Source organism: Anabrus simplex, chromosome 2 (genome assembly GCF_040414725.1).
Source record: "Anabrus simplex isolate iqAnaSimp1 chromosome 2, ASM4041472v1, whole genome shotgun sequence".
Taxonomy (NCBI): domain Eukaryota; kingdom Metazoa; phylum Arthropoda; class Insecta; order Orthoptera; family Tettigoniidae; genus Anabrus; species Anabrus simplex.
Genome location: NC_090266.1, coordinates 1127819560 through 1127963738, shown reverse-complemented (window position 1 = coordinate 1127963738; position 144179 = coordinate 1127819560).

Sequence of the window (144179 nt, the reverse complement as noted above, 5' to 3'; positions counted from 1 at the left end):
AACGCCGCCAGACACAGGGCTTCCTTTTAGTTCAAAGGACGAAAATCATACTACAGATGGAGTTGTTATCTCTATCATAGCCAGTATTTACTCATGGCCAGTTATATGTTGCAACGTCTCCAGTGCGTTCGTTCAAAAGGTAATCTCAATGTTGTATGTAAAGAAATGCACTAAAAAGCATCTAATGCAATGGATACGTGATTCATTTCTTATCATTTACAGAAAACTATCAAAAGTTATTTCTTTCATTACAAATATGCTGATTACCACGAGGCCATTTTATTAACTTCCTAGAATTCTGATGGTGTCAGTCTATTAACAGTAATGGTATTACCTCCCAATAACAACGTTTACGGGTTTCGGAGACGCCAAGGTGCCGAAGGTTTGTCCCGCAGCTTGGCGTAATGGAGGAACTTCAAACATCACCGGACTGAAGCGGGATTGAACCAGCGAACTTGAGCTCCGAATCTCGGGAAACCACCTTCAGGACTACCGTTTGAGTCGCTCAACCCAGTATGTTTGTCCCATCCTGTGTATATTTTCCGTGTTTTCTATTTTTAACGTAATTCGAGGTATGTGAAGATTCGATGCAGCAAGTCGTCCTGTGGTTTCCTTAAACTCTTATGTCTTATAGCGGTACCTGGTCGAGGTGGTAAAGGCGTGCACGGTTCACCAGGAAGGACGTGGGTTCTATTCCCCGCTAGGAAGTCGAAGAATTAAATAAACAAGATTTCCACTTTGGTGTATATGGCTCTGAGGCTCACTCAGATTACACCAAAATTGAGTACCAGTTTCATTCCTTGGGGTAAAGGTGGCCGGGCGTATAGGTAACAATTCTACCTCACCAATGCCGAGGTTACGGATATTGGAAGCCTTTACCTTCCACCCTTCCAAGGACCGTCATTGGTTGTATGGAGATTGCCTTGCTTTGCCTATCTTATTATTTAGTTTAGAGAACAGATTATGTTTGACACAAGTAAATGTTCTTCATGTATTCTATTCTTTTTACAGTTTGCTTTTCGTCGCACTGACACAGATAGGTTCTTTGGTAACGATGGGATAGGAAAGGGCTAGGAGTAGGAAGAAACGGACCGTGGCCTTGATTTAGGTACAGCCCCAGCATTTACCTGGCGTGAAAACTGGAAAACACTGAAAACCATCTTGGGGCTGCCGACAGTGGAGTTCGAACCAAGTATCTCCCGAATGCTGGCTGACAGCTACCTGACCTAAACGACGAAGCCACTCGCTCGTTACCAAAAAGTCGATAAGGAAATGAATTGCTTCTAACCAGTCACTCTCAGTTTTGGACTTCTAAGTCCTATCACGTTACTTGATTGTGTTCCTTAAAACTAATGAAATGAAAATCCACAACCTGTTTCCCAGTCATTCACCGGGTCAGGGATGGAATGAATGAAGCTCCCATCTAGCGGTGAGGGTAGGAAATGTGCCGACTGCCGAAGACTGTCGCACTCCTCTGGGCCAATGATTAATGATTGACAGAGGAGATGAAATGTTAATGGATAGTGTTGCTGGAATGAAGGATGACAGGGAAAACCGGAGTACCCGGAGGAAAACCTCTCACGCCTCCGCTTTGTCCAGCACAAATCTCACATGGAGTGACAGGGATTTGAACCACGATATCCAGCGGTGAGAAGCCGTCGCGCTGCCGCCTGAGCCACGGAGGCTCTCTCCTTAAGACTAATAACAATCATAATCTCAGCAATTGGGTCTATCCTTAAATATGACTACAGTAGATTATTTGGTTTTAAGGAAGCCCAGTAACTCCAAGAGGCTTACTAAGCAAATGAGGAGTGTGACAGCTTGACGATGTTCTCCTTGCTGGGCAAGAAAGTGCAATATCTGCATCAGTGACCCTCCGCAGCCACTGTCCATGCCATAAATGCTGTTTCACATCAACATATTTTCTTCTAAATCGTTGTAATGTTATTGGCATTACGTCCCACTAACTACTTTTCGGTTTTAGAAGATGCCGAATTGCCGGAATTTGGTCCCTCAGGAGTTCATTTACATGCCAGTAAATCTACTGACACGAGGCTGATGTATTTAAGCACCTTCAAATACCACAGGACTGAGCCAGGTTCGAGCTTGCCAAGTTGGGGTCAGAAGGCCAGCGCTACAACCGTCTGAGGCACTCAGCCCGGTTTCTAGTTCTTTAACGTCACATCGACTCAGGGAAGCGCTACGACTGGGAAAGAAGCGTTTGGTTCATTAATTACTGAATTAATTAATTAAGGTACATTTGCCAGTAAAAACACTGGAAAACCATCTTCCGGACTGTCAATAGTGTAGCTCGAACCCACCATCTGCAGATTTCAAGCCAACAGCTATATAGATGATGATCATGATGATGACGATTTTTAAAGAGCATAACATCTAGGTGATCATCTCCAACAGCTACAAAGGCAGAACCACGCAGTCAACCGCTGAGGATTTGCAGCACCACCCATACTTCTTCAGCTAGCATGTTCCTGTCTCTTAAGCAGAGGCTTTGTGTTCGATTCCTGACAAGTTCAAGGTGTTTTATCCTGGACAGAGGGACGAAACCGTGTTCATATGTTCTGATTTGTTCAACAAAGGACCAAGTCTCATATGAGAGGCAGCTGTCAAGTAAACCAAGTAATACGACCGAGTAAGTCAGCACTCAGACCAACCGTCAGGATAGGTGACGGCCATCTTGGCAGACCAAAAAATGCCCTGAATGAGCGTATTCTGTACACTAGAGGGAGGAAATAGTGCAATATTACAGCCAAAAATGAGAGACGCTAATAGAAAAAAAGGTTTATCCTGCTCTAGTCTGTGCCATGATACGGATGAACAGTGTCATATTCATGTAGCAGCTAACGTGTATTATGTATAGGATTGCCCCCATAGACCATAAACCAACAAGTGTAATTACGTTAATAAGATATATCAGTGTTAAGCAGATGTCCTATATAAATTAGGGAGATAATAGTACGAAGAATCCATGTCCCTCACTCAGCAAAGAAATAAAATCTTGCCTTGCTAATGTTTAAGGGAAGTTCCCTCAGTGAAATGGCAATATAGAGTACTCTCTTTCGTCTGAGAGGACGTCGCATCGATCCCATTATGATGGTGACATCGTCGTATATTGTTCTGCGATGCGCGAAGCCATCTACGGAGGTAGATATAAAGCTCATTCCTCTGATTAAATGTAGTAAGTTATAAATATAAGCATTTCATTGTAAATACTGTCCTGGAGTAAACAGGGCTTTGTTTTATAGAGTTTGAGAGCTTTGGTGTATTCTTCACGTGAAAATATTCATCCCCAAGAGGTTGAGGCTATTAATATAACAAATGCGGCCAAAGGGACTAAGGGAATAGTTCTTGATCCATCAAACAGTCATACCACTGTCACGTTTAAATGTACACCCTTTAAATTGAACGTCGTAATCCTATATGTGATGAAGTCAATGAACTCCGAGTTTAATATGACAAGATTTGTGGTCCTTAAGGTGTTTGTAACTTAAGACGACGTCATAACAACTCGTTATAAATATACCTGGCAGTCGTTTAGGTTTAACTTGGTATATTGTGGTCATTGCTTCCAAGCAGATATTCCTTATACGTCATATTTCTCTTGTTATTACATTCCCTCGTATACAAATTCACGTCGCAAACAGGTAATTTTAAATACCTTGGGGCTAGATAATTATGGAGTTCTGTTTATGTTGTCTCTCAGCTGGATAATCTCGTTTCTGCTTCTACATGTCTCCTTTCGGATATATCCCTCTCAAGGGTATAATCTCTCGCTCGGGGTCATTGAGAATCCTTTACTTTCCATTACACCAGAAACGTCCATAACCTACACTTCCTGACAAAAATAGTTAAGCACCCATAGGGAGTGGTCCAATATTATCCCATTTCGGTATACATGCGTACCATTCATGTGTGAGTAAGTGATTAGATTTACAAAGATGTGTAATGTACTGCCACGTTAATATAAATAATAAAATAATAAAAAATAAATGATATGTCGAACGCTATAAGAAATATTAAGTTCAACCTTACAACACAGTGTCTACGCCAGTGAAAACTCTCTACTCCTCAACCGCAAAAATGTAGAACAATCATTATCGGTTGTCAGAAATTATTAAACATCATGTATAAGAATTATGCTATTCCTCCGATGACTTTAAATGCCACCGTAATCCCGTTCAGTACGGAAGTGAAGAACCTAAGTATGACTCTGATTAAAACTCTTCATTGGTCTGCGCACGTAAAATATACAGTACATGTAAAAAGATGTACGCGACGCTACACCCACTGAAACGATATAATAACATTTTCCCACAAGACGTAAAGATAAAACTTCTCCGATACTACAATACGTGACAACTGCGACATTGTCCTCGTTGATGCGACCTTTGAACAAACTGTCAAACTTCAACAAGCATTGAATTCTGGTCTTCGATTGGTTTTAACTTGAGTTATGATGTTCACATAACCCCTAGCTACACATTTCTTTCCTGGCTGAAACCCGAGAGGTGACAGAAATTCCACATACTTACGTTCATATATCGAACTCAGAAGGAAAACCTAACCAAATACATTTCTTCAAAATTCCATTTATTATTCTCATTCCATAATTATAACACAAGATATGGCACTTCCCTCGCTATTCCCGTCAACCACTCTTCAGTGTATAATAGATCCTTCGTTGTGGCTGGGTCACGACTGTGGAATTCACTCCCAGCTGCTGTCAGGAACTCTAACTCAATATTTAAGACTGCATGTAGAGATTATTTGTTGAATACCGCTGATTGCTTCGTGTGATTGTTTCTTTTTTATGGTGACGTATGATATGTTGTGTGATTGTGGTAATCATTATTATATTGTAAATGTACATAATATTTAGCTCCTTACTGATGTACATAGATCACTTTTCCATTTACTTTATTATGTATTGTGTTCTCTTTATGCATTGCTCATATTACTGTTTTATTATGACTTTGCCTCTTTCATTTTACATTTATGCTCCGGATTTCTTTTATTTTATTTTATTTGTTTAACGTTGCTTTCTTTGTTCATTATATGTTGTCCAAATCTGTAATTATTAGCTTATCTTTGATTTTATAATCGAATAGTACATTTCATTTATATCCGTATTATCTGTAAATTATGTGGTTAACTGTAAGAGAAGGCCACTAGCCATAAATTCGCCAGTGCTTAAATAAATAAATAAATAAATAAATAAATAAATAAATAAATAAATAAATAAATAAATAAATAAAATAATGTGTATAATGTCCACCAGAGTGCATTTGTGAAGGCACCGTCCTGTTGATGTGTTGATGATAAGTTGTTACCAGTCAACTGCTCTGAGTCAGACAGTAAAGCAAGACGTGCAGAGAGGACTATATACAGTACGAAGCACCGCGATGCCTCGCGGACGCGTTAGACAGCCTATCTACCAAGTGACAGCATTTGACAGAGGCCGCATTGTGGGACTGCATGAGGCTGGTTGGTCGTACCGTGCAATTGCCTGGGTGTATGGGCCATTCAGTTGTCACAGTGGCCCGATGTTGGACTCAACGGGTACATGAGGGCACCCAATCACGTCGTGCAGTTTCTGGTCGACCAAGAAACATCACCCCGAGGAAGGGCCATTGTATGGTGCGCCAAGCATTGCGGGATCCCATAACTTCGGCACCCGCCATCCGCGCACAAGTATTGGAGACTACAACAACCTGTGAGTTTCAGCACAGTGTCTCGACGAATCGCATCCGCCGAACTGGGGTTCTAGCGATCCATGTGTCGGTTGCCAGTGACACCAGAACACTAACGCCTGCTTTTGGAGTGCCTTGCGTGGGAGGCATGGACAGAGGACGACTGGCATCGCATCATCTTCAGCGATGAGCCCCGCTTCTCCGTAACCTCCGATGAGCATCTGGCGGCATAGAGGGCTGAGGGCAGGTCTTGCCCATATAGTGGAAAGACACACAAGCGTATTCCCTGGAATCATGGTGTGGGGAGCCATAGGATATGCGTTCAGGTCACCTCTAATAGTGCTTCGGCAGACTTTGACGGCATAGCGATACGTCACAGACATTCTGTGTCCGCACTTTCTACTCCTTACGGCACAACACACTGGGACAGAGATTTAACAAGATAATGCACGTCCACACACAGCACGTGTGTCTATGTACTGCCTAGAGCAGTTGCAATTCAGCTAGCGAGGTGAACGGACGTAGTGCTGAACGTGCGGGAAGTACAGGAGTGCGCGAACATGGGAGTTACAATCGAACAATACAGATGTGCTATAGGCAGATGGCAGGCCCGAAGGAGGGTGAAGTCGTTACAAACGGTGAAAAACGATCTCAACATCACTTATACAGTAGTGTCATTAGTGGTGGTGATGGTACTATTAGTGATTGGCGGAGTGGAGATGAATCCCGGCCCTGGACTGACATGGGAAGATATTGAGAAGATCAAAGAGGCCATGCAAGAATGCCATGCAGAAAAGACCAAAGAAATGTTACTGGAACAGAAAAATGAATTCAAAGACTTGAAATCATTTATACAAACAGAACTGAAGGATATTAAAGAGAGTGTATCACAAAATAAAAATGAAATATGTGGTATGAAGACGAAAACACTGGAGCTAGAAGAAAAATTAAGGAAACTCGAGAAAAAAGAAAAAACACGGTCGAAAGAAGATAGGAAGAAAAACAAAATAATCTACGGATTGGCAGAACCAGTAAGAGAGAACTTTAATGACTTGATAGATAGAATACTTTCTCTAATCAGAGAGAGTTTGAAAATAGAGTGCAACGAGAGTGATATTGATAACGCCTTTAGATTAGGAAGAAATATGGGGAAAAGACCAGTAAAAGTCTGCATGGTATCTGGTTTGAAGGCTCGAAAAATTTTGGAAAACACGAAAAACCTGAAAGGCACGAAGATATGGATCAAGAAAGATCTCGACAAGGAAGAAATGGAGAACGTACCAACACTACGTTTCCATCAAGGAAAAGCTAGACCTTCGGGACTAAAAGCCTTTATACGTGGAAACAGACTCATAATATCGGCCGATTCGTGGAGCAGGACATGGACAGTTGGTCAGCTCCGTGGGCTAGGATATTGCCCTGATTCGTCAGCTAAGCGGAACAACAGCAGTCCAGTGAGTGACGCCAGCACTCCTGAGTCAACAGGTACGTGTGCAAACCTACCAAGCAGGGACAATGAACTGGATGTTGTGACGACAGAAACAAGACATCACCAACCCAGGAGATCAACCCAAGAAGAAGAAGTGGTCCAGAGGAAGCAAGACACCGCAGGGAGAAAAGAAGAAAATAAACGTAAGCCAGCGTTAAATTTAAAGGACATATGGGCAAAGAAAGGATTGACAAGGTCTGAGGAAGCTAGAGGGTTAGAGGAGGAAATAATTAGCTCCCCAAGTGGATCTATTATACAATTAGAAAAAGCCCGAATAACGAGAAGCAAGGCCCTGGTAGCATCAGATATACCTATGAACAAATAACTAGACTGGGTAGTGGGATTAATCAACATAGAGGGTATATTAAGTAAACTGGGAAATGATGAATTTATAGATTTAATGAGAGAGAGTGAGATTATTGGGATAGTAGAGACATGGTTGCCGCCTAGCAAAAATGTGAAAATACCGGGATCCAAGGTCTGGAGTAAAACAAAATACAAAAGGAGTCCGAAAGGGCGTCACCCAAGAGGGATAACAGTTATCGTAAAAGACGAAATATGCAAGCAAGTGGAGATATGGGAATCAGGATGTGAGGAAATGATTTGGGTCAAACCGAGCTCGATAGCTGCAGTCGCTTAAGTGCGGCCAGTATCCAGTATTCGGGAGATAGTAGGTTCGAACCCCACTGTCGGCAGCCCTGAAAATGGTTTTCCGTGGTTTCCCATTTTCACACCAGGCAAATGCTGGGGCTGTGCCTTAATTAAGGCCACGGCCGCTTCCTTCCCACACCTAGCCCTTCCCTGTCCCATCGTCGCCATAAGACCTATCTGTGTCGGTGCGACGTAAAGCAACTAGCAAAAAAAAAAAAAAAAAGATTTGTGTCAAAACTAAAAAAGGAAATCTAAAGGGGAGAGATATGTTTATTGGTTTTGGTTACAATCACCCATCAGGGTCCCCGTTTGAGAAGAAAAACTTCTTTGAAGAGCTCGTTGATGCAGTAAATCAGATAAAATTTGTAAATGAAGAAGCAGGAATAATTATAATGGCTGATTTCAACGCAATGGTTGGCTTAAATAATCCATTATATGATAAAGAAATCGGGGAAATATTAATAGAAAGAAGGAGAAGCAAAGACAAAGAGTGTAATAAAAATGGAGATAAATTATTAGAAATATGTGCGATAGAGGAATTGTACATCTTAAATGGGGGATGGCCGGGAGATGAATTAGGCAACCTAACATATATAGGGGAGTCAGGAGGGAGTGTTATAGACCTAGTGTTGGCATCTAGAGAGGCTTTAACTCTTATTAAAGAAATCCAGGTAAAAAATTGGACAGCGTCCCATCATTTCCCAGTTGTTATTCGGCTACCGAGAGAGGAAGATAGTAAAGTAGACAAACAATTCTTTAACTAAGAACAGAGAAAATTAGTAAGATACAGGTGGAGTGAGGAAAAGAGAGAACAATTTAGAAATTACTACAGGGGTAAAACCTTTGAAATTCTGAGAATAGGCATGGAGCATATGATAGAGGAAATCAACATAGATGAAGCAATAAGAATGCTTAAAAGATCAATAGAAGTAGCTGGTAAAAAAAATGGTTGTGAGTAAGAGTAGACAATATAAAAGAAATGTATGGTATACAGAGGAGTGTAAAGAGAAAAAAAATCAAGTGATCAAGGCTTTAAAAATGTATAGAAATGAGGGATCTCAGGTTTTACGAGAAGATTTTTGTAAACAGAGGAAGGAATACAAAGATTTAATAAGCGACAGGAAAAGGAAATGGCAGGACAAAGAGTCAAAAATATTACTTAAGTACTGTAACGAAAATGAAACGAAGAAAGTATGGAACAAAATTAGCACAATATGTAAAGGTTATAAAAGCTGTGATCAAGTAAACATATCCAATGAGGAATGGTTAACGTATTTCAAGGGTTTATTAGGGGGTAATGACACATGGGAAGAGAACAAAAACGAAATTGGTATACTGAGACATGTGGAGTTTACGCTGCCTATACTAGACGATATAATAACCACAGACGAAGTACTAGATGTAATGAAAAAAGGGAAGGGCGGAAAATCAGGTGCTGCTAATGGAATTACATATGAATTCTGGAAAGAGATAGGTAATAACGGCCAGATGCTTGAAATAATAACTAAAATATTCAACAAAATATTTGAGGGAAGAAAAATTCCAAGATCTTGGCAGGAAGGAGTAATTTGCCCTATCTACAAAAGAAAGGGAGAAAGATCGAATACAAACAACTATAGGGGGATTACATTGTTGGACTCACTAAGTAAGATCTACACTGGGATTTTAGCTAAAGGAATTATGAAATGGGCAGAAGATTACTCTATTCTCTCGGTATACCAATCAGGATTCAGGAAAAGAATGAGAACTACAGACAATATATTTATAATCAAAACATTAATGGACAAGTACATAAGAAAGAAAGGTGGTAGATTATACATTGCAGCAATAGACCTACAAAAAGCTTTTGATTCAGTTAGCAGACGGGCGGTCGTTGTGAAGCTGGCTGGAATCGGAATGTCAATTAAAATGATTAAAGCCATAGAAGAATTATATGCCGAAGTGATATGTTCAATTAAAGTTAAAGAAGATTTAATGATAGGCAAGATCCACTCGAACTTTGGACTGAAGCAGGGATGTAAACTATCACCAGTACTGTTTTTGCTTTTTATTAATGATGTAAAAGAATGCCTAGGGAAGGAGGATAGGACTAGCCCTTGCTTATACAATAAAGAGATCCCCGGCCTAGTATTCGCAGACGACATCCTGCTGCTCTCACTAACAACAGTCGGTATGCAAAGAAACCTTAAAAAATGGTAGAATACTGTTCTGCATGGAATTTGAAAATAAATACCAAGAAAACAAAAGTAATGGTTTGTAAAAGAGGAAATAAATTAAAAAGAAATGAAAGGCGATGGTGGTTAGATGGTGTTGAATTAGAAGTTGTAAATAAATTAGAATATCTAGGAATGATACTAACAGCGAATGGGTTGTGGAAGGAACAGATACGCCATGCAAAAATAAAAGGTTTGGCCGCCCTATCAAGTATAAAGGCTTTAGAAAAGAAGATGCCTAATTTAGAATACAAGCTACATAAAAATGTTTTCAATGCTCTTGTGGTATCAAAAGCACTGTATGGTGTTGAAATATGGGGTATAGAAGTTGACAAAAAAGAACTAGATGTCATAAGTAACAAATTCTGTAAAATAATAATGGGTCTAGGAGAATGTTCAGCAAATAGTGGAGTGAGAACTATATGTGGAGATATCAGCATCCAAGCAGACATAAGTAAGAAAATAGTAAAATATTGGTTAAGATTAAAAAGGGGAGAGGGGAGGGAAATATTAAACCTAGCTTACCAGCACCAGATGAGACACTTGGATGAGGATTATTGGTTATCGAAAGTAAAAAGTGTGCTAGACAAAATAGGAATGGGGCTATATTGGGATATGGAGATGAACGGTAAAGAAAACAGCTTCATTAAAAAATTAACGATTAGAGTGAAGGACATAGAGAGACAGATGATTAGGGCAGAATGTGAAACTAAAAGGACACTAGTAGAATTTTGTGGAATTATCCAAAACATGTCAATAAGAAAAAAAAAGAATCCCAAATAGGGAACTAAGAGGTGTGTTGTGGTGGCTTTTGGGTTTATACAAAAATAAGGGACTAAGCGAGAACCATAACGTAAATCATTGTTTATTTTGTGACGACATAATGGGAGAAGCCCATTTACTGAGAACATGTAAGGGAACGGATGCACTGAGAACCAAATACCTTGGAGATGAATATAAATAAAAAGTAGAAAGAGAGAAAGAATTTTATACAATAACCAAATTGTTAAATAAAGAATGGATCACCCCAGGAAAACTAGCTAAATTTTTCTGTATTCTAAGAAACATGTGGAAGAAAGAAATTAAAATGAGATTAGCAATAACTGAAAGTAATACCAGTGTTAGTAAATGATAGTAAATGTAATGTAGATGAGCATGAGGTTAGACAAGTAATTTGTAACTATAAGTATTATTAGAGGAATGAGAGGTAGTATGGAAATAGAAAAATGTAATAAGCAAAACATGATGACAATGTAAGTTACAAGCGCAGCAGAGAGGTAATATGATGACTGTACAACAAGAGATCTCGGAAATAGCAGATGTGTATGAGTTAATAAGAACGATATTTTGTAACCACATACGTATATAATACAACTTTATAGAACATTATAGAGTTTAAGTCGCTAAGAAGTAAGGGCGAAAATAGTTATAAGTTTAGCATTATGTTTCTCTTATAGTTGTTCAGTGTTCCTTCATACATCAGGTATTGTATATTTCTAATTAGTAGACTTAGTTCATTAATATGTTAGCAGTAATGTGTTCCTTACAATGAGGTTATTTGCTGTTTGTTAGCCTGTTTTTATTTTGCTTTGGGATTCTTAGTTTGTTTTGGCTGCTGTAGTATAGTAGAGTTGGGAGAGGAGGAGATAGGCCTAACCTATCTCAAGCCTAGTGTTGACTCAGTACTTCTGCACGTGTAGATTAGAGTAAGGTGTGAACAGTATTAAACCAGAGGAAACAAGTTGTCAATCAGTCAGCGAAATATGAGCCGAGTTATGGATTCCGTCTCGGCAGTGGAATACAGGCGAGACAGCCTACATGTTGAGCTAGGTCGTCCGCACACATGTGGGCTGTCACACGAAGGAGTGGTGAGGAAACAATATTGACAACTTAAGGGGTCTACGAGGTTTAGATTTCGGAGCCTCGTGAGACGGGTCTGGTCGTGACATCCCTGGGAAGGGTGGTAGGAGTTCCTCACCAGGGGGGATGTCGTGACTAGACAGATTTAGGTTAGATGTAGTATATATTTAATGTAAATTTGTCATTTTGATTCTAACTTTTCTTTTAATGTTATAACGTAATAAATAAAAATTCGTTCAATTAGTAAGATAAGGTAGGGAAGATACATGTTGTCCTAGACTATATAATATTGTTAATGTCTAGGACAAAATAATTCAAAATCAGTATAGTAACACCCAATAATTGTAAGAGGGTATTGTAAGTCATATATCATAATTCAAGGAATTGCAATAAACGAAAGTTCTCTCCCCAGCTCCAGGCGATCCGGAATTGGGAGACGGGAGTATTCTATTCTATTCTATTCTATTCTACTGCCTAGAGCATGTTGAGGTCCTCCCGTGGCCAGCAAGCTCCCCAGACATTGAACACGTTGGGAGGACATTGGAAGAGGACTCCGATCCATTACAAACCTGAGGGATCTGGAGGGGCAGTTGCAACAAATGTGAGCGAGCTAGCCTCAGGAGAGAATGTAAAGGCTTTTTGACACCGTTCCGAACCGCATAAGGGCATGCATTGCGGCCAGGAAGGGTGGGACACCCTACTGAGCTAGCGCCAGAATTCCACCTATAACTGTCAACGGCCTTGTCTCTTTCATCCCATATTGTAATCAGTTCAATAAATGCACAAGGGCTTTTAGGATTTGTAGTTTCATTCGCCTTGAACCACTCCTTCTGGGTGCTTAACATTCGTCTCAGACAATATATAAGGGGATGGTTATTATGCGACAGCCTCTCAACAGAGGTAGACCTAAGGATTCAGCATTCCTACAATAATGATAAGTACAGTAACAATATACCCAACTATACGAGAAATTAAATCTACGGAGGCTGTATTTTATTCAAATTCTGATTGGCCCTAAAGAAAAGACACATTGACATTACAAAATTATTTTATCACTAAACATTATCTAGATTCGTACTTATTTTTCCACATAATCGACAAAACTATTTAGGAATTTGTCGTATCATGACTCCAGCTTTCGATGAGCTCTGCAAAGAAGTCTGCCACCAGTTAGGTAATGTGCATGTCGCCAGCCTCCTGAAGTTCTTCCTTTGTACGCCACAAATTGAGTTTTACGATCAGTGAATTTTCTACAGCAATCCCAGACATTTCATTTTCATTGTACGCAATTTTTGTGGCTCAACACTTAGGACACTGGAAAGTTTGTTCACGTTCGGTATCAACAATGTTGACTGACGATCATAAATCTCAGCGAATGGCGTCAGTCGTAATGTTTATCAGGTGTTACCATAGTGAGGGGAAGAGTTTTTAAAGTCTATCGTTACTGACGGTGAAACTTGGGTCCTGTATGACACTGCAAAAACCAAAGAACAGTCTAAGCAGAAAATGCATCTTCTTCTCCAAACAAGCCAAAAAGATCTAAACTGGCACCAAGCAACAGGAAAACAATTTCTACAGATTTTTGCGACCATAGCTGTGTTTTGTTGGTGGACTTTATGGAGCAGGAGGCTGTCCAGACGCATATTGCCTCACTGGCAGCAGACTTCTTTTGCAGAATTTTTCACAACAAATGCCAAAATCATTTTGGCGATTAAGTGGAAACGTAAGTATAAAACTACTAATCTCTTAAAGATAAAATCATTTTGTTTTGTCAGTGTGTCACTTCTTTATAATTGGCTTTAGGTCGCACAGAAACAGATAGGTCTTACGGTGACGATGGGATAGTAAATGGATAGGAGTGGGAAGGAAGCGGCCATGGCCTTAATTAAGGCACAGTCCCAGCATTTGCCTTGTGTGAAAATGGGAAACCACGGAATACTATCTTCGAGACTGCCGACAGCGGGTTTCGAACCTTCTATCTCCCGAATACTGGATACTGGCCGCACTTAAGCGACTGCAGCTATCGATCTCGGTTTGCCACTTTTTATAGGCTATCGGAGGTTGAAAAACAAAGCCGCCTTCGTATGTAGTCACAGGGTCATTTCACATTTGAGTGAACACTCCAATCTGACATTACCTCTTAAGGAAGGCATTGATGACGTCGCCCTGAGTCATGTAGGTAGTCCGTAGTCGTGGTGAAACTTCTCGACTGACCTGGGAATAATAAGTTACCTCGTGCGCCAATTTCGATTACACATAGGCTATACTTCCCAAGTTGTTCTTCTCCTTGGAATGTGGATTGTATCATACACGGGTTGTTTTAAAGCGTTTAGTTTCGTAAATGGGAAGAGTGATAGAGGCAAATATTTTGAAAGTAGGCACCGTAGGTCTGCGGTGTTCAGTTTCAGAGCTACACGGACTTAAAAATTTTAAGATCGGCTGGCGAACTTATAAGTGCTCGAGAGCATACGTTCTACACTATTTGCTTTTAGTTTACATCTCATCTGCAGACAATGAAAGCCATCAAACGTACAGTACCTCAGAGCAGGTGTAGGCACCAAAACCTAATAAGCGCAGGCCTATGATTCCCATGCCCACAATACTTGTAGGGCCTACTTATACTTTCTAACAGTTATTTCCATTTACGAGATTTTACGTACCCTGTATTTCCTTCATTCCACTGATCACGTGATCATTCTAATCTTTAAGAAAAATATAGTGTACTAGCAAGATACCCGTGCTTCGCTACGGTATTATACTGGAATTTATATTTGAACGCTTAACTTTTTACATATAATCCGCCGAAATTCGCGATCTGACTCGTCTTCTGAGAAAATCCGCCAAAATTCGCGATTTGACTCGTTTTTCGAAAGATTACGGTGAAGTTCCTCCCATTTTTCAATCTTTCTTTCCAACAATCAATTTCGTAATCCCGGGCTAGGTCCAGGTATTCCACCCGGCCAGTTGGGTCCCTAAATCTTTGCCATCTTTTCCTGTAAGCATTTTTAATATGGATCAAATCCTTGAGGAGATCCGGCGTGGTGTCGCCTTGGGTGACTTGGCGGCACTGAACCCGCTGTCGGACTGCATTCTTAGTCATTTTCCGGCCAGGACACCTTTCCAGCGCGGTCCGCACATTTTGACGACGGTCCAGAACATCATTATTATTATTAGGGTGGATGATATTAGTTGAATTTAGGTTATTATTATTATTATTATTATTATTATTATTATTATTATTATTATTATTATTATTATTATCTGTGGTGTAGTGGTTAGCGTGATTAGCTGCCACCCCCGGAGGCCCGGGTTCGATTCCCGGCTCTGCCACGAAATTTGAAAAGTGGTACGAGGGCTGGAACGGGGTCCACTCAGGCTCGGGAGGTCAACTGAGTAGAGGTGGGTTCGATTCCCACCTCAGCCATCCTCGAAGTGGTTTTCCGTGGTTTCCCACTTCTCCTCCAGGCGAATGCCGGGATGGTACCTAACTTAAGGCCACGGCCGCTTCCTTCCCTCTTCCTTGCCTATCCCTTCCAATCTTCCCATCCCTCCACAAGGCCCCTGTTCATCATAGCAGGTGAGGCCGCCTGGGCGAGGTACTGGTCATACTCCCCAGTTGTATCCCCGACCAAGAGTCTGAAGCTCCAGGACACTGCCCATGAGGCGGTAGAGGTGGGATCCCTCGCTCAGTCCGAGGGAAAACCGAACCTGGAGGGTAAACAGATGATGATGATGATGATTATTATTATTATTATTATTATTATTATTATTATTATTATTATTATTATTATTAATATTATTGTTATTGATGTTCTGGACCCCACAGTAAGAAGCAAGACCGCTACTTGGCGGTAAATTACATCTGCTGCCATTATCATTGCTGACAATGTGACCAGCACCATTGTCGCACGTAGGCAAGTGCGCGGGATTTTGGCGACACGAATTATATACTCCCGTGCATTATTGAGCTTATAATACAAGTGAACAACTGCATGGTCATTATCATTCCTATCGTTTATTTCAAATGTGTTTAAATTTTTATTTATACTCCAGGAGTACCTACTGTAATCTAACTTTAAGTTCTCCAAAGGAAGTGAATGCTCTTGAAAACGAACCCAGGAAAGATTAAAAATGATCGGTTTATGATCAGAATAAGTACATTATGAACAGTAAAATCAATTGGTCTCAACTCCTTTTTCACCTCACTGCCGTTAAATTGATTCCTCCCCCCCCCCCCAAAAAAAAAATAAAAAAATAAAAAGGCGTGTTTCTTTATGTTTGAAGGAGATTACAAATACCAATATTCACGTCTGTTACCTTCAGTCTTGAGATATTAGTATTCCCATAAAAAGAAGTCACTTTTTTCACATACTTTCACACTCCTCCTCCTCCTCCTCCCCCCTCCTACCGGCAAAAGAATACTTGTTTCTTTAATAGTAAAGGATCTTGTAAATACCAATTATCATGACTCCAACATCTTCAGTTTTTGTGATCTGTGTTTTCATACAAGGAAATCAACTCCTTTTCATCCCCAACCCAAGATGATTTCCCCCCAAAACGCGTGTTTCTTTGTTTTTAAAGGAGATCCAAATACCAGTTTTCACGTTTGTAACTACTTTAGTTTTTATTAGATGTAAGTATACTCACACAATTAATTCAATTAACTCTTCCATTATTTCACACACCCCCCTTTCGTTGGATTTTCCGAGAATACGTGTTTCTTTACTTTTAAATCAGATTCCAAATACCAATTTTCACGTCTGCAAAATCTTTCATTTATGAGATAATTATAACTTCATACAAATAATTCAACTAATTTTTCAATCCCCCCTTAAGTTGATTTCCGAAAAAAATACGTTTTTCTTTATTTTTAAAGGAGATTCCCAATACCAAATTTCATGTCTGTAACATCTTCAGTTTTGAGATATCAGTATCCTAATTAAAAGAATTCAAACCCATTTTCAGTCACATTTTCCGCCCACCAACCCAAGTGTTTTTTCCGAAAAAAATATAATGTTTCCTTACCTTTAATAGAGATAAAAATACCATTTTCACTTCTGTAAAATATTATGTTTTTGAGATATACTGTGGAAATGATCATTTTAAAATTTCACCCCCTTTCTAGTTCGCCTTAAGTGAAGTTCCCCCCCCCCCCAAAAAAAAACCAATCACCTATGTTTCCTTATTTTTACAGGAGATTCGAAACACAAATTATTGCGGCGTCTGGAACATTTTACGTTTCGGAGATATACTGCAGGTATAGTATTTCTAAAAATTCACCCCAAATTGTCACTCCTGTTTAACCACATTAATTGGATATTATAAAAACAAAAAAATTCGTGTTACTTTGTTTTTAAAGGAGATCCCAATATCAATTTTATGTCTGTAATATCTTCAGTTTGTGAGATATAAGTATCCTCATTAAAGGCATTCAAACGCTTTTTCACCCTCTTTCACCCCTCCTTTTGGGAATTTCCGAAAACAAAAAATACCTGTTTCTAAATGCCAATTTTTACATCTGTAAACTTTGAATGTTTTGAGATATAGATACACTAATTTTAAAAATTCGCCCCCTTTTCATCCCCCATTAATTTGATTTTCCTAAAACAAAAAAATACGTACTTTTATATACCATATACCAATTTTGAGGCCTGTAATATCTTCAGTCTCTGAGATATATGTATCCACATTAAATTCATTCAACCCCTTTTTCACCCCTCCTATTGGATTCTCCGGAAACAAAAAAAATACGTGTTTCTGTATTTTTAAAAGAGATTCTAAATACCAAATTTATATCTGTAAAATCTGTAAAGTTTTGAGGTATAGATACACACATTTTAAAAATTTACCCCCTTTTCACCCCCTTAATTGGATTAGAAAAAACCAAAAAAGAAGCGTTTCGTTATTTTTAAAGGAGATACCAAATACCAAATTTCAGATCTGTAATATCTTCGGTTTCGGAGATATATATCCTCATTAAAGGCATTCCACCCATTTTTCATCCTTTTTTACCCCTCCTATTGGGATTTTCCGAAAACGTAAAAATACGTGTTTCTTTATTTTCAAAGGAGATTCTAAATACCAATTTTTACATCTGTAAACTTTAAAAGTTTTGAGATACAGATACACTCATTTTTAAATTTCACCCCCTTTTTCACCCCCTTAGCGACGGAATATCCAAAAATCCTCTCTTAGCAAACAACTACATGTTAATATGAATGTATCCTCAAAATTTGATTTGTTTATGTCCAGTAGTTTTGGCTCGGCGATGATGAATCAGTCAGTCAGTCAGGACAAGTTCTTTTATATATATAGACTAGCAATTACTCGCGGCTTCGCTCGCGTGGATTTCTTAATTTGATCAAAGTAATTGTTCCTCGGCAAAAAATGAAATGGCGTATGGCTTTTAGTGCCGGGAGTGTCCGAGGACAAGTTCGGCTCGCCAGATGCCGGTCTTTTGAATTGACTCCCGTAGGCGACCTACGCGTCATGATGAGGATGAAATGATGATGAAGACGACAAATACACCCAGCCCCCGTGTCAGCGAAATTAACCAATTATGGTTAAAATTCCCGACCCCGCCGGGAATCGAACCCGGGACTCCTGTGGCCAAAGGCCAGCACGCTAACCATTTAGCCATGAAGCTGGACTGTTCCTCGGCATTGTACTAAGACATTATCTAAAAATTCCTAAAGTATAAAAACTCACCAAAAAAACTGAGTTTCATTTACCCTAGAAATTATTTTTAAACCATGTGTGTGGTATTACCTTTTGCGGCTAAGACGACCACGCGACATAGAACTGTGCATGTGAGAAACAGTCTTCTCTCAAGTCGAAGAAACAAATACATGTTTCCATACTTTCAAAGGAGATTCCAAATACCTATTCCCACATCTGTAACATCTCAGGTTTTTAGATATACATAAGTATCCCCATAAAAAGAATTCAACCCCTTGATCAGTGCTTCCCCACCCCCACCACCACCACCCACCCCCATCTAAGTGTATGTTACAAAAACAAAATTACATGTTTCTTTAGCTATACAGGAGATTCCAAATACCAATTTTCACGTGTGTAGCATCTTCAGTTTTTATGATATAAGTATCCTCATAAAAAAATAATTCACCTACTTTTCACTTCTTTTCACCTCCCGCTAAGTGCCTACTCCGAATAAAATGGTGCATGTTAATGTATTTTCAAAGGACTTTCCAAATATCAAGTTTCTTGTCTCTAACGTGTTAAGTTTTTGACATATAATGTAGATATACCGGTACTAATTTACTAATTCACCCGCTTTTCCAATTCTTTCAGCCCCTTAACTGGATTTTCCGAAAACAAAAAAAATACGTGTTCCTTTATTTTCAAAAGAGATTCCAAAGACCAGTTTTTACGTTTGTTAACTTTCACGTTTTTGAGATATAGATATCCTCATTTTAAAAATTCATCCCCTATTCCACCCTTTAGCGACGGAATATCAAAAAATCCTCCCTTAGCGAGAACCTACATGCTAATTTGAATGTATCCCCAATATTTCATTTCTTTATGTCCAGTAGTTTTGGCCCGGCGATGATGAGTCAGTCAGTCAGTCAGTCAGTCAGTCAGTCAGTCAGTCAGTCAGTCAGTCAGTCAGGACAAGTTGTTATTATTATATATATATATAGATTATAAAGCTTCATACTCTTCACGTTACTTCTGTCAATCGATATCACTCAGTTCAGAGCAAGTATGAACAATGATGTTGTTTGTCTAATACCCGTTCGATTGCCGTATGTTTCGAGATACACCACGGCATCAGAATTTTGTCCCATAGGAGTTCTTTGCCGAACGCCAGAAACACAGAGCTGTATCCTTTTGTTGCCAAACTCCGAAAATTAAAAAAAAAAGTACAGAAATTCAAAGTATACAGTATTCTTTATCGTAAACCGCACAGTACTAATATTCACTCAAAGTACTAAAATTCAATAGAATGAGTGTAATAATAGGAAGTAGCAATAATATCAAACAGGAATACTTTACTGAAACATTTTACCAGAAGTAAGAAAATGCAACATAAACACTTAGCCCTTTCTCCACCTGTTGGACCAGAAAGCAGCCACTTCCTAAAATGTCTAAACTCTCCCACGACAGTCTGTACTTTTTTCTCTTTATGAATGTTTCAACAGAACGTTTAAAAAAAATTATTTTCTGTGTCGAACGACCTGCTTTATTTTTGGAGTCGGATGCTTAGCGCAACTGAACTTATTTAATATTCAAAATAAACGCCAAAGAAAAGAATATACACCTAATTAAAGTATAGTACGCTAACTAACAAGAAATCTTGAAGCACTGCACTCTCACGCAACACAATGTTATTCATAAGCTTGACGAAATCACGTTATCCGTAAGATGTACAACTAGACGCTGAAGTGTTACATGTTCGATGTTGCACTACACTTCTCACTGGTTAATAAACGATTGGCGGGGATCGGTGTGGGCTGATTCAAGTGTACGACTAGGAGATTAACAGTTCATAATGTTTGGTGTAGGGTAAACCCGGCCGCAGTGTACGACAGAAAAATCCTACATTTGAGACTATTCAGGCGCTTCATTGGTTCATCTGAAACCAGCTCAAAGGTGAATCACAATATTCAAAGCTTGGGAGTCCCCTGGAGAAAGGGAGGCCACGTCATACATGTCCAGGAATGAGGTATGTTCAAACAACAGAAAAAATAATTTTGCTTACAAAATCTGAACATTTCCAATAATGAAAAATGTTCATTTTAAAATTTTGTAGAACCGTATATAACGCGTGCGGTTTGACATTCTAGCCGTACACTGTACGTATAGGGTTGAAAACCGTAAATATACGGTTCAAAGCGTACGGCTGGCGACGCTGGCTGTCTCATTTAAACACCCTCTGATTCCAACGACCTCAGTCGGTTTCGAACTCACAATCTTCGAACAGCGACAACCGACTGCACCACAGAGACTGACATAACACAATATGTAACAGTAGGGGTTCTGTATGGAAGATTTACTGAAATGAAGTGACTAATGAAAATCGTTCCATTAGCTGGTACTCTAATTTGGGTGAGTGATCAGAACTTGTAGTAAGGTATTGACGCTGTGTGCAATGTGAAGCCGGCTGCCCACCCCTCAACCACACCCGGTGAGGCTGCACCGCAGTAGCCACCACACTCACGGTTCAATGATGAACAACACACCGAGCCATTATTTACAACAATTAAGACCAGCATGACCATTGATACTCAAAAGAGCCTGTTCGCACTGAAACGTTCCTTTTCATCGCTTACAATTTTAACTGTCTCTCATAGGCTATTTTACTAATTCTATTAAAACGTCCCTTGTTTTATTAAACTGATTCGTCGATAGCTGTGCGTGAAAACATATAGGTACCTAACACACGAGATATAGCCTCCGTGGCTCAGGTGGCAGCGCGTCGGTCTCTCACCGCTGGGTTGCGTGGTTTGAATCCCGGTCACTTGATGTGAGAATTGTGCTGGACAAAGCGGAGGCGGGACAGGTTTTTTCCGGGTACTCCGGTTTTCCCTGTAATCTTTCATTCCAGAAACACTCTCCACTATCATTTAATTTCATCTGTCAGACATTAATCATTGCCCCAGAGGAGTGCGACGGGCTTCGACAGCCGGCACAATTCCTATCCTCGCCGCAAGATTGGGGCTACATTCATTACATCCCTGACCCGGTCACTGACTGGAAAACAGGTTGTGGGTCTGCATTTCAACACACGAGATCTCCACAGGAGGTTTGATCTTTCATAAATTCAGGGAAAGTCACGTGCACAAGATGGGATAAGAAGAGAAGCAGGAAAATCTCCCAGAATAGGTAAGGCAAGAGTGTATTCTGTCCGACGACAGGTCCGAACCTCCGCCTGAGCCGGAGTTTACGTGCGGAAGTGTGGCCAGTTCCTTTCCGCTCTTCCATTCCCTTACCCCCCACCAACAGTACGTGGCAACCCATCCAAACTTTGACCACGCCCGATGTTGCTTAACTTCGGAGGTCTCACGGGATCCGGTGTTTCAACACGGCTGCAGCCGTTGGCTCTCCCAGAATAGGCCTAAATTTTGGCCTTTTATCGCTCCTTAAAGTTGTTTATTCGCAGTTACCCCCCTTCAATCTACACGAATACTGGGGTAGTTGCTAATATTCGGGCTGCAAGCGCTTCCTTTACTATTTTAGTCCAGTTATATTTGATACTCATACGCAAATGTGGATAATACTCAACACAGGGTGTCTCACAAAACTCCTCACGCAGTTAGTGCACGGATACAAGAATCACGTTGCCGTATATTCAGGGACATATGCCTAATATTTAATGCACTGCCAGTTAATCTGGTATTTCTCTTGTTCTGAGTCTGCTGCTAGAATTACGCTTGAGTTGATACACCGTACAGAGCCCGCTTCCAGATAAATGATCATTTCATAGTGTTCATTCCGCACTGCAAAGAGTAATTCGGTTTAGATTTCTCGTCTGCGCGATGACTGTTAGTAGTGTGTATCTGTGTTAATTAGTTTGCTGTATCTACAAGTTAACACAAATAATGCTATTGTAAGTTTATTACTAATAACTTCCGGAATAACTATTGCGACATTTCTTCTTTTTCTCCTTTGTTCTCTTTCTGGCCTTTACACATTTCCACCTGGTCATCACTTTGTATACATACAATCCATTTTTAAGGCCCAATGTTTTTCCTGACCCCAACAATATGTTGTACACTATTACGCATTTCTGTGGTGGTTTAGCGAGCTCGATAGCTGCAGTCGCCTAAGTGTGGACAGTATCCAGTAATCGGGAGATAGTGGGTTCGAATACCACTGTCGGCAGCCCAGAAGATGGTTTTCCGTGGTTTCCCATTTTCACACCAGGCAAATGTTGGGGCTGTACCTTAATTAAGGCCACGGCCGTTTCCTTCCCACTCCTAGACCTCTCCTATCCCATCTTCGCCATAAGACTTATCTGTGTCGGCGCGACGTAAAACAAATAACAAGAATGTGGTGGTTTGTGGTGTGACGTGTTGTATGTAAACGAAGATGTGTGTTATAACAAACAAAAATACCCAGCGTCCGAGCTAGAGGAATTAACCAGTCAAAGTTAAAATCCCAGCACCGGTCAGGAATCGAACCCGGTGCCCACTGAACATAAGGGCACTATGCTGACCATTCAGCATTCAGCCGGATCACTTCTGTAGGATTTTCTCTCTGAAAATGTAAAACAATTTAATACTTTAGAAGCGACTTAGAAATGAAATCTCTCCAGAAAACCGATTTCACTGGCATGGTAGGGAAGCCGTTGTTCGTCAATTACCGAGATAGCGAGGTCGAACTTTACTACCGTTGGAGATATTTCAGAGGGCTTAAATAATACAAATACTTCTGGTAATCTCCAGCACGTTACGAAACTCCTGCAGAATAAAATTCTAACACACTGAGGTACCGTATAGCCATTGAGGGGGCGTTAAATAGAAACAGACTTTTCTATTTTCGTCGCAACGACACAGATAGGTCTACTGGCAACGATGAGACAAGAGTAGGAAGGGGGCGACCGTGGTCTTCATTAAGATACAGCCCCAGAATTTTCCTGGTGCGAAAATGGGAAAATGGGTTCGAACCCACTACCTCCAGAATGCAAGCTGATAGCTGGGTACACAGACCGCGCAGCCACTTGCTCGGTAAAACAGACTATTAAATTACTGTAATAATCATTCTGGAAAATCTTGGAACGCAGACTGTAATATGAGATCTAAAATTGCAAACGTCCATATTACGTACTAGTGGTAAGAATTAAGTATGAAAATAGCTATGTTTTTCTTGTGGTTTTACATGGCACTGACACTCGAAGGCTTCCTTGATCTGAATATGGGGTAACAACGGAGGAAACCATCTTCAGGCCTGCCAATGGTGGAATTCAAACGCACAAACTAACGGCTACGTACGAGTAGCCAGTTCACTAAATTGAAAAGTGACGACTTCACGATAGAATTTACGTTTACAATTTTATTAGTGTCGACTTCAACGACTGAATCCCAGAACAGGAATTTTCCATGTCACATATCCGTTACTAGTACTACACTTCGAGAGACATTTTTGTACGACATTCTTCTGTAATATAGGTAGTCCTTTAACTGATAATCCTTGTACTTAGAGATATAGTGTGTGATAGTACATATATCAAATCCTCGCGCTGTATTCAAAAATAATGATATTATTTTCATTATTCGTATTTTTATCATCATTATTATTTCATTTGTATGTTTATTCTTAATATTTTAACCTGAGAGGTCTCCATATGTGGTATGAGTAATTTGTTTTATAGAAACTCATTGGAAAACAGTGCTATTTACAACTCGGAAACTTGATGACGTTATTGGTGTTATTGTCGTGGGATCCGGAAGTGGTAGAGGACGTTGTCTTGGAATGAAAAGAGGATCTTCTACTCGTGATTGGATAGCCAACATCCTTCTAGACGTATCATGAAAGAGTAGAGGGAAGCTGAGATCTATATAGGCATGTGTGTAAACAGCGGAGGAATGGACTTCAAACTTTGGTAGGAAGAGTAGATGTAACTTTGGTGGAACGTGGTCGTAGAATGTTTATGGAATGTGAAGCGTGGTACTAACCTACAACTCTGGAGTGCTTAGGCACTTGGTATTGTATCACTTGCGGTGGCTTGGTGAAAGTAATGGGGTACTGTATAACTCAGAATTTTTAGAATTTATGTTTTGGAACGACAAGCGTGTGTTGCTCAAGTGAATGTATCTTTAAACCAAGCGTTAGAACCAGTGAACACGGTATTATAAACGTACTGTATCTGTATGATAAGACAAGTGCCAATAATGAGAATATGCAAATTGTGTCGATACACAGAGACCATGAAAGGCATTCATCCACATATATATGCTTCGTAATGAACTTTCATCGGGCTGACTGCAAATGGCAGGTTGGTCATCGCTTTTGCTTTCCCACTCTTTTTGTTGTTGTCGATAAGTGTGTAAATATGGAGTCCTCCAGCGGTATTTTGTGACTGTATTTTATGAATATTTTGGTATGTTGATGGGGTGCGCATGCACAGACATTATTCAGAATCTTCTTCTTTTCCTACCGCTGTTCCCACACCTGTGGTTCAGCGAGTGTGAACTGCGTCGCAAACGTGAATTTGGCCCTGTTTTACGGCTGGATTCCCTTCCTGTCGCCATCCATATATGGAGGGATGCAATCACTACTGCGTGTTTCTGTGATGGTTGGTAGTGTGGCATGTTGTCTGAATATGACGAGGAGGGTGTTGACGAGAGTGGGACAAATACACCCAGTCCGCGAGCCAGAAAAATTAATCTGAAGCGATTAAATTCCCCGACCCGGCCGCGAATCGAACGCGGGGCCCTCTGAACCGACGGCCACTACGCTGACCATTCGGACAACGAGTCGGACCACAGACATTATTCAGAATATAGCTGGTTATTTTAGAATCAGTGGAGTTATTGATGAAACTAGGTGCAGTTCCTACCTATTTAGTCGTTTTCAGAAGGTTAGGTAAGGTCTGAAGTGGATGTACTCTTACGCAGCTTTATGTACACGCCCTGGGAGAGAGAATTATCATGCTTTATCAACATTCAAGGGATTCTTTCTGGTGAACTGTGGCGCTCATACTACGGGTATTTCGATTAATTATTTGTATTAATTTATTTTATTTCAATTATTTTCGTTATTTCAATTTATATTCATATATTTTAAATTGGATTTCAATTGACGCCCAAGCGTGAGGTGATTATTTTATTTCATTCATATTTGAATATTTTAATCATATTGCAATGGTTATTAATTATTATCATTGTTATATTAATTACAAGTGCATAAGTATACTTCATACTGTTCTGCAGTGTCAAGACTGTCTTTACATGGCCTGATATGGAAAATGTTCATACTTTTATTGATGTCTGCAATTTCGTGTCCTTTGGTTTGTAAATTGAAGGCAAATGCATAAATTACCTTATGTTTATGTGACTTGATGTATTCTGGGTACCTTGGTTTCAATATGGCCTAACGACACTCCCGAGAAAAAGGAATAATTATATTGAATATGGCCCTTTAAAACGCCATTTAACCTACTCAGATCATTTTCTTCCATTAAGCTTTCTTAAATTCAAATATCTTGTGCTTCAAATCAAAGCTACAGCTTCAGGCATAACAAGGAGCGCACTACCGACTTCATCAATCAGCCTTAAATGTTGTCTGTCAAAGGGCGATCTGTTTTCATCTGTTTGAACTTTTATCACACGTTGATTACAGAGAATTTTCTTGTTCGATAAATTATCGGATCTTGGTGACTAGTCTTTTCAATGAGGACTAATAGAAATTTAGATGGAAGCGTTGTAAGTTGTCCCAAAATAAAAGCGTTATCTCGGTACTTGACATAAAATGCACGGCTCTCAGTCAAAATAGATGCAAGGATTTGTTTGAAGGAACGTTATTACATCATTCTAAGGCATTTTTGTGGCTATTTCAAGTATTGTAAAATCTTATATACAAAAAACAACAATTTTAAATCGGGTGGGGGGGGGGGCATCTTATAAAGGTTGCCGGTGTGCGTAACAACCCCCACCCCCTCTCGACCAGATATTTCCCTCAATTCCCGTTTAGAGCCTTCACTCAAAAATGTTTGGAGATGACGTCTTGTTTTGTACGTCTTCATGATCATTCATGTTTTCAGGAAATTCGCAAACCAACGGAGAGAATAGAGAATTTTGGCTTGTGATAGAGTTGTGGCCTAATTTTCTACTGAGAAGAGTTTATCACGATCTCTAACATGGGTACCATCGTACTTAATAAAGTTACTGTTTTTACGTCCCACTAACAACTCCTTGACTGTGTTCATAGACGCCAATGTGCCGGAGTATTGTTCCGCAGGAGTTCTTTAACATGCCTGTGAATCTACCGGAATGAGTCTGACGTATCTGAGTACCTTCAAATACCACCGCACTGAGCCGCGATCGAACTTAGCAAGTTGGGGTGAGAAGACCAACGCCTCATTTGTCTGAACCACTCAGCTTGGCCCAACGTACTTAAGGAAAGGACTAAAATACACAGTTCAAAAAATAGGGGAACATGTTTTTGAACGTATGCCATGCTCCACAAAACAATACCTCACACCCAGGTATATTACCAACTAAACATTTATTCTTTACCGTTGAAGTATACGAAAGAACATCGATTGGATTCGCGTTCATATTCAGAAAACAAGCGGAAATGTCCAATTAGGGGCAAAAACAAAGCGATAGCAGTCCTCCAGAGTGGATTTTTATCACATTTGGAGAGCTTCAGAATGGTGTATGTCCTCCACGAGCATTTATCACAGCTTGGCACCAATGTGGCATGCTCCGTGTAAGTCGACGGTAGTCAAGTGGCGGTATCACGTCCCATTCTTCAATGAAAGCCTATTCGAGGTCTTGGAGAGTCTGTGGTGGAACAGGAGGCCCACGAACACTTCTCTCAAGCCTATCCCACACATGATCGATGGGATTAACGTCGGGACTCACTTCTAGCCATTCCATCCCTGAAATGTCCAGTTCTCGCAAGACAGCTATGGTGATGCGCGCTACATGAGCCCTCGCATTGTCATGCATGAGTACGAATTCAGGGCCAACACCGTATGTAGCAACCAACACATGCTGTAGCAGTATCGGTTCTATGTATCCCGCAGCGGTAAGATTATCACGGACGACGAAAAGATCTGTACGGCCATCAATACTGATGCCATCCCACACCATTACAGAACCTTGACCGAATCGGTCACTTTCCTGGGCAACATTTGGAATGTACTTCTCACCACGGTGTCTACAACAGGTTGAAGTCCATCACGCTGTATCAGGGGAAATCTGGACTCGTCTGTGAACAACACAGGTCTCCATTGGCGAAGTTGCATGTTGACGTGGGTACGGGCAAACAGAAGGCGAGCTTCGCGATGTTGCTGCGTTAAACGGGTCACTCGAACAGGACGTCTGGGTCGTAAGCAACTTCTCTTAACCTGTTCCTTACTGTCTGGTCAGACACCGTGACTCCAGTGACCCTCCTGAGGTCTTGTTGCAGTTCTCTGTCAGTTGCTGAACGACGCTTCAACGCACAGATGGTCAGATAACGGTCATCCTGCTGGGTTGTCATGCGTCCACCACCTTGTCCAACCCTACTTGTGAATTGTATAATTGTAGCGATCCAACAAGCGTTGAATAACTGACGGAGAGATATTGAGATCCACAGCAATACGATGAAAAATCCACCCTTCCTGGATCTAAGTGACGGCCCTTGTGACTTGAACCTCATTAAGATGTCTCATGAGTTGCGCTGGTTTACGTACAACATGCTCAAATGACCGCAGTAGTCTGTGTACCTCAGAACGCCACACGGACGCATCGCTATTCACTTTGTTTTGAGGAGTCACCTGACAGTTTAAAGCATGGCTACGCCTACAGATGGAGTATTACTTCGATTTGACATACTATGAGTAGCTATGGTCGTATGATGTACGACCACTGGAACACCATCTACCAAATTAATGTTCACATACCAGACGTTCCAAAATATTTTCCCCTATTTTTTTAACTGTGCAGTTGGGAAAGAGTTTTTCAACTAGGTATTTGTTGGAAGTGGATGTGTATACTTCATTATACGCCATGTGCAATGAACTAACGTCTTTCCATCTGTAACTTTTTAATATCAACCTTAAACTTGCCTGCTGCGCCGGATAGGACAATTAATGCACTGCGGTGGGTTCAGGTAAATTTCTGTCTTATTGTCTGTTACAACATCACGGGAAAATGGCCAAGTGGAGTTTTATGAACCTTGGCACCTATATTTAGGGTTTGGGCGAGTATAATTTTAGCTAATATGTATGTAACTCAAACTCTTTTACAGGAAATTTGTCCATTAAAAAATGTATTTAGACTATTATTGACACAATCTTTTTATACCTACCTTTCTTTGATATAGTGAAAACTGGGGAATATCAGTGGCAGAAGTGTGAAGTTCAAGAACCGAAAAATAATTTTATAGAGAGTCATTCTTACCACGCGTTTTACGTACATTCGCCTTTATTCTTTTTAATATTAGCTGATACTTGGATTTATACCGGAATTTTGAGATCCGGGTGGAAGGGAAGGAGATCAGAAAGGAAGGACTGAACACAAAGGAAACTTAATACGTTAGTATGTCCTTTGCTAACATCACCGTGCTACATTTGACACCAAATCTCCGACAAATCGGGCATTTTGGAAAGACGTTAAGCACATACAGTGGGATTAATGACTAGAAGTGTTTTGTAGTCACAAGATGGGAATATTACTACTCAGCTGAAAAATATCACGAGCCAACTAATCCAGCCACTGTAAATATCAGATAAGTACCGAAAAACTAGTAGATGTCTGTAACAGAGACTATTTATGCTGGAATGTGGATTTCATTTTGTGAAAATTACATCAAAGGTGAATTTATCCCTGATAATAATGGCGTGTGACCTCCGGAGAGGCCTGGTGCAGGTCTTTCGAGCTGACGCCGTATAGACGATCTGCGCGTCTATGAGGATGGGGCCCTACCTACGATGATTCTAATGATGAAGACGGCACACACACCCAGACCCCGAACCATTGGAATTAATCAATCAAGATTAAAATCCCCGACCCGGCCGGGAATTGAACCCGGGACCCTCTGTACCAAAGGCCAGCACGCTAACCATTTAGCCACGGAGCCGAACTATTTATCGCTAACACTGCATTATTTGCCGGTACCTTTATATGTGGCGTCACGATTCCTCTAAGCGGTGATTGATGTATACAACGTATTTAGATAGACAGATATATAGATAAATAAGCAGATACATACATAGATACGTAAACAGATAGGTATCTGGTGAGATGATGTAACCAAGGCCGCCTACCGTCAGGCGTCATATTTTTATTTACTTCGCGATATTGATATTTCAGCACTTCGACAATTACTGCACTCTTTGAAACGGAAACGCACTACAACACGTTTCCTTTCAGCTACACAGAACGTCACAGAAACCACTTTACGTGAAAATTTACGGCATTATAGGAATAAGCACCGCCTACATGATAATTTCTAAATGACGATTCTGTCAAGATCTACAAGTGTTAACGAAAAAACTTTTACGTATCTGAAATAATTTAGGCACAGTTCTGTGTAGAATGGTCGGCGAATATATAATCCTGAACTTGGTAGGTGACTGACGCGTCAAAGACTGGTACAACAGCAAGGTTTTAATAATAACAACGTGCACACACGGAACGGGCGATAGAACGTTTGCATTCAGAGCTGAAGGTGGCGGATTAACCCGGCTCAAACACTTCAGCCTTGAGACAATAGATTTACCGGCACGAAACGTCCTCCTGCGGGACAACATTCCGGCGCCTCGGTGACTCCGAAATCTGTTAGAAATTAGCTACTTGGACGTAAAACTAATGATTATTATCAACAGCTTAGTAATGTCGTGCTTCAAAAAATTTGAGCTGTAAAATAGAAGCGATTCCTAACACTGTGCTCTTTTAGATTGAATGTGCATGATTTTTTCCCCCTATTTGAAATCGTAAGTTCATCGAGCAAGTAGCCGCGCGGTCTGGGTTGCTGTCAGCTTGTATTCGGGTGATAGTGATTTTGAATTCCATCTTCGACAGCCCTGAAGGTGGTTTTCCGTGGTTTCCCCATTTTCACACAAGACAAATGCTGGAGCTGTACCATATGAAAGGCCACGGACGATTCCTTCCCACTCCTTGCCTTCTGATATCCTATCCTCACCATAGTACATATCTGTGTCGGTACGACGTAAATCAAATTGTTAAAAAATTATTATAATAAGTTCGAGATACAAGTACAAAATCCTCTGTGCATCACCACAATTTCAAACCACAAGCCACCACTGAAGTAGGCCTATATAGAAACATGAGATGGGACGTCTAAATGTTGAGATTTTAATGCCAGTTAAGTTCTGCTCCTGATGTCATGTAATGCTCTCTCGACACCCTGAGGTCCTTTCGTCAGTTAAAATATCTTGCCTCTGCTTGCTTTGTCATGTAAACCAGTTACGTTCTGCCCCTGATGTCATTTAATGTGTTCTCGACTCCCTGAGGTCCTTCCGTCAGTTAAACTCTCTTGCCTCTGCTTGTTTTATCGTGTAAAACGAGAGAAGTGGTTATACCTTACGGATCTGTTGCTCTAAGCTAGTACTTGAGGTATCTTGGATTCGAACCCCTTCCCTGTTGGCATACAAGGTTTATCTCACCAAGTATGTCAGAGATTTACCTTAAGACTCTGATCGTTGTCATTGCAACTCTATCCCTAGTTGTCTCTTACAAATTATTGTTTAATTCTAAAATCAAATACGCTGTTATCTCTGTGAAAATAATATACAGAATTAAGCATTTCGCCCTGCATTGTACAGATCAAAATACTAGATTTCTACTCATTTTCTACTAAACCATTGGGCATAATAATTAGGCGAACGGACATGATTAATTCTGAATATTGGTTAAGGTTTCCAGCGTATCAAATTGTTAAAACTTGATCTTCTAGCTCTACACTCGATAAACTCCAAACTTTCTGCCTGTTGAATTTGAACAAAATGTAACTGTAGGCTGCCAATCATCGCATCTGCTAGAATCAAGTAGGGAGTTGACACTGATGATACAGAGAAAGGAGTTTTAACATTCCATTACCAATATAATGCCCTGTATCTATAGCGGCAAGTTTCCGTGCTCCGGACCATATGTTACACATTCAAAATTGAGAATAACAACATTACACAATCTAAGTCGTGAAATTGACGTCAAATGTTATGAAGGGGGAAGTCATTCCACTCATCACAGTAATCAGGAAATTCTCTAGAGGTCTATTGTTTTAAATACTTGAGGTCTGGGTAAGCTTATAATATTATAATGTTTAATACTCCAACATCAGTAGTTCCAACTCTAATGTTCCTTACAGTTAAGAAGATGCTATAGATAAGTTAAGCTAAAGGTACCGGCAAAAACAAAAACAGCGAAGTTTTCTACGTGACAGCTACGTAGGGCCTTGGAATGGAATGTGCCTAAAGAACCAGGCAGACCTCTACTGTTATGTATCCTTTAAATACACATTTAAATAAATACGTAATTAATGTTAATTTATACAGAGCGGTTAGCTCACACTTGGGCCGGAACAACGCATACATTCAAAGCGGTAGCTACTGGAGTTTCCCGCGGCAAGGAATTTTATTGAAGCTCGCCCGTGAAGGTCGCAGTCCCTGTCGGTTACTAACTCGTAAGGTTCTTAGAATTTCTTTTGGTGATACGCTTTATCGGGCAGTGCGTGTAGGAAATAAATTTTAGGTGAATTTCCAGGCAGGGAGACTGTTAGGCTTCTTGTTAAGAAACTAAGAGCACCGCGATCGCTACGTGCTAAAATTCCTAAGCCGAAACGAAGAGCTCGGACGGAGCAAAATAATTGACGAAATCGGTGCATCGTTTGTACACTCTCGAAATAAATCTGTAAGATGTGTTGTGCAAGAAATCGATATTTCAAAAGACTCGGTCCATACGGCTACCGAATTTCTTAAGTCGAGACCTTATCGAGTGAATATCGCGCATCAGTTACGACCCCATGACGATGTAACATGAACTAATTCCTGTAGTAGAGTTGTATGAAGCATTGCTGACGGCATTGTTCGACCACATTTTTTTTTTTATGAGGCACGGTTTCATTTGCATGGCCACGTAGGTTCACAGAACAATAAATGCGGGAGCACAGACAATCCCCGATTAATTCGTGAAGTTCCATTACATGACTGAAAATTAGGCGTATGATGTTTTTTTTTACAAGTTAGTGTTACCTCGCACTAACCCAGATAAGTTCTTATGGCGACAATGGGACGGAAAAGGGCTAAGAGTAGGAAGAAAGTGGCCTGGCCTTAATTAAGGTGCAGTTTCAGCATTTGCCTGCGGTGGAAATGGGAATGCACGGAAAACGATCTTCATGGCTGCCGACAGTGGGGTTCAAACCTACTATCTCCCGAATACTGGACACTGACCGCACTTAAGCGACTGCAGCTCTCGAGCTCAGTACCGTGTACTTTAACTGCGAGGTGAGTAACAGGGTGATATCTCTTAATGATGCAGTAAATGGGCACAGATACCGTACAAACATGCTCGTGCCTTTTTATGTGGTCAAATGATGATAGAAACGACGAACATTTCCAACAAGATTATGCCACAGCCCATACTGCCGATGATTCATTACACGCAATGAAATGTGCTCTTAGTGACAGAGAAATTTCTGAAAGGATTGCGGCCAACTCGTTCACTCGATATTAACGCATATCACTTCTATGTGCCACTGAAAACCTTGACAATGATTTTACAACTCAGCCTGCGTAAGATGTTTTGTTTTCTGGTTTAAAGCATAAAAATCTTTACAGGCTGTAACAGTAAGGTACTGTCGAACTACAGGGCACATTCCTGACAGGTAGGTGGAAGAAAATATGCGATGGCACTGGGTCCGGAAACGCTTTACTTCCATGTTATAACTCATTGTCTATATGGTCCATGGACAGAACTTACCAGCATACCACATAAAACGCTTCCTTACACAAAATGTTGAAAATCACCCCGTTAGCACTGATACGTGCATCAACCCGCCCACTTATTGGATCCTTGATGTGCTGTTTTATCCATGGAGTACTGCGTATGGTCTCTTACGTCTGGTTAAGATGCAATTCTTGGGGTCCCCTGTCAGTGTTTTTTGATTCTTTTATCCGAAGATAATGTTGATATGTGACTCACTTCATTACCTTAGTAGACGTAGCATCAGCTGTTTAGTGGTCATGACGGACTTGTTAAGCACGTAAGTAGTGTTCAGACTTGTTCGCGGTAAGGAGCAGTGGAAGTGTACACAAATGCGGATTTGGTAAATGCCCGTTATTATCATACGGTGATGGCCGTGCTGCTCAACGTTTGTACCAGGAGAGGTTTCCAGAACGAAGGTTCTCCGACAGGAAGACATTTGAAGCAATTGGTGGTCGTTCCCCACTTGTCCCTGGGAGAGGCCTAGAAGAACGAGGACACCGCAACTGGAGGAGGCAATTCTTCTAGTGTCATCGTAAGACAATTAGCTGCAACAAGTAATGTTGACCACATGACTGTATGGCGAGTATTACACGAGAACCTGCTGCATCCATACCACTTATAGCGTGAGCAGGCTCTGTCGGCAGAGCATGGGTACACTTTTGCGAATGGTTTATTTAACAGTGTATCAACCCTGATTTTGGTGCAACTGTGGTGTTCACGGATGTTGCATTGTTTCAACGTGGTCCGGTTGTTAATTTTCACAATCAGCATAGATTGGGCTGACGCGAATCCCCGCGCAACTGTTGAAGTATTGCACCCATCGGATGAGTCTGATTGGCAACATTTTAATAATTGTATTTGTTAATAAATAGTAATAGCCAGCGTTCTTAAACAAAGGGACAGCATTGGAAATTTCTGGTAGCTAGCTCGTGAGAATGAAGCCTTGATAGGAACCCACGCTTCTTTCTCTGCTAAAAATAAATTATTGGGACACCTGTTATTACATCATCTTTTGGAACTGCGTAGTTAGAGTGGAAAAGTACTGGCAGGAGTGACTGAGATGGAGAATCATGGTTATAGATACCCAAATCCCCTTATTTTGGAATGAACTCGTCCATATAGATGAACAGCGGAGTATGTGCTCCAATCAGATTGCTGCATTTAAATAATTTCAAAATTAGCGCGACCAAATGACATGTGGCTTGTAATTAATCCCTGTCAGTATTTAAGGAAGATTATATTAAGAGGAGATGTCAGTAATTATTATAGTAATTCTGAACTAACTTATTGGTTTGTGGCAAATGGATTGGAATATTGTGTATCCAGATGTTTGTTATCACCGGCAGTGGGAACCCCTTGCCAGCGTGGAGAGTGGTTTACCAGCGCGGCAGAAGATATAGTCCAACTAACGCCTACTGTATTGTAAAAGAAATTACGAACAATTTAAGAATCACGATGCATCATGGTAGTAACAGAATTGATGCAATTTGTGTGTACAAAGCATTTCATGTTTTTGGTAACTTTGTCTTGGAGCTACCCAGCATTCCTTTGGTTGGGATTTTTAGTGGCAAGAATTAGTGTTCCTACGCCGATTAGTGCGCCAACATCCCCGAGTAGTGGCTTCTCACGGGTCAGTCATCACCAAGAGTCCTGTGGCGGTCAGACGTGTCTTAACTTTGCTCCGTATTCAAGTACAAAGGTACAGAATTGTGTGTATTTATTACTACAGTGGAGGTGGAAATACGCTTTATAAACAGTAGTTGGGCTGTTAAGGTATTTAAAACCACCCAAGTGAGTGGAGTATTAAATTGACAGATTTTACGAGTGTTCAGTCTATGCAGGGCGAAGACGAAACTTTTAATTATGCAGTAGTTGCATCTTAGGTGACGCAGTTAGAGTGTGTAGCCCGCAGAGCAACCCAAACAGTTTAAAATATATGTGTAAGCCGTAAATGGTGGAGAACAATTAGCCTGCTACCGCGGAGCTGTTAGTATGTTTGAAACATTTGAGCGGAGGAAATACTCTCCCTCTCTATAAGTATTTAGGTCGAGTGGGGGTGGACACTTTCTCCCGCAGCTGGGGCTTTACAAAGGAAACCGTTGAGCCCGTGCAAGACTTCGCTTCGTGAGAAGCAGCAGTGTGTTAAAGCAGAGTACGTAAAATCCGGCCTAAGTTCCAAAATATCCGAGTACTGCGTATGTGTGTATATATGTATTACAGTGTAATGTCTAGTTTTAAAACAAGTTGTCGTGTTTAATATTATGGGTAGGAAATAAACGTGCGCAAAGTGTCAAGCGAGAGTGGAAAGTAGTAATATAAGCCAATGCCGGATACAGCAAGAATGGTCAATGATATTAACATGTTGGTCATGAATCTGTAAGACAACATGGCTGCCTTTAGTCCTGGTGATCCCGAAATGGCATCAATGTGAGTACACAATCTCATGTTTGATTTAAAAATCTAAAGGTTTCCTTTGATAATGGTATCTTTATTTAGATAGGTATGCGAGTGACGATGATGTAACTGTAAACCCGAGTACACAGCCAGAAAATTAGGATAATTCTGTTTATGAGTAGTGTAAATATTTATTATTATTATCGTTATTAATCGTGTGTGTACTAAATTTAATTTGTTAGTATCGAACAAGTTATATTTTTGAGGCAATTATAATGGTGTTTCGCATATACCCGCACTATTATTATTATTATCAGTAGCATTGTCAGTATTGCATTTAGGCGGAATTTTTTTTTGTTTCACGCAAGCACAGTTACCGTAATGGAGGAGTGATGAAGTCAATTAATGATAATAACACATATATGTATATATATATAATCAATAGTTACTGTCGAGAATTCTGTTGGGACGACAGTAACACTGATACATCCACATATTGGTTGCTGTGGCAAGTAACGCGGTTAGACAGTTGAGTGAACAATGTTAAATAAAAGGACTTATTTTTGGCTCAGGTAAATCAAGGTGTTGTCAAATAATAAGAACGATATTGAGCAACGGTAATTTATTTGAGATGTTTGAAGGTCCGTAGTCGAGAGTATATGGTAACACATGAGGTTATTTACCTGAAGATAATTATGGAGAACAAAGAGTATGGCGAACATATTCTCAATAAAAATGGAAATATAAGTATCAGCGTGATAGCTGAGAGGTAATAGAATTCGTGCAGAATAAGAAATGATGATGACGTCGTAAATGAATAAATGTGAGGAAATAAATAAGCCAGTTAAAGAAGGTATACGAGTTAGAAGGACCAGATGATACATGTAAATGGTTTAGCCGTGACACAATATCGTTTTATTCAGAGAAAGTTATAGTACGCATTTGAATGATATTTTAAAGTTAGGTTGGTAATATGGATCACACAACTGGGCTGGTGTGGATGCTTGCCAGTAGGAACTATTTTATTGGTTTTAACAGATGATTATTATTATTATTAATATTAAATATATTTATTACTTTATTTGCCTCGTATTAGCCATCATTTAGGTACATTCTCTTATTGTCTGTGCATTGTCTATGCATTTTATTCTGAAGAAACCACCGTAACATTTGCAATGGGTCATGGCTGTATTTCAGCGAATTATAATATGTTGAGACGCTGAAATAAGCCAAAAGTGTGGTATGTGCTGATGACAAGGTTCATATATGTATATATTAGTGGAACTTTAGGTATTAGGTTAGGATTTCTGGCTGCGTTATCTCGCTTGGTGTACATATTAGCATAAATTAGTATATGTTTATTTAAAGTAGGAGAGTTTGTCTTTTCTAGATTAATTTTACGATATCTAAGTAAGGGTCACTCGCATATATCGAAAGTAAAGCTTTAGATTTGTGTGCAACAACAACCAAGGTCCATTATGTGAGTTAAAGTTACTGAATTCTCAGGTTAAAGCAATTATTGTTTATTGCACCTGGAAGGAAGATATTGAAATTATGGGAACTCAGTAACGGTTTTGATAAGAGAAATATTATTATTATTATTAATATTGGTGAACTCTATTATGAGAATTTCATGGTTATGCCTTTACACAGTAGATTAGGTATTTCATTAAATTATGGCAAATATGACTTTATAGATAAAGAAAACCCAATAAGCACTGTTAAGAAAGATTCTATTCAAATGGTGTTACTCATGGCAAATGAATGTTCTAAGATAACAGACATAAACATATTATAATTTATCAGGATGGTGGATCAAGAGTACCGCAATTACAGGTCAGGTTAAGGTATTATTATTTATTATAATAATAATAATTATTATTATTATTATTAATATTGAATATTATTATTTAACATTTTACCAATGCAATTCACAAGCAATTAGGGAGTCTTGATGAATATCATATTAATCACTTGTGTCAGTCAATTGTGGATTTATTAATTAATTAAATAATTTACATTTTATATTTTTTTTTATTCAATTTATCTACGATTTGGTTAACAACAGTATTGGATTTTGGTAGGCGATTATAAATTCTTTAGGATTTTTTTATGATATCCAACATAGAAATAACATTCATTAAGTGATATTACTATTATCGTTTCAATTATTATTATTATTATTATTATTATTATTGTTATTACAATATTATTATTATTATCATCTCGATGCATTGTAAAGTCACTGATATCACTATATTGGAGGATTTGAGTCACAAGATAATGATTTCCAGTGGTCAGTTAGGCAATTAATTATGTAATTAATAAATTTGACTACAATCAAATTAGTAAAATTAATTAATTATTATATTATGGTAACTTTTGGTATGTTTGTTTGCAAACTTATTTCACATATCTGAGAGGTTAGTAGTGACATTCCTAGATTTTGATCTGCGCAAAATCGTCGTATTATTTCAATTATTATTATTATTATTATTATTATTATTATTATTATTATTATTATTATTATTATTATTATTATTATTATTATTACTATTGTATTACATTTTAGGTTGGTTTTCCAAACTACAGATATGCATTTGGGATACACTGTGGAGACTTTCCTGTATTCTTTTAATTGGTTTACAATGTAATTCAGTAATATCAAAACAATTTTATTAATTAGTTAATCGATACTTTATTTATTTATTTTTTTATATTTATATAAAACAATTTTATCTATTATAATTATTTTGACTGATGGCAAGTAGTTTTTTTGATGAATAACTTGAATTGGCTATACAAAAATTTATTCACATCAATATTATTATTATTATTATTATTATTATTATTATTATTATTATTATTATTATCATCACTAAGAGTTCTCATGATTATATTGTTATTCAATTGATCCACCTGGTTTATTAACAACATTATCCTAGTATATATGTACAGTTACACAGACATTATATAATTGGATGAATTAATATGGGAAACATCATTTGAAACATAATTTTATGGAAAATTATAAATATTATTCTTTAGGGATTAATGAGGTAGTCATGTGTGTCATTATTGAGAATTCTAGTTGTACAGTCTCATAAGGTAATAATGTAACATTAACCAATCTTATTTTACATTTTATAAAATTTATTTACTTTTCTCTTTTGATTTATAAATAAAATACTATATACATATTTAAACTCAAATCAGTCTGAGTCATAAGTCATTGTAGTCAATAGTTTTACCGAATGCACTATCCCTATGCATCCTGATTCGACGACAGGGACTGATCGCGCCTGAGAAGAGGACCTCACCACCTTCGGTAAGTATTTTTTTTTAGGGCAGCCGAGGCAATGTTGACATCTAATCTACACCGAAGGAGCTCTGCAAGGGTGCAGTATGTCATTAACAAATATTTTCTGTCAGTGTTTGAAACGGCATTGTTGCTAAATATTTGTTAGGGCCACATGTTCTTCGACCCAGGCACAACGGACGAACTTACCATGCTTTTTTAGAGAACGCTCGACCCGTTCTGCTAGAACAGAGCCTCGAAAGCGCCCAAAATCTCACGCGTGCAAAACGAGGTGCAGTGGCTCCGTGCACTGCGCATTGGTCCGACTCTGCTCAACTCGCCTTAAGTGGGATGGTGTATTGTGCTGTGAGCGACGAAGCGTTCGGTGGTAGACGCGTTGTTTATCAGTGAAATACATAAGCGCAAGACGACAACATAATCCTGGAGCAACCTGTTTCGAAGAAAGCATATACTTCCGAAAGTCTATTTCAATCCAACGGGGAACTCTCGTATGTTTTTCTCAGTCGTAACGATAAAGTCAAATGCTTAATATGTGGGACATTAGTACGTGATAATCAAAAAGATCTATTTTTCAATACAAAGGCTTTTCCCAAATTCTACGAGAATTTGTCGAAGGAAGGTTTTCCTAAGCTGCGTCGAGTTTCTGTGTTTGTTTCCCCATGCATATATAAAAGTTGTTTTTTCTGTTTTGACTTGTACGGAAACTAGATTGCGTACAGTATTTCTGATCGTAATTAAATGAACGCTCTCAGAATTGCTGTCAGCCGAACCCTTGTTCCAGATATTACTGGTATAATTGCAAAGAAAAAGGAAAAGAAGACCTAATTTAAAAATAATATTATTGCCTTTACGTCTCACTAACTACTGTTTCGGTTTTCGAAAACGCCGAGGTGCCGGAATATTTCCCGCAGGAGTTCTTTTACAATCCAGTAAATCTACCGACACGAGGCTGACGTATGTGAGCACCTTCAAATACCAACGGACTGAAACAGCATCGAACCTGCCACGTTGGGGTCAGCGCCAGCGCCTCAACCGTCTGAGCGGCTCAGCCCGGCAAAAGAAGAGCTAGAGAAGATAAATTTTCTGCTCAAACCAAACTGAAAGAAGAGGGTTTTAACACCGGTAACATTGTCCCATACAACAGAGTGTCTCCGCTCACCGCACATCAACATTTCTGAGTGAGGGGAGAATCAGCGGGGAAGGTGAAGAAGGCGGAACGTGTAAGACAGATGTAGGGAAAGAGGAGTGGTTGCACTCAAGTCAACCGAGAGAAGTCGTCTTCTGCACCTTGCGCCGTGCAGTGCACTGAGAAGCCCTGTGCTAGAAGGTATGCCTTTACAAGCGCGACGAAACATGTACTTCATATATGATGAATCTCCTAGTCATTTTAGCATTAATGTCCATCGCCTTCTCAATAAAAGATTCCGTGACAGATGGATAAGCAGAGGTGGACAAATTCCCTGGCCTCCTCGCTCGCCGAACCTATACCCACTAGATATTTATTTGTGGGGGCGTTAGGAAGTTCTTGTTTATTGAACCCCGGTAAAAGATGCAGGGAGTATTCGTGCCCATATTGTTGAAGCCGCTAAGCCATACGCAATACTCCAGGGTTACATGAGCACATCCGGGATTCAATGCTACGGCGGATTGATGCATGTGCCGGAGGTAATTTAGAACATTTCGTATAGACTTCCATGTGGTATGCTGGTACGTTCTGTTCTGTGTATTTCCCACGATTAATGTACTACTACAGAGTTGTAAGAAATGTGTTGTAACATGGAAATAAAGCATTTCCGGACCTATGTCCATATAAGAGAGCAGTATGACCAGTAATAGAACATAAAGGGCTGTTTGACTGAACTTGTAACGATCACTCACCTATTTTCGGCTACCGTCATCTGGAACTTCATCTATGTTCATATACTCGCCGATACTTCACTCATCTAACCGGCCTTGGACCTTCTCTGCTGCCGCGCCGTGCATCCGTCCTGGTGAATTGCTAACTACACTCTGAGTCTCCTCTGCGTTACGTCATCTGCTACGTCAGTGTCCGATATTTCTCGACGTTTTGTGTACTTTTTTCCGGAACTTTCTGCAGCGGTATAAAGGCTTCCCCCACATACTCGGTCTTCAGTCCAGCACTGATTCCGAGTGTGGTTGGAGGGTCGTCTGAGGACTTCCCAGTATTTGCTGGGAAGTTCCACTTCTTTTATTTGCTGCATTGGGTGAGCAACAGAGTATTTATTTTATAATTACCACTATTATTCTCCTCCTATGGATTTTGGAGTTATCTTCATTGTTGTGGCCGGTTTTCTTTTAAGTATGATATGAGTGATATTTTTTCTTAACAAATGAACATTGAGTAATATCCAATTTCAAGAGTTGGTGAGTGATTGAACTTGTGGCCTGGACGGTACAACTTATCACATAAAACTGTTCCTGCATTTGGCAATGTTTATACTCAGGCGACTCCCATTATTGTGATCCCCGTCCTTGGTCCTTCCCGTGCCTTTCTTCTCTCTTTGTTTACCTTTTTGGAAATTTGTGTCCATATTTTCCGAGGCTTTATAGGTTACCGCGTTCATTTGATTAGTCAAATATTATAATTTGTAAATGGTCTAGGGATTCTATTCTAATGTACGTCATTCACGATGAGTGTTTTCTTTTGTGTGTGTCAGGTTACAAAATTGAGCTGTAAAATTTAAAATTGATTTCCTTTGTAGAAACAATATACTGTTTTGATTAACTTTTTTTTCTTCTTCTTATTACATCCACTAACCTCCAATTGGTCCCAGCTCTTTTCTCCTTGAACGTCTTGTCAAAGAATCTTAATCAACCTATACGTTGTTGCTATAAATCGTCACAAAATGGTAGCAGAGTAACTCACCCGATTTATTTACTGTTGTCTTTTTTTCAATTTTTCTCTTTTTTTACTCTTTGTTACTGTGCTCTCTTTTTCAACATGGCAACTTTTTCCGATAATTTTCCATTAAACTCTTCTGATAATTCTTTATATTTACCCCCGTTTTCCCGGTCTCTACCTAATCCACCTCATACGGATTTAATTACTTTTGATGACACTTCGTCCTCAGAACCTTCATCCACCATTTCTTCGTCTTCGCATTCTTCCACTTCAGACTTATCTGATCAAGACCTAAGACCAAAACTTCCAAGTACCGCTTATCATTTACATCCTGAATTTTCTAGGCCACTCACCTCATCGCCTATCTCCCCGAATCCACTCATTTCTACATTAAATTTAGAGATTATTAAACAGTCATTAACACAAGTGCCTCATTTAACTGATACAAATCCTCGAAATTTAACTATATGGCTATTTTTTGTCCGTAAATTTCTTAAAATTAACCTTGCCCCATTTTCCCAACTCATTAGTTTATTAACGTCTAAAACTACTGGACATTTAACGAATTTTTGGCTTGAAAATATGGCACATTTTCAGGATTGGGCTCAATTTCGCACATGTCTCCATAATTACTTTTTACCTTATGAGGTACGTCATACATTGAGTTTGGAATTTGTCCGCCGTCATCAACGTTCTGACGAACCTGTACACGATTATTTAGACTCACTTCTTACTTTTAGTGATGTTCTTAATATCGCTAATAATCCATCGGAATTAATTTCAATTGTTACATTTTATGCTGTACCTTCTTTCCGACAACTTCTTCAGATACATTCCCCCCCTACCTCTTTGCTACAATTGTACACCGCAGCACAAGCTCATACGACTTACTCGTATGCAGATATTTCCTACTATGCTCGTGTCCCACCACCACCACCAGTCTTACCTTCTGCTACTACCTCTCCCCCGGTGTCATTATCATTACCAATATCTCGTTCTGTTACAGTCAGTAAACCTATTATCTGTTACCGCTGTAGAGGTACAGGACATATAGCTAAATTTTGTGCCTCCCCCATCTCGGGAAACGCCCCCAACCCCCGTCCGTAGGCAGTGGACGCGTTCACGGGGCAAATCTGCCTGATCAAATACCTGCTTTTCATCACACCTTTACCACTCGGCAACCTTTTCGATCTTCTTACACTCAACCGAGCGTCAAATATGATTCTCACATTTTTTGCTCATTACCCAAAACTTCACATATTGTAGTCTTGCTCCACAATATTCCTACTATTGCACTTTTAGATTCTGGTTCAACGACTTCGTTAATTAGTTTAGAACTCTTCCAATCTCTTCAGACTATTTTTTCTCGTCTTCAACTTTCTCAGTCTTCCCTTCGTTGTACTTCTGCATCAAATAATCTACTTCAGACTCTTGGTCAAGTCAAGCTCAACTTAAAAATTCAACATTTTTCGTGGACCTATTCTTTTAATGTTGTAGAAAATTTATCATATCCATTAATTCTAGGATATGATTTTTTTCGTCATACTGGTTTGGTACTTGATTCATTTTCTTCCTCTATTCGTTTCACCTTTTCGGATATTAGGATTCCATTAGTGAATTGTTCTGATTTCCCTCTTTCACATTTTCCTTCGGTTCGTAAGGACCATGTGTATTGTAATCGTTCTCAATCTGCCCAACTTGATAATTTGTTAGTTGAATTTTCTGATGTTGTCACCTCTAAACTTGGAACAGTTTCCAATTTTCAAGCTCATATTGATCTCACTGATACCACGCCTGTTCGATCTCCCCCGTATCATTTGAGTCCGCCCAGAATGAAAATTCTTAATCAACTTGTAGAGAAAATGCTGGTTGATAATACCATCGTACCTTCCACTTCGGACTACGCCTCTCCCGCGTTCGTTGTTGATAAACCTGATGGGTCCTTTCGTTTTGTAGTTCATTATCGTAAAATTAATTCTAAGAACCTCTACGATGCTTACCCCATGCCTAAAGTTCAAACTGCGTTTCAACATTTTTCCAATGCACAGTATTTTTCCCTTTTAGATTTCAATTCGGCCTATAATCAGATACCCTTAGATGATAGTAGCTCTAAGTATACTGCCTTTATTACTCCTACTGGGCTGTATCAATTCACGAAAGTACCTTTCGGATTAAACCTTGGCTCACAAATCATGCAAAGATTTGTTGACAATCTTTTTTCTGATATAAAATATCAGTATCTATTTCCATATGTGGATGATCTTTTGATTTATAGTCCTGATTTTGACACTCATATTAAACATCTTCGTGAAGTACTCTCTCGGTTACGTTCTGTTAATCTTACCGTCAATCCTTCTAAAATTATTTTAGCACAGACTTCCATTAAATTTTTGGGCCATATTCTGTCCAATAATGGCATTTCTGTTGATCCGGATCGGGTTTCTGCAGTTGATCGCATTCCTCCACCGAAAAATTTGAAGCACTTGCGAACATTCTTAGGTATGGTTGGTTTTTATAGTAAATTTATCCCTCACTATTCTCGCATATCTGAGCCACTTAATTTACTTAAACGAAAAGGCATGAAATTTCACTGGGGAGAACAGCAACAAACTGCATTTATTTCTCTCAAATCTGCCTTAACCAAAGCCCCTGTTCTTCAAATACCTGACTTTGATTTACCCTTTGAAGTTTTTACGGACGCCTCTGACGTTGCGGTTGGAGGAGTCTTACATCAAAACCGAGACGGTAAACTTCTTCCTATTGCTTATTTTAGTCGCTTGCTCTCGCCTACTGAACGTAAGTATTCTGTTTATGAAAGGGAAGCATTAGCGTTAATCCTCACTATTGAGCATTTTTCGGAATACCTTGACCATCGGCAATTTCTTGTTCAAACTGATAATCAGGCCTTATCCTGGCTACTCAACAATGCCCCTAAAATAGGCAGGACCGGTCGATGGCTGCTCCGCCTTTCTCGTTTTAAGTTTTCTGTAAAATTCGTTTCAGGTTATCAAAATTCAGTCGCTGATGCTCTTTCTCGCCTTTTTGACCAATCTCCCTCTTCAACTTTAGATCAACTTCCTTCTTATGAAATCAATGCGATTTCTTCTCTTATTGATTTTCCATTATCTTTTGACTCGTGTCATCAGCATCAATCTACCGATTCTTACTGTAAAGATATTAAGATTTCTCTTTCTGCAACTAACTATGACGGACCTTTCCGGATCCATAATGAATTGCTGGTTTTTAAACCAACTCCTAAATCAACCCCTAGAGTAGTCATTCCTTCCCCTTTACGTTCGATGCTGTTTCAGTATTATCATGGATCTCCTACAGGGGGACACTTTGGGCGCGCTAAAACTTATTCTCGGTTGGCATCTCAATTCTTTTGGCCCAATATGCGTAAGGATGTCTTCACTTGGGTTAAATCTTGTACTTTATGCCAAAAACACAAACCCCGGAACGCATTGTCCTTTGGTGCTCATTCCGCCACACCTTCTACTTATCCTGCTGAGAGGTATTATATTGATGTTGTCGGACCTATCACTAAATCCTCCCACGGCAATGCATATATTTTTACTCTGCTTGATGGTTTCTCTAAATTTTTGATTTTGCGTCCGTTGCGTACGCTTTCTGCTCAGACTATTATTCGGCTTTTGAATGACCAAATTTTCCCTATTATTGGTCTACCGAAATACCTAGTTTCGGATAACGCTACCATTTTTACCTCACAATCCTTTTACAACTTTTGCTTTATGAATGGTATTAACAAGGTCTTTACCTCCCCCTACCATCCTCAAGCCAATCTCGTCGAACGATATCATAGAAATTTGAAAGTTCTATTGTCCATTTTTCATTCCGAAGATCAACGCCATTGGGATTCTGAATTACCTGCCTTTGCCCTAGCACTTAATTCTGCCATCAATAACTCCACCTCTTTTTCCCCGGCGAAATTGTTTTTGGGTAGAGATTTGCAAACTCCTTTGGATTTAACATGGGATCTACCTTCTTTGCTCCTTTGCCCCCCTAATCAAGTCACTCAAGCGGAGTGGAAAAGGGCCTTAACTAAATTGCACCAGGCACGGGAGGTCCATCGACGGGTTCACGACCGTGGGCACCGTCCATCAAAATTTAAACTTTTAGATAAAGTACTGTTAAAGAATCATCCTCAAAGTTCCGCGAATGATCATATATCTGCTAAACTTTGCCCTCGTTGGACAGGCCCTTTTTCAATCATTCACTTCTCTACTCCGGTTTCTGTTTTATTACAGGATGCAAATGATCCTTCCATTGTTAAAAAGGCCCATGTTTCGCAGTTGAAACAGTATTTTCAGTAATTTCTTTCTTTTTCTTTTCTCTTTTGCTCTACCCAGTGACCCTTCAACCCCACCCGGGTCAACTGGACTCTCCCATCTTGGTGAACATTGGGGAATGTTCCCCTTCTTTTGTTTTATTTTTTTATATATTATGTATGTTAAATACCCTAGACCATACTGTGTTTGTTTATTGTAAATTTTTAATATCCCCCCCCCTTCCCTTCCTTGTGCCTTTATTATGTTTATTTAAACTTTGTTTCTTGCCGAGTCTGCTTTTGTTCCAGCTCCTCTTTTTCTTCCTTCCTCTTCGCCCGTCGCCATTCGTCGGGTCCATCTTGATTTCCGGAATCCTACGGATTCCTGGCCGGCGGGGGAATATGTAACGATCACTCACCTATTTTCGGCTACCGTCATCTGGAACTTCATCTATGTTCATATACTCGCCGATACTTCACTCATCTAACCGGCCTTGGACCTTCTCTGCTGCCGCGCCGTGCATCCGTCCTGGTGAATTGCTAACTACACTCTGAGTCTCCTCTGCGTTACGTCATCTGCTACGTCAGTGTCCGATATTTCTCGACGTTTTGTGTACTTTTTTCCGGAACTTTCTGCAGCGGTATAAAGGCTTCCCCCACATACTCGGTCTTCAGTCCAGCACTGATTCCGAGTGTGGTTGGAGGGTCGTCTGAGGACTTCCCAGTATTTGCTGGGAAGCTCCACTTCTTTTATTTGCTGCATTGGGTGAGCAACAGAGTATTTATTTTATAATTACCACTATTATTCTCCTCCTATGGATTTTGGAGTTATCTTCATTGTTGTGGCCGGTTTTCTTTTAAGTATGATATGAGTGATATTTTTTCTTAACAAATGAACATTGAGTAATATCCAATTTCAAGAGTTGGTGAGTGATTGAACTTGTGGCCTGGACGGTACAACTTATCACATAAAACTGTTCCTGCATTTGGCAATGTTTATACTCAGGCGACTCCCATTATTGTGATCCCCGTCCTTGGTCCTTCCCGTGCCTTTCTTCTCTCTTTGTTTACCTTTTTGGAAATTTGTGTCCATATTTTCCGAGGCTTTATAGGTTACCGCGTTCATTTGATTAGTCAAATATTATAATTTGTAAATGGTCTAGGGATTCTATTCTAATGTACGTCATTCACGATGAGTGTTTTCTTTTGTGTGTGTCAGGTTACAAAATTGAGCTGTAAAATTTAAAATTGATTTCCTTTGTAGAAACAATATACTGTTTTGATTAACTTTTTTTTCTTCTTCTTATTACATCCACTAACCTCCAATTGGTCCCAGCTCTTTTCTCCTTGAACGTCTTGTCAAAGAATCTTAATCAACCTATACGTTGTTGCTATAAATCGTCACAAACTTTACTGTTACATTCTGTATAATGTATATATCAGAATAATATATGAATTTTATAGACACACAACTACACATCACTGTGCTTGGACATGGACTGTATAAGTGCCCTAGAGGAACCTCGCTTGTCATAACGTATCCCAAATCTGCGCTAGAAAAGGCGACCACGGGTCTTCCACCCTGCTCTAGGATAGTTTACTAGTTTCCAATCCAACTGACCAAGGTAGGCCATAATTTCCAATTATGGTGGAAATTAATGCTGATTGAAGGAATTGGAATTAGGTATTATAGGTCTGAGTAACAGCGTTGGGAGTGGCGTGGACTAAAATACCATTACCCATCATGTCAGAAGTGGTTTTCTGTGGTTCCGCACTCAACTCCACTTAAGTACTGTAATTGTATCACAAATATCTTATACACTATATCTAGCCCCAAAACAATTACAATCATGCAGATCAGTATGGTCACTAGTAGAACATAAAGGGTTGTTGCCAAGATATCCCGTATCCCTTATATAAATAGTGATATCCAGAAAATTTTGTAGTTGTGATTTTGGTTTCATTGAAAAGGGCGTAACTTTCTAATTGGAAGGAGCGTTAAATAACTGCATCTTTTCCCCACTTATTCCTACGTTATGCATAAGTTAATCAGGGGATTGAGTAATGGCGAGGAGCAGAGGAGACCACGTTGTCCATATTTCTTGCTGCGGATATCAACAAAATGCGAATCATTATCCGCACGTCCCTTATTCGCCTTAAGGACCGAGTGGGCACATTAGCTTCACTTGAACTTAATGCAAATTTTGCTACATTTTACTAACATACTATATCTCGATTCCTACCACCTCACGGTGTGAAGGCACAGGTGTGCATGATGTTTAAAGTCGCTTCGAATCTAATGTTCATACTGGACAGGACACATTACGGAAGCTATAAAAAATCTCTATATACGGCTCTGTTCCATTTATACTATAACGATAAAGGCATTAATATTACTTTTAGCCTGTACGCTTGGCTCTCAATAATCTCCTGAATTTTATGGACCTGCCGCGAAGTGTAGTTGAATAAATGCTCATCTCGTATGCTCAAGTTGCCAAAATAGAATCCCGAGTCAACTGGTTCGCATTTACATGTGCTCCAAAGCTCATGTCTGCATGGTCACTTCCACACTATAGAACGTCATTTAAGGGGCAAATTGCGGCATTACTATTTCTCTTTAAACCTACGGTAGATGAAGCGAAGTTGAACCTTTCATTCTATGTTATTTCATATTTCAGACACTCTGTTCAGCTTCTTCCTCTGCCGCTTCTTCAGCGCTCTGGAGGTTGGTGGGTGACATCTGTGTCGCAATATGTGGAGTTCCACATGTTTTATGGACATGAATAAAAGCATATTGGAAAAACACGAATACCCAGCCCCCGAGTCATAAGAATTAGCCAGATGGGATTAAAATCTCGACCTAGCCGGTAATCGAACGCGGAATCCTCTGAACCAAGGGACTCGTCTTGGAACATTCAGCCATGGGATCGGATTGCTACTCCGTCTACCAAACTCCACAATTCATCAACTAGGAAAGTTATTCTTACGGCGGTAAAGAACAATAATAATTATATTGGATTTACGTCCCACAAACCATATTACATTTACCGCTTACGGAGGAACCAAGGTGCTGGAATTTTGTCCCAAATGATTTCATTATATTTTAATAAATTTACCAAGAAAGGTTGGCGTATTTGAGCTCCTTCGAATACAATCTGCCTAAGTCGCGATCAAACTCACCATGTTGGGCTCAGGAGACCAGTGCTTCTACCTCTAAGGTACTCATTCCGACTAAAACTGACTTTACCGCCGTCTAAGAGAAATAGACGTAAATATACACACTTTACCAGTCGGTGGTGGTGCGCCGAGATATCGATATGGACCTTGCTAATCATTTCTTCAGAACACACTGATTCACATGTCCTGTGAATATGAACTTCCTATCTCTAGTCTTTCAAGGTGCTCTGCTTTTTATGTACATGAGTGTATGTACCGATCCCGAAATACGACTTTTTCAAGTGACGATGTGATGTGCAGTGACCCGGGGACGATGTTGACTCGTAAGGGAATCATTATGTCAGGATCAAAATTTTGGGCACAGAACGGGACTTCTCCTATGAAATCGACGACTGAAAACAAAACTATTATTATTATTATTATTATTATTATTATTATTATTATTATTATTATTATTATTATTATTATTATTATTATTATGGGGATACCGTGGTTACAAAGGTGAAATAATATGCGGGCATGAATGGGTGGATATAACACAGTCAGAAGATTATTTTAAAACTTTAAAATTGGAGTTACATTTCTTTCCCTTTTATTTCAATTTTTAGATATTTACAATTTGCTGTTCAAGCAAGAATAGATCAGGAACGAGACTAGCTCGTAATATTGCGTGAGAAAGTTATGAAAAGCCAACAACTGTTTACAACATGAGCTTAGAGCTCCCAGATCACAACTTTTACATGAGCATAACTGCTCCCTTTTAACCAACAGTTAAGGAGACGGATATCCCAATTTCTTTTACACCACCACCAGACAATGTATCCAAAATATCATATCTTACAAGAGCAACATTGCTCCACAAAATTTATCTTCTAGGAGACTACTCTCCAAACATTATACCTTTCCAGCCTTTTAAAGACACCACTCAACCTTTACATTAATAGGAATAGCGTCCTTGCTCTATGAATTTAGACTTAAGAATCTGTTTTCGAAAATTCCCACTTTCCAGGTCTATCAAGGCACAACCTACATTTAACAAAGATAAACAGTATTCACTGTCGTAAGGGCTCAACAGTATGATATCTTAAAGATTACACGAATGAAATAGAGTTTCACAGGGTAACGAGTACCCATATTAAAAAGCCTTCTGTAAAAACAAAATGTTACAGTTACTGGCCCAGAAACCAAAATGATGAGGAGGCGCACACGCGCGCTCCTTAAAATTTACATAAGTGCATAAAACCCTATTTGGGATTACGGCCCGTCGTTACATAGGCTAAGCCTATACTACTGATGGGCTTCACTGTCTATTCCCTGATTTCGGTTAAGTCCTTTCGACTAATTTGAAATTTACATTTAAAGTTTGAAATTTATATTGGAGAAAAGAAAATTTGCATTACTAACGACTGGAAACCTTCCCCTCGAGATAGATTTAAAAGACTATCACGTGGTTATACAGCATCTTCCATTACCTTGACCTGGTGGGCCTTCCGAAAATGGACAAGGTGCCCCCGCATACCTTACGAACAAACACTAGATGTAGACTGGAGCGATCACAAAGACAACCTGGTCCGAAAATATGCCAGCATTTATAGCCGAGGCGAAAGTTCCAGAAAACTCTGGGCTAAGGTCCTGATACAGCCCAAATTCTCATTGGTTAATCAAATAAATAAATAAAAATTATCATTGGTGAATAAATAAATGTAGAAAATTTAGATTGGTCGACGCCTTGAGTTGGCGGGAAGAGATAGAAATGTTGATAACTTTTGAAAATCAAAAATCATACGCTAAACATTCAAGTTTAGGAAACCTTTACATACAAAATTACTCTAGAGTTTTAATAGTTCATCTTCACACCGGACTGCACGACATGAGTTTATAGTAGCAACATCTGTTGAGAAATGTTCAAACTCCTTGCACTAGTTGTTGTAAACTTCTTATTTCAGATGGCATTCTCCAAGGCGCTTAATTTAATCGCACGGGGCGGGTGTACCTCCGGTACAATATTTTTTTTTTAATTGCTACTGTATTGGTCAGTTTCAAGACTGCAATGACCAGCACTCTTATTGTGCGTGGATTAATACTGATGTATTGACGGCAGACATGTCAAGTGTCATTTCTTGTAATGACCAAGGTTTACTTCAACCAATATCTAGTAATGGTATTTAGAGGCACCAAAGATTGTAAACTTTATGTTTGGAGTGGTACTATCCGGCAAGGGATGTGTCATAGTACGCAGAAATGCAATGAGTCTTCCGCAACAATGTGGTTGACAACTATCCTCTGGAATGATTCGTTCCTGTAGTGAAACCTAATACTGTGACAGTGTCTTCCATATTCCGGGAAAAGTATGTTAGCCCGGCCCCGGCCATGAATGACGTCGCCCCATCAATGGCCCGCCGCGCGACGACCCAAACAGGAACGAGCGAAGCATTCAAGGCCAACCCTCTCTGCCATCACTCAGTTATCACACTGGAGGCCTCCGAAGGGTGTGAGAAAGGCCTCGAAAGTGAACCCAGACAATTAGGATTAGAGAGGACCCTAGAGGCTTCTTTCGCGAAGTATCTGTAAGGGCCACCATCACTGTTTAAGCCGGACTGTTGAGCTATATTTTGGCTGCTGGACAATGGGACGAACCTGTGGCCCAAAGCCCAGACGCTAGCAGACCCGAGCCGACCCGGCAGTGACAAGAAGGACTGATCCCCATAATTACAAAAATTGCAAGGAAATGGTTATGATTGCATGACACCTATTCCTAACTAACACAACCTCTGGACTTTATCCAGCCCACATCCTTGCATGTGCTATCACAAGATGTCAGGTTTTACATGTAGGCTCTTTCTTCTTTCTGCCTATGTGGTTTTTCCCTGATCCTTCAATACCATACTTCAACACCATATACCTAACACAAACTCTTGCCGTGGTAGCGAGTCTGACTCGGAAACCGGCAGATACTCCTTGTATCACCTCCCACTCCTCCCTGCTATCTCTTTCTTCTTCTTAGAAATAATAGCATGTCGGAGGCCATGTAGATTGAGTCGATGGTCACGCGGGGGGAGCGAGCTTCGGGGGCCCCCCCGAAAAAAAAATCGAGTGGTTAAGTTTAGTTCGAATAGGAATTCAGTCACAGGTGAGTGTAGTTGGAGAGTACTGCTGTGCAGCAATGGCCAGTCAGTGGGCAGTGACAGTTCAGTTTGAGTTTCAGTAGTTCAGTGGTTCAGTTGGAGTTGGGGAGTCCGTCTTTGTGTGTGTTCTGTGCACGCAACTGAGTGTTCGTTCTTGTCTGTCTGTCGTCAAGCAATTGAGTACCTTGTGTCCAGTTACTGTGAGTGAGGGTGTAGGTCTCACCTGCTGCGTGAGAGAGGTCAGCAAATGACAGTGAACGATGTTGGTTGTGAGTGCACGGACAGTGTAAGGCATACAGGATTATGTGACTGTAATGTAGACGGGCTGTTATTTAAGTGGCTTTGATAGCGAACAGCGGGAATAACTGGAAAATGGCTTAGACTGTAAGTGATAGTAGCGGAAGAGTGTGTAATGCGATTGTTTTAGTTTGTAAGCGATAGAATGAACAAATAGTGCGACTGAGTAGTGAGAACAGAGAGAGAGCGAGAGAGAGAGAGAGAGAGATAGTGAGAGAGCGCAGACTAGTGTAAATATGTATATTGTTTAGTGTAAGTTGTAAGCCTGGTGTGTCTGTGTAGTGTCTCAGCATTTAGAAATAATTAATACATTTTAGTTATATAATTTAACGCTAAAACTCTGTGTTTTCATTTACTACCCGTCGTTACGTTAAATACATCAATTTTCTAAGATTTAACTTTCCTGTGTTAAAGGAATGAAGTATCATCATTAGTTCAAGAACTTCAACAAATTTACAACAGCAACCGAAGCCAAAGTAGCGCGGCTCATTTATGTGAAGTTCAAACGTTCTATTATAATACACTTCCGAAACACGCCCTTCTGTTTTGGTGGGCACACGGTGATTAATGAATGGAAACTCACAAGTAAGCCACTTGAATTTAACTGAGGCAAATATGCTGGTAACAGTAGTAATTTACTACCCGAATGATAGTTACATTGCTGAGTTGATCGTTACGTGTCATGTCCGATTCCCTCAAATCACATAGCATTACTTTCTTTCACTGCACCATTTGCCTCTGAGGTTATACATCTGTGAGGAATATACACTGGAATCTTGACGAAAGATAGAACACCATGGGAAATTCTCACACTAAAGGATCTCTTAATGCGAATTTCCTCTTTAGTGCCCATGGATTCTAAATAGTTAGTGTGCAGGCCTTTGATCACAGGGTACCCGGGTTCGATTCCCGGCAGAGCCGGAAATTTTAACCATAACTGGTTAATTTCGCTGGCACGGGGGCTGGGTGTATGTGTCGTCTTCATCATTTCATCCTCATCACGATGCGCAGGTCGCCTACGGGAGTCAAATCTAAAGACCTGCATCTTGCGTGCCGAACTTGTCCTCGGACACTCCCTTCACTAAAAGCCATATGCCATTTCATTTTTATGCTCTTTAGTAAAGTGTTGCGATTAATTCGCTGACTCGGTGAACATAACATGTCACACATAAGGACTCTAGGACTTTGTCAGTGGAGTACGTCAAGTACGAGAACCAAAGAAAAATCCCATACGAACAAATACTCACGTGCAAGGCAGAATTATACCTGACGAGTTGGCCCTGCAGTTCGGGGCGCGCAGGTGTGAACATGCATTCGAGAAATACTGGATTCGAGACCCACTGCCAACAGCCATGAAAATGGTTTTCCGTCGTTTCACATTTTCATTTGAATTCCTATTTCTGTACATACAATTTCACTCTCTCACACAGAGTACATACAACTCACACCTATAGGGTGTAACGGGAAAACTAGCTGCAGATCTGGTGAGCTGAACATATCATCGGACACTATGGCACTACGCTGAAAAATATAAATAAAGACTGGTCGAAGACAACGTGAACTTGGTATATGAGCGTCAGGGGGTTGGTCATACTGATAAAGAACTCGAAAAATCTAATTCACTCTATCTCATCGTCACGTTTACAGCTCGTGAAGTTATCTCATCAGATGGCTACGCAGGCGAATTCGAATGGGGTTTGTGAGGCTGTGTCGCTAAATCTGCATGTGGCATAATACCGGCTTGAGAGCCATGCCAAGAAATTAGCATCAAACACAGCAGGTGTGCCCGTGACGAACATTCTATGATGCGATCCTGTCGGCTTGGGAGTCCTTATTCAAATCCATCTTCTAGCAAGTTTTTTCTTTAGATTAGTGGTCTTAAGCCTCGTGTGGGTTTAGTAACACCGTCTCGCAAAGCCTATTTGAATTCACCCGCGAATCAATCTGACTGGCTAATTTGAGCAGCTGATAAAATGACGATGGAGCGATACATCGTATTATTGTATATTTCTAATTATTTATCAGTATGCCCAACCTTCTAACCGTCAGATACTCCGTTCACAGTGTTTTAGACCACTCTGTATACCAGATCCAAGTCGTTAAAAGACGGTTACTTTTTAACCGCTTAAATTATCAGTCGCATTCCTGGCGCAAATTGTGATATCTTTGTAACAGGCTTTTTCCTTTGTTTGAACAACCTTATCCTTCTCGTATTTTCTCCATGGACGTTCTTTGATTCAACATTAACCGTGGATCTGAATCCAATGAATGCAGTACTTCGTGGCGCGTGTTATTCTCAAACAAAATTGCATCGCTCTTCTGGTCCTAGAAGGGGGTTTCTGTTAAAGGAATCAACTTATTTTCATGTGATTTGTTCATTTAACGTTTATCAAGGTACTACGGATGACGAGTAGCCGAAAAGAACAGAGGTCGCAAACACACGAGCCTTCTCCGAAATATCGAAGAAGACCTGTTCCGTGTGGCTGAGAATTATACAACAAAACTGTAAGATATATCGAATATTTCCATCTAAATAACACTCAAACATTACCTTATTATACACGGATTCTGCAACAGGTTTACGAAGTGACGAGTCAAAGTATATTTTTCTTCTGCTGCCACTTGAATGTCGCACAAACGCCTGTACCGTAGGTGTTCGATGATGTTGGAAGATGGGACGTTGGAACTGGAAGCGCCCACGGCCTGGTGTGAACATGGAAAGCCATGGAAAGGCTACCTTTATGGCTGCCGATGGCGAGATTTGGACGTGCCATTTCTTGAATCAAGCGGACAGCTACATCATCCGTATCCTGAAGCCAGCTTACTTCGTTTGAATGCGCTTTATTCATTTTGACTTTTCCCAATTGAAGATTGGCCCTGAGGCAGTAAAAAGAGAGAAATTTAAAATTAAGTGCGATGAGTTGATTACATAATAATTGATTAGTATATTATACATAACTGGTTTCATCAAAAATTTCGGGAGATATGGTTCCTCAGAATTTGGATTAAGGCATTAACTGCAACTTCTCTTATTAATGCCTGCTCGAGGTTAAATAATTTGCAGAACTTTACGAAAAGAGACGAATGGTTCTTCTATCGCCAACCATTATCTAATGACTTCGATATCATCCATATGGTACTCTAGTTGATAGAATTGGATGGTTGGTTCATATGTTGCATTCTTTTCCTCGGAAACCTCCGTTTCAGACGTTTTAAACATATTCGTCGGCCTTTTTGACATTTTTTCACGACTGTTATTTTATTTAATGGTTTGAGTTGGCCTCAGTGGCACATTCGATTAGTTATTGTTCTTCGATGTAACTGGTTTACCCCAGTTGCCTTCGGGAGTGTTTGAGGTGTGATTTAAAGTAAACATTCCATAAACACTTCTTAAAATGTATATGAATTTAAAGGACGTTATGCATGTAACATTATTGTTAACCTCTATTAGGCCTACATTGTGTGACCACGTACGAAATAGTACGACATAGCACGACAATAGAGTCTTATTGGTTTACGAGCAAATGATCAATAATATTTGAATTTACATTTCTTTGTAAGTAATTCAGCTAGATAAATTCCAGTCATTTTTTTTTTACTGGTGCACTAAAATTCTGTATACCATATCGTACTGTTAAATTGTGTTATACTTCCTGAAGTAACACTTGAAGCAACTGTCCTTGAACGTATTCCTACTAGTATTTCTCTAGTTTTAGGAGCGTATATATGCAGACAAGAATGAAATACTGCAGCTTTCTGTACAAGAAGAAAGAAGAACCAGGAATAAGTTTCAGATTACCCTCGTGTACTTAGGACTACTCACATACAGGTTTAGGCAATGACCTGCACTACTGGGATTTGTTATCTGTTACTTATTCTTATAATTAATTGCGGCCAAAATTAGGGAATGTCTGATATCTTAATTCACAAATTACCAAACGTGTCTCGTACTGTATATTTGATTGTACACTATGAAGAGCTATTTCAGACATTATATAGGCCTTTGGGCGTATGACGTGTCAAGAAAATAAGGTGAAATTCTTTACGTTTCGCAGAGAACATTGCTCTGCGTCTTCAGAAGAAAATCTTGACTGTCCACGAGAAAGGCTTCTCAAACAAGGAGGTTTGAATTTGAACGTTATAATAGAACTGGAAGTGGTACGTTCATTCGTCACCAGATGGCTCCCCTGAGGTGGTACAGCGCTAGCGTTCGAAGCAGAAGCTGACGGAACCATTAGAACTAGTCTGAGAGGGTCACATAACAAAACAGGTGTACGCACATATGAAATTATGTCATTGACACAAGCCTGGAGTGAAACACCTGGCGATGAGGAACGTACGAATTTATAAAACACCGAAACGAAATAACAAGAGTGAAGGGACACGGAAGGGAACTACCTACGTAAATCCTTAATGGCTACCAACCAGATATTACTTAATTGGTAGACAGTGTCCCTGTTGAAATTGATAGGATTTGTACGTATTTCCACAGCTTCCCGTATAATCCTGGACCTGTAGTGTCTAGTGTGGGTAAGAGCTCGAGCATCTTGGAACACGACATCATGACCCGACGATAGAGTGTGCTCAGATATTCCTGCTTTGTCTGGCTGGTTGAGACGAATATTTCGTTCATATTCCTTGATTCGAGTATCAATGGACCGGCATGTTTGGCCAATGTATGCCTTATCGCAAGTACAGGGAATTTCATACACCCCAGGATGTAAAAGTGAGGACAATTTGTCCTTAGTTTGTAAGCAATTTTAGTGACGGTTCCAAACACGGTTTTTATATTATGTTTGCGGAAGACCTTGGCAATTCAATGTATGGTGTTGTGAATATAAGGCAGGTAGAAAGTTCCCTTCACTTCTTTCTCCTCTGATTTTTCCTTGGTCGTTTCTCTCGGACGCAGGGCTCTATTAGCAAGTTGCCATTACCCTTGAACGTGACTTTGAGTGTGTCCATTTCCACCTGGATATTTGATGAATCAAAAATTCTTCTCACCCTTGGCGAGTGTCGTGAGAAGTCCTTGTCTTTGTGCTGGATGGTGAATATAATCTGCATGAAGATAGCGATTTGTGTGGGTACGCCTACGATGGACGGTATTTCCTAAAGAATTTGCACTTTATTTCCTTGACACGGCATAAGCCCAAAAGCCTATATCGTGCTTTATTTTGCTAGTTGCTTTACGTAGCACCGACACAGATAGGTTGTATGGCGACGATGGGATAGGAAAGACCTAGGATTGGGAAGGAAACGGCCGTGGCCTTAATTAAAGTACAGCCCTAGCAGTTGCCTGGTGTGAAAATGGGAAACCACGGAAAACCATCTTCACGGCTGCCGACAGTGGGGTTCGAACCCACTATCTCCCGGATGCTAGCTCACAGCCGCGCGCCCCTAACCGCACGGTCAACTCACCCGGTATATATCATGTATATAAGTACGGGCTGTGAAAGCACCAATGGCAACGAAAGCTATTTCAGTTTGGGTTCATGGCTGAAGTAGGACTCACATGCTTCACTGTTCTTTGGTAAGTGAGTACACTGAGCTACCCAACCTGTGCTTACACTTAATTGAAATTTTTATGTGTTACACAACATACTTAACACAGGAAATCTATTATATCATTTTCAGTTTTGTAATGAAATTCTTATGTGTTACACAACATACTTAACACAGTGAATCTATTATATCATTTTCAGTTTTGTAAGGACATTTTTCATCCCCTCCCTGGCATTGCATCCTGCCTTGCTTGAAGTTCACAATTCTTTACAGCTGGAGGTATAAGGATGGCGAGAAAGTTTTAGCAACACTGGAAAAGTGCCAAGGTTGCAGTAGCGTTTCCCCAAGTCTGGTTTCAAGTGGTTAAGCTGCGTCAATTAAGACATCTCCTACAAGAGAGTGGATTGTGATGGTGATAAATTCTTTTGTAAAGCTGGGTGAAGAGATGGGGAGAGATTAAAGCGATAAGCCACGACATGTCCTCGACTTCGCTAGGTCAAGGGGGCTTGGAGCCATGAGGCCAGAGAAGGAGGGATGGTTAGCTTACAAGGTGCTAAGAGCAAGGGTCCGCTGCTCCCCTCGCCACCTTCTCACTTTCAGGGATTATTTCCTCTTCTAAAGCTACACGTTCTTAGGGGGCATGGAGGTGAACACACTTCGTCCATTTATCAGAAAGAATGCAAGACCCAGTTCGTTGCGATATTCCAATTAATTTGAAAGTGTTATGTAATATAATTATATATCTTAACAGCATCTGCTTTCTGTGTACACGAATCGTGTCATTAACTTTCCCTGTCGATTTCAAGATTTTTTTAAAAATTTGCTTTACGTCGCACCGACAGGGATAGATTTTGTGGCGACGATGGGACAGGAAAGGAAGGAAGCGACCGTGGCCTTAGTTAAGGTACAACCCCAAAATTTACCAGGTCTGAAAACGGGAAACCGGTTTTTCAATGTGCCAGTATATCTACCACAGTGTTTCTCTCGCATTAAAGTGCCATCCAACTGTGCTGGGATTCGATCCCACAGCCTTGAATATAGGAGGTGTGTGCAGAATCAACTTGTGTATTCGGCCGGTGATTCCGCTACGAATCTTGAAATACCAAGGAAGTGGTGGCGCGACTTGGGTCACGTAGCTATCAGCTTGCAATCGGGAGATAGTGGGTTCGAATCCCACTGTTGGTAACCATGAAGGTGGCTTTCTGTGGTTTCCCATTTTCACACCAGGCAAATGCTGTACATTACTTCCTCTTCCTCTCCCATCGTCGCCATAAGGCCTATCTGTGTCGGTGCGATGAAAAGGCAGTTGTAAAAAAGAAACTTCATATGGCACAAAGGCTTGCCTCTCAAGCTCCAGAAGGCTTGGGAAGGTGTTTACTGCGTTCTGAGGGGAACAGAGGATTTACTTCTCCTTAAGTCAATAATCACCACCACCATCTGAGGAGAATAAATACGTTATATATGGGATACTACGGAGGCCAAGAAGCAAGATCAAGCCGTACATCTGGACCTACAGTATTAGCGCCTTACCAAGGAGCAGTTGAGAAGAAAACGGATCGGGACGATCAGCTCTCGAAGGGGGGAAAATGTTTGTTATTACCACCTATGATATTTCCTGTATTTAATATATTTATTTCATTCATTCATCTTCGCTAATCGGCCAGCTAGGGACCACAATAAGCCTCACTTTACATTCTGGCATTTCGTTTTTCGCTTGATCCACATCGTCTTCATCAGCTCACTGTGTTTAGCACGACTTTCTTCTGTCCATTTAGCACCAGTTGCCCGTTTTTCGTCCCGGAAAGTCCCAAAAGTCTTGATGGTGGCTCTGTAAATATTTCTGTCTTTTGCATCTTCTCCTTCTATGCCCTGTTCTTTAATTTCTTGACATTAACGTACCATGGCATTGCCGTTTTTGGTTTTGAGTCAAATACACTGAAGATACGTTTCGTCCATCGAGAGCCGATCAACCGTCGTATACGACCGTGGAAGCGAGCTCTACCTTTACGCATTGTGTCTGTGATCTTCTCTTAGAGTATACTTCTTGCCTGGATTTTCTAATGTAGATGCCATTTTTGTAGTTTGGGCCAAGTATAGTGTGTAGGATCTTTCTTTCTTTCCCCTCTAAATCCGCAAGGAAACATTTCTCGTACAGGACCAGGCATTCAGATGCATACAGCGATACTGGTTTGATGACAGTGTTGTAGTGACGGTATTTAGTATATTATTATTATTATTATTATTATTATTATTATTATTATTATTATTATTATTATTATTATTATTATTATTATTATTATTATTATCTAAATCTGTTTACTCTGCGGGGTTGGTTTCTCCCTCGGTCTCAGCGATGGATGACACCTCTACCGTCTCAAGTGCAGTGTCCTGCAGCGTGAGAGTCTGAGTCGGGTGAATACAACAGGGGAGGAGGACCAGTACCTCGCCCTGGTAGCCTCATCTGCTCTGCTGAACCGGGACCTTGTGGGGGGGGGGTAAGATTGGAAGGGATAGATAAGGAAGAGGGAAGGAAGCGGTCGTGGCCATAAGTTAGGTACCATCCCGCCATTTGCCTGGTGGAGAAATAGGAAACTACGAAAAATCACTTTGACGATGGCTGAGGTGCGAATCGAACCCACTTCTACTCAGGTGCCCTCACGAGGCTGAGTGGACGCCGTTTCATGCCTCGTACCACTTTTCATATTTCGTGGCCGTGCCAGGAATCGAACCCGGGCTTCTGCGGGTGGCAGCTAATCACGCTAACTACTAGACCACAGAGGCGGGCGTTATTATTATTATTATTATTATTATTATTATTATTATTATTATTATTATTATTATTATTATTATTATTATTATTTTCTTTATCAGGTGGCTCATGTATCCCTACTCGTTCCTTGGTGATCATGATCAGTCTCCCCAGGTAACGATAATCGGCTACGAAACTGGTCTATCCGCTCCGCCTTACGTTGTATTTTCCGTCATTAATGTCACTCTGAATAACGTAAAGAAGATAAGCGTATGGATTCCATTTCCTTTCGATAAAATTGGCATGGAAATAGAGTGGTGATATCTGCCTCAAGGGCATAGGGGAGATGTTCATACACAACCTATTACTTCTTATATTTGTACATGAAAGGTCCTCTGTAGTTGAAGAACACGTTACAATTCCACGCTCAATTTCTTCCGAAGTTACAAACGTATCACCGGACGTTCATAAAGCTTGAAAGCCGTGGGTCAGAAGATGTTATGCTATGTTTCCTTCACACTTAGAAACTATGGAAATATTGAGGCTTGTGAATTGCATTGCTAGGAAATATTCTTTGAGTTAAGAGAAATCAGTCCCCATATTCCGCGAAAAAGTGATGAAAATGATGTCAGTCTTCTCAAAGTGGAGATGTTAAGGCAGCATGTTAAGGATGAGTATGCTTTCGCACGTCATTAATAATAGAAATTGTGTGGTAGAGAAGGAAACTGACATCTTGCATAGCACAGGAGCAATTCATCTTGCATTCTGGTTTGGCAAGTGGAGAAATTCTCTTCTCGCCTTTACATCTACGAGTGAGGGATTTGAAATGTGCTATGCAGACAACATCCGAGGATCAGACGACTATGCTGTTACACACGAGAAGTTGTTGTAAAGAACCGTGATATCGTTGTGTGTTGGAAACTCAAATAGTATCATTTTAATATGTACTCACCGCACTGAGTGGCTCAGACGGTTGAGACGCTGGTTTTCTTACGCCAACTTGGCAAGTTCGATCCTGGCTCAGTCCGGTAGTATTTGAAGGTGCCCTAATACGTCAGGCTCGTATCGTTAAATTTACTGATACGTAAAAGAACTGCTGAGGGACTAAATTCCGGCACCTTGGCGTCTCCAGAAACCGTAAAAATAGTTAGTGGGACGTATAGCCAATAACATTATTATCAATATATACTCATCATATTCGATAATATGTTCTGCTCTACCCCCTTTCCGTCTTGGCAGAATAATCAGCATACTGGCTTTCTCTAGAGGGTACCGAGTTCATTTCCCGGTGGACTAGATGTTTGTGTTCGTCTTAACACTCATCTCCTCACCTGCATACAGCACACCACACTACCATATACAGCAGGAATATTCGATAAAGAATACATCCCTCCTAACAGAGCCGACGTCAGGAATGGCATCCAGCAGTAAAACTGTATCAAATCCACGTTACGCGCAGGCCACAAAAATTTGAACATTATGTATGAATGATACTTTCGTAAATGGAGTGGTACACATCAGCGGTCGTCAATGCGGCTATAAATAACCGTTGGTAGGAGTACTTAGGTGCGCTCTACGCAGGACACTTATTTGTACAGTTGCTTCTCTTATAGTTAACATGAAGTATGTGTCTGTTGGGTAACAAAAATGTAATAATGCTTTAGCACGTAAAGAGGTTCATCCTGAATGAATCTCGCTTAGAACTGCGTACAGAGTTTGTACTGATATTGGCCTACATTCGAATCTTCACTTATAAAAGTAGAACAAGTTTTTCGTGAAGGTTTGGAAGCAAGATCTAACCATCCTTATGTATGTCGTTTAAGAAACAGTTTTATGTTGCAGATTTCGTGAATTCGAAACCTTGTTCACGACGACACAAACAAATAAATATTCGTGAAATTATTGTGGGAAGTGGTTGAAGATGCCTACCTTTCCAAAAGGTGCACAATTTCTAGCCAGAGTGACCCGCACGGTTCTTTGCCATAACGTTATGCCCTCACTGTTACTACGAAAGCCAAATGGGAAGAAATTCTCTTCACAAATGTAGACCATTCCCTCGCCTTACAGACCAGATTTGTCGCCTCGTGACTTCTATATTTCTGAACCCATGAAAAAAGATGTAGGAGGAAAGACATTTTCCTATGACGGAGGGTGCAAGACTTCTTTAGCAACTGACTATGAAATCGTCCGACATTATTTTATGAAGAAGAAATCAAGAAACTACCAGTGATAGAAATAATGTTCAGACAGAAGTGGAGGCTACGTTGAAAATAATTGTGTATGTTTCGTTATATAATAATAATAATACTAATAATAATAAGGCAATAGCCAGCTTAATTTATGAGACAGACCAAAAAGAAATTTGAAAGGAGTCGACTACTTGAAATCAAGAAATACTTTGAAAGAAATAAAATACGAAGTTTCTTCAAGAATTTCAAAACTAAGCTTGCAAGATATCAACATCAAAGTCTGTGCTTCAAGAAAGAAAATGGACAGTTGATGCTAAAAATATCAAGAAAACTGCAAGGAACCCACCAAGTATTTTAAAGAATTACTGAAATGTCCAGAACTCGCACATAGATTTTCTCCACAAGAACCTGAAAATACTAAACCAAATTCATTACCAGCAGATGAAGACAAAATCACAAGACAGATCGAATGACTTAAAAACAACAAAGCATCGGATGAGGATGGAATCATAGCGGAAGTCCTCAAATCAGCAGACTCAAACCCCATAAAAGGAATCACAAACATCATGCAAGGCATTTGTAAAACAGAACAAATCCCAAAAGACTGGAAAAATGCATTAATTAACCCGCTGAACAAGAAAAGAGACAGAACAGATCTAAACAACTAAAGAGGAATCTCACTAGTGTCGGTTGCATAGAGCAAAACAACAACTAGCACTACAAATGGGAGAATATCAGGCAGAGTTCAGACCAGGCCGATCATGTCCAGAGCAAATCTTGAACCTAAATCTAATCCTAAGATAACAGAGAGTTTGTAGCAAACATTTAGTCTGCACATTTGTTAATTTCACAAAAGCCTATGATTCATTTGATCGCAAATTAGTCTTTCAAATATTGAAAGAACAAGGTTTAGACATGAAAACACTTTCAATCATAAAACAGACACTGATAGGCACGAAGTCCAAGGTTAAATTCATAGGGGAAACCTCAGATCCCTTTCAAATCGAGAATAAGACAAGAGGATCAGCTCTCGTCCTTCCTCTTCAACTGCGTCCTTGAAAAAGTAAAACAACAGGGACGCAAAGAGAAATTGGTCCGCAAATTTTACCAAACACTTTAGGCAGAAAAAACTAGCGATAGATTGCTTATGATTTGCGGATGACCTAGCAATACTAACCCGAGATATTTCAACAGCCCAAAGTCAGATTGAACTACTGGAAGAAACTGGGAAAAAGTCGCTCTTCAAATCTTTTTCAAAGATAGAATACATGACCTGCAACAAATATGCACCAAAATTCATGGAAAAAATTATGGCAAAATCAAACGAGTATCGCGATTAAAATATCTTAGCGAAACATTTCAGTAAAATGGACTCGAAATGAAGGTCAAGGAATGCTAAATCGTAAGAAAAATTCTAGGCCCAAAACTCACCAACGGACAATACCAACTCAGTGGCAAACAGGAAATCAAACGATACACAAATAATCACAATGACATAAGAAAACGCAGGCTAAGATTCTATGGTCATATTAAAAAAATGCATCCAGATGGCTTACCAAAAAGTAGTCGAATTCTATGAAAATAGGAGTAAAGCTAAGACAAAAACAATTAAATGTATTGGCGAAATTAAAACCGAATTGAAACAGGCAGGAATTACACAAGCAGTTGTCCAAAACAGGGTAATCCTCAGATCCAAAATTCACAAATGGCAAGTTGACCGAGAGGAAAGGCCGAAGAAGGAGACTGGAACAAACTGGCCTGAAGACAGAAAGGAAGGCCACAGTAAGAGAATGAAAAAAATATGGGCACAGAGGTAGGCAAATGCACGTTTCCAAGTACTTTGCATAGTCTTAATGGGCTTATTCGCATATATATTGAACCCATGACTTTTACCTCCCAAGGCTTCAATATATAAACGGTATTATGATAGATAGTATAGTTTGACTTCGGCTACTATATGCAGGTAACCTAGTTTGACACCAGTTATGTCACCTGCATGTTAGTGTGGACGTTCTGTTTCGCTCTTCCAGATGACAGACACATTGAACCTCTGTTTAGCGAACTATGGCTGTGAATTTTGGCCAATCAGTAGGTTTAAGAATCCATCAAGGAGGAGCCTCGATATATTTTTGTTTCAACAAAATAAGAATAATAGGTAAATGGTCACTGTCATAGAGTGACCATTCCATCGAAGCAGCGGAACCAGCGTTCGGCTGCATACACTAACGTCTATGCGATGGTATGTGCCGTAACGTACGCTCAAATGAGTAGCTTCAAACTGAATTTTGTCATGTAAACACTAAATGTGCCACTAACGTTATTTTATATGCCCATATTTTACGACATGGAATGCCGAATGGATATTTTTCGCCCTTCAAAATCAGACTACAACTCCAAGGTTTCAACCAGCCATACTGGGATCCTAAGGCTGACACTCTACCATTGGTCCACAGAAGGAACTGTTTATCTAATGAAGAATTGAAGGAAGTCTCATAGACCATCGTAACTATACTCATTAAAAGCCAGGGTACCGATTTTTTATGATAGAGAAGAACCAGACTAATATTCTCTTAAAATCTGTATTACAATGTAATTACGTTCAACAGTACAAATTTCCACTTTTCTAAGTTGACGTCCATTACGCAGCGGTCATAACAATAAACAATGAAAAGTAACGACTTCATTGTGTTTTTGATGTTGACAAGTTACCTCTACTCCGTCTCCGTCAGCAACTGGCTCCTGGGTGAGTAACATCACGGTTAGGGAGGTAACAGTTCACGTCGTGGTTCTATAACGCGTGTGATCAGAATAGTTCCCGTTAACTAAGCTTATTGGTGCTTTTTGAAATAAATATTTATTTATATCGATCAGCAGTACGCTGTACAGATCGGACCTAACTTAAATTAATCACAATATGAATAGAAATTATAAACTAAATGTACAAGAACACGCCAAAAGAAAATAATGAACACGTACACGCTGAAGTTGGGAAGTAGGCTGCTCGCGTTTCCACTTTCAGTGAAAGATTCAAACAAACAGTGGATATTAAGTTATTTAGTGCTAAGGCTTGTAACACGCTGTTCAAGTTGACTGGCATTATTCAGTAAATATAACGCTATAACTCCTCTTAAACTGTGCAATAAAAGTGTTGATTGGCTATCCTCAGTGACTGCAATAAAATACCTCGGGGTAGTCTTAGACACGCACCTTAAATGGCAAGATTTTCCATCCTGGCATGCGTTCGTCTTCGCAAACTGTACACCTGAGTCACTGAGTAGCAGCTCTGAAGGTTATTTGCTTCACAGACGAGGACCTGGCAGAATTTGACCCCGATATTAAAATATACAGTGTCAGTACATTGATCTATCCGGTTGAAGAAGTTTTTCGCTGTTAATCGAATGTACGATGAATTGTTGATATGCCCTTTTTAGTGCAGTTGTTGGTAACGTACGAACCAGGGGGCACTGATAATTACGCGTAAAGCATTATTCTAGAATGTATGAAGATGTTCGGTTCAGAGGGACCTGGGTTCGATTCCCGGCCGGGTCGGGGATTTTAACCTTAATTGGTTAATTCCAATGGCCCGGGGGCTGGGTGTTTGTGATGTCCCCAACATCCCTGCAACTCACACACCACACATAACACTATCCTCCACCACGTTAACACGCAGTTAACTATAAATGGCAGATGCCGCCCACCCTCATCGGAGGGTCTGCCTTACAAGGGCTGCAATCGGCTAGCAATAGCCATACGAAATAAAAGAAAGTTGACTGTACGATGTTGCTCTGCATACAGGGCAGGCATATTAGAGAGATTTGTATATTAACACTGGGCAGTCCATTGCGAGTGAGGTTTTCCTCTTCAGTAAGATGTATAGTGTACAAAGACGAGCGTATGCCAGAATATGAGCATGCCATGTAAGGTGCGTTTCTAAGACTACCCGGAGGTATTTTACTTTAGTCACCGAGGATAGCCTATGAACACCTTTATTGCACAGTTTAAGAGGAGATATAGGGTTATACGAGCGCTGCGTATTTTTTTGCTTCGGCCATTGTGCCATTAAAGGAGATGCGTCACTTTGTGAACCAAATCGTCAACTACTCTAAAGATGTTTGTAATGTGTTCGCAGCCTCTTACATATCACGCTGGGAAGTAAAGAGAACTGCGTACGTTGACATGCTACAGTGTGGTAATTCAGAAATATCTGAGGTGAAAATATTAAGAAGAAATGGGAATAAATTTCATCCCACTGTCTGTGTGAAAAACTGCTTCGGAAAGTCATTGACACAGTCTTGTCTTCATTTAGGGTGATCTCGTTTCCTTCCGCTCATTCCAGTAGCAGATCAAAGGCAGATTGCAGCTTCTTTTCCGAACTCGAGGCCAACACAATATCATCAGCGTTCATATATAGAATTACTTCCTTCGAGACTACCTCTGTGATATCTGCCGTCGTGATGTTGAACAGTAGTGGGCTTAAAGTGTCACCTTGCAATACACCGGTTGTTTGTTCTATTGGATTGATGTTTTGATTCCATCGCTTATCTCTATGTAATTTTAGGCCAGAATGCTAGAAATGAAGAGGGCAGAAAAGAATACAGGCGATTAAAGAATGAAGTGGATAGAAAGTGCAAGGTAGCTAAGGAAGAATGGCTGAAGGAGAAGTGCAAGGATGTCGAAGGCTGTATGGTCCTGGGTAAGGTAGATGCTGCATACAGGAAAATCAAGGAAACCTTTGGAGAAAGGAAATCTAGGTGTATGAATATTAACAGCTCAGATGGAAAGCCACTTCTAGGGAAAGAAGACAATGCAGAAAGATGGCAGGAGCATATCCAACAGTTGTATCAAGGTAAAGATGTAAATAATTTGGTTCTGGAACATGAAGAGGCTGTTGATGATGATGAAATGGGAGACCCAATTTTGAGGTCAGAGTTTGACAGAGCTGTGAGTGACCTCAATAGGAACAAGGCACCTGGAATTGATGACATTCCCTCTGAATTACTGACTGCTTAGGAGAAACCAGCATGGCAAGGTTATTTCATTTAGTGTGCAAGATGCATGAGACAGGAGAAGTCCCATCCGATTTTCGGAAGAATGTTGTTATACCTATTCCCAAGAAAGCCGGTGCTGACATGTGTGAAAACTACCGCACCATTAGTTTAGTATCCCATGCCTGCAAAATTTTAACACGTATTATTTACAGAAGAATGGAAAAACAAGTTGAAGCTGAGTTGGGGGAAGATCAATTTGGCTTCAGAAGAAATGTAGGCACACGTGAAGCAGTACTGACTTTACGTCTGATCTTAGAGGATCCAATCAAGAAGGACAAGGCCACGTACATGGCATTCGTAGATCTAGAAAAGGCATTCGATAATGTTGATTGGACCAAGCTATTTATGATTCTGAAGATGATAGGGATCAGATACCGAGAACGAAGAATTATCTACAATCTGTATAAAAAATCAGTCTGCAGTGATAAGAATCGAGGGCTTTGAAAAAGAAGCAGCAATCCAGAAAGGAGTGAGGCAAGGCTGCAGTTTGTCCCCTCTCCTTTTCAATGTTTACATAGAACAGGCAGTAAAAGAAATCAAAGAGAAATTTGGAAAGGGAATCACAGTCCAAGGAGAGGAAATCAAAACCTTGAGATTTGCCGATGATATTGTTATTTTATCTGAGACTGCAGGAGATCTCGAGAAGTTGCTGAATGGTATGGATGAAGTCTTGCGTAAGGAGTACAAGATGAAAATAAATAAGTCTAAAACAAAAGTAATGGAGTGCAGTCGAACGAAGGCAGGTGATGTAGGAAATATTAGATTAGGAAATGAAGTCTTAAAGGAAGTAGATGAATATTGTTACTTAGGTAGTAAAATAACTAATGATGGCAGAAGTAAGGAGGACATAAAATGCAGACTAGCACAAGCAAGGAAGAGCTTTCTTAAGAAAAGAAATTTGCTCACTTCAAACATTGATATCGGAATTAGAAAGATGTTTTTGAAGACTTTCGTGTGGAGCGTGGCATTGTATGGAAGTGAAACATGGACGATAACTAGCTCAGAAAGAAAGAAAATAGAAGCTTTTGAAATGTGGTGTTACAGAAGAATGCTGAAGGTGAAATGGATAGATCGAATCACGAATGAAGAGATACTGAATCGAATTGGTGAGAGAAGATCGATTTGGCTAAATTTGACGAAAAGAAGAGATAGAATGATAGGACACATCTTAAGACACCCAGGACTTGTGCAGTTGGTTTTTGAAGGAAGTATAGGTGGTAAGAACGGTAGGGGTAGACCAAGGTATGAATATGACAAGCAGATTAGAGCAGATGTATGATGCAATAGTTACGTAGAAATGAAAAGGTTAGCACAGGATAGAGTGGCATGGAGAGCTGCATCAAACCAGTCTATGGACTGATGACTCAAACAACAACAACAACATGTTCGCGATAAGCCGTTTTGCACAGCTGTTTCTTTTCATTTGTTTTTCTAACTTCTCTATGATAATTTTCCTATTGGGCGTGTCGAAAGCGTTGGAGAAGTCTATAAAAAAGGCGTGCAATTTTCTTTTTGGGACTGTCAGCGGCTCGATATCATTTAGAAGCCATTGGATGGCCTGTGTTGTAGATCTTCCGTTTCTGAAGCCAAATTGCTCCTCCGGGAGCTTGGGGTCGATTTCTCTCTTGAGGCATTGGTATAAGAGTTTTGTTAGAATTTTGAATAACGCCCTAGGGCGATGCCTCGATAGGAGTTTGGGTCCTCGGTGCTTCCCTTTCCTTTATACAACAGTTTTACTGTGGACCTTCTCCAGCTATGGGGAATATTTCCAAGCCTGAGACATTCATTCATGGGGGAAGTTATTGCTTCCTTTAACACTGGGAGAGCAATTTTAAGGTGCTCATTATATATACTGTCTGGGCCACAAGCTTTATTATTTTTTGAACAGAGGATAGCGGCCTCTACTTCCTCAATTGTGAATATCTCCATGTCCAAGTCAGAGTCCTCCTCGATCTCGGAGATATCCGTTGGTCGAGTATCCCTGTATTGCAGTACATTGCTAAGGTGAGTCACCCATGTCTCTATAGGGATGCTTCTGCGGTATCTTGGTTGCCTTGGGTTCAATGCTTTGTATGGGCACTGATCCGCTGCCACTATCAGCCTCCGCTCCTCTTGCTCCTGATACCGTTCCTTTGATTCTTTTAATGAGGGTCTTGTATGTCTTCCTATGATTAGAATATTCCCTTAGATGATCGTCAGTTAGAACTTTGAGAGATATGTGTAGGGCATCCAATATTGTTCTGCGGAGTCTATAACAGTCTTCGTCAAACAATGGTTTCGATTTTCTCGTTATGGTGGCCTCTGGTATGACTTCGCCCTATAAAAGCTGTTCGAGTATGTCTGCTGCTTCGTCAAGATCTCCTTTCCGGGCCTTTTCTGAGATTGCCTGGTTGTCGGTCTCACATATGAACTGGTGTAGAGTCTTCCTTGAAAATTTCAATGTTTTTAGCTTATCCTGTTGGTTGCCATGACTGAGTAGGAAAGTCGTTTCTACTAGTTGGTGTTTCCGGTAGGGGGTCGAGATTATGTCTTGTTTTATTGGCTTTATTTAACATGATTCGAAAATGCGAGATCTATGGTGCTGGTGCCTTATAACAGACATACGCCTTCCGGTCTTTGTTGTTTACCAGTGATATCCTATTCTAAGTAGCCTAAGACCCTGTTGTCTTCTGTGATGGAATGTCAGTGCGGCAATTTAGGTCTCCTGCTAGGATGATGTTATCCTCGCGTTCCGCTATACTCAGAGCGGTGCCTATTTCATCAACGATCTGATAAGATGTGAAACCTTGCTGAAAATACACATTTATTAACAAGCACAATTTAGTCTTCACTACGAGAACATTGTTGTTTTTATACATGACTTGGAATGGTGTGAAGTGAGCCTTTAAAAGCCAGGTGATTCCTCCTTTCGGCCTCCCCACCGTAACTTGCTCTGCCAGATTGTTCACTGTGTAGTGATTTCTCGCATTCCAATCTGACGTTAGGGTCGGCGCTGCTACGAGGGCCATGAATGACATCAGACAGCTGAGAAAACTCTCCGTCAAAACAGCCTTGGAACTCTTTCATCTCAAGGTTACACCTGTTGTAACATACGGATTAGAGAATATCTGGACACACCTCAAGCTGAAACACTTGGAAAAACTAGAAAAACTAAAGGCGACTTTCTTGAAGAAGGTCCTGTGTGTCTCAAAATACACACCATCCAGACTAGTTTATGAACTAACATGTGAATTATATTACGCGGAAGAGCTCCGCCTCCACCTGCCTCTACAGTCGATACCGGTATACGTGCAACTCATGCAGAACCTGCAAGCAAAGAAGAGAGACATCTGGTGGGATTTTTACATCACTGATGCAATGACCTGCAACGACTGGAAACGGGGAAATTACGAACTAAGACATATGGTCACACGCTTCGCCGTACATGGCTTCCATCATAAGCTGTGCAGGTTGAAGAAGTTTCACCAACCAGTCGCAGACTGTGTATGCGAACGCTGCGGCGAATATTGTGAAAGGTATCATGCGACGAACTGTACACATAGACTTGAATCCTTGACGTCCTTCTGTTGTAACAACTAGCCTGCTAGCACTTATAATGTATTCTATATTCGCGTTTATCTTCTCTGTAGGGCCTATCATTCGCTCTTTTGGCTATTAGCTGTAATAAATATTTTATTTATTTCATCCCTCTGATATACGGACGACAAACTGTCTGTTCGTCAAGGAACTTTCGATAATGATGTCCAGATAATTAGGAAGGCCAGTGTGGAATAGTTTCAAGATTAAGCCGGTGTCGTGAGAAATCAGTTATTATCCCACTCATCTTTCATTACCTACAATAATCAACTGAAATGTGTGTGTTGCTATAGGAGAATTTACTGGAGTGACTAGTAAGAATACTTCTGCTATTAAAACAATTGGATTTTTATAAATGGAATTCGTCAAGTGTGCTTAATAAATGACATCTGTGTCGTTTCTGACTGCTTCTCTCATTTGATACGTATTATATTTGATCTGAGTAAGTTCGTTTTGTATGCAAGTTATTATGATAGTAAAATTAATTACATCAAAACTAATAAATCTATATATACAAAGTAAGAATTTTATCTTTATATTGCTCAGAATTCAAAAAAGAATGGTATTCCTGTATCGGTCGTGCCCTCAGTAAAAAGAAAATGCACATTCTAACTCTGTCTGTCTGCCTGTCTATATGTATGTAAGGGCATCACGAGAAAATGTCTGGTGAGAATTTAATGGAAATCGCTATGTAAAGTCGCGGAATGATTCATTACAATCTAGGCTATAAATAATTTTCTTCACGCTCAGTGAAATGGTTGTTTAGGGGAAGGTCTAACATTTAATTCTCAAATATTTATGTTATTAATGGTCCTATCGATAAATACTACATAATTAAAGTTATATATAATTAAATTTCCGATCGTCTATTCCTTATACATCTTTACCGTACCGGATGTGATAACAGATATACCGGGCGAGTTGGCCGTGCGGTTAGGGGCGCGCAGCTATGAGCTCGCATCTGGGAGATACTGGGTTCGAATCCCACTGTCGGCAGCCGTGATAATGGTATTCCGTGGTTTCCTATTTTCACACAAGGCAAATACTGGGGCTATACCTTAATTCAGGCCACGGCCAATTGCTTCCCACTCCTAGGCCATTCCTATCCCATCGTCACCATAAGACCTATCTGTGTCGGTGCGACGTAAAGCAAATCGAGTGAAATTCGTGAATTTCGATTTTTGTTGCTAAGTCAATATCAACGCCAAACTACGAGAAAATGGGTGAACGGAATTTCATGAAAATCGTTATGTAAAGTCTGAGAATAAGTTCTACAGTCTAGGATATAAATAAACTTTATTCACGCTGGATGAAATGGTTGTTTAGGGGGAGATGGCTAGATTAATTTTTTTAAAAATATTTACGTTATTGGTCCTGTTGGAAAGGATTACATACCGCAGCAAAAGTTATAGAGAATGCATGTTCCAATCATTTATGTCTTATACAGTTTTACCGTACCGACTATGATAATAGAATAAGGAATTTATAGTTTTGTTACTTGATCAATATCGACGCCAAGCATTGTTAACATGGAAGTATTGTTTAATCGTGTTAACTGGCGTTTTTTTTCGTCATTACTGCCTTACGGTATAAAACCGCGTGGTCATCGGCTGATATTGAAAAAGAAAATGTGAAGATGATTATCAAAATGAAAAAAAACAGTAAAGGAACGATCGCTTGAAGAAGAAGACAAGGCGGAGTCATGAAAGAAGGAAGGACTGCCTTTACATTAGATGCTCTAATATCCCAGAATAGGAAGAGAACTAAATGTGAAGGTCTTCAATATCGAATGTTCGTGACATTCTTCAACAATAACATTACATTGACCATTGTAGTGATGTCATTTTTATCTTCTGCTGCCACTCATCTCTAATGGATATGATTACTGCTGCGTCCCGAGTAAAATAGCATGACTGAATATTGGCGGAAGGTAGCTGGGGAGTGCACATGCTATATGATTGTTCCGTCAACAAGGGTACTGCTGCTAGCGGAATGTGAATGTAGCCTAATTGTATATGTTGGTCGTAATATGACATACTGTATTCGACTCTGTGAGAATCTGCCGTAAAGAGTAGTCCATCACTTTGGAAAATGAAATGTCGTATAGCTTTTAGTGCCGGGAGTGTCCGAGAACATGTTCGGCTCTCCAGGTGCAGGTCATTTTATTTGACTCCCGTAAGCGACCTGCGCGTCGTGATGAGAATGAAATGATGATGAAGATGACACATGCACCCAACCCCCGGGAAAGCGAAATTAACCAATGATGGTTAAAATTCCCGAACCTGCCGGGAATCGAACTCTGGACCCCTCTGACCAAAGGCCAGCACGCTAACCATTTAGCCATGGAGCCGGACATCACTTTGGAGTCCTACCACAATAAGTTCGTGTGATTACTGCAGCCTTTGTAAGGTGGACTCACTGACGAAGGCGATCGGCTTCCGCAGTGCGGAGGAAACAGCGTGTTGTTAATGTGGACGATAGTATTGTTTATGGTGTGTGAGTTGTAGAAATGTTAAGGAGAGCACAGGCATCAATTCTCCAGATCAAGGAATTTTTCTTTTAAAACTAATATGTCTCTACGAAGTCAAGATTTGAACCTGGGCACCCTAGGGCCAAACATCAAGGCGCTGGCCACTTAGCTATGGAGCCCAAAATCTTTTCTACTTAAGCCACCACGTTAATGTAGTTCTTTCATGGAGATTTCATGCACAAATTTACATGTCGTGTAAAATGTATGGTGTCCATACCTCTGAAGAGAAAAAGTGGCGAAGTACACCTTCCGCTAGCTAAATTTAGTAACTCAGCAACTACGAATACTACTTACACAGTATGTTCCACGCGTAACAAACATACCCCTCCTGAAATAATGTTAGCATGTTGAAATTGACTAGTAATAACCAATGAATATTTTACCAACTAATAGAGGTTCCGCCCTATAAATACTACAACTGAAGTCAGGAAATAAAAAAGAATTCATTTCTTCTACCTTGGAGATAAACGTAAAATAAAACGCGTTCTCTGCTCACCTAAATATTATTTTACTACAAAATTCTTTCTAGCTAAATTACAGAATGAAGTAAATTAAGATGCTAATTTTCTAAGTCATGACTGTTACGTACGTGCCCGAAAATTTATTTCATAATTCAAGAAAATGTATGGTTAAGGAGCTCAACCAATGAAATACTTTTCAAAGGAGCTGTTTTTATTATAAAAATACCAAAAATGGTGATTCATTTTTATACAAATTTGCTCTTAAGTGAAAAAAATATATTTAATACAATTTAAAATGTATTATTTTCTCATTCCGATTTTACAGCTTGTCTCACTACTCTGAGTCTCAACATGAGAACAGGAACATATCCCCTAGCTATAATATTAATTTTACAGTCACGAGTTGCAAATAACAAATCGCATACGAACAAGTCCCACATAAGGAAAACATGTGCCGTGAATGTAATATCAGAAAGAAGAAATAAGTAAATAATTGTAAATATTGTAGAGAAATGATAACTGGAGTGGTTTTTAAGCGGAAAAAGGCACATTGCATTCTGCATTCTGTTCCCTCCGCTGTGTCGTTCCTTATTCGTAGGTATATACAAGTATTGTCATTGAATAAACTGCAGGTACATTTAATGGGGGATCAACACCTTTGAATAAAGAAAAATGGGCTGTGTTAATTTTTTTTTCGCTGCAATGGAAATGAATAATAAAAGAAAACTTAGTACGACAAACACATTAATCCTTAATAATATGCCTACGTATTACGAAATCATATAAACCTATGCCATTATATATAATTAATTTTTAAATATGGCGGTGCATCGCGGCCACTATTTTGCCCTTTACCTGATAATTTTCAAACACACGAATATTTTTCTATAATTTTTTTTGTTGTGAATAGCAGTATGAATAGCATGTACCAGAATCAGTGAAGTCCATCAAGTATAAACACTCTTTTCATGAATTTATTTTCAATTACTCAATTTTTTCATTAATTTTAATTAGATTTTTAAAACTTAACCAATGAAGCTAGCTCAATAATTCTAGTGTTTAATCTTCTTCTCTATGAAATACACATTCATGAACAATTTCATTTTAACATCTTAAGAACTTTCAGAGTTATCAGGGAAACGGTAGTGAGAAACAAAAGTTACGGGAAACGTGCAACAAACTTCCTGATAAAGGGCTTCCTTGGGTGACAGGGCTTCACACGCTTTTGGTCATAACCCCGAAAGTATTGGAGATATTAACAAAACGTTTGGATGGTTATAAAGAGAGTAAAGTTCAAATTTAAATGAAAAAATAAATAAAAAATTCGCATTTATGGTTCTCTTGACTTTGTCGTTCATAATCTCAATGGAAGAATGTAACTGAGTAGATCTTCTCAGACTTGAACTTCGCATTGACTCATCGTCCTGTAATAATATGTATTTTGCATGGCTAAATATTCCCGCTTAGATGTCCTACCAACACTAAAAGTTAACTATTACCTGTTCTTGTTTATATTTTAACAACAGAAGTAGGGTACAGCCAGTTAGTTTTGATATAAAATATTTCAAACGCCGTCCTTTGTGATTATAACATGTGTACCATGATGTTCCTGTCACATTAGAACCAGCATTTGGTAGGTTTTTCAGAATTATCGAACGGAAGTGTGTTAAAACAACCACGATTATAGCAGTAGGTAGAACCAAAATTACTGTTTGTGAAATGGTTACGTATGCTTGTAGCTGAAATGTCTAGACTGAATATTTACTTATGGTAGTCCGGTCGCGCTACATGCACGTTATCTTCGCTTCAGACTGTTTGGTAGTTCGAGGCGCTATCACGTGTTAATTTGGCAATATCAGTGAACTGATCAGAAATATCTCCCCGCTTAATATTGTTTTCAATGGACAGAAGCACATACGTTATCCTTTCTGATAGTGCGTTTTCCTTACACCGTTTTGTGCATCCCCTCATAGATATATGAAAATGAAAATCCACAGCCTGTTTCCAGTCATTCGGCCGGGTCAAGAATAGAATGAATGAAGCTCCCATCTAGCGGCGAGGATATGAATTGTGCCGGCTGCCAAACCTGTCGCAATCCTCTCGACCATTGATTAATGACTGACAGTTGAAATGAAATGATACTAGAGAGTGTTGCTAGAATTATATACGACAGGGAAAACTGGAGTACCCGGAAGAAAACTTGTCCCGACTCCACTTTGTCCAGCACAAATCTCACATGGAGTGACCAGGATTTGAACCACGGAACCCAGTGGTGAAAGGCCGGCGTGCTGCCACCTGAGCCACGGAGGCACCCTCATAGGTATATCCGAAAAAATATTTCGCCAGGGAGGAATGCCACTGGTCTCCGAGTTTTAAAATATTATATATTAAATTGTACAATCTCCATAAGCATTGTGAAGTCCCACAAATGTTCTGAAATATAATACGCTGTCACGTGGTAATGCTACGCTCAGCTCTCCTAAAGCCTATTTTGGTAGTTGCTGGAAGGGATGAGTGAGTTAGATTGGGGAATTACCGGCCAAATTTCGGGGTAGTGACAGTCCCTGTTTCTGTTTTCCTTTTCGTCTAGTCTCCCCGTGTATTTTCTGGAAGGAGAAACTAGAGCAGTCGTATTCTGGACGAACCCGAAGTTCATCACCAAATACATAAATGCAAGCTCGCCTCGAATAGGAGTGTTATTAAGAAAACAGCTTGAAGTCATGAGCTGAGAGTTGAGTGTGTGGAGCGATCATGTGAATTGATTGTGCAAGTTATTCGTCTTATCTGGAGTCGAACCAAGTGTACAGCAGTCGTACGTGATGATAGCCAACGGACGTGTGTTCGAGCCAGACTGCATGAAGCTGCTGTGTAACGAGCCTGTAGTGCGTGGACAGCAAAGCGTTGGAACAGAAATGCACGTAAATATTCGAGTGTGATTTGATAAAATCTTATGATTTTTTTAAGATGAAAACATGTCATTCTGTTTAATAAAGTTGTTTTTTAAGTACAATACTGTTACCAATTGCTTCCCTTTTCAGATAGTTGATATATTTATTAACAAAACTTAATTTCGGGAGACTGATGAACCTGACAGTCATAAGCTAAGTCAATAATGAAAAGAGGTGGCTTCAGATATTACAAATGTGAACTTAAGGTAATATTAAATGCCCTATACCAACAATGTTAAATATTCTACATTGGTGACCCATTATCTCAGGAACTATTCAAGATAGAAAGCTGTAATTTTCATCAGTTTTACATAGAACCTGATGATCTAGATTCAAGCAGATCAGATGATTAGGAAAAAACTGTATTAAAAAACGTAGTTATTTTTTAAGAAAATATTTACATATTTCTCGTCATAAAATGAGTTCTACCGGTGAAATACAGCTGAGTGTAGATGTACATATGCAGTACCTTATATTGAATAATATGTGTAAAAATGATGTTTCTGTTGTGTCTCATTTCTGAGAAAATGGGACAAATGTGTGGGAAAAAACTAAACTGAGAAAAATTGAGTTAAAGTTTCATAATGTCAACATTCCTATTGTTTGTTGATGCCCTACTGCTAATAGCCTCCTGCTTCATAGTCTGAGCTTTCTTATTCATCCCTGATACCTAATTTCTTCCTTCTTCTCTTCTTTCTTGCCACCTTAGTAATTTGTTCAGCCGCAATTTCAACTTTGCGCACTGGTAATTTGTCAAGGTGCAGCAGGGCTCTTTCCGTGTTACGTCCTATCTTCACTCCCAGCTTATGGAGGACCTTGATCCTGCCCTTATTGCCATCATTGAAGGTGATTACAGCATCTGATACACCCAGCCTCAATGTTTTTATACCAACAATGTTATTTTTTGGTATTCGAGACCAGATATTATTGTTGAATGCCTCGTTGACATTCTGTGTCCGCCCATGAAGACATTTTTTTAGTAAGTTAGGGTGTGCTTAATCTCTGAAAACTGGTTTCACTGCCTCCATTACTGCCTCAGGAATGGAGTGTTTATGCTGGAACTCATTCAAAGTGCCAGCTGCCTGTGCTTTTATGTACTTACACCATGTGTTTGGTGCAGATGGGCACAGGTGGTGAACTGTGTTCTTATCTGTAGACAACCTATGGAAGTAGGTTGCCCACACAGCCCTTTTCATTGGTTCCAAATCATGGGTATTTTCTCTGATAGCATTTCCATAGTACTCCTGGAATTCATCTATGACATTATCGATAAGCCTACCAGCATTTGTTATGCTTTTGCCATCAGATAATTTCGTGTCGCGCGGTTTGCTTTTCAGTTGACGAAGTCGTACTCCCATACTGAAGATAAACAAAGGAAAATCACTAGAACTCCAAGGAATGAATAGCAGAACAATCCACAAAGAAATAATCCAAACCACAGCCTTCTAGATCGAATAATATTCTGTAGATGAACAGTTTTCCAGTGTGATGCCCAGAGGCCATATTTGCAGTCATGTCACATAATTTTAAAAACTCAGTATCAAATATTTATAATTAGATTTTTATGATTAATAGTATACCAAAATATTCAGAAAAGTCCAAATAATTATATAATGCAAAAATATGTTGTTTCAATATTTTGAAAATTTTAGAAATAATGTACGTGGTAAATCGTTCTTCGGACCCACCTATCATATTCAACCTACTTATGAGGCATCCATCAAAATAAGCTCATACTCATGGCTATATTTACCACCAATTTTATTGTACCATAACAAAGGAATCTTCAAGCCCTTGTAGCAGTGGAGTAGTTGCTTCTGCTCTGCAGTGTGTTAGAATATAGACAGATGATAATTTACTAATTGTTGAAACATTACATACAGCTTTCCCTGCCTTACACTTAACCAGTAACAGCGTTGGATTAATATCTAACTAACTACAAATCTTAAAATGAACCACGCATATACGTAGACTACATAAAACTACTGAACTATAACTAACATGTACGAATTTGGAGTCCTTTTCAATTTCCGAACTCAGCAAATGACTGCAGCTACAATGAGAGTGACTCCTTACCAGTACTTCCTTCCACTCACTCCATAAAATTTCCCCCAAAATGAGTAATTAGTTACAGGCTTACTACAGACCTCACAATAACATACATTATTAAACCATGTGTTCATAGGTGCGTGCACGTAGTTGAAAAACACATTTACAAAGCCACTTCCAAAGCATAACAACTTCATCTTACTGTAACAGTTTCGTGTAGTTACTCACCCTCCGACGATGGTGGATTGCGGTTACGGTGTATGAGCAAACTGCGTGCCACTACGGTGGAGGTAGTGTTGTTTGTGGTGTGTAGACGGCAGAAACAAACAGTCTCCCAGCCATGGGAATTAATCTTTAATATTAAAATCCTTTAATAGGGCAGGGAATTCATCCCGGGTCCCGAGGACCGAAAGCCAAGAATTTGACCACTCACCTATGGAGCCGGACGTCGCATTTCTACTTGCTATGCTATGAGAAATATCCACAAATTTAGACAATATATGCGTAATGAACACTTGTAGCGAACTGAAGTACACATTAAGTGAGAGAAGTCCTAGAATGTAGCGACTAGCAGCTGTGGATGAAATATATGACCTCAATTCCACTCCAGAGACAGTAATTTTTGAAGTATCAAGACCATTAATCACGGTTACTGCTGTTCCTCGTAAGCTCAAGTATAACATGAAATTGCAACGTTAAGCAGATAGTAGTCATAAATAATGAAGAATATATTTTCTTTGCCCAGCTTCTTCTGGCTATTGTTGCAGTAAGTGTGAGCTGCTCCGGGAAGCCCCGGACCTACGTGACAAGGCTACACAATGGAGGAGCCGGCCAGTTCAAGCTGGCAATTTGTCGCCGTGGCAGGTGAATACAGCCAGCGTCTAGCTCATCTGCGACAAGCTGAAATTATTTGCCCTCGAATGCCACAGGCTGTTGGATAACCCAGTAAACCCTGCAGCGGTAAAGGAAAGAAGCAAGATAGGGAGAACGAAGTTATCACACTTCTCCAGAACAAGTAATTGAACGAAAACAGCTAGAAGGATACTTGCACGCCTTTCTGAAAGGGCAGCAATATAGTAAAAGAACATCAAGTTTTGACAGTAATATGAGAACGGAACAAGTCTACTAGTTAGTACCCAGTAACTCCAGTTCTGAAGAAATACAAGTTATATTTTAGTAGCATTAAAATAGACGGTCATATAACTTGTGCCTGCGAATATTTGAGTCAATATCGATGGATCGATATCCGGTGTTACAATGAAATGCATACAGTACAATAGGAATTTTACCTTTCACTAAAGTCATGGGAGTGGTGGTAACCGTCCATGAATCTCACCGATAGTTGGGTCATGATCAAAGATTTAATCATTCCTACAGTGGTTGTTCCACTTTTGCGCAACGCTTCACTATTCCCTGGTTGTTTCTACGGTAAATAAATCGAATATATAAATATCGAAAAAAGCTAACAACGTTTCTCTTCAGATCTCCCAAACACAATCGTCATGACAGGTTCTGCGGAGAACAAGCAAGAAACCAAAGTATCTGGGATGAGGTGCGCCATCACCCGCAACACTTAATAAAAACGTCTTACGAAATTAGGTGGCGCGACTGTATCCTTTTAAGTCATAACGTCCCAAGTAAACTGCACCGAAAGAACAGAAAGTTATTATGTGATATTGCACATGCCTGACAAGTAGGTATATCCTATACTAGCAAGATACCCGTGATTTGCTACGGCTTTGAATTGAACGTTATTTTTCAAAATTTTACGTTTTGTAGAGTCTACTGTTGACTGAACCTGTAAAATAAACACTCCGTTCGTGCGGCAAACGGTTTGGGGTGAATGATTACTAGTTTTTTTTATCTAACAGATATTTGAAACCTGTACATAAGAATTGAAATTTTTTTAAACCCTGTCTTATTTAACATCTAACCGAGCTCGGTAGCTGCAGTCGCATAAGTGCGGCCAGCATCCAGTATTCGGGAGATAGTGGGTTCGAACCCCACTGTCGACAGCCCTTGAGTAGTTTTTCCGTTGTTTCCCATTTTCACACCAGGCAAATGCTGGGGCTGTACCTCAATTCAACCCATGGCCCCTTCCTTCCCACTCATAGCAATTTCCTGTCCCAACGTCACCATGAGACCCATCTGTTTCGGTGTGACGTAAAATCAACTTGTAAAAATATTAATATCTAAGATGAAAAAGCGTTCAACCTACGGAATTCAGATTTTCTACGTCGAACAGTAATGGAGGAATGAATGCTTTTTAGGCGGTGAATGTTTTAAAAATATTACTTAACATCTAGGACATAGAAGACGACCCTTCATGTAAAATGTTAAGGTCGTGCCTGAAACAGTTTCAGAAGAAGGGATATTGTGGTTGTTCCGCGGTATCTGTGGAACGCAGAGATGTGAATGAAGGTATGGGCTGAATGGGTTTATCTACGAAAGTCAAAAATTAATTAAAAATTTTAAAATAAAGGTTATACTTCATTTCAGGAAATCGAATATTAACAAACCAAATTCTTCGCTTAGTAAAAGATCAAGATATCAGGTACAATAATAATTTTGATTACAAGACTAGAAAACCCACATATAGGTAAATTACAATGTTTGAGCTTCGAGCTCTAAATTTACAAGTGTACAAAGTCGCTAATATAGTATTTCGATAGACAAGGAGAGAAATCTCCCAAGACACTAATTATCCTGAGGACTTTGCTCCAACCGTTACAATTTAAGGTCATTATTACACAAATATCAAAAAAGAGCTTACATGCTCTCCCAAATTTTACCAAAGAGACTGAGCAAGATCTTACAATCTCAGTCAATTACTTAGGACAGTCCGCATACAAAACATCTAATATATGTAGTTAAATTAACAGTTTGCGAAATATTAGAAGATACATTACTTATTTCCAGAAAAGACTTAATACGGATGGAAATTTATAACTAGCTTCTTAAATCCCCGTTCTTTATGAAGTTCAAAGTTTATTTCTTTCATAGCGAAAATGGACGTCCTAAACCAACATAATTTTCTAAAATATATTGTTCTTTTTATCTAGTGGTTTAATGTCGCTCTTACACGTCGAAGGTTTTCGACGACGCAAGGATGGGAAAGGACTAGGATCTGGAAGGTAGCGGATAGGCCTTAAATAAGATGCAGCCCTAGCATTTGGCTGGTGTGAAAATGAGCAAGCATGGTAAAGCATCTTCGGGGCTGCCGACGGTGAGGTCGAACCCGCCGTCTCCCAAATGCAAGCTCACAGCTACGCAGTCCTAACAACATGAAAAAAGTGTAACCCTCTGAACGATGTCATTTAATTAGTATACATTTATAACAATTTTATTAAACATAAAATGTTTAAAATTCAGGAACATCAATCTGGCTAATCTGTCGAAACAATTATAACGTCTCGCGGCCTGAAATACACCCTTTCAAGATAATTAATTACTTTTTATACAGGGTGCATAACCTAAAATGTGGAGCAGCTGAAATAGTTATGAAGGGGAAAGTGTTATTGATGTGCTATTTTCACACAAATGAAGTATAACAAAGGGCTCATAATTGTAGCCCATACAGAGATTTGAAAAATTATTAGAACGTTTATTATTTCAGAAAAACATACTTTTCAAATGGAACAATGTATATGGAGATTAACAGAATAAAACTGTAGTAAAGTGCAATGTCAGCGTTTTTAGTTTCAGGATTATAGTACAAGTAATTTGCGAGCTATCGTGGTTTGAAAATTGTAAATACCGACAGTTGTATTCTCTAGTCAACCACTAGTTACCAGGCTATGATGTCCGTATGTTTCTTTTACAGTACACTGATTGTATTGGGCCTTCTTTTTCAGTTAATGTTTGATATTTAAAGAAGTAGGGCTTGTTGGAAGATGGTATTTACGAATCCTGATAACGCCGACGTGTTAATGGTGTAAGGAGAATGTAGAAATGTAATGGTGTTCATTCTTGTGCTCTGTACGTGGAACGATATCCCATTAGACGCCACCTATCTCGACAATTACTTCTAAACCTCTTCAAACAATTACGAGAAACTGTAATTGTAACACCTGCAAACGTAACAAAAACAAACGGGTGACTGGAGAACAGGGTGAGATCAATTATCCATCTGATGTCGCTGTAGATCCGCACGTTAGATCCTGTGGAAGTGGCATGAGTCAGGCATTCTGCACTGTCGAAGTTCCATTCATTTTATCTCTCCCTCAATCAAGAGCTACATGGAAAGGATTTTTAGAACCATGTTAACTTTAGTACGTAGGCATTAGGACAAGATATACCAGACTTATCATGTATCCTTTTTAGTGATGAAGCAACATTTACAAAAGTTGGCCAAATTAACCTCGGAAACATGCAGTATTAGTCTGCAAACACTCCCCATTGGTTTTGTCAGATGCATCATCAGCGTCCATGGTATTTAAATGTGCGGTGTGGAATAGTGAACAATCAGCTCATACGCCCTTCTTTTTCATAGAAGGAACACTTCATCCTGTAGAGTATCTCAACCTCCTGACAGAGAGATGTTACTAGGCCAGCGCATAGTCACGATGTACTACAGCTTGTCTTCACCGATTGTTTCCAAAATCTTTGGATTGGAAAATGGACCTTCACCAGATTTGACACCTTTGGATGTTTTTATTTAGGAAGAGCTAAAATACACTGTTCACAAGCACATACCGACTACACACATGATGTGAAATGACGTATTGGATCTGTCTGCGCTGAAATTTCTGATGAAACGCTAAAACTAGTGTATCATTCTTTACATGGCTGACTGGAAGCTCTTATTGAAGCTGATCGTGGTCACTTTGAACACAACGTTTGAAATTCAATTCTCTTTCTTCTTCAGAATCCAAAGAATTTGCTTACCCACTTGTTTCTTAAGTTAGTACTGATACATGGAGCAGACAAGTGCTGATCTGAGTTGCTCAGACGGTTGAGACGCTGGCCTTCAGACCCCAACTTGACAGGTGGTATTTGAAGTAGCTCAAATACGTCAGCCTTGTGTCGTTGGATTTACAGGCATGTAAAAGAAAGCCTGCGGGTCGAAATTCCGGCACCACGATGTCTTCGAAAACCGTCAAAGTAGTTAGTGGGACGTAAAATCAATAGTATTATTAGCAGCAAACGATTGGCGGTAGTTACAGTTTTTAAACGACGATTGTTCGAAAACTACTTGTACTAGAACCACGAAAAAAAACAACCTTGTCATTCTCCGACTCTTTGGCTGAATGGTAAGCGTACTGGCCTTCGGTTCAGATAGTCCCGGGTTATATTCCCGGCCGGGTCGGGGATTTGAACCTTCATTGGTTAATTCCAGTGGCCCGGGAAATGGGTGTTTGTGCTGTCCCCAACATCCCTGCGACTCACACACCACACATAACACTATCCTCCACCACAATAACACGCAGTTACCTACACATGCCGGATGCCGCACAACCTCATCGGAGAGTCTGCCTTACAAGGGCTGCACTCGGCTAGAAATAGCCACACGAAATTATTATTATTATTGGCATTCTATTTTACTCTAATTTTATGTTTCGTATTCCTAAAGATCATGGTTCTTTTTGTCTTCTATGCCCGTGTGTTAAAAGCTCTCAACGAACACTATTGAATACTGGTTGCAAATGCTTATGAAAATACTCTGACTACGCATAGTGAACAGAATATTAATCAGAACAACAGAAATACCAACTGAAAACATAGTCCATTTGAAATGTTTATATGAGAGTACGCTCGCATGAAGGACTGGTTATTAAATGCGAAAGTCAAATATTTAAACCGGCAGCGAGCTGGAATTAACTGTATAAAGTTAAACAAAATAATGATCTATGGGAGATATACATGGACAATACGTAATCGTTTGTGAAGTGATATTAATGAACATCAAACGCTTAGAGAAATGAATTGAATATGTCAAGAGTGTCTAGTGACATCAAAAGAGCCTCCCAGAATAAATGAACGTAAATTAAATTGTTGGCCATCTAATGAACATTCCAACTACCAACCGCATTTTCACTCGGTACTTTTGTTTGGAGTATTCAACATTCCGTATCTGCAGTGTTCGTGGAAATGAATTGGTTCAAGCATGAAAGGAGAAATGATTACCAAAATAAATAATATATCGAAAAATACAGAAATGGATTTGAAAGTCCACAAATATTAAATATATAAATGCGCACTTGTTTGTAAATAGTTGCTCCAAATATGATTTCATTAACCTATTTCAAAACATGTGCTGTCATTCATATGTATAGAAAATACTGTAGTTTAAAAGTATTCATTAAATGGGTAGAGATATTATAAATGAAATTAAGGATTTTTTCATCCGAGAGTCATATTACATTTTTATTTGAATAAGATAGAGGGAGAGGATGAGCGATCCAGTGAACTCCAAACCAAGCCTGGGCTAAAATCAAGCCCACAAACACATATCTGCTTCCAACCTCTATCTGCAATGAAGGTCGCGGAGGTCTGTAAAGTTGTAATTCTTTCTTCAGTAGACAGCACACAGCTGGAAAAGAAGTAAAACCAAATTTCCATTCCTATCAGTAGTTTCCAATACATTAGACGAGGACCTCTCAAACGCCCGAAGTCTCGCGCGTGCAAACCGAGGCGCAGAGGTTCTGTGCACCGTTCGACTGTCCGACTCGGCTGGGATAGGACCAGCGTTCCGTCCTGGGGCAACTCGGCTGAGGCCGGCTTCACTCTGCTCGGATTGTGGAGCGCTGCAGAGCAAGTGAGGAAGGGGAGATAAGCAGAGCGAGCGAGACAGGCGTAGGGAACGAAAGAGACAGCGCTAGTGCTAAAAATTGGGGAGTGGGGGTCTGCACTCTGGTCAACCAAGAGACCTAGAGAAGTCTTTTGCACCTTGCGCCGCACAATGCACCGGTGCATGCACTCTGAAAGGCCCTGCATTAGAACACGAATTATATCAGCAGCATGTTCAAAAATGAACCTAGCGTGTTCGTGACGTGGTTTTGGTCACGTAGATGTGAGCTTGCATTTCGTAGGCGGGGGGTTGGAACCCCATTGTCGGCAACCCTGAATAAGATTTTCAGTGGATTCCCATTTTCACACCAGGCAAATTCTGGGTTTGTGCATTTATTTAGGCCATAGTCGCTTCCTTCACACTCATAGCCCTTTCCTACCGCATCGTCGCCATAAGACCAGTCAGTGTCATTGCAACGTAAAACAAGTACAAAAACATAGCGCGGGAAAGTAAAGTCAGCGTGAAAGCAAAATACTTTACCAGCATTTGGAAGGAAACATTATCGCACTCTTTCACATTGTGGACAGCTTTATGCAATGACTCTACGATGGCAAGATCCAAACTGTTTCAGTAACATCGGGATTTTAAAAAGGGGCCGTGTATTCATTATCGGCAGTAAGCGCTTTGTTCAAATTATGTCTGTAGAGATGAACGAAGTCAGTAACACTTATAAGGAAAAATAGGTTCGACTACCCGAACGTGACGTGTGTTATTCCCCTTATGTGTAGCGGTGACACATTACTTTTAAGGTTTTAAGTCGTAATGTAACGATTTAATAATAATGTGACTACATTTTTTCGTATAAATTGAACCCTTGGATAAAAATAATGGTTTTGGCTCTACGCTCCAATAACTACTATTACGGTTTTTGGAGACGCCGAGGTGGCATAATTTTGTCCCGCAGAAGTTCTTTTACGTGCCCGTAAATCTACCGACACGAGGTTGACGTATTTGAGCACCTTCAAAAAATCACCGGACTGAGCCAGGAACGAACCTGCCAAATTGGTATCAGAAGACCACGGCCTCAACCGTCAAATAAGAAATTATTACGTCATTTACGAACTAAAGAATTCAACGCTGGACTACTATAAGATCAAACAAATAAACACATGGTGAATAAGAAAAGTATAAGGTAGATCTGAAAACACATGGTCAGCAAAATTGTCAAACAACGATTACAAAATAAAGAAATATCGATGTAATCGGTAGGCAAAATAACGAAATTACTCCTAATACCGATTGTCTCACCTAAATGTCGTCGGATGTCTTTTCGCCGCTGTTTCAGAAGATATTTCTAATTTCGGTTTTGTGATGTGTAGATACTGTCACCTCAAACAAAAACTGTACATCATGCGACGTTCCGTGTCAATGGAAAGTATCGCTTAGGTTCTCACTGCAAACTAAATGTTGTTTAAAGTGTGATTTTATGTTACTTGCCCAATCTATAGAGCATATGGCTTTTAATGCTGGGAGTCTCCAAGGACAAGTTCGGCTTGCCAGATGCAGGTCTTTTGATTTGACTCCTGTAGGCGACCTGCGCGTCGTGGTGAGGATGAAATGACGATGAAGACGACTCATACACCCAGCCCCCGTGCCAGCGAATTTATACAATTATGGTAATATTTCCGACCGTTCCGGGAATCGAACCCGTGACTCCTGTGACCAACGGTCAGCACTCTAACCATTTCGCCATGGAGACGGACAGCCTGAAGTTAGTCTAGTACCATGCTTCATTTAAAAATATGTAAGGCCGGTTAAATGCTGTCCGATTCACCGTGGATTCGGATTGAACGCGTTACAAAGTATGTCTCCGAAAGAAAACCGTCAATAAAAATTAATTGGCGGTAGTATGCGGCCATTGTAACGACCGCAAGCTTTTGAGCATTCCTAGACCCTCTGTGGGTGGGGCGGTAGTATAACTGCCATGGTATCCCCTACCTGTCGTGAGAGGTGACTGAAAGGTGCCCCAGGGGCGCTCAACTTAGCTGATATCTCGCATTGCTTTCACGCACTTGTGCCATGCTCCTCACTTTCATCTACCTAATCCAACCTCCCTTGGTCAACCTTTGTTCTTTTCCAACACCAACGGTATTAGAGCACTTGGAGCCTAGGGAGTCTTTCATTTTCACGCCCCTCATAGCCCTTGTCTTTCTTTGTCTGATACCTCCATTTCCCGAATTGTCGGATCCCTTCCGTTTTTCTCTCTGATTACTGTTATATAGAGGATGGTTGCCTAGTTGTACTTCCTCTGAAAACAATAATCATCACCACAACTACTTTTGCCGAATCACCATCATATATTTCTTCTCCATTATTGAATGTGTTATTCTATACAACTGACCACGAAGTGCTCACGATGACAGCTAACCTCCAACTGAGCGCGCGAGACGACACAGCGCCGTCTTATAACGGACTATGTCTGTGACGTCACATATTTAGCAGAATTATTTCCGTACCTTGAAGCGCTATTTCATAAAGATGACGTTTCAGATCCTTTTTTTGTGCAATGGGTATCTTCGTCTTTTATATATCAATTGTGACATTAAACATAGTCGTAAGGTAAATGCTCTTGTCAATATACGTGTTCTACCCAAACACTAAAATCGTTTTACAATTTTTCTTTCCATGCATCTGCTGTCAGGGAACGTACGTCTACGTTAAAACTGCACAGAGGGATTCTGCATTACAATCTATGACTGTTACCGACTCGGTTTTAAAATGTGCCTACCTGTTCAGTCACACAAATGAAGGAACATGAAATTTGGCCAAGCTTTTTTGTATATAGGGGGAAGTTAAGATGTATTTCTCTACTACTTCTCAACAAATTAAATTTGTTTGCCTACACCCTCCCTTACAAAACAAGTGACCGTGTTGAGTTTTAGCTTTTGTCACACTATCTCCTAGTTAAGTCCTGAGTTCAGTGCAGTCGATGTGATGTCAGAAAAAAAATGACGATAATTGACCGTATGAAAAATAAATGTAGAACTTGTGTATTTTAGATACAGGACCTTAAACATAAAGTTGTAGGGGTTTCGCTTTGCTTTGTCATTTACTTTGATATATTTATCCGTTTTAGGTCAACTCAAAATCGTATCAGTAGGTTTTTGCTTTCGTGTCTGTTTGTTCGTTTGTTGCTTTTTTGTTCCACCATCACTGGCAAATGGCTGAATAGATCTTGTCCAAACTTCGTGTTTATAGTTTATTCATCCAGGGGCAGGTTTCCATGTCCATATCATGTAAAAATCACTGAATAATCCGGCGGTTTAATGTTTCGCTCGGCATGAAAATTACTGTAACCCCACCTAATGTAAATGAACACCGAGAAGACATGAGCTAGAACTTTTCCCTTTGGTGTCAGTCTGTCTGTCCATCTGGTTATATATCTGTTTGTATATCCCTAAAAGTGGAAAATTCTTGGACTTACTTCAACCAAACTACATATTTGGAATCTACTCACTCAGGAATGTGTTATTAGGTGCATACGATGTCTTGGTAATCACACGGGATTGGTATTAATAGGAATATTATTGTCAAATATTTTCCTTAACATCTGGTTCATCAAAAGACCGTATAAAACAAATGTTACTTCCGTTCGTTTATGCATTGTACGTATTTATCGCACGACGAATAACATGACAGATGATTACGAAAATTTTGATTTTTAGTCCAAGTCCCGTGGGACATGTGCATGTCACTTCAAGGTGGGTAAAGGGAAAAACTAAAGAGCCATTCTACTTTATCGACAGGGCAGATACTAAGGGAGGTACCATCAACGTGAGGGCGCCACGCCAGTAGTCAAGGATACAATATGCAACCAGGGAACCATGGAGGATATCGCACAACTTCGGACAAAGAACTGTACCGCGCAATAAATTCGGAAATAGTCCTCATTCTCTCTCTGGACTTAGTTTCGCTTCATCATATTTCACGTTACTGCAACGTGCTTTCTTAAGAAAACCTCATTCTAGCATGTCGCGTTGAACATGTGAATAGAGCCATGTTACTTCTCATAAATTCTTGAAAGAAACATGTGAAGACTTCATTTCCAAAATTGCATACGTCCTTAATAAACGATTTTATAAAAATCGCGTAAAACTAATAACTACTTTCCTTATGGTGGGAGTGGCAAACGTTTTTCAGTGTTATAGCTGGGTGAACACACGTTAATTACATTCAAGATTTTGAAAACCGAGGCTTGATATTTGCAAAGTTATTAAAGGTTATTGGTTGGATGTATACAGTTTTGGAATTGTTCACTGAAATGAGAGAGTTTTGGAAGTTACTTTATCAAATATATTAAATTAATATTATAATTGTATACATCCCTGTAATCAGACATAGTAAATCATAGAAATACTACTGTCTAGAGAAATTGGCAGATTGATCAGGAATCCGGGTGAGAAGCATATTCTTCTGACAATCAAATTACAATTGAACTTATTTTTTCTTCAGGAATTTTAAGGTATTTATAAAATGCCTTTGCTCTTTGCGTATGCACCCTAAACTTTGCTATATGTTCAGCTTTTTCACGAGGCATATGCTACAATTATTCCGTTAAGTCTGATGCACTCCGAGCAGACATCCATTGCTGGAGATCTGAAGCCAATATTGAAGGATGTAACAAACACCTTTATAAAAAATAATACTTAAGTGCAATAAGTTTTCCCATAACATTTTAATGCTACTGTCACTAGGAAAATATTGCCGTGCAGACCCTTCTCTACTATAGTGGCAATCAGATCACTTTGGATTGGAAATGAAAGTAATAACTGACTCCTTACGCCTCTTCAAAACAATGCTACGTTTGTGACCATCTCCATTTTCTTTAGTAATGCTGCCAGTGTTCATAAATTTACGACTCAGATTCTGTGTTCGAAATCTTCAGATTCCATGTATACTCAGAAAGGCAGTACTACAGACTGAAGTCATCCCTTTGCCTACTTTTTTACAAATTAACCTATAGTAACTGAATTTTCAGGTCGAATGCCTTTGACGGAACGTCTTGTTGTAGGAATACTTTGGGATGTGTGCTTGCATATGAATTTATCTTTGACTGTTTTCTATAGTTGACATAAAAATTAGCATGAATTTTTTTATATCCCGCATTGTCAAATCACCACAACCATAAACACACTGCTTTTGATTACATTCTGGAAGATTAGCGAGAGAATCATGCCTATATGTGAACAGAAATAGCCAGGGTGAGTGGCCCAGACGGTTGAGATGCAGGCCTTCTGATCGCTACAGGGCAGGTTCGATCCTGGCTCTGTCCGGTAGTTTATGAAGGTGTTCAGACACGTCAGCCTCTTCTCGGTATATTTACTGGCACGTAAAAGAACTCCTGCGGGACTAAATTTTAGCACCTCGGCGTCTCCGAAAAACGTAAACGCAATTAGTAGGACGTAATGCCAGTAACTCTGTTATTGAAAAGAAATACATCAAAAGTAATTAATACTGACATTACTCTGTATTATTTATACCAACTTTATTCGAAATTGTTTTTAAATTAGGGCTAGCACCCTCGGAGTTAAATATTATATGTACCCTTACTTCTTATATCTATCTTCCTTTTTCCTCCAGTTTGACGTATCATTCAGTTTCATTCGTCCTGTACAAGAAGGTAATGGCAATATAGCTTACACATTGTTAGTTATTGCTGAAAACATGAAATTTAATTGACACTGTAAGAAAAGGTTGTAAAAAGGTTGGAGGGAGTTTTGGTACCCAAACAAATAATTTTATTTTTGCTTACGGATTGGAAAACTTCTGAAAATAATTCCTCTAGGGAAAGAGAGAGTTTTGGAGCAGTGCACATTGTGGAAGGAGAGAGTATTGAAAAATTACATGAAATTTGAAGCCAAGTTACCCAGAGAAAGAACAATTATAGCCATTAAGAAGACATTTTTGATAGATTAAGACCGCTATTACCTCATTTTTCTAAAAAGGGAAGAGGTTTTGAAAGTGGAGTCTTCATGTAATCCACTGCAAATTCCTGCGCGAAGAACGGTACAAATGCTAGTCTTTTATAAGATTGCGTTCTCTGGTAGCCTAATATCTTTATCTCAGTCTTCTTTTGCCTTCTAGGTCACTTTCTTCTTACCAAGAAAGAGTTTTGGAGCAGTGCACTTGGTGGAAAGAGAGAGTATTGAAAAATTACATGAAATTTGAATCTAAGCTACCCAGAGAAAAAACAATTATAGCCATTAAGAAGACATTTTTGATAGATTTAAGACCGCTATTAGCTCATTTTTCTAAAAAGGGAAGAGGTGTTGGAAGTAGAGTCTTCTTGTAATCCACTGCAAATTCCCATGCGAAGAACGGTAGAAATGCTAGTATTTTATAAGATTGCGTTCTCTGGTAGCCTAATATCTTTTTCTCAATCTTCTTTCGCCCTCTAGGTCACTTTCTTCTTACCGCGGTTAAGCTATAATGCGGCGTAAAGCATATACCCCGACAACCGTGGTACATCGAGCTTCTGGTGAAGTTACTGATGGTGATAGTTCAGTTTCCCTGTAGTGCCCCATGCTGTCTGCACACTACTGCCGTACAGAAGCCTCATGTACCCGTTACAGAAAACCATATGAATAACATTCTAGGGGTCCATTGTCTGTAATGTCATTTATTTAGCCAAAGTTTGAAGTATTTATCCGTTTCAGGTCAAATCAAGATCATACCAGTAGTTTTTAGTTTTCGTGTCTGTGTGTTCCACCATCACAGGTAAACGGCTGAATAGATCTCGACCAAACTACACATTTAGAGTCTACTCAACCAGGAGCAGGTTTCGATATGCATACCATTTAAAATCACTCAATAGCCTGGGGGTTTATTGGAAGACCAGAATAGACTTACATCGATTTTCTCTTACACTATAGAATATATCTCGACCATACTTCATATTTAGAGTTTACTCATCCAGGAGCAGGTTTCATTATGCATATCATGTAAAAATTACTGAATAGACAGGGAGTTTATAGGACGACCAGAAGAGTTCTTTTTTCAGTTTTTCCTTATACAATTGATTATATGTAAGATATGTAGACTATATGTGAAGCGCCGCTTCATTTCAAATAATCTTTGTTATGCACTCTCGCAGACGTACAGTTACTTGACGGATCCACAACAGGAGAAAATGAGACGATGTATCATATTCCTCTCGGCTTTAAAATTACCCCCACTTAATGTATCTGAACACCGAGGTAACATGAGGTAGAACTTTTCCCTTTGGTGTCTGTCTGTCTACCTGTCCGTCCGGTTATCTGTCTGTTTGTATATTCGTAAAAGTGGAAAACTGCTGGACCTATCACACTGTCCCAGCCCCACGGGCTCGCTTACGCTCTTTTTAAAGGGAACGTTAAGAATTTTCAACTTCATGTTTCAACAAATATATGGTGTTGCCAAACGCCTAGGAAGTAATCGGGCGTTGGATAGTACTCCTCAAAACAACTGAAAAATTCCCTATGAACATAATGTCCCACGGTTGATCGTTTGTTATTAGCTAGAATGGGTGATAGTTCGTATATAAAATAAAGTTTGGAGTCAGGCATGATGTTACGGACATTGCATGCAGTACTTGGCCAGCGTGAGGAACAAGGTTGCCATCGAATACGTGCAATGAGTGGAGTGTTCGAACGTGCGGTGCTCTGTTCTGGCGTGCATTCAGGCGCATGATGGACACTTCGAGAACTTCTTGCATTGGAATGCAGTATCCCAGGTGGTGCACCAACACGACCACAGCTACTCGACGTGGGATGTACCAGGTAAGCTTATTAACAATATTTCTCGTACGAAATTGCGAATTCTTTAACTATTAAACGATTGACCGTGGAGCATATGTTCATAGGAACTCTTTGCCTTGTTCTGGAGTGCCCGCATATTTAGACATACCCTATTATCACATACAGTTTACGGTGTCCTGTCTGCACTCACACGGGCAAATTGGCATCATACGTAATGAGCTCGGTGCTGTTGATCACGATGTCCCAAGCTCTTTAAATGAGGGAAATATCAACAAGAATATAAAAGTTTTCTTACAGAACCTGCCACATCTTCACTTCTTTCTTGATGGAAAGGTCGCAACCAGCATTTTCAAGTTTTCAGCGATTATGGGAAAGGAGCGGCCCTGGCCTCGGTTAGGGTACATTTTCGTGATGTGCCGGGCGAGTGGCTGCGTTGTTTGCGTCACAGCCCTGAAGATGGCTTTCCGTGGTTTCCCCATTTTGCACAATAGGCAAACGCTTGAGTTGTACCTTAATCTGAATTACGGCCACTGTCACTTCCTCACCACTCATTAACGTTTCAATTCCAACGTCGTCGTAAGATCTATCTGTGTCGGTTTCATCCAAAGCAATATTTGTAAAATAATAATAATAATAATAATAATAATAATAATAATAATAATAATAATACCCGTGTGGGGATTTACCGGTTACCTCCCTCGGGCGCGTCCCATGGGAATTGGGTAAGCTCGCTGTCTCTGCCGCCAGCAGAGTCAGAGGGTAGTAGGGAAATAAAATACCACCGTGAAAATAAAACTGGTCCCTTGCCAGGGTTACGGCGAAGACTGGTAAATGACCAGAAGCCAGAAAACATCTTGAGGCAACCTATAGGGCTAACAACCCTAGTTGTAAAAGGATGGGTACCCGTCCAAAGCAAAGTCAAGTCAAAAAGCATGATGGCACAACATTTCGAGAAACATACCCCAGGGGGTAAATCTTCGGATAAATCCCTCGTCGTGAACGCCACGGCGCACGAGTCTCGTTCGGATTCTGGGGGAGACTCGACATCATGCAAGAGACGAGTCGGAGCGTCTCGGTGTACACCGAAGAGTCAAAAACTCAGGCCAAAATCTAAAACCTTTCTAGCAACTTTCAACATAAATTCACTTACACAAACTGGCAAGCTGAAAACCCTCACCAAAGCTCTTCACGAAAATCAGATATCCATAATGGCCCTACAGGAAACAAGGTACCCAGATGAAGAGATTTTTGAATCCGAAGGCTACCGATGTTTCAAGAGCAAAGAGCAAAGAGGAATCCTCAATGGAGCTGTGATGCTTGGAACCGCGTTTGCTGTTAGAACCAAGATCCTTAAATCGGTTGCAAATTTCGAACCAGTGAATGACAGATTGTCCATACTCACAATTAAATGCGCGAACAAAACCTATGCCCTAGTTAACGCACATGCTCCTACAAACGATAAGAACAAGTCTGATCCAGACGAAGTTGATAATTTCTGGGACCTACTGGATGAAAAATTAAACAAAATCCCCAAACACCATGTCAAGCTTCTTTTGGGTGACTTCAATGTCCAACTAGGTCGTGAACAGAAGTACAAGAAAGTTATAGGAAATTACCCTGCTCACAAAAGAACCAATCCCAACGGCAAAAGACTGGTGTCCATTTGCGAAAATCACAAGCTGCAGGTCATGTCGACCCACTTTCGCCATCTACCCAGAAAGCAAATGACTTGGCGTTCTCGCGTCCAAGCTCTCGGAGAGTTCCAAATTGATCATGTTGCAATCTCCAGGAGAAACAGCCCTGAGATTATGAATGTCAAGGTAAAGAAAGGCATCAATGTGGCCTCAGATCATTATATGTCTCTTATCAAATTCAAACCAGTTCCCGCAAACACAAAGAAGACAACCAAACAGATCACACGCTTTCACAATGATAAACTTCGGAAAAGGGTCGAGGAGTTCCAGGAGAAGGCTAGACCAAATGACTGTGACTTTAACAACGCCAAAAGTCTCCTTGTTGAGGCTGCTAAAGACGTTGCAGAAATCAAGAGAAGCAAAAAGCATGCCTGGTGGAATGGTACCTGCGAATCAGTCCTCCAATAAAGACTCAATGCGTGGAAAGAGTACTACTCTACGAAATCAGAAAATGATTGGGAAACCTACAAAACCCAACGTGCCCAAGCAGCTAGGGTGTTCAGAACTGAGAAACGTAAATACGAAAAATCTCTCATTGAAAATATAGAACAAAACTTTAGGAAGAATGAAAGCAGAGAGTACTACAGAGCCTTCAAACGCAAACTCACTGGCTATAAACCACCATCTCTATGCTTTGAGCGAAAGGACGGCACACTGGCGACGTCAAATGAAGAAAATTGCAGCATTCTGGCAGATTACTTCAAGAATTTACTTAACTGCTCTATACCGCAAAGCGCCATTGAGACCAAGGAACCCTTACTCAGATACCCAGATTCCAGACCACCCGACAGAGATGAAATCAAGCGCCCACATTGCCCGTCTCAAAAATAACAAAGCGCCGGGGGAAGACTCAGTAGTAGCAGAACTATGGAAATATGCCCCAGAAGAATCACTTGATATCTTGCAAAAGCAAATAGAAGAAATTTGGAACAAGGAGACCCTACCCGAAGATTGGAAAATAGCTTTGATCCATCCATTACACAAAAAAGGCAGCATGAAGAACATCAACAATTACAGAGGAATATCTTTGCTACCCGTGACTTACAAAATTCTATCACTTGCCATCCTGGAGCGTTTGGAAGCACAAGTCGAACATCAAATAGGTGAATACCAAGGAGGATTCAGAAAAGGTCGCTCAACAGCTGAACAGATCCAAAATCTCAAAACGATCATCAGATATTGTACACTAAGGTCCAAGAATTATGTGTCTGTCTTTGTGGACTTTAAGAAAGCGTACGACTCCATTGACCGGGAAGTCCTGCTAAACATCTGAAATGAATTTGGAGTTGATTTGAAACTGCTGGCATTAATTAGAGCCACCCTGACCGATACAAAATCAAAGATGAAGTTCCACGGATGTCTCTCGCATTCCTTTGACATGAAAACAGGAGTCCGACAAGGTGATGGGCTATCCCCGATACTCTTCAATTCTGTTCTTGAAAAGATCATCAGAACCTGGCGGGTGAGATTACAGGAAACCAACTACAGTCCATTGAGAATTGGAACCAAATCCAAGGGGATCACAACAGACTGCTTAGCATTTGCCGATGATATTGCTGTTCTCTCCAACGACATAGAAATCGCTAGAGCTCAAGTTGAAATATTAAAGGACATTGCCGAACAAACTGGTTTGCAGATATCGTTTGAGAAAACGGAAGTAATGACTAACATCAAAGAGGCTCCACCAAAACTCCATACACAATACGGGGACATCACCCGTGTAGACAAATTCAAATACCTGGGTGAGATCATCATGAAAAATGGACTGGCAAAGAAGCACTTCAGGAGCGAGTACGCAAACTGGAAATAGCCTACCAAACATCCCGCACAATCTACAACAAAAAATGCCTTTCCCAGGACACCAAGATACCCCACTATGAAACAGTTCTGAAGCCAGTAGTTCTATACGCAGCCGAAATCTTGTCTATAAATGGCAACAAAGGACTCCTTGAAGAACTGGAGGAAAGAGAACGCAAAATTGTGAGAGGAATCTTGGGATCAAAGTACAGAAATGGAATCCATCAAATGAGATCCAACAAGGAAGTCTACAGCAAAATAGAGAAAATTACCGACACAATCAGAAAGAGACGGTCACGATTTTACGGTCACCTGAAAAGAATGGACGGAAGAAAGTTAACTAAAGAAGTCTTTCACTTTTTTGATTCAAACCCCAAAACCACAATTCCCTGGTTTAGGAATACCAAAAATACCTGCAAATGCTACATATCTCAGCTGAAGACGCCCTTAACAGAGATCTCTTCCGCAAGAAAATATTGACGAACGGGCTGAACCGAGACGAGCAACCGAAGAGAAGACACGGTGCCCCTTGGACAGAGGAGCGTAAGCAGGCCCACTCACAAAGAATGAGGGAAATTTGGGCTCTAAAGAAGGGCAGGTTCAGTGTCAAATGCAACAAGACTTAACGTGGTCCTTGATGGCCCGAGCGAATTATATAATAATAATAATAATAATAATAATAATAATAATAATAATAATAATAATAATAATAATAATAATAATAATAATAATAATAATAATAATAATTGTACTGGGCGGTACACCTCCATGCCGCTCATTCAAATATTGCGCCAATTTAAACTCCTCTACAGGAGAAGTTTGGAACCTTGAAAACTGAACTAATTCTACTATTTCTTAAAAGATGTCACTACGGTAAATGGTGTAATTTTGAAGTGTTCTGAACTGTGTCTATTTCGATTTGTGTTTGTTTATTCCGTATCAAGAAGTGTGGACATTCTCTTCTAGACGTCTCTACAGAGAAAAAAACTAGGATTACGCACTCTGTTGCAAAGTAATGAACCTTCTTGAAGAAGTTTTGTGTTCATAAGTTTTTGACCTTACTAAATTTTGTTCTGTGGTTTGTGGGTTGGCAACATTAATCATTTCTACCCGCTTGTTTTGAATTTAGCCAATCCCGAATTTCTCTAATTAATTTTTGACCAATAACGTATGTCTTCTCCGATATGGATATGTTGCTTTAAGCTGTCCAATAAAGTTGAGGGGGGTGTGGGTACTCATTCTTGAAAGGTCTCGAATGTTCCACGAGGGTATTTAAACTGCTGATTTCCTTGTCTCGGGGCCACTTCATCGACATCTTGCTTAGTGTGTGATTATGTAGCAGGGGGCGGGAAGCGCCTCTTTCTTCGGGCAGCAGTTCATCCACAAGGTAATGGCCGTTTAATAACTTTATTTCTTGCTAGCTCAGCAGTTTAACCCTCGGGGCAGGTTCGAAACTTTTCTCATGTAACCTATCTTTAAAATGTAATAGACATTTGGTAAAAAATTCCGCCTCTTTAACTATAAATTGGGATAGAGAATGCCTAACCCTCACGAGCTCCCACTCATATTGTTTTGAGGTGACTACGTTTTCATAACCGTTTTTCTTCTCTTCGTAATGTAATAAAGTTTTCTTATCATGTCACCTCCTTAGTATGGGATTAGCCCTTGCGTAAGCGGCCTAGTGCCAAGTAGGTTTCAAAAGTGTATTAGGAGTGCAAGCTTCGCCTCCATTCTATTTTATATTATGGGCCAGTAACTTAACCTGATGTTTTATTTTCCTCATGTAAAGGCCCTGTAGGTTGGGTATCAAGTACCCCTGTTTCTTGGTGTGCCTTAAGGGCAGATAGAAAGGAAGTTTGTTGTAGCCTTTGATAGGCTTGTCAAATTGAGAGCGGGTCTGCTCTTTTTCTTAACACTGTAATTAGGAGCAAGTGCTCCTTGTACTTAGGGGTTTTATGCCCTTCAGCAATGGTAGTTGTGAGCTGAGAGCTCAGGAATTATACTTTGGGGCTTGAAGCCCAGATTTTGGTTATAACCCCCGAAATCTTGTAATTTTTTGTACCTGATTTTGGCTTGTTGGTGACTTGTTATTTATTGAGTTTTGAAAGTCTATGTGAAAATTGTTAAACCTTGTTGTCTGCTAAAAATATAACCTTTGTCAAAGTTTTAAATTAACTTTAATTCTGTAGTTGAGACCTCTTCCACCCAGCACCTTCTTTCACCTCTGCAAATCCACAAAACATCGTAATAATAATAATAATAATAATAATAATAATAATAATAATAATAATAATATACATGAAGCCACAAAAGGACATCGTCAAGGCTGCCACTTCGTAGTCTTCTTCTAAATCTGGTTATCTTCCAGGGTCGGCTTTTCCCTCGGACTCGGTGAGGGATCCCACCTCTACCGCCTCAAGTGCAGTGTCCTGGAGCCTCAGACTCTGGATCGGGGGATACAACTGGGGAGTATGATCAGTACCTCGCCCAGGCGGCCTCACCTGATATGCTAAACAGGGGCCTTGCGGGGGGATGGGAAGATTGGAAGGGATAGACAAGGAAGGTGGAAGGAATCGGCTGTCGCCTTGAATTAGGTACCATCCCGGCATTTGCCTGGAGGAGAAGTGGGAAACCACGGGAAACCACTTCCAGGATGGCTGAGGTGGTAATCGAACCCGCCTCTACTCAGTTGACCTGCCGAGGCTGAGTGCACCTCGTATCACTTTTCAAATTTCGTGGCAGAGCCTGGAATCGAACTCGGGTCTCCGGAGGTGGCAGTTAATCACACTAACCACTACACCACAGACTGCCACTTCGTGTGGCATAAAATTGATACACATTTTCCATTGTCTGAATGTGAGTGGTTGATGTTTAGAACACTCTTCACTACAGAAATAATTGAATTGATTAGATTTAAAACCCCGTAATTCACATTTTGTGCCAATTTCGTTTTATGTGACAAGATGAATGCCGAAGGGTAGACACATCATTTTGTGTAGAATCCCCGTAAGTCTGCTGTATACAATGGCCGTGAAGGGGTCGTCAGTATTTGGTTTGGTTTCCAAACTCCTGCAGATACTGACTTGCGGGGTTTCTCAACCTAACAATGTTTTACTCCTTGAGTCTGCTGTGATCATCAGCTGTTGGTAACACGCATTTCACTAATCGCGGGAAGCACATTGTTTAGCGTTTGCTATATAAGTGTTTCCGATTGTTGTGCACGCATGTCTACTTCAGGCGATAATGATGTTAGTGTCAAAAAGCAAAAAGGATTTAGAAATATGCATGTGTATAAGTGTAACAAAATACAAACAGTAAGAGCGAAACAAACTTCATATGTAGGCTACAATAACAGAGAAGTGTACTCACGAAATACTAATGTACCTTGCAGGTAGTTTGCTATTTAACCTAATATTTGCTCACTAATGATGCCCGACTCATTGTCCGAATAGTCAGCGTTGAGGCCTTCTGTTCAGAGGGTCCCGGGTTCGATTCCCGGCCGGGTCGGTGATTTTAATCACGTCTAATTAATTCTTCTAGCTCGGGGACTGGGGGTTTGTGTTCGATCCAACACTTTCCTCTCCATATTCAGACAACACACTACACTACCAACTACCACAGAAACACGCAATAGTGATCACATCCCTCGATATAGGGTTGACGTCAGGAAGGGCATCCGGTCGCAAAAGAGGACCAAATCCACTTGTGCGACATAGTTCACATCCGCGACCTCCCAGATGTGGGAAAAGCGGTAAGAGAAGAAGAAGGAGAAGCTGTGCTTGCTAATAATGCCTAATTTAATTGAAAATAACTTCTCCAAGGGTTCCAATTAGTCTTGAGCAACACCAAGGAGTGAATGGAGAATTTTCAGTTTTATTTAAGAATCATGTTCCATGTATTAAAATATTTATAATATGATAAATTTGTGGTGCAATTTTGGGAGGAATTTATTGGTACTGTAAATGGTTATAGTTTTTTATACATGAATAAAGCAGATATACATATCAGTAAATCATATGACTATGAATTCTGTATTTTTAAGTCAATAAAACTTGCGTTGTTCTTCTGGTTTCTTTGGTTTAAAAATCCCGTAATTCATAGAGTTTTAAACTCATCTATAGGCAAAGTTAATAAAGAAAAACTTCTTCATATCCTACTTCCATAACATCTTTTTATAAGTATGAATTCCCATAGACAAAAAAGTTTACAAATATATTCTGCTTTATTCACCAGTCAGTTTTTCTGTTATTCCACAAGTTTGCATTTCGTGACTTTCGGGGTTTAAGAAATAACCTATTCAGTTACCTGAGGTGGTATTGAAATTTTCACTGTTTATTCTTTTCCCAGTAGGTTATCTTGATTTCAACCGTTTCGCATCGCCAGAATGGCAGGAAAATCGTTACTCTGAAGGTAAATAAGAGTCTCCTAGCAATACTACGTTCTGTATGAAGTGAAGCGTGGTCGATAGGGTGGAATCCAGAGAGAATTCCCTCGTGAAACATGCCCACGCAGTTAGCTTGCCGTAAAATCTGATTCAACTCTGGAAGTAAACATGCTCGCCAATTCGGTGAACTGATGCATACTCAGGATTCATTCCATTATCATTGCAAAGTATGTGAGAAAGAAATTATCCTTACAAACGAGATGATAACATACTCCTCGTCCTTTTGTTGAACGCGTGAGATATATTTTAGGCCATGCATAATTTACAGTACCTTTAAGTGACCAAGTTTTAATTCTCATAATATTAACTATTCTTAATACTTAAGTCTGAAGAGGATACTTATTGACAAGGCTTATAATTTAAACTCAAAATGTCCTCGTATCTAAATGGCACTGCTTCAGTCTGTAAATAAATAATATTAATTAAAAACTCCGTTCATAAGTGTTTCTTAATTGTATATACTCACATGATTGATACAAATCAATTTACATTATCTGGTTCCAAGAAAGTTCTTGTTGAATGGTGAGCTTCACAGTCTTGCTCAAATGGTCCCGTGTTCAATTCCCGACAAGATAGAGGATTTTAACTACGTGTGGTTAATTTCTGTTGCTTGGGGATCGGGTGATCGTGCTTATCTCTATAAACACCCCTTGATATACACACAACACATCACAATACCAACCACCACAGAAAAACTCTCTCCGCATACGGTTGGCATCGAGAAGGGAATCTGGCCGTAAAACTGGGGCAAGTCCGCTTTTATGACACATGTAACCCACAACCCTACCAGGGTGAGAGAAAGGTGGAGAAGATAGAACTGGAAAAGATGAATGGAGTCAAATAATGAGATCTGTTGCTTGTTTTCAAGGAAATCGATTTTCTAAAATTTGAAATTAGTATGGGAGTTCTGCCCAATTTCTACATTATTTTGGAACAATTATACACTTAGGCAGCAAAGATGGGGAACAAAATGTGCCGGAGAAAATTAGACTTTTGGTCATAAGAATAATCCCGGCGGGACCATTTCTGTTTGATTCATCGATAATGTTTTTAAGTGAATAATGCAGAATTCCGTTATGTACCGTACTGTAATGAAAATATAAAGACATGTTGAATGAGCAGTACCCAAGAACTGGGCTTGGGCCTTCAGTGCTAGGGATTGCAGGTCTGAATTCCATCACAGTCCATTAAAATTGAACTGTCCGACTCGTTGGCTGAACGGTCAGCGTACTGGCCTTCGGTTCAGAGGTCCCGGGTTCGATTCCCGGCCGGGTCAGGGATTTTAACCTTAATTGGTTAATTCCACTGGCACGGGGGCTGGGTGGATGTGTTGTCTTCATCATCATTTCATCCTCATCACGACGCGCAGGTCACCTACGGGAGTCAAATAGAAAGATCTGCACCTGGCGAGCTGAACCAGTCCTGGGATATCCCGGCACTATAAACCATACGACATTTCATTTCAGAACTGAACTTTTGCATCAGTAAATTTACCGCACGTAACAAAGTTTTCTGGGGGGGGGGGGGGGGCAGAATTCAGACACCTTAATACCTCTTCTTTTCAAAAGATAATTGAAGGTGTGTTAGACGCATAACAGTACAGTTTTGCCAGAAAATTCAGAGACACACTATGATTTTAACATATGAAACATTTTCCCTATATTATTCGGGGCAATAACAATGCTTTTAACTGTTGATTAACGCTGGGTAACGAGTATTTTTTGGCTGGGATCGGTTTTGTAGGCGAGCCAGGTTCAGCGCGCCATAGGTGCATCCATTCGGAAGTTATATTAAACAACATATGCCATGATTATCTCAACCCTTGTTTACAAAACCCTATGCTCAGTAAAAGCTCGGACGATTCCGAAATATTTTTTCTAGGGATATTTCATCCTTGCTAATATAAAATTTAAAACGTTAGAAACAATCCGGAAATAAATCAATTTTTTTCGGTAGATCCGAAGATGGTTTTCCGTGGTTTCCTATTTTCACACGAAGCAAATGCTGAGGCTGTACCTTAATTAAGACCACGACTTCCTTCCCACTCCTAAACCATTCCTGTCCCATCGTCGCCATATGACCTATCCGTGTCGGTGCGACATAAAGTAAATTGTAAAAAAATAAATAAATCAAAATTTCGTCACAGTTAGTTGTACTCAGTTACTTCGCTTTACTTTAAATTTTACTGTAAACAGAGAAAGCTTTTCAACAGCTAAGAACTATATTTTTTTTCCGGGAGGAGTAACCATCGTCTTAGATGCCTAGTTTGCGCCAAAGTACATTCTTTCCCCGATTTTAATAACCAGCCATGCTTTGCTGGCAAGATGTAGTGTTTACAGTGCACTAGGTCTTCTGGTATGGGCTATAACAATTTTTTTACTTTCATTGACCCGTCTCAGTCTCATCCTTGGCTTTGATAATATGAAAGTGACTGAGGTATGAGTGATGCTAGTAGTACCATTCCTTATGTAGCCAGTCCCTGTTATGAATGGTGTGAAAATATCGCTCATAGGGTCGGTTGGTGCATGCATTTCAGTGGGCTTGGCAGATTGATATGTAATAGCAACGACTGGCTCGGTGAGGAAAGCAACGGGAAAATACGTCACTCCTCATTTCCCTAGTACGCCTCTTCAGTGAAGCCTAGGCTATTTATGACAGCTTTTGGCGGAGCTGCAGAGGATCAAACTAGCCTTCGGGCTGAATACCCAACATACATACAATAACCAGCCAATTACCAATGTTATGCCATGTAATAATATGGGTACACAGTCGTATGCATTCAAATTATGGAATGCCCGTATGCTCTCTAGCACCGAGCAAGTTGGCCGTGCGGTTAGAGGGGCGAAGATGTGAGCTTCCATTCGGAAGATAGTCGTTTCGAACCCTACTCTCGGCAGCCCTGAAGATGGTTTGCCATGGATTTCCATTCTCACACCAGGCAAATTCTGGCTGGGGCTGCACCTTAATTAAGGCCACGGACGATTCCGTCCTACTCCTACACCTTCCCTATCTCATCGTCACCATCAGACCTTCTGTGTCGGCGTGACATAAAGCAAACTGAAAAATATTAAATAAAAATAACTTTCTGGCAAAACTACTGTAAACACACTTTCCGCCATTTTAATTCTTTTAGAATCATAATCTCGATCGTTACCGACACTAACGATAGTAAACCAGACAACTGAGCAACTTTGTTATCGTTATCATCTTTTAAATATACAAGAAGCTAACTTTCACTTTTCTTACTTCCGTTAAACATCTCTCTACTGTTCGCACTTCTCAAACAAAGAAAATAATCTTTCGGAACCAATGTCGTCGATTTTTGACTTGTTAAGTAGCAATCATCATCATTGTTATCATCATTTTCGGAGGGGCCAATGACCTCGATGTTAGGCCCCTTTAAAAACAAGCATCGCCTTCATCAACATCATTTTCAGAATTATTATGATATTCCCAACAAAATCTAGTTTGTGTAATTTTGTAATTCATCTCTTTGCTATGACAATAGGCGTGCATTTTGTGCTCTGAATTGAGAACAATTTCTGATAATTTTACTAAATTCTCTGATGATGTCAGGAAAATATATTTTAACATCATAATTACTTTTATGAATTTTCTAGAGAGACAATTCTGAACTATTCTGTGCCGGGTTAAGTAACTCAGGCGGTAGCGCACTGCCCATCCGAGCTCATTTCGGTGATATTCGATGGTACACCAGTACTCCAGCCTCGTGCCGGTAGATTTACTGGCACATTGTAGAACTCCTGCGGGACAAAATTTCTGCATCTCGGCGTCTCCAAATTCTATAAAATGTAGCTGACGGAATTTAAAACCAATAGCATTATTATTATATTTTACTGTAACTTTTGGGTATTACTACCACTCAGCACAACCTTCAGTGTATCCTCAGGACACCCCTCTCAGATTTTCCCAGCTCGTCCCTGGTACCTTTCCTGTTCATTAACAGAGTCTGGGCTGCCTGTAAGAACCGAAGTCTGGCTACAGTTCTGTACTTATCGGGTTCGTGACATTTTCTAGGCTAGGCTTGCATTGATTTTCGTACATCTTTCTAGGAGTGATGTGCCACCTCCACCATTGGGGGGGAGGGGGAAGCAATTGACTGAGGTACCGAAAACGGCTAACTCTCACTGCCGTTCCATGGATCGTAAACGAAGATTTCCCGGAATGGAATTTCTCGACTTACTTTGTGAGTAAGCTGCCATTGCTGTCTAACGAGGGGAACCCGCCAAATGTATAAACCCGATTTCCCAGAAACATCGCTCAGTGTTAGAGGGGTTGAAATAAGCAAACGCATGTTTCGTCTTATCCGCAGACACACGGCCGTCTCCGAGAAAATGACGGTCGAAGTTTCCGACGTGGTTTAGGTGCCTTCTAGTACGAAACAAGTTTAATTGTTATGGTGGCGTAGCGTCTGTACCGCTGTTTCACACTTTTGTGCCTCTTGCTCAAATCCCGATAATTAATTGATTTCATTTATCTACTTGTGCCCATTGATGATTACTACACGAAATTTTCATATCAATTTAGTGGTTACAAAAGCATTATGTTGATTTTAAGTGTACAAATAGATTCCACAATAAGTGTTACATAATTATTATATGTATATCCGCGGGCTTTGAAAAAGAAGCAGCAAATTGAAAAGGAGTGAGGCAAGGTTGCAATTTGTCCCCCCCCCTACTTTTCAGCGTTTATATAGAACAGGCAGTAAAGGAAATCAAAGTGGAATTTGGGAAGGGAATCACAATCCAAGGAGAGGAAATCAAAACCACGAGATTTGCTGATGATATTGTAGAGACTGCAGAAGATACGGAGAAATTGCTGAATGGTATGGATGGAATCTTGGGTTAGGAGTACAAGATGAAGATAAATAAGTCCAAAACAAACGAAACAGAGTGCAGTCGAACGAAGTCAGGTGATGCAGGAAATATTAAATTAGGAAATGAAGTCTTAAAGGAAGTAGATGTGTACTGTTCCTTGGGTAGTAAAATGACTAACGATGGCAGAAGTAAAGAGAACATAAAATGCAGACTAGCACAAGCAAAGAAGTCCTTTCCTAAGAAAATAAATTTGCTCACTTCGACCATTTGTATAGGAATTAGAAAGGTGTTTTTGAAGACCTTCGTCTGGAGCGTGGCATTGTATGGTGAAACATGGAAGATAACTAGCTCGGAAAGAAAGAAAAAAGAAGCTTTGTTACACGAGAATGCTGACGCTGAGATGGATAGATCGAATCACGAATGAAGAGTTACTGAATCGAATTGGTGAGGGGAGACCGATTTGGCTAAATTTGACGAAAAGAAGGGTTAGAATGATAGGACACACCTTTAGACACCCAGGACTTGTGCAGTTGGTTCTTTTAAGGAAGTTTAGGGGGTAAGAACAGTAATGGTAGACCAAGGTGTGAATATGAAAAGCAGATTAGAGCAGATATAGGATGCAGCAGTTACGTAGAAATGTAAAAGTTAGCACAGGATGGGGTGGCATGGAGTGCTGCATCAAACCAGCCTATGGACTGATGAATCAAACAACAACAATGTTATTTTTCAAGGATTACATTGCTTTGTACGTTCATTCTTATATCAGCCCTTCAAAGAGATACGATGATTGGATGATACCTATCGTAGAAACATTCGAAAGAGAAGAAGTTTGCACACCACGAGCACCACGCGAAGGCAGGTTTGCCACAGTTACATTTCAGGGTAGGAATGTCACTCGGGAGAGAAACGTTAACATTACTGAAGAATTCACGTGTTGGAAATAAGTTTGCGACAAACCACGCATAAAGGATCATTTTTCTAAAAACTGGCGCTTGCAATTGATTATGAATCAATGTGTGGATTTTTATTGTTTCGCATTTAGTCATGATATCCCTTTGCTCTGCAATGAGTGTAGAACAGTTGATGTTTTAAGATTTATTTACCAGACAGAACATAGATGAAAAAAGGACAGTGATATTTCAAAATACATTGAACAAAACCATTCGTGTAGTAACCGTCCATGGGCAAAGGTAAATAAATGAAAAAAGACAGCACATTTCATCGGGATTCGAAAAAGTGTGAACCCGCACCGAAAGCCACTGTGTTGGTTGAACGTACTATGCGCTAATAGGCACGTAATGCACATCGAACAATTCGACCCTTTATTTTTTCGGGAACGGTCCAATATCCACGAATAAGCAAAAACGTGTGTTCGCTTATTTTGACCCCCCTTTCAGTGAGGGTAGTTTCTGGCAAATCGGGTTGTTATACTTGGCGGCTATCCCTCATAAGTGTTACATGAGACACTGATTAAGACAGGACTGCATATATCGTATGACAAAATCAAGTAAAATTTACTGTTTCACAAGTGTTTAACAATATTACTGAAATTTCCTAGAACGTAATAACATTCTTGAAGTACTCAGACTTCTATATAACATGGAATAGTGGTAATTTTCTCTCGCTCCACGAGAGTCTGTCTCTTTATACGCAGATCATGGAGAAGTGGTGTGAAGTGGGCTTAGGATAGAGCAATTTGTTATCCAAGAGCTGCGGAAATACCTGTTCGTCATTTATCAGCACGCACCATTTACGATGAGTTTACGTCTGAAGGTTGTGAACGTACGTGAGTAAAATTCTTAGTACTTTGTTGAATCGACGTGGAACTAGCTGCAGGTAGTGAGCTGCAGAGTGTGATGAATAATAGATTATACAAACTGAGGCACTGAGAGGTTCTCTCCACCTTCCCATCTCCGCAAGCACCTCTACTTGTAAGAGGTTTATCAAGGTAACGATAATTTCAAGCTATAACAGTAAGATAATCGTTAACACATGGTTATGAATATTTGTAGTAGTGGCGTTCTTTGTAGCCTGTCTGAATATACATCGGAAGAATTTGTCTCTGAAGGTGAATTAAAGTGACCAAATTTTATCTGAATATCTATATAAATAAAATCTGTGCACTTCATTTTTTACTTGGATTAGGTACACAACTGAAAGGGGTTCATTTCTTATAGAGGGTGTTCCAAACATGTTGGAGGAATGATACCGTATAGGCTTTTGAGCTAATGCCGTGTCAAGAAAATAAGGTGAAATTCTTTACGTTTCGCAGATCTTTGCTCAGCGTCATCAGAAGAAAATCTCGACTGTCCACGAGAAAGGCTTTTTAAAAACAATAATTTCTTTGAAATTTAGACGTTATAATAAAAGTGGAAATAGTACGTTCATTCGTCACCAGATGGCTCCCCGAACGTGGCACAGCGCTAGCGTTCGAAGGGTAAGCTGACCGAACCATCAGAATCAGTTAGGAGGGTCACATAACATGTGTACGGACATACGACATTGACACGTATATGACATTGACACAAGCCTGGAATGAAACATCTGGCGATGAAGAACGTACGAATTTGGAAAACCCCGAAACGAAGTAAGAATAGTGAAGGGACAGAGAAGAGAACTACCTACGTAAATCCTTAATGGCTGGCGACCAGGCATTACTTACTTGATAGCCAGTGTTCCTGTTGAAACTGTTAGGATTTTTGCGTATTTCCACACCTTTCCGTATAATCCTGGACCTGTAGTGTCCAGTGTGGGTAAGAGCTCGAGCATCTTGGAACATGACATCGTGACCCGACGATAGAGCGAGCTCAGCTATCGCTGATTTGTCTGGCTGGTTGAGACGAATATTACGTTCATGTTCCTTGATACGAGTACCAATGGACCGGCATGTTTGGCCGATGTATACCTTACCGCAAGTACAGGGAATTTTGTATACCCCAGGATGTAAAAGTGGGGACAATTTGTCCTTGGTTTTACTCAGACTGTGAGCAATTTTAGTGACGGTGCCAAACACGGTTATTAGATGGTGTTTGCGAAGGACCTTGGCAATTCGATCTGTGGTGTTGTGAATGTAAGGTAAGTAGGCAGCTCCCATCACTTCTTCCTTCTGTGAGCTTTGCTTGGTCGTTTCTATACGAGATTCCCATTCAATCTATTTCTGTGTTTATTAATCAGAAAACCGGTAGCCAGTATGGAGAGGTGTTTCCTGGGTAAAACACACGGCTCTCGTTGCAGCGCCAATATTGTAGAAGATTGTCTGTGCGCTGAACATAGGCTTCATCAAATTAACGCTGCATTCAGTTTTGCTTCTGGACGACTTCTTTGAAGTCGTATATGAAGTCCAGGCCATTTCATGGACTGTGTTTGGCTTACTGGTGACCTTACTCATCCTAATTTATGTGACCCACTGATCCGGAACATACACAGTTTGGTTGTTCTTTCTTATTCTTTCAGTCAGGGCATGCATGGAGTACCCTTGATTTTAATTGTACCACTGATAACAACAGAGGGAAGGGTAACTTACGGCCAACAGTATTCGTAGGACTGAAAATCGTATCAATATTTCTTAACGTTCAACTGGAGGACATAATTATTTAATAACAAAACAGACACCAGAAAGAAATAAATAGTGATCACAGAACCCTTTCTCAGAGGAGACTCCGATTACAAGCATACTGATTACCTCGTCTACAGTGGGCATATGGCTAGTGATGGCCGTAGATGACAGTGCTCCAAGCTACAGCGGGAACGATAAACATCGATATACAGTACATCGCACTCTACGCACATTGGATTTACTTCAGTGTTTTACTGGGTGTGCGACTAAGAAACATAAAGCTTTTCGCTATACAAACATCGTAAATAGAGTTACGATTTTTAATTGTGCCATTATTCTCCCTGGAAAAACATCGTATAATGAGTTGCAATTCTTTTCTTTGGTGAATGCGTTCCTGACATGCGATATTTTTAAGATGTATATTGCTGCCAAGTCTCGGGCGCTGGATATATGATTTTTATACAGGTGAAAACGATTGAAGTAACGGTTATACCGATCATCGTAAGTCATTTTGGCTGTTTTTGGACTTACGATATTAATACTTCGAGCGTCGATATTACTGTACTACATGCTTAAAAATTATTAAAATTTAAGCGATCGATTATACAAAGAATTTTAAATCTATTGTCGCTCAAGAAATGAATGAGAATATGTTATTGCACATTCCCCGCATTTACTATTTTAACAGGGTCTATTTTAACATACATACATCTTCATTATAGACTGTTATGTCTTTCAGCGGTCAGTCTGCAACCCTACTTAATTTACTAAATGCTGCCACAACCCTCCATTTCTAACTAGCACTGTTGCTTTATTTGGTTCTATACGCCTTATCATTAAATGATTATAAACTGAGACCATCGCCGTTTTGTTCTCCCTCTACTTCTCTTACCCTCCATGGCCCATTTCACTAACCCCTAGGTAACCTTTCCTTCTCTCTTCGCCTCTCATGACCCCACCACCGAAGACGGTTAAAGAGTACAACTTAATCAATTGAGTTCATTCCTAACTTAGATTTTATCTCCTCATTCAGAGTACCCTCCTGCCCTTGGTCTAATCTGTTTTTACCAGCGATCATTCTCGCTACTTTCATGTCTGTTACTTATAACGTATGGTTATGATATCCTGACCCCAACCAACTTTCACTCCCCTAAAGTTGGTCTGAATCTCGTCCTCGTTTCTCCCCTTACCCGAATATCATTCACTCCTAACACATCGAGAGCTCTGTGAAGTCTGTGGAGCAGTATGCTAGCCCACTTACACAAAGTCCCAGTGAGGATTTCTTCTGTGACGGGTTAGGGACGACGGTGCCGAGGATAGTTCTAGCCGCCTGAGCAAAAGGCGGGCCATGACTCAGAATATGTTCGCAATGCCCACCACTAATCCATAGCAGCTGGTATCCTGATACTCAGGACCACTTACCAGGCCACTCAGCCATTGCCCATGTTTCACGAACTAATACACGCCTACAGTAACCTACACCACGAACCATGCTTAATTTTAATTACTTGCAAAATATAATTCACTTCCTATGTGGATTGAAACCCTGCTGATACCCGCACAAGTAGAACATTTTAGATATAGGTTCAATTATTCCTGCGGAAAGTGTAACTGCAAGGATTTCATACAATACCATGCGTTAATTTCCCTTCTGAGTGACTGTACATTTGTGCTACATAATCACATAATATAGTAAAGGAATGGTGGATGGGTTCAATTCACTCAACGCTATGATGATGTACACTGTTTTGTAATTTGGCATAGAACTGTCTGTTCTGCCGGAAAATGTTTGTACACACTCTGAAGGTTAATTTGGGCAGAATTGAATATTCTCCGTCGGTATGATGGGTCGCTCCAATTTCAGTGTTTGATCACAAGACCTAGTTATCTCTGTTTCGTTCCTCAAAACCACTACCAGTAAAGACTTCAGATTTAAGACCGGCAAATGCTGGGATGGTACCTAACTTAAGGCCACGGCTGCTTCATTCCCTCTTCCTTGTCTATGCATTCCAATCTTTCATCCCCCACAAGGCCCCTGCTTAGCAGAGCAGGTGAGGCCACCTGGGCGAGTTACTGGTCCTCCTTCCCAGTTTAATCCACTGAGCCAAAGTCTCACGCTCCAGGGCACTGCCTTTGAGACCGTACAGGAGTCCGAGGGAAAATGCAACACCAGAGGGTAAACGGATTAAGAAAGAATGAAAGGAAGAAAGTATTAATGAAACGAAGAAAATATGTGCAATGATTCGATATCAAGTTTCATGAAATCTGGTAGATTTGGGATATTGTAGTCCTACCTGCTACGTCACTTTCTAACTCAATCATTCATAAATTATATTTATATCCGTATTAATGGCATATTTTCATTTCTGAAGATCATTTGAGAACTCGCCTTTAATCATTATTTACACTTTTCTGTCACGGCAACTGCTTTAATTAAATAATCCAAACGTTTCAGTAATTAAGATCTGAATTCTTGAATGCTGACAACAATCTTGTGGTGATGAAGTTACTGGCTGCTGAAGATTCGTCTTTTTGCGATAAATAAACTATATTCTGCTGGCGCATTCTTCCGTGTGGTACGGTCATCTGCAGCAGCTAGCATGGTATTTTGTGATCATTACCGACATTCTGGTTCAAACAATATTCTGAATGATGAGATTCTTCTTTCTGGCATTTTCTCAATTATTTAGAGCCGGATATGTGGATGCCGGCCCTGTGCCGTAGAAGTAGCGTGCCTACATCTTACCCGGATGCCCCAGGTTCGATTCCCGGCCAAGTCAGGGATTTTACTTGGATCTGAGGGCTGGTTCGAGGTCCACTCAGCCTACGTGATTAGAATTGAGGAGCTAACTGACGGTGAGGTAGCGGCCCCGGTCTAGAAAGCCAAGAACAACGGCCGAGAGGATTCGTCGTTGTGACGTCACGTCACTTCGTAATCTGCAGGCCTTCGGACTGAGCAGCGGTCGCTAGGTAGCCCCAGGTCTTTCAGGGCTGTAGTTGGGTTAAGTTAGCTATATTTGGATAAGGACTAGTTTTACGGCCAGATGCCTTTCCTGACGGCAACCTTATGTGCAGGAATGAATTCACTATTCCTCACAGAGGGTAGGTACTACTTTACACTGTTGTGTATACTGCACAAGATAATTCTCTTGTGGGTCAGTGGTAGTGTGTTGGCCTTTGGATCCAAGGTCACGTGTTCTTATATTTTTCTTGCTGGCAAAAATTGGCCAATTAAGGATAATATACAAAGAACGAACACAACATTTTTAAAGGCCTCGGAGAGGCCTAGTGAAGGTCTTTCCACTTGCCGCCGTATAGCCTTACCTTACGTGAATTATTTTGATTATGGAAGAACAAATACCCAGCCAACGAGCTATAGGAATTAACTAAAGAAGATTAAAAAACCCCGACACCACCGAAATCGAATCCTGGGCCCCTTGGTTCATTTAGACCTAGAGCCAGAATTTTACACAAATGTAAAATAAAAAATACAAAATACCTAAACACAACTTCTTTTCACAAGTTTACAATTGTGTGCAACGTGGGTCATATTCTTTCCAATTTGTCTTTATAAAAGGTTAACATACTGGCACTTCAATGCCACATATTGCTTAAGTCCTTCAGTTTTAATGGCGTCGCACAACGTTATTTTACTTTATGAAATTTTTCTAAATTAGTTTGCTCGTGAGTATTTCTAATGTCATTTGCATCCCTTGATAGGGACATCTCAACACTTTAAGACCATGTGCTGCAGCTTCTTAAAGCTTATTGGAACATTAATCAGTTATAAATGATAGAACGAAGCCTACGCAAGAGTGTGGTACAGGTTTGAACTGTCACGGAGACCTGAAGCCAGAAAAAACATGTTCTTCGCCTATACATATATGTGGGCAGGGTCTGAAAAGCCTGCTGCATCTTTCTGTGGTGGGTGTTAGTGGACGTGTTGTATACATAGTGAAGATGTGTATTAAAGCCATCACAAATATATAACCCCTAGAAGGACTAGGCAGACGTGTTTAAACTTTATGGTGCGACCCGGAATCAAACTCGGGGCCCTGTAACCGAAGGTCACTAAGGTGACTAAGGAGCCAGATTCCCTTATGATGCAATTCTATGGGATCTCGTTGTGTCCATCGAGATAAAACCCTCAACACTTCAAACCACATAAAACACCGAGCTCGATAGCTGCAGTCGCTTAAGTGCGGCCTGTATCCAGTAATCGGGAGATAGTGGGTTCTAGCCCCACTGTCGGCAGCCCTGAACATGGTTTTCCGTGGTTTCCCATTTCATACCAGGCAAATGCCGGGGTTGTACCTTAATTAAGGCCACGGCCGTTTCCTTCCAATTCCTAGGCTATTCCTATCCCATCGTCGCCATAAGACCTATCTGTGTCGGTGCGACGTAAAGCAAATAGCAAAAAAAAAAACAACACATAAAACAACTCGATCTCTTACCATCCTATTCGTGTTACACGGCCTCCACTACTCACCCCACTCCGCAGAAGATTACGATGAGAAAGTATATGCGATTAGAATACCTTGGCAATCGCTAATGGTTGTTACCACACACACCACCCAGGCTCCGAACATTAGATCACACTAACGGGATAGTTGAAGAGCTGATCTCCAAAGTGAAGTAAATCCTAAATTGATGTTTTTTTTCATTTTTGCTTCCATAAAAACTTTTATCGGTTCCCTCGCCGTATAGCAAAGTTGCTAACAGAGATCTGAGAACTTTGTTTATTTGCAAAGTGACGTAATTCCAAAGTGTATTTATTTCCATTGTGTCTTATACAAGATTTGAACAATCCTCTGGCTCGGAGTACAACAGTATTATCGGAGAAGTTGCTATAGTACAATAACTACAAGAGGAAAACATCAGCTGGGGAACATATGAAATAAAAACTGGATTTTAATATCCCATAGTTGGAACCTATTCCGAAGAGTGCAAGCCAAATGTCCTGCAAATCTACATTTTCAGGGATATCAGGATGTTTTTACACTTTGTAGAAGAGGAGTAAAAATGGTCTTCGATCGAGCCTCGGAAATAACAGTTAGTCCAGCCAGTGTCACAGGAGAGTATAAGAGTCATAGTAATGCTTCTGAATAAACTCGGCATACCGGAGGACCAACCTCCAATGCCATTTTATCAACATGAGTTTGCTCTAGCTGGCAATATTAATAGTCACAGTGATCACGATATTATCAATAAATTAAATGTAGGTAAATACTGTTGTGTTTAAACTATTTAAATGTCCATGAATATCACTCCAAACATAAGTCAATAAACGATTTAGATCCAAAACGACCTAACTACAACTTACACGAGATAATTGCCTCCATTTCTATTGATAAGAGATTTTTGAAACACAATACTACGATCTGCATATACGTAATGATTGAAACTAAATTATATTCATAATCATATCTGAATTTATTTATAATAAAATAGAAATCGTGATTTCTGAAGTTTTGGTTTCATGGATTTACGTCACTTTGAAAATAATATTTTCATTTCCATCGGTATACATAACAATGGGCTTCCCTGAAGTTTAGTCGACTGGGGTATAAGCTGGTATTTATAGAAAGGGAAGGAAACCATTGCAGAATTCTGCACAGAAACATTAACCGCAGTGGTAAATATAAGTAAGGGATTTTGTTTAGAGGGGTTATAGGGAGGTATATTCAGGGAATCGGGGTGGTCTAGGGAGCGGTGATAAGGGTACAGGTATCTCGATGTCAAGTAGGGAAGACATAATATGTTGGTGTTAAACTGAAGAAGAATTGTAAAGAAAGAAGTAGAATTATGTACTGTACCAGATATTGTAATAGGAGTTGAATCGTGGCTGAGAAATTATAGAATGGGTGCAGAAGTATTCTCATGGAACTGGGGTGTGTATCGTAGAGATAGGATAGGAATGGTAGGAGAGGGTGCATTCATCCTGGTGACAGAATAATTTGTAAGCTACGAAAATTATAAAATGGCAAACATGCTATTCTGGGTGTAAGGCTCATCTCTAAAGATAATAGGCAACTTGATATCTTTGGAGCTTACAGACAGTGAAAGGGTAGCGCTTACGCTGATTCAGAATTACTTGATAAAATAATCAGCTATGTGGGAAAATTTATGGAAAGGAACGTGATTGTGGCGGGTGATCTCAATTTACCAAATGTCAATTGGGAAGGTAATGCGAACGACAGGAAGCAAGACCAACAAATTGCAACCAAGTTAGGATGGAAAGGGCAGCTGATTCAGAAAGTGATGGAACCAACTAGAAGGAAGAATATTCTGGACGTGGTGCTGGTAAAACCAGATTAGCTCTATAGATAAACCGAAGTAATAGATGGTATTAGTGATCATGAAGCTGTTTTTGTCGTACTTAAAATTAAATGTGAAAGAAAGGAAGGTATTAAGATTAGGACTATTACGTAGTACATATGGTTCATAAAACAGACAGGAGGATTTAAAAAAATTTAACAATGATCGGTGGGATATGGTAAATAAAAATGTAAGCAGACCCTGGGAAGGGTTTAAAGCAATTGCTGAGGAATGTGAAAACAGGTTTATACCTTTAAAGATGGTGAGGAATGGTAAAGATCCGGTATATTATAACAGAGAAGTAAAGAGACCAAGAAGAAGGTGCAGGTTGGAAAGAAATAGAGTTAGACATCGCTGTGGAAGTAACGAGAAATTGAAGCAACTTATTAAGATATTGAAACTAGCAAAACGTCATCCAAGGATAATATGATGACAAGCATAATTGGCAGTCATGCACATTTTCGTGAAAAAATGGAAGGGTATGTATAGGTACTTTAAGGCAGAAACAGGGTTCCAAGAAGGACATAATGAACGAGGGGAGTGTGTATGCGAGTATCTTCAAAAGGCAGAAGTATTCATCTAGCAGTATGTAAAGATTGTTGGTTACAGGGATAATGTCCAGATAGAGGAGGTGACTGATACTAATGAAGTATTAAAATATTAAATATGATAACAATGACATTTACAGTAACATACACATGTTGAAAACCAGAAAAGCAGCTGGAGTTGATAAGGTTGCGAGGGATATACTAAAGACAGTGGGTTGGGATATAGTACCATAACTGAAGTATATATTTGATTATTGTTTGCATGAAAAAGCGATACCAAATGAATGGAGAGTTGCTGCATTAGCCCTGTGTATAAGGCAAAGGGTGATAGACATAAAGCTGAAAATTACAGGCCAACCAGTTTGACATGCATTGCATGTAATCTTTGAGAAAGCATTATTTTTGATTATATTAAAGACATGTTCGCGAAATTAATAACTGGTTCGAGAGAAGGCCGTTTGGGTTTAGGAAAGGTTATTCCACTGAAGCTCAACTTGTACGATTCACGCATGTTATAGCAAATGAGGTCAAATGGACTCTATGGCGACTGGCCTATCTAAAGCAATTGATAGGATAGATCATGGGAGACTCATGGAAAAATGAGTGCAAATGGACTAGACAAAAGAGGTACTGAATTGGTGGCTATATTTCTATAAAATATGACTCAGAAAATTAGAGTATACGAATTTTTATCTGACCATATAATAATTACGAGGGGAATTCCTCAAAACAGTATTATTGGACCTTTATTATTTTTTATATATATAAATGATATTAATAAAGAATCCGGGATAACGCTTTTTGCACATGATGTACAGAGTAATAAATAATTAACTAGTTAATGAGCAACTGCAAAATTACGTAGATAATGTTGTGAGATTGACAGTAGGATATGGTATGATGATAAACGGGGTTAAAAGTCAAGTTGTGAGTTTAACAAATAGGAAAAGTCCTCTTATGTTTAATTACTGCGTTGATGGGTTGAAAGATCCTTTTAGGAATCATTGTAAGTACGTGGATGTTAATATAAGGAATGATCTTCATTGGGGTAAACACATAAATATGATTGTAAATAAAGGGTAAAGATCTATGCACATGGTTATGAGGGTATTTAGGGGCTGTAAAAAGGATATAGATGAGAAGGCCAATAAGTCTCTGGTAAGACCCCAACTAGAGTATGGTTCCAGTGTATGGGACCCTCACCAGGATTACTTGATTCATGAACTGGAAAAATCCAAAGAAAATCAGCTCGATTTGTCCTGGGCGAAATCCAACAAAAGAGTAGCGTTAAAAATGCTGCAAAAGTTTGGCTGGGAAGACTTGGGAGAAAGGAGATGAGCCTCTCGACTAAGTGGTATGTTTCGACCTGTCAGTGGAGAGAGGGCGTGGAATGTCATGAAAATGCGAATAAGTTTGTGGTGTTTTTAAAAGTAGGAAAGATCACAATATGAAGCCGGAATTCAAGAGGACATATTGGGGCAAATTTTCGTTTATATGAAGGGGAGTTAGGGATTGGAATAACTTACCAACGAAGATGTTCAATAAATTTCCAATTTCTTTGCAATCATTTAAGAAAAGCCTAGGAAAACAATGTAGGACTATAGGGAATCTGCCACATGGGCGACTGCCCTAAATGTAGATCAGTACTGATTGATTGATTGATTGATTGATTGATTGATTGATTGATTGATTGATTGATTGATTGATTGATTGATTGATTGATTGATTGATTGATTGATTGATTGATTGATTGATTGATTGATTGATTGATTGATTGATTGATTGATTGATTGATTGATTGATTGATTGATTGATTAAAATCAGGCGTACTGACATACCCAACTTTCCCGGTGCTGACAAATTAAAAACTTTTTCATAAAGCCATAATACGCGTTCACGCAATGAAATTAAAATTCACTCGAACTAAAACTTGAAATATTGGTTATTTAATTTTTAAGTGAATACCATCTTTTCACTTTGATCGTATGTCAACTTAAAATGGCGACTTTTCTCTGGTTAACCTCTATGAAATTAGGTGAGCGGAAACTGCATAATTAGTCGTATTTACATTTAAAATAAAGAAGAGAAAAATTACGACATATTTTAAATTCGGTATATGTGAATAGGCACGTGTATGAATATTCCACATTCTAATTATTCGCTTCGATACTGTGGTAGGTTTATGACAAAATGAAAAATGCAAAATATGTCCTGGTTGTTGTAAGTTGCGTCGTTTTGAGATTTCAGATTACTCGAGACTTAGTCTGAAAACGAAGATTTCGAATTTCGGTGGACTCCTCATGTATTTCAAAATACAGTAGTTTTCTCTCATTTTGCCCCACGATGACTCATCATTTCGCCTTACATAGCGCTGTGACACCACGGAATGCCCGCACTTCGCAGTTCAGGTCCGTGCTTAGAACGTGTATTAAGTGTTGATTTGCCGCTCTCATTGTTCTCGAGTTGTAAAGTGGTATAATTCGGGGTATAATTATAATCATTTTTCCACATGTGTACACGGTACAGGAAAGTGTATGTGAAAGCAGATTCTTGCAGGGAAGTCGTTAGGCGATTTGTAGCACAATTTCCAGGCGTAAGCCCTCCACATAGAGAAACCTTGCGGAAACTCGTAAACAAAAAGGGAGGAACTGGTTCTTTAATCGATGAGAAGCGAAGTGTTAAAACGTGCACTTAACGCGGAAAAAGTAAATGAAATCGCAGAAAGAATAGAATATACGCCTACAAAATCCCTAAGACGACGCGGACAAAAAGCTCAGGATGGCGGGCTAATACAATGATAAAATTTAAACCATACAAGGTAGTAGTACACGAACTTCAAACATGTGATTACGATAAGCTGGCACGTTTCTGTAACACGACGTTGCGAAACGTTCATAATGAATTAATTGGTCCACGCTTAATATTTTTCTCTGACGGGGCATGGTTCCATTTACTAGGGTACGTTTCGACACAGAATAAAAAATATTGCAGTACAGAGAACTCCCATCGCATATACGAAATTCCTCTACATGACGAACGGATCGATGTCTGGTGCGCAGTGAATGGGTACAGATTTATATCACCTATCTTTCTGAGGGCACAATTAATGCACAAAGATACAGGAATAATATACTCAAACAATTTTTTTACGAACTAACACTGACTGTCGAAATGTACTTTTTCAGAAATATCCTGCCACCGCGCATCTATATATTCATTTTTTATGAAAAGTGAAGTCAGTCAGTCCGGCCATTCTATCTGGTCGATTTCCTTCATTTTTAACTGAAAGGTATTCATGCACGGTTTTTGTCATCAGGTACTATAAATCACTTAACTTCCACCTTCCTCAAATTATTTGATTTTTTCAATTTTTGTCTCTTTGAAGCAATCATATCTTTGGTTCTAATTGAGGCACGGAGTTTGGTTTGGCCTAAAACACTTAGGGGATCAAGCTCTTTCATTTCAGCTCTTAACTATTCAAATTGGTTGATTCTGAGGAAAGTTATGAGAGCACATTCAATTTGACGTCTCATTTCTTCAACATGTTTTCTCATTGAATCAATCATATAATTCGTTCTAATTGAGGTACGCAGTTCGTTTTGGTCTAAGAACACTCAGTAGATCACGCGCTTTCTTTTCGAGTAATAACTACTTAAATTGGTAGATTCTGAGAAAAGTTATGAGTACATTTGTCTCCATGACGAAGATCTTTGAAGGACTTTTTAACAGTTCAGCGCGTAGTGTTGTCCCAAGGAACGTTTAATTCAAGTGTTTTGTTGACATAATATTGCATTCTATTACCACAGCAGATCATGAGCTTTATTTCATTAACTCGAAACCATGCAAATACATCCATGAGGATAGTAACGAACAACAGCATTCTTTGTACATTATGGGCGGAGACAACGGGAAACTGCTAGTACACATTAAAGTTAATTGAGGAAATTTTTAAGACCGTGCAATTAATACGGAATTATTCTATGTCAGCAGATTTAACTGTTTGAGGCTCTTATTTATGGGGAGGTTAAAAAGTAAAATGTATAGAAGATACCCTCACACATTGGACGAAATGAAGGTACATATTCGGAGAGAAATAGGCTCAATTACGGAAGACGAACTTATGCGTGTGAATCGGAGTTTCTTAAGACGAAGTCAGAAATGTGTGGTTGCAGGAAGAGAACATTTCCAACATCTCCTGTCATAAGGTACGAGCTTATTTTTTAATTATTAAATTTTTTAATTATTATTTTATTAATTGATATTTTCCGAAATGTAATCGCCATCTCATGTCATACACGGATAAAGTGAGCGACGTGCTGTCCTTGCTGCTATGCCGCGGAGCAGGGAGTGATGAGTCAACGGCCAACCAAAGAGAGAAACTCACTATAAAAGGAATCGCCTAATTGAATTTTTAAGTTACAGAAGTTAAAATCAAAATTTGAGTATCAAAACCTGTGTTAGAACCGGAACAAATGCTGCGTCCACATTTTGGTGCACAAACTGAAGAAAATATGCAATGAAAACAGTATTTGATTCTTTGCTTTTCTACTGGGATCTTCATAATGATGACTCATATTTTATGTAAATAAGGAAACTGTAAAGGGAACCATACATAAAGTTGCAAAAGAAATACCAGTTCTAAGATGCCAGTCCTTCAAGATGCTCGAGACAAATGAAAAGCAAATAACATGGAGAGCTGCAATTTGTTGGAATATAATTAAGCTTTTCCCTCGCGTCTCATTCCTGCTGGCGCTGACGTCTTTCTGTGATCCTAGGTCTGGACTAAAGCAAGTCTTTTGTCATATAATGTTAGAGAGATATACAACACAAATAAAGAACGAAAGTAAGTTCATTTCTGAACTTCGATCAAAAGTGAACCACACTCACAAGGGATAGTTTGCAGTTGTGTCGATGAGAATCTCGTAGAGGGCACCTGTAATGTTATACAAACAGCTGTGGAATGGATTAAGAACAGGGAACCTGACAGTGACACGTGCAGGCGCTCTAGGTAGTTTATTTACCACCGTAAACAGAGTAATTGCATCTTTGAAACTCTCCGAATCTCGTGTGGCGAAGAACAACGCATATGGTAACTGAAATAACATGAACCAGTTTAATTGCTGTACAGAAAGGAAATTTCCACCTTCATTTTCCATTTCCTTTTTCTATACTTGTTTTGATCATCAATCCATCGACTGGTTACGCAGCTCTCCATGCCACCCTATTCTGTGCTAACCTTGTCGTTCCTACATAACTACTACGGCTTACATCTACACTAATTTTTTTGTCATATTTATACCTTGCGGTTGTGTCGAAGAGAATCTCGTAGAGGGCACCTATAATATCATACAAACAACCGTTTCTATCGCCTACACTTCCCCCAGAAACTAACTCAACAAGTCTGGATGTGCTAGAAGCGTCCTATCATTCTCCTCCTTCTTCTCTTCAAATTTCGCAAAAATCGTTCTCCTCTCACCAGTTCAATCCATTATCTTTTAATTTGTCATTCCATTTACCCATCTCACTTTCAGCATTCTTCTGGAACACCACGTTTCAAAGGCTTCTAATCTCTTTCCTTCTGAGGTTCTTATCGTCCGTGTTTCGCTTCCCTACATTGGCACGCTAGGGAAGAATATTTTCAAAAACGTCTTTCCAATTCCTGTATCAATATTAAATAAATTAATAAGTCGTAAATATTGAAGAATGAAAATTCATTCGAATGAAAAATGAAGACAGAACACACGAAACGGTAATAAAACCAATAAACGTTTAAAAACGAATTCGCTTTTTTTTTTAAACTTGCTAATTAACGTAAATCTGTTTAACATATATTCGTGAAAACAAAAATAACATTAGGTATTATGGCTGTCCTAGCGGTTGGCTTTGCCGTGTAGGTACGCGCTCTCCACAGATTCGAGAGCTACAGGCGCAATTGCGAAACGTAATATTTTGCGCATGTTACTTTTGTCTGAAATTCTAAATTGGAAAATGTAGCTGAACTTTTAATACATAGTACATGAGCACACTAGAGCGCTCATGAAACATACGGAATCAGCCTTTACAAACCATTTACCAGACGCAGATCATGACCATGCGGATGCCAATACAACTATCAATTCTAAAGGCGTATAAGCAAAGCAAGCAAAGTCACCTCCGTACAGGCCATGAAGGCCCTTGGAGGAGTGAAAGGTAAAGGCTTCCACCATTGTTAACCTAGGCACGTGATGGGGTAGAGTGGTTAGCTCTACGCCCGGCCGCCTTTGCCCCCAGGCATTATCCTGGTACTCATTTTTGGTGTAGGCTGAGTGAACTTCAGGGCCATATGCACATCCGGAAGTGGAAATCTCGTTTCTTAAATTTTACGACTTCGTGACGGGGATTCGAACCCACGTCCTTCCGGGTGAACCGAGCACGCAAAGGCGTATAATAATTCCCCGCTGACTCCAGTGTTGATAATTAGCATTAACTGTTACTCTTCTGAAAATGAGTGCTGAGGATGACGGTTTTCACATGTTAAACGGAACTCTGGGTAGTTTATTTACCACTAAAAACAGACTAGTGTTGCCCATATAATGCTGTGTAAAAGCTGATATAAATGTAATAAATAAAAGTAAATATTCACTCGAATAAGCAACAAATAGATACCATAAGACTGTATATGCACAACGGTGCCGAAATATAAATATTTATGCCAGAAAACTGAATCTTAATGAGGATCATTATAGTTCAAGTTTCATTATGATACAGGTTCTCCACCAATCAAAGTTCAGATTTTAATTATGATACAGGTTCTCCACCATTCAGAGTTTAGATTTTCTTTATCATACAACTGTTTGACCAATTAGGTAAGGATAACATAGCACCTGCGCTCAACGCACTAGCTTCGCACGTTTTCCCAAAATCAAAAAAGGTCGGACGCACATATTAACATCAATGCACCTTCTACTACCATCGTTCCACAACCACACGGCACATTTTCACAAATTCACTTCACCATCTGTACAATAAGCAATTTGTATTTGTAACAAAGCTAGGTTATAATAACCTTCTATCAAAGCCTTGATAACATATGGCATTGTCAAGGTCTCTGATCCACTCACGGAAAATCAATAACCGAGAGCATGCGCTGTGCGCTCTGTTCAGGAAACTCAACTGTCAAGTGACAACTCGACAGAGACTTATGAATATTTAAAAATAGAGTTATAATTATCGTCTAGCATAAACAGTCGTATGCAACTCGCCTATAATGGCAAAGATGACACTCGTATGGAAATTATGAAACTCGCTTCGCTCGTTTTATAAACTTACTCGTGTCTTAATTATTGCCATTATAGGCTTGTTGCATAATGTACTATTGCATCATCACTCTATATGATTTCAGAATGTCCCAATAAGTGCACACTAATATGTACACAATTCTATTCAACTATGAATGGGCACGCTCCTCTAATTGTCTATTTACAAAGATATTACATGGGAGACGGTTTAAATAGCGTGTGTCCTCCAAAGAGGCCTGGTGCAAGTCTTTGGAGTTGACGCCGTACCTGCTCGTCTGTGAGTGTGGGATCCTACCTGAGAGGAATTCTTATTATGAATACAGCACACACACCCAGCCCCCAGGCCATTGTTATTAACAAATAAATTTTAAAACCCCCGATCCGGCCGGGAATCGAACCCGTATATGGATGTGGGAGACGGTAATCCTGGTTGATAGAATTTTCCCTTTCGCTCCTGCAAACTCAGTCCATTCACACACATACAGCTGCATGCAGAATACTAGGCTTGAACACAAGGTTTCTGGCCACCACCTCACACAGTGACAGTTCTTTTGTTCGACTCCAGAAAATGTTCAGTAATTCACAGAGTCGAACACAGTGAACTGCTTAACACTGACAACAGCAAGAGCTCAGTGTAACCAGCCAGCACTCCTCAAACCAACGACATTTGAAACTATCCCAATTCTACTCACGACAGCTGCTCCGCACGCTGCATCCACGATGGTCTAAAGTACACAAAGTAGCCTACTCCAAGACAGTATTCATAGTAGTCCGACGCGACGATACTCCGACTCCGGTAGGGCATAGACGACAACCAGCACTACTGCCGTCAAGCTCCAGTTACTCCACGCCGGTATACAGACAGTATACCAAACAGTTCTTCAAAGCAGTCCACACAGTTTTCCGTATTCCGTACTCAGTACTCCAACACACTGACAAAACAATAACTCCTCGTTCAGAACCCGGTGGATTATTACCGACATCCAGCACTGCTGTCTTCCCATCCGACGACTGAACTCCAACACGGGGTGGCTGTTCGTGGCTAGCCTCCTTTTGTATAGCTCGGGTAATGAGTATCCTAATATTCGCTATGTGGCTACGAGAGGACTGTCACGTAACGATATTAAACTGAACCACGAGAAAATTAAGAATAACTGTAATAATATTTCAGGTTAGAAGCATTGGCAACATAGATCAAAAATATGAAACTAAATTGAGAGAGGAATATGAAGTATTGTTCTGATCGTGAATGTCTTCTAGACATATAGGAAGGAAAATTAATTATAATACGTTTCAATAATGTACTCAGACGGAATTAATATTGTAATGGATATAGCGTCCGCCATGCCAACTGGCAGTGGGCCCGACCCGGCACTGTATAGTCCCACCCCTTACGCTTCAACTGCGCCAATCACAAGCAGCGATTAAGTGCTAAGCCAGCCCCACTCGCTTCCGCTCGCGGACCCGTAGCAGAGGAGTATGGAAATGACTCCACGATTAATCTTGAGTGTTTCATCTCGCGATGTTCCTGGATCCATCCAGCATCCGGACGATTCTAGAAGGGCCAGTGCAGGTATATAAGAGAGGAACGACCTGCCTGCAGTTAGTGAGAGTTAGACTGAGTTAGAATTTGGTGTGGTTCATTCGTGAGCGACTGCCAGTGTAGTGAAGTATGTGAACTGCAGTGATTATCGGACTAGTGTGCTACAGTGCGGACTGTCGGCGAAGGAGAGAACGTGTAGCCGTGCGACGCGGAACCTTGTGTGTGGGTGTAAAACTGTGTAGTGTGAGAACAAGTGAAAAACGAAGGGAGAGAGAGAGCGCGCGAACTGCGAAAGTGTGTCTTATGAGGAAAAGTTTTGTGCAGTCTAGTGTAGTTTACTGATTAACTAATAAATCTTGGTATTGAAGCTACCAGTCTAGAGTTAATTGATCCTACTACCCCGCCAAATCGTTACAATATTTAGTACCATTTGCAACACGTTCATATGTCAGACGTTTTTAAATATCGAAAGATACTTAAACGTAGAACTATCTTCAGATTGTTGAAAGGAGAACACCTATCTCTGATGTATATTAATTCTATGACATGAAATTTACTATATGTTGATATAAAGGTATACGACTTGTAAATGCCAAGGAGTTTAATTTTTTTATAGGAGGGTGGGATACTTCCAAATGAAAATTTGGTAAGTATTTTTGCTGTAGCCAATGAGTTCGTCTTTCTGGCTGACTCTGTCTGAAAGTTGCACTCTTCCGGAACTTAATAATTTCCTTAAGTTTGATAAAAATAACAATATTTCCAAGTTAAAAGTGATTGGTTAGAATTTAATCCAAGAAAGATGAATGCTGGGTACACAGTGTGAAAACGAGGCTCTTGAACTGTTTGCAGAATGGAAGAGTTTGCACAAAGATATAATAAAAATATGAGTTAGCAGTAGTAATTAATAATATTGTATTTTGTTAGACTTTTTGTCAATCGCACCGACACAGATAGGTCTTATGGTGATGATGGGACAGTAAAGGCAAGGAAGTAGCCGTAGCCTTAATTAATATACAGCCCAGCATTTGCTTGGTGTGAAAATGGGAAATCACGGAAGACCATCTTCAGGGCTGTCAAGAGTGGCGTTCCATCCTACGATCTCCCAAATGCACGCTCACAGCTATGCGCCCTAACTACACAGCCAACTCGCTCGGTTTAGAAGGATGTGAGTTCACAGGTGAAATATTTACATCGCTTTCATTTCAGATCGACTTAAGGGTTTTATTTTTGAAAGTTAAAATGAATTGTGATGTATCATTAAAATATTCTGGATGTAACATACACGGAGGTAGCAGGTAGGGACAACAACAGAAGGTAGCCTATTTCCTTCATCATCCATTTGGAAGGTCTTGCGACAGCTATTGTACGTGTAGCTATTATTCATTTCTATTCAGGAATGATCTTACCTCAGAACCTGGTTGCGTAGCGGTAGTTCAGCAAACCAAGGACGCGGATCGACATTAAGTTGGAAGATCATGGATATTTGAGATATATTATGTGGACAGGCATGCCTCATTTGATTCACCATAATTTTCTAATGATTGGTGAGCTGTTCCCCCCTGTAGTTGGTCACCGTGAAACATGTTATTAAGTCAATGAAGAAAGGAAGCTCCCGTTCACCTGATATTCTCTATACCCGCATACTGTTTCCATCAATTATGAGAGATAGCAGAGTCCATAATTGAATACGATGCGTTGGTAATGTGCATGAGTCCAAACCCATGTATGAGGGCCATTCAAAAAGAAGTAAGCCGGAGGCTATAAAACGAAAACCACTGAAAGGATCGTAATAAAATTGCCTGCGGAATAAGGTACAGTACCTGTAAGAGTGCTGACGTCCTAAACTCGCCGCTGGAGGGATATGGGTGCACACCACGTAACGACAGAGCGAGCACACGCAAGAGTTCATCGTCAACTGCTACCAGTCCTTTTGAAAGCAGTGAAGTGGAGGCTTCAAAAGAAGAGCAAATGAGTGTAGAGCATTTCCTGACAGCAGGAGTGAGTGGAACGAAAATTCATCGAAGAATGGCACAAATGTACTGAGATCACTGCATGTCCGTTCCAAGGGTCCGGGCATGGCACGAGCGATTCAAGAAAGGACGCATGTCGTTCGCCGATGATGCAAGTTTGAAACGCCACACAGCCTTACCGATGCCATTGTTCAGCAAGATGATGGCCTCATGATGCAAGGAGCGCGAGTTGCTGTGGGAGCCATTGCAGCAGAGGTCGAAGTGAGTTGACGCCGTCATTAAAAGTGCGCCGAGTGGATGCCCCACAATATTCAACCAGCACAGGAAGCATGTCGAATGGACCTCTCTCTTGAACATCTGTTGCGCTGTGCCAAGGAGGAGAATGAGTTCCTTTCACGAATGTTCGCTGGATACTACACATGGTGTCGTAACTTCGAACCCGAGTCAAAACGACAGTCTCCAGTGGAAGCATGCAGGGTTATCGCCACCCAAAAAATCCAGTGTGAGCTGAAGAAGGGTCTGAGAGGCAAAGGGTTTACCTCGGACAATGACGTCAAGCAGTACGTTCGGAACCGGTTCACAACGCATTCCCAGGAATTATACAAGACGGCCATTCACCGCCTTGTGGCGCAGTGGGAAATGTGCCTCAACAGTGCTGGGCAGTACTTTTGAAAAAACGATACAAGTTTTCATTTTATAGCCTCCGGCTCGTTTCTTTTTCAATAGCCCTTGTACCATAGCTTCATCGAAGACGAAGTGGCATATGATGTCTCACTAACGAAAGAAGCGGAACTTGTTCTGCCTGTCGTTTGCCGTGGGAAACCACAGGATGCTGTAGTAAGGCATCTACTATACGTGACTTGAAGGCGTCTGTAGAGATACAAGAAGTTCCGGTCTTGCTTCTCTTTCATTTACCGGTAGTCACTTTTCTCTGGTCTGTCCGTCTTACAGTGTACCGTTGTATATCTGCCTATAGTTTAAGTTATAAATCCTCTGCTATTCACTTTTCTTTATTTTCAGTATTCACTGCTCGTTTGCTGTGTTCGACTCATTTTCTGAATGGTCAGCCTTGAGGCCTTCGGTTCAGAGGATTCCGGGTTCGATTATAATCGCGTCCGATTAATTATTTTGGCTCTAGGACTGGGTGATTGTGTTTGTCCCAACAATTATATCCTTACTAGCAAGATACCCGTGCTTCGCTACGGTATTATACTGAAATTTATAATTGAATGCTTATAGTTTTAGATATATAATCCGCCGAAATTCGCGATCTAACTCGTTTTCTGCGAGAATCCACCAACATTCCCGATCTGACTCGTTTTCTATTAGATTACGGCAGGTTTCCTCCCATTTGTTCAATCTTTCTTTCCAGCAATCGATTTCGTACTTCCCGGGCTAGGCTCAGGTATTACTCCCGGTCAGTTGGGTCCGTAAATCTTTGCCATCTTTTCCTATAATCATTTTTAATATGGATAAAATCCTTCAGGAGATCCGGCGTGGTGTCTTATTGGGTGCCTTGGCGGCACTGAACCCGCGGCCGGACTGCATTCCTAGTCATTACCCGTCCACGAGCCGTTTCCAGCGCGGTCCGCACATTTGACGACGGTCCGGAACATTATTATTATTATTATTATTATTATTATTATTATTACTATTATTATTATTATTATTACTATTATGTGTTGCTGGAATGGCTGATGACAGGAAAACCGGAGTATCTGGAGAAAAACCTGTCCCGCCCCCGTTTTGTTCAGCACGAATGTCACATGGAGTGACTGGGATTTGAACCACGGAACCCAGCTGTGAGAGGCCGGCGCGCTGCCGCCTGAGCAACGAAGGATCCTTATAAGTACATTACGAACAGTAAAATCAATTGGTCTCACCTCCTTCTACACCCCATCGCCGTTAAGTTTATTTACTGCCACCCCCCGCCCCCCCAAAAGTTAAAAGAAGGCTTGTTTCTTTATGTTTAAAGGAGATTCCAAACACCAATGTTCACGTCTATTACCTTCAGTTTTGAGATATAAGTATCCCCATTAAAATAATTTACTTTTTTCGCTTCATTTCACACTACTTTCCCGCAAAAAATACTTGTTTCTTTAATAGTAAACGATCTTCTAAATACGAATTATCACGACTTCAACTTCTTAAGTTTTTGATTTATGTGTCCTCATGAAAGGAATTCAACTCCTTTACACTCACGCTCTCCAAGATGGTTTCCCCCCCAAAACGCGTTTTTCTTTGTTTTCAAAGGAGATCCAAATACGAATTTTCACGTCTGTAACAACTTTAGTTTTTATTAGATGTATGTATTCTCATACAATTAAGTCAATTAATTTTTCAATTCTTTCACCACCCCCCCTTCATTGGATTTTCCGAGTATACGTGTTTTTTTACTTTTAAAGCATATTGCAAATATCAAATTTCTCGTCTCTAAGTCTGTAACATCTTCATGTTTGAGATATCAGTAGCCTAATTAAAAGAATTCAACACCATTTTCAGTCACTTTTACCCCCCCTCCTCCCAAGTGGTATTTCCGAAAACTAAAAATACGCGTTTATTTATGTTTAATAGAGATGGAGATAAAAAAATACCACTTTTCACTTCTGTAACATGTTAAGGTTTTTTAGATATACTGTAAAAATTCTCATTTTAAAATTTCACCCCTTTTTAGTTCCCCTTAAGTGGAGTTTCCAAAAACAAATCACCTATGTTTCTTTACATTTACAGGAGATTCCAAACACCCACGTTTTACGCCTGTAACATTTTACGTTTCCAAGATATTCTGTAGATATAGTCTTTCAAAAAATTCACCCCAATTTGTCACTCCTGTTTAACCACCATTAATTGGATTTTCAAAAAACTAAAAAATACGTGTTTCTTTATTTTTAAAGGAGATCCCATGTACAGATTTTCAGTTCTGTAATATCTTTCGTTTCTGAGATATATGTATCCTCATTGAAGGCATTCAACCCATTTTTCACCTTTTTACACCCCTCCTATTTGGATTTAAAGGAAACAAAAAAATACGTGTTCCTTTATTTTTAAAGGAGTTTCTAACTACCAATTTTTACATCTGTAAATTTTAAAGTTTAAAGATGTAGACACACTCATTTTAAAAAAATTCACCCCCCCCCTTTCACCCCCAATATTTGGATTTTCCTAAAACGAAAAAATACGTGTTTCTTTACTTTTAAATAGATCCCAAATACCAATTTTCAGGTCTGTAATATCTTCAGGTTCTGAAATATAAGTAGCCTCATTAAAGGCATTCAACCCATTATTCACCCTTTTACACCCTTCCTATTGGGATTTTCCGAAAACAAAAGAATACGTCTTTCTTTTTTTTTTAATGGAGATTCGAAATACCAATTTTTACATCTATAAACTTTAAAAGTTTTGAGATATAGATACACTCATTTTAAAAAATCACACCCTTTGCACACACACCCCCATTAATTGGATTTTCCAAAAACACAAAAATACGTGTTTCTTTATTTTTAAAGGAGATCCCAAACACCAATTTTCAGGTCTGTAATATCTTCAGGTTCTGAAATATAAGTAGACTCATGAAAGGCATTGGACCCCTTTTTCAACTTTTCCACCCTTCCTATTAGGATTTTCCGAAAACAAAATATACATGTTTCTCTATTTTTAAAGGAGATTCTAAATACTAATTTTCACATGTATAACCTTTAAAAGTTTTGAGATATAGATACACTCATTTTAAAATATTACCCCTTTTCACCCCCCTTAATTGAATTTTCCAGAAACAAAAAAAATACGTGTTTCTTTATTTTTAAAAGAGATCAAAAGTACCAATTTTGAGGTCTGTGATATCTTCAGGTTTCTGAGATGTAAGTACCGGTATCCTGATTAAAGGCAGTCAACCCCTTTTTCACCCTTTTTCACCCCTCATATTGGGATTTTCTGAAAACAAAAAAATACCTGTTTCCTTATTTTTAAAGAAGATTCTAAATACCAATTTTCACATCTGTAAACTTTTAAAGTTTTGAGATATAGACACACTCATTTTAAAATTTCACCCCCCTTTTCACCCCCTTGGCGACGGAATATCCAAAAATCCTCTCTTAGCGAGCACCTACATATTAATATGAATATATCCCCAAAATTTCATTTCTTTATGTCCAGTAGTTTTGGCTCGGCGATGATGAATCAGTCAGTCAGTCAGGACAAGCTACTTTATATATATAGATATTCAGACAACGTACTACACTACCAACCACCACACAAACACGCAATATTGATTACATCCGTCCATATAGGGTTGGCGACAGAAAGGGCATCCGGCCGTGAAACAGGGCCAAATCCACATGCGATACAGTTCGCACCAGTGACCCCCACAGATATTGGAAAAGAAGTAGTAGAAGAAGAAGAAGAAGAAGGAGAAGAAGAAAATGTGCTCGTTTCCTGTTTATATTTTGTCCCTAAGTGCAAAGATGGTCCCCTTTCTATTCCTGTCTCTGCTATATTGTAAGACTGTAGATGCGAAGCAAAGTACTTTCAGCATTGAGAACACACCTGAAGGCGGCGAGAAAGAGACAGGGGGATTTGTCACTGATGGTCATTTTACAATTATAATTTTTCATAACCTTTCAAATTTCAGCTACAGTAGAATGCCATGTATGTTTCTAATCTACAAGCCAATGTGCTCCCTTCCCGGACTGTTTCCACTTAATTAAAGAAACACGCAACACAATAGAAGCAATAGAGTTGATGCACGCACTGAGTGCACGGTGCTGTTGCCCACGGTATGAAGCAGTAACTACTGTTCTATTTGAAGGTTCCCCTTGATTAATATGCAGTGAGGTGAAACTGAGGATGATTGCCCATGTGTATTTCCTTCTAAAACAATAATCACTACCATCATGGAGTGAAGTCCACAAGTACGTAAGGAGTGATTAATGTGCCAATATGCTGTAGTTGAACAACATTGTAACACCGGTGATGATCTGTCATCTAGTCAGATGCCCCACATTTGATGTCCTTCTATGTGGCGTAGTGGTTAGTGAGATTAGCTGCCACCCCCGAAGGCCCGGGTTCGATTGTCGGCTCTTCCACGAGATTTGAAAAGTGGTACGAGTTCGGAACGGGATCCACTCAGCAAAGTTTGTTCTGCCACTTCTTTATCATTCTAGTTAATCTATCGAAAGAAAGATAAAGTCCCTGCGGCTTGGATTACAGTACACGCCAAAATGTAAATACTGTGACTAAGGGCCAAGAGATCAACAGTCACATAAACGTTCAACAAAGCTTACTTGCTGAAACGGGCCTTTCGAATTGAATACCAAATCACAAGAGTCAAGCGCCTAGCCAACTGCGCTACTCAGCCGATTGTAAAGATAATTTACCTAAAGGGGTGGCTCAAGACTTTGAACCAATTACATTCTACATGAAGTGAGAGAGGAAAATCCTGAGGAATGAATCCAATTTTGCCAGATTCCGCAAGGAATCTCGTTATGAGATCGAACCGGAAGAATTTGGCTTGCTTATTGTTGTAGTGTCCTCCGCCTGGGAGCTTCGCAACCCTACCTTGCTTTAACCTACTCGATGCTACGAGTGTGTGTACAGCAGCGCGCTGACGTATGTTGTGTGACGTCAGCCAGCGTGTATATATTGGAGCGACGTTTTGACCGCTCCAGGACAACCACCTCAAACTTTTCGACACCAACACCAGGCCAGTGTGGAACTTAGCGAGACACTTCACGCGAGAAGCACACAGCATCCCTACCATCAAGGGACCTAACGGCCCAGTATACGAGAACCGTGACAAAGCCGAAATCATAGCGGACTCCATAGAGGCGGCTTTCACTCCAAACGAAATACCATCTGACCCAGCCTTCATCAGGCAAACTGAGGCAAAGGTAGCAGAATTCCTTGAAAACGCACCTAAGTCGGAGGTTAAGAGGACAAATATACACGAAATTAAGTGGATTATAGGTCATCTTAACTCCAAGAAGGCGCCAGGCCCAGACGAGATCCAGAATATAATAATTAAGAAGTTATCTCTCAAAGCCCTAACACTACTTACCAGCATCTTCAATGCAATGTTCAGACTCCAATATTACCCTGAACAATGGAAAAGGGCTAGGATCCTCGTATTTGGAAAACCAGGCAAAGACAAGTCAGACCCCAACAACTACAGGCCCATCAGCCTTCTGGACGCCCTCAGTAAAGTATTCGAGAAAATACTACTGAAAAGGTTAATAGGGCATATCAAGGAAAAAGGTATAATTCGCAACGAGCAGTTTGGCTTTAGGAATGCTCATTCTGCCCCACAACTGCTCACTCGATTCATAGAACAAGCCACCATAGGTCTCAACAAACGAAGAGACACAGGAACTGTTTTCCTTGATATCCAGAAAGCATTTGACAAAGTCTGGCACGAAGGCCTACTAGCGAAACTAATAGACCACGAATTCCACCCAGGCTATATAAGACTTATTAAATCTTATCTGGAGGGCCGAGAGTTCAAAGTAGACGTACATAACACGCTGTCAAGTACACGCAGGATTAGAGCGGGCGTAGCCCAAGGGTCCCTTATCGGCCCAATCCTCTACGTCCTGTATACAAACGACATGCCTACGACAGAACTCACTACCACACACCTCTACGCTGATGACACCGCTATCACAGTTCAACATCCACAGCTAGCGTGCGCTCGAAAGAGGCTACAAGTAGCACTAAGAACTCTCGAGCCTTGGCTAACGAAATGGCGCATCAAGGTCAATGTTGACAAGTGCCAAGCAGTGCTGTTCACTAAGAAGAACAGACTCACACGCAGACCAGCCAACATAAAAGCGCTAAAGCTTTTCAACGAAGATATAGCGTGGCATGACAAAGTCAAATACCTAAGAGTAGTCCTAGACAGAAAGCTCACCATGCTACACCACATCAACGATATTCAAAGAAAAGCACACATACGACTTAACCAGCTACATCCTATACTGAACAAAAAGTCCAGTATTAACACGGAAGTAGCCATAAACATGTATAAGGCCCTAATCAGACCAATAATCATGTACGCAGCCCCAGCGTGGGGGTTCACTGCAATGACGAACCTGGATAAGCTGGAATTAATACAAAATAAATGCCTACGAGCAGCGACCAGACTCCCTTACGACACGCCAATACGCCAACTACGCAGTATTGCGAAAGTCAGCTCAATAAGGCACCAAATACGTAAACAGACACTAAACATGTACAGAAAGTCATGGAGTAACAAGGTCAACCCGTTAATAAGCGGGATCGGACGCTACGACGTTGATCTGTACAAAAAGTATCCTACACCGAAGCACATTCTGTTCAGCCACAGGGTTGGGTGGGCGAGGGGCCGATAGCCAACCCACTCCCGCCAAGCTGACACCTATACACCACATAAATCCACACACTGCAGACACCTATGTAAATATGTAAATATGTTTCAGCTGTCCTAGACCCAGGGACCACGCGAGGAAGATTGACAAAAAGTACAACCTAAGAAGACGACGGCAACGCAGCCAGACGGCCAAGGACGTATCAATCCACCCCCGCCCCCCTACAGAGACATGGGAGCGGAACACCAGCCCGCGCCCTATAAACAGCACTAATATCTATCTGTCTAATAAGTTATCTCACTCCTATCTAGGTTGAACGCTGGACATGAGAGCAGGCAAACAGCCGGCACTCCAATGAGAACTTGTATATACATATGTTATTAATAACCTTAGTTTTAGATCTGCAGTGACAAGTGTGTTCAAACAACACCGCATAGAGGGACATCGACAGGAGGTAGAAGATAGCCCCTTGCATGCAAGGCTTGGCTCTAATTCCCCCCTCTCCAAAAGGAGACTTGGCACCAGGGACTGCTGGCTGCTGGACAATGGGACGAACCTGTGGCCCAAAGCCCAGACGCTAGCAGACCCGAGCCGACCCGGCAGTGACAAGAAGGACTGATCCCCATAATAACAAAAAATTGCAAGGAAATGGTTATGATTGCATGACACCTATTCCTAACTAACACAACCTCTGGACTTTATCCAGCCCACATCCTTGCATGTGCTATCAAAAGATGTCAGGTTTTACATGTAGGCTCTTTCTTCTTTCTGCCTATGTGGTTTTTCCCTGACCCTTCAATACCATACTTCAACACCATATACCAAACACAAACTCTTGCCGTGGTAGCGAGTCTGACTCGGAAACCGGCAGATACTCCCTGTATCACCCCCCACTCCTCCCTGCTATCTCTTTCTTCTTCTTAGAAATAATAGCATGTCGGAGGCCATGTAGATTGAGTCGATGGTCACGCGGGGGGAGCGGGCTTCGGGGCCCCCCCCCGAAAAAAACAAAAAAAAAAAGACCGCTCCTGGCAGTCAGCTGTGTCCAGCGATCAGGCTACACCGTATGTCAGACACGGAGGCACCCTCTTGAAAATGTGTACTGAACAGGTGGACTGAATTCTGATCGGGAGGTTTCAGCCCAGGACAACTACGGCTCAAGATACCCGCATCCCTTGTAACTTGCATATACCTGCCTAGCATCCTGCTAACAAGAACTTTGCACCAAGTTCCATTCAAACTTCTCAAACGTCAGTTAGCCCTCTGCTATCGCAAACTTTCTCTCCTTTGGGCACCCTATCTCATCAAGATACATCTCATTGTATATGTATAATTCAAATTGTACATATGTATTTATTTCTTCGACAAACGGTCAACTTACTTATGTTGTTATCCAGCGTGCTCCATTCAATTTGTGTATATTGTATGAAAGACTGCAAACTAATAAACTTATATGTTGTGTTTTGTATATCGTGCTTCTTGTACACAACAATTACCTTCTCATAGTTCGTGCCTTAGAACTATAGGATATGTTACTGGATATTATAACCTTGAATGACGATACAAGAGCAACTTTATGCCCGAATATCTGGCAGGGTAATGGCTGTCAAAGGGTAATAATGTAGCATTGTCTTCAGCTCTGTTCAACTGAACATGTATTAATTAATTTGCATGGCTTGAGAGAGCCGTGACACAAGAGGACGATAGGTAATTACGAGGTCCCAGATTTACAGCTGCTAAACCATCAGAGTTGACATGCAAACAAGCTCTGAAGCGAAACTGCTATCAGGTGAGGTACTGGAAGCAGAAAATGCCTGGTTAGTAGAAATATTATTTCTCCCTAATTTAAGGCACATATTTTAGTTTCTCGTGCTCCCAATGGAAACATATATTTTACGATTTAACACAACAGGTTGCTTGTAACGATCACGTTTAACACACAAGTTGTTATTGCTTCATAAAGGGCGGTCAGAATTAACGTGAAGCGGGTATATTAACGTTAGGGGGTTGGTCACATTGAAAAATAACCTGAAAACATCGATATCTCCCGCCGCTGTAATTTCATCAGCTGCGAAGTTAGCCAATCAGATTGCCTCGCGGGCGAATTGAAATGGGCTTTGCAAGGCGCTGTTCTAAATCTGCACGTGGTTTGCATTGCACTGTGTGTCCAAGTCCACTGTACGCATGCCACATGACTTCTTAACGAATTTTCCGTAAATGACTGATGGCCCAGCAGCTAGAATTGAGCATTACACATAGACACACTGTGGGTTTCAGCCGGTGTCTCTATGGCGCGATCCTGTTAGCTCCAAGGTCTGTGTTCAAATTCGTCCCATCGCGAAGTTTTTTTTCGACTGGTGCTCTGAAGCTGAAATGAAGCCACTCGAATATGTAGCAAAACCACCTGGCAAAGCCTATTTGAATTCGCCCGCGAAGAGATCCGATCGACTAACTTCGGCAGGTGATTAATGCTACTGGGGTGAGATATGCAATAATTTTTTTCACATAGTTTATCAGTATGATCAACCATCTAACGCTTATATGACCTATTCACGTTGTTTCCGACCACACTGCATAAGAAAGTGGATGTACCACGGTCAACATCCTTTATACTTAGCCCGTGTCGAATATATCCGTTCAGCTGAGTGTCTGTTGCGTCTTATCGTAACCGAAGAGTCTGTGGACATCAAATATCCTTTTCTTCACCTGGAGTTTAAGTTTGTGGTGGCTATTGCCCGAATAGATATTATCGCGAGAGGGTGAGGAAATGGACTGTGCCAGTTGGGGTCAGAAGGCCACCAGCTCAACCGTCTGAGACACTCAGTCCAGCGTTAAAAGAAGGCAATGAGCAGTGCTTAAAGGGAGTCCGGCCTATCCAATTTTGAAGCTGCTAAGGAAGTACCTGTAGTGTGGTCAAATTGCATTGTTGATCATTTTATCACATTGACATCATGGAAAAAGGTAGGACAAGGAAGCTGTCAGAACGCACTGAAAGATTACTAGTTCGAAAACCAAAAGTCAAGAACATGTAATCTTCTCAAATCTAGGCTAGACGTATAAAACAAATTCTAGCAAGTGACAAGACACTTGCATTCAAGAAATGACTTAATAAACCACATCTTAAGCAGGCTAGAATAACTTATGCTGACGAACACATCTTCAAGTTCAGAAGGGAGTCAAGTCAATTTCAACGACGAGGAAAGTTTAATTAGCCCGGGCCAGTTGGTTTTCAGAATTACTGTCACGACTTCCAATATTTTAATTTCGTGTGGCTATTTCTAGCCGGGTGCAGCCCTTGTAAGGCAGACCCTCCGATGATGGTGGGCGGCATCTTCCATGTGTAGGTAACTGCGTGTTATTGTGGTGGAGGATAGTGTTATGTGTGGTCTGTGAGTTGCAGCGATGTTGGGGAGAGCACAAACCCCCAGCCCCGAGCCATCGAAATTAACCAATGAAGGTGAAAATCTCCGACCCGGCCGGGAATCGAAACCGGGACCCTCTGAACCAAAGGCCAGTACGCTGACCATTCAGCCAACGAGTCGGACACGACTTCCAATGAACAGAAATATTGGGAATGCAGGCGTTATGATTTGAGCAGCGGTCTGCGGTAATGGTACAACACGCATTGCATAGCTTGATGAAGTCTGGGGAGATGCCAGTGTCCGAGTTGGTTCGGATGTATGAAGAATTTGATGACGCTAGCCTATTTCTTCCGCAGACAACACTTTCATTCACGTGTCTGGGAATTCAAGGAAGTGGTAATCACGGAAAAGAAAAACACTTCTGAACTGGCCAGCATGATGTCCAAACTTAAGCCTAATAGAGAACTTTTATTTTAATTTGCTTTACGTTGCACCGACACAGCTGGTGTTCTGGCGACGATGGGACAGGAAAGGGATAGGAGAGGGTAGGAAACGGCCTTGGACTTAATTAATGAACAACCCTAGAATTTGCCTGTATTGAAAATGGGAAACCAGGGAAAACAATTTCCAGGACTGCTGACAGTGGGATTCGAACCCCATTGCTTCCGAATGCAAGCTCAGAGCTGGGCGCACTAGCCGCATGGATAACTCGCTCGGTAATTGAGAGCTTACAGGTGAGCCTAGCAATGCGTGTGTATCACAGTGGCGAGCAATTTGAGATTGTATATGAGCTTGAAAATGCAATTCGGTTAGAGGAGTCTGCAATCCCAGCGGTAGAATTAAATACCCTTACTTATCCTGTCAATGTTTAAAATAATTTTTGAAGATATTAAAAGCCATGTAAGTTCTATGATTCTTCTTTCTTCTTTCGCTACCGTTGTTCCCACACCTGTAGGGTCGCGGTGCGCGCACATGCGAATTTGACCCTAATTTACTGCCGGATGCCTTTCCTGACGCCAACCCTATACAGAGGGATGTAATCACTACTGCATGTTTCTGCAGTGGTTGGTAGCATAGTGTATTGTGTGAATATGATGAGGAGAGTTTTGGGACGGACACGAACACCCAGTTCTCGAGCCAGAGGAACTAATTAGAAGTGATTAAAATCCTCGACCCTGCCGTGAATCGAACCCAGGATCCTCTGAACCGAAGGCCAGTACGCTGACCATTCAACCAACGGGTCGGACAGCAATGCAGGTTCTATTAATTCTATTGATTACTGTAAAATTTGAAGAATATTTACTGAATGGTTTTACTATATTCTATGAAAATAAATAGCTGCATTTATATCAACTTCGAACCCAAAAGTCTTTACATGTACTGTTTCTGAAAAAATAATAGCAACTAATTTTGATATGATTTATGTGCAACTTATACGCAGTATTTACCAAAGGTGTTGTAGAATCAATAAACTTGTTCTCTCATAGAAACCTAGGGTCTTTATACTAATTTCTTCTACCGCACTTAGTGAGTTCGCCACAGAGGAAAACTGTTTGTGATTTGATTTGCTTGCTTCAGTAACTCCCATGCCTCAATGAACTCAAATTACAGATTCGCCTTCTTTCGAGTAAGCTCAGTCTGTTCCAGCAAGTTTGGTGTACAATGTTTATAACAAGCTAGATATTTGCAACCGGCACGCGGATTCAAATTGTAAATTCAATCAATTTTCCATTAGGGATTTACAGGACAATTAGTTCTGTTTCGACTGATGGGATCTTTATTTTCCAATATAATATCGTTTGCTGGTAAATAATCATCAGGCATACGAACATGCGATTCTTCCTAATCACATTTACTGAGGGGGAATTGTTCCGGTACGGATTAAGCTGTACTCTGATTCCGGTGGCAAAATATTATTCTCGTATTACTGAACGTAAGAGATTGTGCGGTTAATTATCTTCAATAACGGCAGCGACTGAAATGCTAATCATTGCAGATTATTAATTGGTCTTTTATGAATGAAAACCTACAACCTGTTTTCCAGTCTTCGACCGGGTCAGGGGTGTAATGAATGAATCACATATAGGCTATTAGTACGAGGGGGTCGCCACTCCCAGAGTGATTTATTAATGACTGATAGATGCTATGAAATGATAATGGAGAGTGTTGCTAGAATGGAAGATGACAGGGAAAACCGGAGTACTCTGAGCAAAACCTGTCCCAACTCCGCCTTGTCCAGCACAAATCTCACACGGATTGACCGGGATTTGAACCATGGAATCCAGCAATGAGAGGCCGATGCGCTGCCGTCTGAGCCGCAGAGGCTCCTAATTGGTCTGTAATATCCAGCTATAAATGTGTTAAAATATTCATAAATAATTAACACAGTAATGTTGTTCTTGGTCGAATCAGTGCTGGAATAAGGAAGCAATACAATGACCGACGGTAGAACTCAAAGCGAAGAGGCAAATAATTCATCCCAGCGCCATGATTGTTCTCCTCCACCGTAATGCCAGGTCTTAGGAGTGGAGAATGTCAGCATGTGATTATCAAAATGTTTCGGTACGAGGTTCTGGTCAGACTGCGGAAAGTTTCTTAACTCCAGCGAAAAGGACGTGAAATTAAATATCTGTATAGAACTTTGCCAGGTTTATTGTAACCTCACTTCAGGAAAGTCGTAGCTGGCAAGTTGCGACATTTTATCACAAAAATGGAGTTTTCAATTTTAAACTTAAAAATCCCTCGATTATCTCTCTTTCAAACCCCGTGACCAGTTTTCCTTAACGCTATTTTTAAAGCGGTAAAGGGTAGGGGTTCGGCGTATATAGAGCAAACCCACGCCCCTTTCTCCCCCGCTGTCAGACAAAATTAGCTTCAAAGGTCTTTCGGACTACCGTTTCAACAATACCGCTGGAATATATTTACCTTGTAGTAGGCGTACACTGTGCGTAAGTGGGAAAAGTATCTGAGTAATTTTCAGTTCAGGGCATTCTTAAAGCAAGTATGTTTCTTAAATATTTCAGTTGCCTTTATTACCTTAAAACTTTTCAGCTTTTTGCCATGCATAAAATGTTCCTTGTGACAGAGTTCTTATCGGATTCACTAGAAATTTCATTTTTATACATTTTTATAAGCTGTTTTACGTCGCACCAACACAGATATATCTTGTGGCGACGATGGGATAGGAAAGGACTAGGAATGGGAAGGAACGGCCGTAGCCTTAATTAAGGCATAGCCCCATCATTTGCCTGGTGTGAAAATGGGAAACCACGGAAAACCATCTTGAGGGCTCCCGACAGTGGGGTTCGAACCCACTATCTCCCGAATACTGGAAACTAGCCGCACTTAAGCGACTGAAGCTATCAAGCTCGACAGAAAGAAATTATCAGAGAATGTCTGAATATGTACAAGAATTAAAAATATTTCTACAATTTATTAACAGTTAAGTATTACCTTCATATTTTTGGTCCTGAAGTAGCACGAAACTGGATTTTGGCTTATTGAATGAAAAATGAAAAACTCAAAAATATCTCTCCAAGTAGCATTTGTGCCCGTTCTTTGCACGGGAATTTGCAGTGAATTACATGTTTTCTTCAGGAATTTACGCGAAGTAACATGCCTCTATTTTCACATTTATTGCGACATGTTAAAATAATATTTTCTTACAACATCCCGGGGCAGTAACAAAAATACGTTGACGCTGGACAAATTCGAGAGCGAATGAGGGCAATTTGCGAATTTATTGTACGGTGTAGTTCCTGGACCGAAGTTGTGCGACATTCTCCATGGCTCTCAGGTTGCATATTATATCTCAAATCACTTGCTTGGCGCTCTGACGCTCATGATACCTCTCTTAATATCTTCCCTACCGAAGAGAGTAAAATCGTGCTTTAGTTTTTCCCGTTACCCACCTCGAAGTGACATGTATGATATTGCCCACGGTCTTCGAATAAAAGTAATTTTTTTTGTAACCATCTGCGTTGTTATCCTTCGTACGATAAATACGTACATAGGATAAAGGAACGGAAATAACATATTCTTAAACCTTTGTTATATACCCAGGTACAGTCCTTTGATAGACTCAATGTCAACGAAAATATTTAAGAGTTATTTTCCTATAAATACCAACTCTATGTAGTTACCGTGACAGTGACATCATATGCACCTGATATCACAATCCAGAGTGAGTAGATCCAATTAAATAGTTTGGTTGAAATAAGTCCACCAATCAAATTTTAGTAATATACAGAGAGATAGACAGACACTAAAAGAAAGGATCTACCTCATGTTTCCTCGGTGTTCAGATACATTAGGTGGAGTTTAAATTTCAAGCAGATAGAAATATTATGCATCCACTGATTTCCTCCCCTTATGGATCCTTTAAATAACATTAGTTGTGCGAGGGTGTCCATCACTGGCTGCAGAGCACGACGGCCGTGCAAAATAGTATTTTTCTCCGGCATTTGAAGAGTAAGCGAAATTATGTACATAACGAAAATTACTTAAAACGAAGGAGTGTTTCACATATAGTCCACAGGTTTTATATTTGATAAATAGCGTAAGAGGAACTTGAAAAGAAACATCTTCTTGTCCTCCGATAAACCCCCAATCTATTCAGTGATTTTTAAATGATATGCATATCAAAACGTGCTCCTGGACGATTAGGATCTAAATATGAAGTTTGGTCGAGCTATAACCAATAGTGTAAAAAATTGAATAAGTCTTACTTTATTCTCACAAACCCCAAGTCTATTCTGTGATTTTTAAATGATATGCATATCTAAGCCTGCTCCTGGATGATTAGATTCTGAATATGAAGTTTGGTGGAATTATAGTCAATGGTGTAAGGAAAAACTGAAAAGTACTCTTCTGGTCTTCCTATATACCCCCAGTCTGCTCAGAGTTTTAAACAATAT